The sequence below is a fragment of the Nicotiana tabacum genome, chromosome 22 (assembly GCF_000715075.1).
Source record: "Nicotiana tabacum cultivar K326 chromosome 22, ASM71507v2, whole genome shotgun sequence".
Classification (NCBI taxonomy): Eukaryota; Viridiplantae; Streptophyta; class Magnoliopsida; order Solanales; family Solanaceae; genus Nicotiana; species Nicotiana tabacum.
Window position 1 is genome coordinate 71621841 of NC_134101.1, and position 144179 is coordinate 71766019.

Here is a 144179-nt window from a genome sequence, read left to right on the forward strand (position 1 = left end):
ACATGGCCTTTTCTAAAACTTGAGATCCTCCTAAATTCTTCAACGACGCCTTCTTGTTCTCCTTATAAGTGTAGGACTTAGTCCACCTGATTCCATCCTTGATGAGTAACTCACCTTATTCCCAGTATTATAGTCACCAATAGTGTTTCCTGGTATTGCAGCGTAAGAGCTATCATGTTAAACATGTTTGGTTCGTAACAAGTGTTCATCCTCTCTTAATCTGTTTCGAACATTTTCCCTTTGGTCTAGACAATATGTTGGTACTATATTTCCTTTATGACTAGAGCATTCACCCCCATCCCATTTTGCTCTTAATTCATAGTTGACAACCTTATTGTTCCACACACGTGTTTGCCTCCTATGAATTCGTAGTATCATTGTGCTTGGTTTGTTGAGTTTATCACACTACCACTTCATCACCAGTAGTCTCACTTTCCAATGTAATATGTAGACATGAACTCCCTCTATATCGTTTAGTTGATATTCAGTGTTACTCAAGTTGACTGCATTACAGTTGATCCTGTATATCTTCTATTAACACTTGTGCTCTACGCGAGTCCATCATTCTGATACGAACTATTTTGCGATAACCATCTTGTTCATTCTTTTCCAATTCTTCTCACCTCATTCTTCCTAGTTAGTGAATAACCATGCATTCTTCCATATATTACGTGGTCTTTTCCCTTAGTTGGGAATTCATCATGCTCGCCTCTCGAGACTTGTTGGGATATCCGTGGGAAAGTGTGTTCATTCGTGTATCACTTATTACTTCCTTTCTTGTAAGATTCGTAAGAGACTCTCCATCAAGTCCCGATGCACTCTTGGGTTATTATAACATCACATTTATCTCTCCCACTCGTTCTGTCATTCTTAAAGACTTGGAAGTTTTTTAGCTAAATCACAAATCCGTGATTAACTCATTCTAAGAACTCGCAAGCCTTTCACATTTGACCTGTAGTTCTTCCTTGGGTTCCATTGTCCCTGACTTTCTAACAAGTATAAAAACCTTTTTGCAAACCTTACTCTTAGTTTCTAGTATTGTTGACCATGTCATGTCTATTGTCACGTACGAAGAATTTACATTTCTTAACCTTCCACATTATTTTCGTACTAGTGGTTTATCATCTGCATATCCTCTCAGAGAATCATACTACACATGTCTTCAACTAAATATCCAAACATCATAGTTACATGACCCAACTCTCATTTTATTGAACTTAAGTGGCCTCACCATGGCCCTTCCCTCCCCACTTGGGGTAAATATTTCACATTTTGACACAACTTTTGAATTTAGCAATTTGAGGAACACAAATCCCACATCTCTAGTCCTCCTGTATATGATTGACTATTAGGGAGATTTAAGTCCCCATGGTATTAACCTCATATGTCCTCTACTCTTATTCAGCCACATAGGCTTGGGATCCAAATCCCTCGTGTCAATATCCTTTTTGGAGTGTAACACCACTTCACACATTCTTGGGATTTTTATAATATTCATAGTGCTAGGGTCTTCTCATTGTGGGTTCAATTGACTCTCCTTTCGTAACTTTTTGTCTCCCGTGAGAGACCTACACATTTATCATTACTCTCCAAGCCATGCTTTTCATATATCACGTGCCTATGTAACAAATTTACATCTTAGAATCATACACATGGTTCTCACACTATCCACATGTACTAGTTAAGCTTAGGTCTCATTTATCACGCCAATGCTTCTTTGGAGGTGGGTAATCACTTCTAGCACTCTTCTCATATAAAGTATGCTCATGGTACTATATACTTGTCTTATATGGCCATACCATTCATTCAATATGATACATGTGCCATCTGTTTAATATTCAGGCCTTTACTCATTCGTCATGTCACATGACAACATTACTGGGAATAAAACAAAAGAGCATTTAAACTTACTTTGATCCTCAACACACAAGTCGGAGGAAGAACAGTTTCATAACCAGTTTCATCGCACGATTCAGAATATCAAAGAAGGGTATTATTCCTAAATGTCCAAGTAGCCTCCAACCTATAGATGTGGTCGACAACACACCGGTAAGAAGGACTCTACTAGACACGGCTCCGAGACATCCTAGGACACTTTAAAACCTTAGGCTCTGATACCAAGTTTGTCATGCCCCAAAACCGAGGAGCACGACCGACGCTCAACCGAGTGAACCTGACCGAGCAAGCCTGTTAGATTTCATTCTACCCAAACTCATCCACGAATGGAGATAATACATATTTTCATTAATTAGACAAAATGGTGTTCACGTCTACAATACCAATTCATTTCCAATAGCTTCATCATTTTTAATGTCTCGAATGGACAAGTAATACAACTACAACATAACATATTTTGTCTTTCCCAGCACCAATACACAACCCACACTATGTCTACGGAGCCTCTATGGATAAAGCCGGCAACAAGGCCCCGGCTATACCTCAAACGGAATACACAAGGTACAAAAGATACATGACCCCGGAATGAAGTGGGGCTCACCAAGTCAGCTGGGAAGAAGGTGCACTGCTATCACTGATCAATGTCTCCAGCTGTGGAACCACCTGCATCCATTGAAAGATGCAGCGCCCCCGGCAAAAAGGACGATAGTACTGTCGAATAGCACTAGTATGTATAACTAAACACCCTCTCAATAGAATGACAAATAATACAACAAGATTATTATGATATCAAAGGAAACTTTAATCAACATCAAACCTTAATTTAGGATCAAGACACTGTTCAAATAGATTTCCATATCTCACATTAGGAGATTTTTAATATCGATATACCATTGTACACAATGCCATTATTCACAATAGCATTATTCACAATATCATTATTCACAAAACCAGTACCCCCGTACTCTTAGCACGGAGTCCGATCACGAACCGATCTGCTAGGCTATCTCATTAGAGACATCAACCACAATTTCTCTCAATATCAATACCACCGTCTTTAACACGATGTCCGATCATGACCCGATCGGCTAGGCTATCCATTAGGGACATCAACCACAATTACCATCAATACTAATACCACCGTAAATTTAGTACGGAGTCCGATCACGACCCGATCGGCTAGGCCATCTTATTTGAAGACATCAACCAAAATCTCAATTTCAATTACAATTTCCAGCACAATCACCACCATGTGTGCGGTATGGTGTCCGATCACGATCCGATCGGCTAGGCTGTCTTATTCGAGACATCAACCCTTTTATGTCAATCAATCTTATCCCAATTAAGAGGAATAATTTTATCACATCAATATCATCCCAAATAAGGGGAATAATTCACAAAAATAACACAGGTACAAATGTATTTACCTCATCATCTTCCACATTGTATAAATCTCCACTAGTATTTTTAACCAATAATAACAACAATATTTCCTTGGCTCTTTTGGCCATTCACAAGATTCTTTATTCAAGACACGGTGGCTATATTTGTTATTCCACACTTTTATTTCTTCTCTTTCATGTATCATCATCATAAATATCAACATACATATAATATTCCGGAAATCACAACTTTAAGATAATTTTAAATGACCAATTTAAGCACTATAGATTTCTTTCCGAGAAGTGAAGTAAAACGATTGGCAATTGATGCGCAAGTTTAAATCATCAGCAAATAACACACCATTTATTCTTGACACATTTTCCCCCACAAGGGGCAATACACAATTTCCACTCACGAATATGTAAGAATGCAGAACACATTGGAAATACTCACAAAGCATAGTATTTGTTAAAACAGCCACTTATGGCATGACTTGAGTACGAAAGCTTTTAGGCAATTCTATTTTCGAAGTCATTTTAAAACATTTGAGTCGAGACTCATTTCATAATCTTTCTCACATCATTTTATTTCATTGGCACTAATGGCTATAATTATAAGATCATTCTTGGCACGTTGGCCATATTCAGTGTTTCATGCTCACCTTATCAATGTCAAATATCATTATCATCATCAACAACAAATACAATTCAAATCAAGGTGTGTAGTACACATGTGAGCAATTTAGAGTCCAAGGCACATAGAGATATTTCACAAAATTTGGCATATTAGCCTTCATTTGAACTTGACTTAAAGGTGAAACATTACCTCAATTGGTAACATAACATGAATAAAGCATTTGGGATGCTTGTTGAACATATATCTTTCAACCCAATCTTACTTGAAATAGCCAGTTTCATAATGAATCACTCGGGACTTACATAATTTACATGAATATCATGGGATTCAATTCTAAGAGAAGAGTTTAGCCAACATACCTTGATGGAGCTCTTTAGTGATATTAAAAGCACCAACTACTCTTACACTTCAATCTACATCAACATAATTCAATGGGACCAATATTAGTAACAAATTCCATAATTTAGGCCATTTAGGCATTTTATCAAACACCTAGTAGGCATGAATCTTACATCTCTTAACCATAGAATTAGTTCATCCAACTACTACCATTTACCAACAATTTATCCCACCATCATTCTTAAACAATCCATAACTCCAAACATCACATACATGACCAACCATCCACCCTCAACTAACAAAATTCCATCAAGTAATCACCTTCCAATCTCTACAATGGTTATGTATTTAACTTGGGAACTTATTGCTTTCAATCACCATACCATAAGTTCCAATACTTAATTCATACTCATATTCTCATAATATATCCATACATGTAAGTCTAAGGGTGTAGGATTACCTTTTGGAAGAAATCTTGCAAAAACCCTCCTTTGAGTTCTTGAAGAAATTTCTTGAAGATCTATGTATTTTATGGATGATTGAGTTAGTTTTGGGGTGGAATTGATGGAATGAAACACCAAATTCGTAGGGATTACTCACCTTGAAGATGGGGGGAGTTGGAGGTCTTGAGAGAGTGGAGGAAAACCCCAAAGTCCGGTCAAGAAAAATGGGATAAAATTAACCCCGAATGAGTATATAGTGTTTCGGGCGTCACAGGCAGTGTGGGGCGCTACCTGTGGCCCAATTTCTAGAGCCTCAAAAATTCCAGTGCCAGGGCTAGCGCCCCACGCTACCTTGGGCGCTGGCGATGGGAAATCGTTTCTATTTCACCTGAAAATGGGCATAACTCTCTCATACGATGTCCGAATTCGATGATTCGTTTTGCTACGGCTCCGTAATTTTAATACGGATATAATGCTTAAATAAAATCTGAATTTGGAGCTCGTTTGCTAAATGTGATACCACATATACGCGAAGCAACGGTGTCGTTGAAACACTATTGATGTCAAAATAATGCGGTTCCACCCCATAGGCCTCCTTTGATACTCGAATATGTTATTTCCGAATACTGTTGTCACACTTTAAAATATTAAATCATTAGGAAATTTTAACGAGGCCTTACAGCTGGTTTCTGGTGCGTTTGGTATGCATTGCGATCACAAGGATAGGAATGCGACCGCAAAAGGTTAAGTTGACTGATTGCATTTTTGGTTCATCGCGATTGTGCAGAGGGAGCCGCGATCGCGGAGATAAAGCAGGTTGTTCTTTGCGTTCACTTGGGCAGAGCCGTGAATGCAATGGGTTGTAGAGGAAGGACTATTTGGGAGAGTTGAGCTATGCGATCGTGGAAGGCTCATGTGATCGCGGAAGGTTCACGCGATCGCGGAAGAGGAATCTTTGGAGGCTAAGTTTGGTCTACGTATTCGCGTTAATGGACTCGCGTTCGCGGAATCCTGAGCTGGCTGTGCTTCGCAATCACATGTAAGACCTAGCGTTCGCACAGAGTAAATTCATGGGCAAGTCCGGTTGACCTTCACGATCGCGTGAAGTTTTCTGCGATTGCGAAGAAGGGAGTTGCTGGGTAGTGAGCTTTTATTTTTGGACTTAGCCCATTTCTCTCACATTTTCATTTGGTTGGGCGATTTTTGGAGCTCTTGGAGGGAATATTTTCATCATCTATGTCAAGGTAAGTAATTCCCCCATATTGTGAGTTAAATACATGGATTATATATGGATTTAAACATGAAAATTAGTAGAAATTTGGAATTTTGGTAGAAAACCTAGAAATTGATTTTTTTTAAATTTTCACCATGAAATTGGACATGGAATTAGGAATAAATTATATATTTGAGTTCGTGGTATTATGAGTAAAGTTTATCTTCGAAGTTTTTTGGAATTCAGGCACATGGGCCCGAGGGTTGACTTTATTGACTTTTCGAGCGGAGTTGTGGATTGTTATAAATTGATTAATTATGAGTATTATAGTACATTTTTATTGGCTAACACATTATTTGACTAGTTTCGGACAGATGGCATTGCTTTGAGGAGCTAGAGAGGCGTTGGAGCCGGTTATGGAACTTCAGAGTGAGGTAAGTCTCCTATCTAACCCTGTGAGGGGGAATTTACCCTGTAGGTGCTATTCTTGTTGTATGCTACATGTTGTGGGAGCTGTGCACGTACGAAGTGACGAGTGTCCGTGTGTATGCTAGAATTCTTGATTATGTCCGGGTAGACTGAGGTTCACCCCATGCTTTAATTGTACCCTTTGAGTTATCGTTGCCTGCATAATTCCTTTATTTCACGTTGCGAACTGAGACTAGTGTCACACCTCGCACTTTGGGGGTTCTGATTTGGTGAGAAAAGTGTTCTTCTGATTCTCTGGTGTAGACATGTCTACTGGAGAGTCTTGGGCTTTTTAATTTTAAGCATATATAAGGGGGATAGAGGTATTAAATCTCAACCTGCCTCCCCCGTGTGTGCTGCCACCAAGCCGTAACAAATGAGCCACCTTGAGGAGGAACCTCAAGGGCCTGCCTAGATGACTCAAAGGAGTGTCATAGGTATCCATACGAGTTAGGGGACTCTATGGATGCCACGACGCCTCAGGGCTAGTGTTGGGCACCCAACGGGCGTTGTAGGCTTGATATGTGGGACGAGTATGCCCTGCGGGAATGGTGGATGAAGACCTCAGTGGCGATTGGATACTTGAAGCACCTATCATATGGGCCTCATGTTTTGACTTGTGAGCATGGCTTGGGTTCAGCTATGCGAGCAAGGGTCCGTTGGCCTAGACGTGCAGTTGTGGGGCGACACTTCACTATGCGGGATGGAAGTATGTTGCGAGGGATATGTTTGAACATTCCATAAGACAACCATGGGCATGATACGAAAGACGCACATGACAAAGGCTAAGGACTAAAGGTTAACTTACTCGGGCGAAACACAAGGTGGGTGCAGATGCACGAGGCTAGTGTCATGCTTGAGGATTGGACTGTGCATGCGAGAGCGATGCTCGGTTCTAGGCGAGGGACAGACATGTCCTGAGCCAACCCCGGCTGCGCGCATGGATGAGATCCAGCAAGATGATAAGCGCCGCAGGTAGTTGAGGCCATGAGCCTAGACACCAGACTGGCGGCACAGTTGAAGCAAGCCTCCTAGGAAAGCTTCATCACAGGCATAGGATCATGCTAGAAAACTTGGGAAAAGGATAGGCTGGCCTATAGCGAGGGGTGACTACAGGCGCCTCACGGTCTATTCGGTGCCGCTGATGTACATAAGAAAGTCGGCCCGTGACATTTGGTATCAGAGCTATTTAAGGCCATACTATGCCATGACATATGATGTCAAGGAAAGAGTTGAGATGGCGAGTGCATTTTGGACGTCAGTACAGAGATCATATCGAAGCAGAGATTGATGTTCATATGCAACCAAACATCAAGAACACGGTACTACTGGTCAAAAAGGAATTGGTCGCATGAGTTATGGCCAGAATTGCTTTGTCAGCCATGAACTACGACCATCAGAATCAGACCACTTCACAGTCGTTGTTTTCGCCATCTTCTGTGTTTTGGAAGGTGATTTTGTGGCATCCTAGTTTGATTGAGATATCGTTAGGGATGTCTTTCGGGCAGCCGGTGCTGTTTTTAGATTGATTCTATTGTGGCATGTTTGGCTTGCAAAAAGAGCCATTGGGCGATGTTGTTAGGATAGTTCCACAAGAAAGGACAAACGCTTAGCAGAAGCTCAATTGTCCTTGATTGTGATGATCCGGTAGTGTATTAGAAACTCTGTTAGCAGTGGGTTAGCAACTTTGCTAAGCAAGACATGTGCATAAAGAATGTCGTATGCAAGTCTGAGAGCATTCCTTGCATGGTTTAAAAACCGTTTGGACCAAGAGGGTTCAATAGCATTGGAAGCTCGTCAGGTTGCGGCATTTTGGTCATGTTAAGCAGCCCGTTGGAGCTGTTGGTCGTTTTAAAAGAAGGAAATGGGTGACCCCAGTTTCTTTTAAACGTCTGGGCTTCCGTCGAAGGTGATAATATGCCGATAAGTCAGGTGGTCAGGAAAAGACTATGTTTGCCGGGTCGTGCAGCCATATTGCAAAGAGTGTGAGTCGTGGACAATAAACTTTGGGCATGATTGTGCGGAGAACTTGACGAGGATGCGAGCAACGCATCCGTTGAGTGTCTTTCCTACGGGATAGACTTGTGAGCTTCCCGAGGGCATTGAGAAGGGACCTTCCAGAGAGATGGGGAGGCCTAGTGCTGATATGCCAAGGTGAGGAGACGAGTTCGAAGGAAATATCAAAGCTTCAGAATTGGGCGGATTTCCAAGTTGGAAAGTGTCATTCTAGAAAGGGGTACGTCGAATGATCAGGGACCATGAAGTTGGGGCCAAGTGCGAAGCACACTGAATCGAGAAACCATTATAGCAGAACCAAGAGAGATCTTGTCTATTGGGTGAGTACAGAAGTACTACCAGGAGCATTGGGTACTTGTTGAGGAAGTGACAGTTGGAAAACAAAGAGCTTTATTCGTGAATGTGGCGTTGCTATCACTTTGAGAATGTAGTACTCACCAAGAGTACGTCCCAAGAGCTTGCTAAGTGCAAAAGGGTACGAAGCAGTTGAGTTGCCGAGGGTTCCATGTTGCAGTATGCATTTCCTAAGGCTGAGCTAGTATGCCAAGTGGGACATGAGCGTTAAGAAACATCCTTCATATTGAGTGTGGGAGGATCCGCCTATGCAGAGGCATCTGGGGCTAAATTGTAAGTCCTGAAGCAAGCAAGTCTTCCAAGGTAACGAGAGTGAGAAAATGGCTACGGGAGCGATTGAGCTACGGGAGCTATGCCAGAGGGCGCGAAGAAGGCTTTATGTGCTGTTGAGCCACGAGAGCATAGGCTACGCGGGTCGTTGAACTGTGGAAGCTGCGCTAAAGAGTACTATAATGTGCTTACCATTTAGGGAAGTGCTTCAGACGAATATGAAGGTCGTGAGGGTCATGGTGTGGTTGACTAGTGTGGGTCACCACAAAGTTAGACACCAGAGGGTGCAAGTGCGGAGGAACTTTCCAAGCAAACACCGAAAGGAGGTGAAGTGCAGAGGCACGCTTGGAAGATACTTGGGGGAGAATTTCATGGGGCACGACTCCGTTTTGAGCAAGACTTCGAGGAAGTCCGACCCACAGAATTAAGAGAGCCACGATATACATCCTTGAGGGGACAGACTCTGGGTTTTCGTGGGCATTGCTGTGTCATCGGAGACTATGACAGGATGAGTGTGGGAGGATGTCACACACCACATTTTGGGGGTTCTGATTCGGTGAGAAAATGGTCCTTCTGATTCTCTGGTTTAGACATATCTACTGGGGAGTCTTGGGCTTTTTAATTTTAAGCATATATAAGAGGGGTAAAGGGATTGAAGCTTAACCTGACTCCCCCACGCGTGCTACCACCAAGCCGTACCAAATCAACCACCTTGAGAGGGAACCTCAAGGGCCTGCCTGGACAACTCAAAGGAGTGTCATAGGTATCCATACGAGTTAGGGGACTCTATGGGTGGCACGACGCCTCAGGGATAGCATTGGGCACCAAACGGGCGCTGGAGGCTTGATATGTGGGACGAGTATGCCCTGCGGGATACCAAAATGGTGGATGAAGACCTCAATGCCGGTTGGATACTTAAAGCACCTATCATATGGGCCTCATGTTTTGACTTGTGAGCATGGCTTGGGTTCAGCTATGCGAGCAAGGGTCCATTGGCCTAGACGTGCAGTTGTGGGGCGACACTTCACTATGCGGGATAGAATTATGTTGTGAGGGCTATGTTTGAACATGCCATAAGACAACCATGGGCATGCTACGAAAGACGCACATGACAAAGGCCAAGGAATAAAGGTTGCCTTACTCGGGCGAAGCACAAGCTGGGTACGGATGCACGAGGCGATTGTCATGCTTGAGGATTGGACTGTGCACGTGAGAGCGATGCTCAGTTCTAGGCGAGGGACAGACATGTCCTGAGCCAACTCCGGGTGTACGCATGGATGAGATCCAACAAGATGAGAAGCGCCACAGGTAGTTGAGGCCATGAGCCTAGACATCAGACGGGCGGCACAGTTGAAGCAAGCCTCCTAGGCAAGCTTCACCACAGGCACATGATCATGTTAGAAAACCTGTGAAAAGTATAGGCTGGCCTGTAGCGAGGGGTGACTGCAGGCGCCGCACGGGCTATTCGGTGCCACTGACGTACGTAATAAAGTCGGATCGTGACACTAAGATAGTGTAGAGTGATAGACTCGCTATTGTAGAGATTTGACGAGCTACTTGATTTGTCACGAAATAGTTGTGTTTCCTTTACGAATTTCTCTCGCTTTATGCGTTTTCACCGAAAAGCTTCTTTAAATTTCAAAATTCACACGTATATTTGTGAGTGGGGTCAAGGGCCATTGGCCACGGTAGCGTCATGCATAATATTTGACAAGAGCTCATCATATTCGTGAGCTTTCCTGATTTGAGTTGTGAGGATCTATCTGGTGGGGACCATTTTACATATATACTCCCGTCGAAGAGGTGACCGATAACTGAGAGCTTGTATTTACTATTCAGAGGAGGGTCGTACCACATACCTATATCTGTTTACACTATTTATTTACCATGACTCACACTTTCTTACTTTCTATTACACTTGATATATTGGACCACTAGTCAGTGTCGATGCCGACCCCCTCGTCACTACTTCACCAGGGTTATACTAGATACTTACTAGGTATGCGTTGATTTACGTACTCATGATACACTTCTGCACAAAATATGCAGGATCTGACATGTTTATTTGGTAGACATCTGGGTGCATAGGCACAACTGTTGAGGAGACTTTATTGTGAGCTGCATTCCAGGCTACGTATCGCAGCCAACAGAGTCTCCGTCGTTCTATTTACCTTATCTTGTCTTATTTACTTTCCAGACATATGTTGTATTATTATTGTACTCCTTAGTAAATGCTCATGCACTTGTGGCACCGAGTTTTGGGGATATTCTATTGATGCTTACGGATTCGCATGTCATTATCACCTTTTATATTTATGCAATACTAGTTATGTACGTACCCATGATTTTAAAGGTATAATTTCCTTACTCAATAAAGATTTATGATTTCGAAAGTAATAAAATGAACAATTAACATGATGGTTCACCGTTGGCTTGCCTAATGGCAGCGTTGAGTACCATCACGACCTATAGTGGGTTTAGGGTCGTGACAACTTGGTATTAGAGCTCTAGGTTCACTTGGGTCTCACGAGTCATAAGCAAGTCTAGTAGTGTCTTGCGGATCGGTACAGAGACATCTGTACTTATCTTCGAGAGGCTACAGGGTTGTTAGGAGCCCTTCTCTTCTTGATTCCTCATTGTGCGATTTGATTTCATTGAATCTTATGCCTTCATTTCCTTCCTACTCGATCTTATGCGATGTGGAGCGTTTGATATCAATTGGGCATCGAGGAGTTGTAATGATACTGCAGATGTGGTGTAAGATGTTTCTCCCTACATATTTGATTAGGCTATTGTCGTCGCCTCGTGGAGGGATGTTCTGTCATTTCAACGCAATGATTAGTGTCGCCTATGGTTTCGCGGCTATGTACGATGCATTATGATGTTCATGAGTGGTTATTGCGCAGCGTCGGTGTAAATGGTTAGGTGCTTATTTATGTGCCGCGACAATGAATGACTCTAAATGAGAACTACTCAGTTCATGTTTTAGAGGTTCAGCATTTAATTCCAGTAGAGGAGAGGCAATTGGACTATGGATGTTCAGGCCTCGGTTGACACTACTTCAAGCCTCGGTTGACGGAGTAGCGCGATCGGATATTTTCAAACTTAGTGGAAATTCTCATTTGTGATATGGTATCGTCGTCCTTGTTTGAACGCATTAAGTCTCGTCGGTGATATGGTCTTGTTTGATTTGCCTTTGGGGAAGGGTGTTGTGAAATGGTGCCTGAGATGCGGTTATCAGAGATGGCGATGTGTAGTGATGTCAGAATCAAATCGGTGTTTCTGATATGATGGCTCTAGAAAGATGATCTTTGTAAAGGCTTAGAGTTGGTAGCAATTTATTAGTTTAGGTGCTATAGAGATGGATTTTGATTTAAGGCAGTATTTGAGTAGCGAAGGATGAGGAAGGACATAGTGGGAGGTGTCTCGCGGTAGTTGAATTGCTAGCGGGCCAAGTATAAACAACAAAGGCCAAAAAGTTGCATAAACAGATGGTTTAAAGGAAAGGGGGGGGGGGGTGGCGGCAGAGTAGCGTATGGATTCTGTGGTGGGATAGCCACATACTTTGAGAAAGTTTAGAGCGATTTGGGGATCATGGTGGACAATGACTAAGTTTATAAATGGAATTTGGGATGGCAGTTACTGTACTAATGAAGGTATTGTCGGACTTTCAGTTGATGTCAATGGGGAATGAACAGACTTTTACAGCTGGTGGACGAGCATGGGCTCATGAGGGGTTTGCATATTTCGTGGTAGTTATAACCTGGGCAATGTCGTTGGGAGATGTCGAAATGGAATTCCACAGGTGGGCTATCTCCTGTGAGCAGGTTAGCGATTGCATGCGTCTTGAAGAAGTTTCTATGAAGAGTTCTACTTTCTACACAGCAAGAGGCAACTGGGATGTGAATTTGGATCGCTTGAAGAAGATGGTGCGACTGTCAGGATATCGAATGCGCGATTCTGGATGATAATTCAGAATGTTTTATGAAAAGTTTAACAAGGGATTTCGAGAAATTTGGCAGGTTAACGGTGCGTGATCATGGTAATTGAGAAGGAGGAATCTTTATGGGTTCTACATTTATGTGATTGTAGCTTAAAGCTAAGTGGGGGAGGTCATCATCTACGATTGGATCGCATTTGTCTGCTTGTGCGGTTTCTGGTTATCGGTGCATTGGTGGATTAATTATGACTAAGAAGAGAAAACATCAGGGGTAATTCGAGCAAAGAACTTGATGAATGTGTGCTATATTTCGCCTTAGTGATTCATGTGCAGGTTTTGGGAAGACTCAGAGTCTATGCTTCTTATGGATGTGACGTACAAGGCGAAAAAAGATTCATCCGGTTGCTTCATGGAAGTGCACATGTTCTAACAGAGCACTAGTTATTTGGTTAAATAATCGAGACTGGATTAGAGTGGGCGACTCTCAGTAATGGTCTTAGTGGATTCAAGATTTAAGGTGTGGTGCTTAAGGATTTTTTTGGGTTCATTATGTGGTTGACTGAAGATTGGGTTTTGCAGCAGAGTGTGAAGAGTACTTGGAGTATTCTATGTCATCTTCGGGTCTGCGGTGCGATATTGGAGAAATAAGAGAAAATAACTTTGAATTCGCGAAAGGTCGTTCAGAATGGGTGTACTAGTTGGAGATGCCATTGTGCGCACGAGGAGGGTATGAGATGGTTCATGGGTATTGAGACGATGTGGTCTCGTGATTTGGGTCACTCAGGATGAGTGTTGGTTGAGTTTTGTTTTGTTTTTGAATGGAGATATTATTATTTTTTAGGTAAGTGGAGAGTAAATCGGAAGAAGTAGGGTCAGTTGGTAATGGGTTGAATCAACATGATTGTGGCAATGATCAGTTCCTTTGGCGTGCTAATTTTTACAAGTGGTTTGTGGTTGTACGTGCGGGCTTGACAGCCACCATAATTAGATTGATTTGGAGGTTTTGGATTCAAATGGCCTTGTTATGTGTAAATGAATCCCGGAAGAGTTATGGTGGTTTAGACCATAACTTGAGGTTTGTATTTTCTGCGATTATGGGAATTCAGTTGCGTGTTGCAATGGTTCTTTTGAAATGAGTTAAGTGAAAGGTTTCTAGCCAATGAAATGTTTATTCTACTCGCAGTTCAGGGGTTATAATGAATTCTTGTACTCTTGTGTAGCGGTATGATAGGTGCAATGAGAGGCATGGGAATTGGAAGTTGAGGATCAAGGTTGGGGCTCGGTGTTGAGTGAGAATGTCACAATCTCAGATAGGCAGGGAAGAATTCAGATGTTTTGAGTAAGCTGACATTATTTTAATGTCGTCTGATAATGGTATTCTATGGAAAAGGCATTGTGTATTGATTTGTGGATCCTTGATTCGCTTTACAGAATTTGTATAGTTGGAGGTATGGATATGCAAGCCTTGTTTCCTGGTGCAGAAGGTCGTGGGAGTATAACCAGCAGGAAGATCGTATGAGTGTGACATGTTAGTCACTTGATTATTAAGGATTGAAACCAAGTATGGAGATTCTGGTACTATCGCTGATGTGAGAGTTTATGTATGAAAGACGCTCTATTCATCTGTTTATGGACTGTGGGAGTTGTTTGTTCTGGATTTGATGGCTGCTCATATGTGTCATGAATATGGTCATTATGGATTCTTGGAAGATTATTGGCCCAGTACAAGATGATCAGAATTGGTTTGAGGTCCGCTAGTAGATCTAATGTGAATATATGCTCTACGTCAGGTCGGGTGTGTTCATTCAGCATAACACTGTTTATGGCGGAGTGTTCGGGTGTAGGATGTTATTAATGTTGTCAGCTATCCTATATAATACTATATTATGCCATGTGGGTTGTGAGATGGGATGATCATTCGCACGGGTGTTGTGGTCTTGTGTAGCTTTTGTTATTGCACCTTAATCGAGCTCGCGTTTTGTGGCGCATGGCGCTATCCGTCTCCCCTGAGTCATATTTTTGCATTTGGCGTGCTTGTGGTCGGTATTCGGGTATTTCGTAAGCATTATGGCTTGATGGGTATTTCCTTATTTATTGTTATGTGTCAATCGGGTTGTACGCCACCACGAGTATGTTGTTTGGATCGGGTTGCATGCCGCAACGATATCATGTATGGATCGGGTTGCATGCTGCATCAGTGAGATGTTAAGTACTTTTCCTTATACTTACTTTGAGTACCTTGTTTCCCATCTCTGAGATAGAGCCATAACATCGGTTTGGCCGTTTTATTTGTTACGCGGCCCGATGGTTCTTTGCTAGAGTTCGTTCTTCCCTATGGGTCACATTCGAGTTGTAGTTTGTTTGCACTTTGATGGCGCTGTATGAGATTTTTAGACGGTGTTTGAGGTAGCTTATTTCCCGAGCAGCTTGTACTGGGTGAGACTAGATTATTGGACCTGAGATCAGTGTGATCGAAGTTATGTAGGGCATATTTAAGAGAAAATATCGTTATTCAGTTCAGAATGAGGTAATGGTTCTTTTCAAGAGGAGAGACTCCATAATTTATTGATTTGGCAGGTGGTTATGAGTTTCTACATTTCTCTTTCGTCGTGGCAGTATTGCGAGAGTTGGAACAAGGCTTACATGTGTTATAAGGCGTATTGCGGGCATCAGATTCGTGAAATTGCATCAATTATGGTTGGAGGATGTTATTTTGGGCAAACAACATAGGTGGTGCATGGTGTGATTTCAGCATAGATGCATGGTTAGGTTTTGGTACAATGTGTAGGGATTGATGCGGTGTTCGTATGTTAGAATCAGGTCTCGTGGAGAAATTCCGAATGTTGGAATTTGGTTCTACGGCTTGTTAGCTAAGGTTATAAGGAGGAACTTCAGTATGGCTCGAGCTAATGTGCTCACATGGGTTGCGCACGTACGAGGTGACGAGTGTCCGTGCGTATGCTAGAATTCCTGATTGTGTCCGGGTAGACTGAGTTTCACACCATGCTTTAATTGTGCCCTTTGAGTTATCCTTGCCTGTATAAGTCCTTTATTTCGCGTTGCGAACTGAGACTAGGCTTGCGTAGAGTGATAGACTCGCTATTGTAGAGATTTGACGAGCTACTTGATTAGTTGCGGAATAGTTGTGCTTCCTTTACGAATTTCTTTCGCGTTCTGCATTTTCACCGAAAAGCTTCTTTAAATTTTAGAACTCGCACGTATATTCGTGAGTGGGGTCAAGGACCCGTTAAAGTATCACATTCTTATGGGATTCGGCCGTTCGCCTCGGCAATATCATGTTCTTATTGGATCAGGCCGTTCGCCTCCGCAGTATGACAACACAATTCTTATGGGAGCGGGCCATTCCCCTCGAGAGTATAATAGATGCATTTATGGTTCGTGTCGTTTGACCCTCGGCAGTGTACATATTATTATGGGATCGGGTCGTTCGCCTTGGCATTTCTTTAAATATTCTTATTGGATCGGGCCGTTCGCTTCGACAACTTTATAAAACATTCTTATGGGATCAGGCCGTTCACCACGGTAGCGTTGTGCGTAATATTTGACAAGAAGCAATCGTATTCTTGAGCTTTCATGATTTGAGTTGTGACAATCTATCTGGTGGGGACCATTTTACATATATACTTCGGTCGGGGAGGTGACCGATAACTGAGAGCTTGTATTTACTGTTCAAAGGAGGGTCGTACCACGTACCTATATCTGTTTACACTACTTATTTACCATGCCTCATACTTGCTTACTTTCTATTGCACTTGATATATTGCACCACTAGTAAGTGTCGATGTCGACCCCCTCGTCACTACTTCTTCGGGGTTAGGCTAAAGATTTACTGCGTATGCGTTGATTTACGTACTCATGCTACACTTCTGCACTAAATGTGTAGGATCTGACAGGTTCATTTGGTAGATATCTGGGCGCATAGGCGCAACAACTGAGGAGACTTTATGGTGAGCTGCATTTCAGGCTACGTATCGCAGTCTACAGAGTCTCCATTATACTATTTACTTTATCCTGTCTTATTTACTTTCCAGAAAGATGTTGTATTATTGTTGTACTCCTTAATAAATGCTCATGCACTTATGGCACCGGGTTTTAGGGATATTCTAGTTGTTGCTTGTGGATTGTCATGTCAGTATCAACTTTTATTTTTATTCAATACTAATTATGTACCTACCCGTGATTTTAAAGGTGTAATTTCCTTACTTAATAAATATTTATGATTTCAAAAGTAATAAAATGAACAATTAACGTGATGGTTCACCGTTGGCTTGCCTAACGGCGATGTTGGGCGCCATCACGGCCTATAGTGGGTTTGGGTCGTGACATAAACTGTGAAAAATCCATGTCTTCTCGTCTTGCAAGTACTTCCGTGAGCGATGTAAATTTCTCTACTCTTATGGGATCGGGAATTTAATTCCAGTGGAGGAGAGACTATTGGACTATGGATATTCAGTCCTCGGTTGACGGAGTAGCGAGATCGGATATTTTCGAACTTGGTGGAAATTCTCATTTGTGATGTGGTGTCATCGTCCTTGTTTGAATGCATTAAGGCTCGTCGGTGATATGGTCTTCTTTGATTTGACTTTGGGGCAAGGTGTTGTGAAATGGTGCCTGAGAAGTGGTTATCAGAGATGGCGATGTGTAGCGATGTCAGAATCGAATCGATATTTCTGATATTGATGGCTCGACAAAGATGATCTTTGAAGAGGCTTAGAGTTTGTAGCAATTTATTAGTTCAGTTGCTATAAAGATGGATTTTGATTTGAGGCAGTATTTGGGTAGCGAAAGATTAGGAAGGACATGGTAGGAGGTATCTTACAGTGGTTGAATTGCTAGCGGTCCAGGTATGAACAACAGAGGCCGAAAAGTTGCGTAAAGAGATAGTTTAACCGAAGGGGGAGGGGCAGAGTAGCGTATGGATTCCGTGGTAGGATAGCCACATACTTTGAGAAAGTTTAGAGCGATTTGGGGATCATGGTGGACAGTGACTAAGTCTATAAATGGCATTTGCGACGGGCGGTTACTGTACTGATGAAGGTATTGTCGGACTTTCAGTTGATATCAATGGGGAATGAACAGACTTTTACAGCTGGTGGACGAGCATGGGCTCATGAGGGGTTTGTATATTTCGTGATAGTTGTAACCAGGGCAATGTCATTGGGATATGTCAAAATGGAATTCCACAGGTGGGATATCTCTTGTGAGCAGGTTAGCGGTTGCATGAGCCTTGATGAAATTTTTACGAAGAGTTTTACTTTCTACACAGCGGGAGGCAAGTACTGGGATGTGAATTTGGATCGCTTGAAGAAGATGGTGCGACTGTCAGGATATCGAATGTGCGATTGTGGCTGATAATTCAGAATATTTTATGAAAAGTTTAACAAGGGATTTCGAGAAATTTGGCGGGTTAATGGTGCGAGATCATGGTAATTGAGAAGGAGGAATCTTTGTGGGTTCTACATTTATGTGATTGTAGCTTAAAGCTAAGTGGGGGAGGTCACCATTTATGATTGGATCGCATGGTTGTCTGCTTGTGCGGTTTCTAGTTATCTGTGCATTGGTGGATTAATTATGACTAAGAAAATAAAATATCAGGGGTAATTCGAGCAAAGAACTTGATGAATGTTTGCTATATTTCGCCTTATCGATTCATGTGCAGGTTTTGGGAAGACTCAGAGTCTATGCTTCTTGTGGATGTGACGTACAAGGGGAAAAAGATTCATCCGATTGCTTTATAGGAGTGCACATATTCTAACGGAGCACTAGTTATTTGGTTAAATAATCGAGACTGGATTAGAGCGGGCGACTCTCAGTAATGGTCTTAGTGGATTCAAGATTTAAGGTGTGGTGCTTAAGGATTGTTTTTCGGGTTCGTTATGTGGTTGACTGAAGATTGGGTTTTGCAGCAGAGTGTGAAGAGTACTTGGAGTATCCTATGTCATCTTCGGGTCTGCGGTGCGATATTGGAGAAATAGGAGAAAATAACTTCGAATTCTCGAAAGGTCATTCAAAATGGGTGTACTAGTTGGAGATGCCATTGTGCGCACGAGGAGGGTATGAGATGGTTCATGGTTATTGAGATGATGTGGTCTCGTGATTTGGTTCACTCAGGATGAGTGTTGGTTGAGTTTCGGTATGTATTTGAATGGAGCTATTATTATTTTTAAGGCAAGTGAAGAGTAAATCAGAAGAAGTGGGGTAAGTTGGTAATGGGTTGAATCAGCATGATTGTAGTAATGATCAGTTCCTTCGGCGTGTCAATTTTTACAAGTGGTTTGTGGTTGTACGTGCGGGCTTGATAGCCACCATAATTAGATTGATTTGGGAGGTTTTTGATTCAAATGGCCTTGTTATGTGTAAATGAATCTCGAAAGAGTTATGGTGGTTTAGACCATAACTTGAGGTTTGTATTTTCTGCGATTATGGGAATTCAGTTGCGTGTTGTAATGGTTCTTCTGAATTGAGTTAAGTGAAAGGTTTCTAGCCAATGAAGTATTTATTCTACTAGTAGTTGAGGGGTTATGATGAATTCTTGTACTCTTGCGTAGCGGTATGATAGGTGCAGTGAGAGGCATGGGAATTGGAAGTTGAGGATCAAGGTTGGGGCTCGGTGTTGATGAGAATGTCACAATCTCAGATGGGCAGGGAAGAGTTCAGATGTTTAGAGTAAGCTGGCATTATCTTAATGTCGCTTGAGAATGGTATTCTATGGAAGAGGCATTGTGTATTGATTTGCGGATCCTTGATTCGCTTTACAAAATTTGTATAGTTGGATGTATGGATGTGCAAGCCTTGCTTCCTGGTGCGGAAGGTCGTCGGAGTATAACCCACGGGAAGATCGTATGAGTGTGACATGTTAGTCATTTGATTATTAAGGATTGAAACCAAGTATGGAGATTCTGGTACTATCGCTGATGTGAGAGTTTATGTATGAAAGACGCTCTATTCATCTGGTTATGGACTGTGGGAGTTGTTTGTTCCCGATTTGATGAATGCTCTTATGTGTCATGAATATGGCCATTGTGGATTCTTTGAAGGTTATTGGCCTAGTACAGGATGATCAGAATCGGTTTGAGGTCCGCTAGTAGATCTAATGTGAATGTATGCTCTACGTCGGGTCGGATGTGTTCATTCAACAAGGCACTATTTATGGAGGAGTGTTCGGGTGTAGGATGTTATTCATGTTGTCAGCTATCCTATGTTGTACTATATTATGCTATGTGGGTTGTGAGATGGGTTGATCATTTTTACGGGTGTTGTGGTCCTGTGTAGTTTTTGTTATTGCACCTTAGTCGAGGTAGAGTTTTGTGGCGCATGGCGCTATCCGTCTCCCCTGAGTCGTATTTATGCATTTTGCATCCTTGTGGTCTATATTCGGGCATTTCGTAGGTATAAGCATTATGGCTTGATGGGTATTTCCTTATTTATTGTTATGTATCAATCGGGTGGTACGCAACCTCGACTATGTTATTTTGATCGGGTTGAATGCCACAACGATATCATGTGTGGATTGGGTTGCATGCCGCATCAGTGAGATGCTAAGTACGATTCCTTGTACTTACTTTGAGTACCTTGTTTCCCATCTTTGAGATAGAGCCATAACATCGGTTTGGCCATTTTATTCATTACGCAGCCTGGGTGGTTCTTTGCCAGAATTCGTTCTTCCCTATTGGTCATATTCGAGTTGTAGTTTGTTAGCACTTTGATGGTGCTGTATGAGATTTTTAAACGGTGATTGAGGTGGCTTATTTCCCGAGCATCTTGTACTGGATGAAACTAGATTATTAGATCTGCGATCAGTGTGATCGAAGTTATGTAGGGCATATTAAAGAGAAAATATCGTTATTCAGTTCAGAATGAGGTAATGGTTCTTGTCAAGATGAGAGACTCCATGATTTATTGATTCGGCAGGTGGTTATGAGTTTCTACACATCTCTTTAGTCGTGGCAGTATTGCGAGAGTTGGAACAGGGCTTACATGTGTTATGAGGCGTATTGCGGGCATCAAATTCGTGAAATCACAGCAATTATGGTTGGAGGATGTTATTTTGGGCAAACGACTTAGGTGGTGCATGGTGTGATTTCAGCATAGGTGCATGATTAGGTTTTGGTACAATGTGTAGGGATTGATGCGGTGTTCGTATATTAGAATCGGGTCTCGTGGAGAAATTCCGAATGTTGGAATTTGGTTCTAAGGCTTGTTAGCTAAGGTTATAGGGAGGAACTTCAGTCTGGCTCGAGCTAATGTGCTCACATGGGTTGTGGTGGCACAGGTAGGTGCACGAGGTGTTAAACAGTGATTTTAGAAAACTTCTAAACGGTTCTTGGCACGGAGGACAAACGTATGTTTAAGTGAGGGAGAATGTAACGACGTGACCGGTCGTTTTGAGCTCTAGTACGTTGTTCGGCGGTTTGAGGCCGTGGGTAGCTTCACTTCATCTTTTATGACTTATACGTATGGTCGGAAATGAGTTTTGGGAAGTTCAGAGTTGTTTCGGAAGGAAAATTTTGAATTCGAAAGCTTTAAGTTGGAAGAGTTGACTAAGGTTTGACTTTTGAGTAAACGACCCCTAAATCGGGTTTTGAAGGTTCCAATAGATTCGTATGACGATTTTGGACTTGGGCGCGTGTTCAGGTTTAGTATCGGGTGGTACGGGAGCATTTCAGCGCTTATTATGGAAAGTTGGCATTTTTGAAAGTTTAAGAATTCCTTTAGTTTGGTTTGAAGTGGACTTTGGTCTTATCAATGTCCGTTTGGGGTTCCGAGCCTTGGAATAGGTTCGTATCGTGCTTTGTGACTTGTGCGTAAAGTTAGGCGTCATTCCGGAATGTTTAAGTATGATTCAGATGCGTTGTCGAAGTTTGAATGTTTGAAAGTTTAAAGAAAGGTTTCAATCGTCGATTCATAGTTGTGATTTTGTTTGGTGTGATTTTGAGGCCTCGAGCAGGTTCGAGTTATGTTTTGGGACTGGTTAGTGTGATTGGATGGGGTCCCGAGGGCCTCGGGTGTGTTTCGGGACGAGTTCGTACCATTTCTCTATGTTATGCAACTGCTGGTTTCTGGTGCGTTTGGTATGCATTGCGATCGCGTGGTTAGGAACACGATCGCGAAAGGTTAAGTGGACTGATTGCATTTTTTGTTCACCACGATCACGTAGAGGTAGCCGCGGTCGCAGAGATGGAGCCGGTTATTTTTCGTGTTTGCATGGGCAGAGCCGCGAATGCGATAGGTTGTGGAGGCATGCTTGTTTGGGAGAGTTGAGCTATGCGATCGCGGAAGGACTCACGCAATCGCGGAAGAGGAATTTGCGGAGGCTCAGTTTGGCCTACACGTTCGCGTTAATGGACTCGCGTTCGCGGAGGCTTGGGCAAGCTGTGCTTTGCGATCGTGAGTAGGACCTCGCATTCACACAGGTTAAGTTCATGGGCGAGTCTGGTTGGCCTTCGTGATCGCGTAGAGTTTTCTACAATTGCGAAGAAGGGAGTTGTTGGGCGGTGAGCTTTTATTTCGAGACTTAGTCCATTTCTCTCACATTTTCATTTGGTTGGGCAATTTTTGGAGCTCTTGGAGGGAAGCTTTTCATCATCCATGTCAAGGTAAGTAATTCTCCTATATTGTGAGTTAAATACATATTTTTTATATGGATTTAAATACGGAAATTAGTAGAAATTTGGGATTTTGGTAGAAAACCTAGAAATTGGTATTTTTGGATTTTCAGCACGAAATTGGACATGGAATTAGGAATAAATTATATATTTGAGTTCGTGGTGTTATGGATAAAGTTTATCTTCGAAATGTTTCGAAATCCGGGCACGTGGGCAAGAGGGGTGATTTTATTGACTTTTCGAACGCAGTTGTAGATTGTTAAAAATTGATTAATTATGAGTATTAGAGTACATTTCTATTGGTTTGCACATTATTTGACTAGTTTCAGACCGGTGGGTATTGGTTCGAGGAGCTAAAGAGGCGATGGAGCCGGTTATGGAACTTCAGAGCGTGTGTATGCTACATGTTATGGGAGCTGCGCACGTAGGAGGTGACGAGTGTCCGTGCATATGCTAGAATTCCTGATTATGTCCGGGTAGACTGAGGTTCACACCATGCTTTAATTGTACCCTTTGAGTTATCCTTGCTTGTATAATTCCTTTATTTCGCGTTGCGAACTGAGACTAGCCTTGCATAGAGTGATAGACTCACTATTGTAGAGATTTGACGAGCTACTTGATTAGTCGCGGAATAGTTGTGCTTCCTTTATGAATTTCTCTCGCGTTGTGCGTTTTCACCAAAAAGCTTCTTTAAATTTCAGAACTCACACGTATATTCGTGATTGGGGCCAAGGACCCGTTAAAGTATCATATTCTTATGGGATCAGACCGTTCACCTCGACAGTATCATATTCTTATTGGATTGGGCCGTTCGCCTCGGCAGTACGACACCACTACTCTTATGGGAGTGGGTCATTCGCCTTGATAGTATAATAGATGCATTTATGGTTCGTGCCGTTCGACCCTCGGCAGTGTACACATTATTATGGGATCGGGCCGTTCGCCTCGACATTTCTTTAAATACTCTTATTGGATCGGGCCGTTCACCTCGACAACTTTATAAAATACTCTTATGGGATCGGGTCATTCGCCGCAGTAGCATTGTGCGTAATATTTGACAAGAAGCAATCGTATTTGTGAGCTTTCATGATTTGAGTTGTGACGATCTATCTGGTGGGGACCATTTTACATATATTCTTCGATCGGGGAGGTGACCGATAACTGAGAGCTTGTATTTACTATTCAGTGGAGGGTCGTACCACGTACCTATATATGTTTACATTATTTATTTACCATGCCTCATACTTGCTTACTTTCTATTGCACTTGATATATTGGATCACTAGTAAATGTCGATGTCGACCCCCTCGTCACTACTTCTCTGGGGTTAGGCTTAATACTTACTGGGTATGCATTGATTTACGTACTCATGCTACACGTCTGCACTAAATGTGCAGGATATGACATGTTCATTTGGTAGATATCTGGGCGCATAGGCACAACTGCTGAGTAAACTTTATGGTGAGCTGCATTCCAGGCTACGTATCGCAGCCCACAGAGTCTCCGTCATACTATTTACTTTATACTATCTTATTTACTTTCCAGAGAGATGTTGTATTATTGTTGTACTCGTTAGTAAATGATCATGCACTTGTGGCACCGGGTTTTGGGGATATTCTAGTTGATGCTTACAGATTCGCATGCCAGTATCACCTTTTATTTTTATGCAATACTAGTTATGTACGTACCCGTGATTTTAAAGGTGTAATTTCCTTACTTAATAAATATTTATGATTTCAAAAGTAATAAAATGAGCAATTAACGTGAGGTTCACCGCTGGCTTGCCTAACGGTGGCGTTGGGCGCCATCACGGCCTATAGTGGGTTCGGGTCGTGACATAAACTGTGAAAAATCCATGTCTTCGCGTCTCGCCAGTACTTCCGTGAGCGAGGTAAATTTCTCTACTTTAATGGGATCGGGCCATTTGCCTGGGTAGTATGATATCACCACTCTTATGGGATCGGGCCATTCGCCTTGGCAGTATGATGGTAACACCACTCTTATGGGATCGGGTCGTTCGCCTCGACAGTATGATGGTAACACTATTCTTATGGGATCAGACCGTTCTCCTCGGCAGAACTGAGTACCACTATTCTTATGGGATCGGGTTGTTCGCCTCGGCAACTTCGCGCTTGATAATCGAAACGGGTTCCAGTTTTGGTAATTAAGTAGTGCCTTCACGGCCAGTTATAAGGTGTTGGTGATGTGATACGGACTCTCATTGTATTTATTGTAGTTGCTTTTATTTGTTTCATTCATACCTGTTGTATGCTCACCATGTCTACTTTATGCACTTACATTACTATTATTGACGTCTAGTAAGTGTCAAGTCGACCCCTCGTCACTAAATTTTTGTGGTTAGACTAGATACTTACTAGGTAAGCCTTATTTTCCGTACTCATGCTACATTTCTGTGCTGATGTGTAGGTACTGAGACAGGTTCCACCAGTGGTCACGCAAGCGCGTAGTCGATCATCTACGGAGACTTAGTGGTGAGCTTCTTGCCTTGCTACGATCTGCAGTACTAGAGTCTCCTTCTATCTTATTTACTATCCCTGTCTATCACTTTTGGACAGTAGTTTTAGTAGTTTTGTATATTCTTTAGATTTCTCACGTACTTGTGACACTGGGTTTTGGGAATTTATAGCACTTATGTACTGTAGTACTTGTTATTTCTACTACCGCACAGTATGTACTTATTATATTGGTATTTTGTTTAAAAATATTGATTGCAGTTGCATGAAATCTAAGTTTAAAGTGTTCCCTAATAAGGAAAACTTCTGTATTAAAATTGTTAAAAAGGGGTAAATAAATTATAGTTAAACTTGTGGGCTTGCCTAACAACGACGTTAGGTGCAGTCACGACCTATTAAGATTTGGGTCGTGACATATTATGATTATGCCAAAATATTATGGCAACGTAATTATTACAGTGCAAAAGAAATAGAAGCAACATATCTTGCCTATAATAATTTTGACAATGAAATAAAATTATACTATTTTGGAGAAATAAAATTGATTATCAATAAGGTATTGTGTCGTAGTAAGTCTCAAAGAAACTTATTTAGTTTCTTAAGTATTTGCGAAATCGGTTGGTTATATTGAGACTAGAAATAAGAAAAGATTTAATATATTCTATTACTACAACTTGTAGCGCGGTAATATGTGAAAAACTACCTGCTTTACTCTCCAGTTTGTATTACACAAATAAAAATATGCAACAATAAAGTAGAAGTTTATTGATATAAAAATCTATATCATAATAAACTTGGAGTTTATTGATTATTGCACACGTCGTGATGTAAACCTGAAGTTTATCAATATTGATAATTTATCCAGTTGGCATAACTAGTTTAGCCATATCAATTTAAGTATCATGTGCAAAAATAAAAGAGAATTCACATGGATAAATATTAAAAAACTAGAAAGTTCTTTACAAATTCTCTTATGTTGCTTGTTCTCATTAACTAATAGACCAACTAAAATTGGGATTGAATCACATGAATGCTGAAAATATCAAAGGTGGATATGCGCCTATTCACCTGCCACGTATACCACATAAGATGCATCTATGAGATAGTTACATGTGCGATTATTATCAACCTGCAACCTGGTATTTGCGAGATAACTTGCTCAATAATTTAATTTGAACATAATTTCCAGATTTTCTATTCAATACAGTTCATCTTGATAAGTTGGTTTACATCACAGTTGGTTTAGCAAAATAATTTATTGAGTGCCTCCACTTAATAGCTAAACTATTGCTTATGAGAACAAAGTTATCTATATCAGTTTGATATACGTTATATACGAAAGTATATTACATTCTTCGCTCACAAGTGGTTCAAGGTTAGGAACCAAATAATTTCATGTTACTATTATTGACGTGCGGTGTATATTTTGATTAACACCATAACACACAAAGGTGAGTTTCCAAAGTTGAGGAAGCAAGTTAGTTTTTCTAGCATGAGGAAGAGACAGGATAAATAGTTGAGAAAAAGTTACGTGGAATGAATTATCATTTGTGCATATAGATCCTCGAATAAGATAATATGAACTTGAAGTTCATAAAAGATAATTCATCTGCAATATATTGCAAAGTTTGCTAGACGCATTTGCGGACCCAAAGAAAGAAACTTTGTTCTCACAGCAAATGCTCCTATTAGAATAAGTTCTAGAAGGACAAAGTCTATGGTACGCTTAAAGCGTATTGACAAATCAGTGTCAAATAAAATTCTTGATAAAGAAAATGATCATAATAAGGAGGCAAGTGATCTAGAAGATCACATGACATAATACTTCATAAAATTTCAGGATAAGTTCAGGTACCTAAAAATATGAATGAAGAGATCTCTATGTTATGTGTTTATGAAAAAAGGAAATTGGAGCTGATATAAAATGTTTGTCGACTGCATCTATGATAACACTAAATATATATGAGGATCTTAATTTTGGAGAAACAATTCAAGTATAATTGATTCCATATAAAAGACTTGTAGTTTTGGACCTCCAGTTCAAACACTTGAAAGTATAAAGTCAATGGTATGTGCAATCACTTTTATTTATCTTATATGTCTAACATGACATGAAAAGTTGATATGCATCTAAAGTCGATTTGTATGGCATATATGACTTAACTTATATGACAATCCCTGAAGGATTTAAATTGCTTAAAGGATATTGTAATGACCCGACTTGTAATTTTGGGAATTTACGCTCCTTTCAACTATTTGAAGTCATGAATAGCTTCATACAATATATTATGACTTGTGTGAATTGTCGGTTTTGGTTTTAAGGTATTTCAGAGTTAGTTTGGAAGAATAAAATTCAAGTAAAGCTTAAGTTAAAAAGGTTGACCGGATGTTGACTTACGTGTAAATGCCCCCGGAATAGAGTTTTGATGATTCCAATAGCTCTGTATGGTGATTTTGGACTTAGGAGCGTGTCCGGAAAATTATTTGGAAGTCCGTAGTTGAATTGGGCTCGAAATGGCTAAAATAGAAATTTATATTTGGAAATTTGACCGGGGGATTGACTTTTTGATATCGGGATTGCAATCCAATTCTGGAAACTTGAATAACTTCGTTACATCATTTATGACTTGTGTGCAAAATTTGAGGTCAATCGGACTTGATTTGATAGGTTTCGACATTGAATGTAGAAGTTGGAAATTGTTAGTTTTCATTATGCTTGAATTAGAGTGCGATTTGTGTTTTTTATATTGTTTGATGTGATTTGTGGGCTCGACTAAGTTCGTATCGTGTTTTAGGACTTGTTGGTACATTCCGACGGGGTCCCGAGTGGCTCGGGTGTGTTTTAGAGTGAGTTTTGAGCGAGTCTGGGCATTTTGGCACTCTGATGTTGTTCTAGAACTTTGGAAGTGCAGGGGGCACATTTTGGGGTGCTAAGGCAGAGGAAAAGTGCGGACCGCAGAGGAAATGTGCGGACCGCAGAATTCCTCTCGCGGCCGCAGAAAGGAGATTTTGCAGATTCGATGGTCCGACTTTGGAAGCTTATATCTTTTAATCTACAAAGAATTTGGAGATGATGCAAAAACAAAAGTTGTAGCTCTATGAGTCTCGTTTCCAGAAAGATATACCATTAATCATTTGGAAATTTATAGAGAATCTTACGGTCAATTTACTGAAGCCTAGTAGTGCAAAGGCTGCTGAAGTGCGGCCGCACAACCAGGGATGTGCGGCCGCACAAAAAAATATGCGGTCAGCACAATGGGAGGTCAGATTTTTGAAATTTATAAACGAGTGTTAGAGTATTATTGTTTGTGGTGATAGTTCGTGGGATATTCAAGAAATTCATCGGGGTAAGTGATTCTAACTCAGATATGGTTAATATACATGAATATATCATTGTTTTCATCATTTAATCAGTATTTGAGATGGAAATTTGGGGGAAATTGTAGAAATTTCATAAAATGAATTTTTGGGATTTGAATATCGATTTGAAGTCGGATTTGAGTGAAACTAGTATGATTGGACTCGTAATTGAATGGGTTGTCATATTTTGTGAGTTTCGTTAGATTATGAGACGTGAGCCGCACTGCCGATTTTTTGAGCGGAGTTGGAAATTTTTATAAATTGTTACATTGTAAGAATTGGAGTATATTTTGATCAATTTGCACGTTGTTTGAATAGATACAAATCGTTTGGATTGAGTTGAGGAGATATGAAGGAGTATGGAGGTTGATACGCGCAAAATGGAATTTCCGGAGTATTGTTTAGCTTGCTCGGCAGCGGATTCGGCTTGTTCGAGGTAAGTAACATCTCTAATCTTGGAGCTGAGGGTATGATCCCTGATTATACGGGTTATGTGAATTGTTTGGAGGTGACGCACATGCTAGATGACGGGTGTGTGGGCGTGCACCGTAGAAATTGAGACTCGGTTGATTTCGTAGAGTTGTATAGTCAATTAACTTGTATTTTTCCATGTATTTTTATGTGTTAGAGAAATTGAGTTGTGAATCATGTTTGAAATCATGCTTAGGCAAATGTTTGTATTATGCGACTCACTGAGGTCATTTCTACTGACGAATTATATGTTTAAACTGTAATTTCATACTCAGTCATATTCATTCATTGCATATCATATATCAGTCTCTATTGTTATTTATTGATACATCACATTATCATTTTTGGGCAGATTTTCATGATATTGTGAGACCGAGAGACTTGAGAGATTGATGACTGAGTGAGGCCGATGGCTTGATGGTGAGGATATTTATGGGATCGGGCTGCGCGCCGCAACATGTTTTATTGATTTATGCCATGATTGACTTGTTATAGTTCTTGGGCTAAAGGAGCCCCTCCAGAGTCTGTACACACGCCCAGTGAGCGCAGGTAACTATTGAGTGCGAGTGCCGAGTGCCAAGTGATTGGGAGAATTAAGTGACTGTGAGGACTGAGTGAATTGATACTCTGAGAGTATGCATATGGTTTTATCACTGAGTTGCATCGCATTCGACATGCACACTTTACATACAGACATAGAGATGTATTTTTCCTCATGCTGTATGGTATCACGTCATTCATGACTTCTCATACATATTGACATGTAAGCATAGAGATGTATTTCCTCATGCCATTTGAAAATGAAATATTTACCTGTTGAAAGTTTTGAGAAAAATCACAGATCTCAGACTTACTCATATTTCGGTGACTTTCGGCAAAAGATTTGAGTTTTACTGTTATACTTAAAAAAGAAAATATTTATTTTTTCAGAACTGTATACGAATTGAGGATTTTATTATTGAGTTATTACTAGTGCTTCTTTAAATTGTATTATTACGAGATGTTATTGGTTATTTGTGTGGACTCTGACCTTGGTAAAAGCTTGTCACTACATTCAACCTAAGGTTAGGTTTGTTACTTATTGAGTACATGAGGTCGGTTGTACTCATACTACACTTCTACACCTTGCGTGCAGATATTGGATGTTGATGTTGCTGTGATCGACGAGAGTTGGATTTTAAGACGTACCTATGTTCCAGTCATAGCTGCCTCTTGTTCATGGTAGCCTTAGATTTATAAAAATCTGTTTATGTACATTTCGAACAAATGATATATTTATTTCATTCCAACTTTATAAATTCTTATCTTAGAAGCTTATGATTTGTACTACTAGTCCTTGGGGAGTGTATTAGAGTCAGTTAAATATTGATTGAATTGGATTGTTGTTATTTGGCTTACCCAGCGGGTGAGGTTAGGTTCCATCACGGCTAGTTGGATTTTGGGTCGTGACACATATACAATTCTTGGTCCTGAAGTACCATATTCTAAGTGCAATTTGTGCACATATGTATCTTGCTATAACTATAAGCATGATAATGTGATAGCGAGAATGCCTCTATGAAGATATTGAAAAGGCTATTCCATGGCATTTTATGAAGACATTACATATCTATCAAGTATGATGATTTCAAGGTGCAACATATTCATTCAAGTTAATATGGCTGATTTGTATTAAATCTCTACCAACGACCTTTTGAAGATGGTGCACAAGATTGGAATGTGAATGCTCAAAGATGTGAATTGATTGTCTCATCAAGGGGAGATAATACGCGGTATACTCTTTTTCCCTTACAAGGTTTTTGTCACGCCCCGAACTCGAGGAGCGCGACCGACGCTTAACCGACTGAACCCAGTCGAGCAAGCCTACGTTACATCAACCTCTCATCATAACTCATGCATGATTTATCAAAACATAATTAGATCATGACTTTTATATTGAATACATTTGGATCAACGGCCAATAGATTTTTTTTTCTTTTCTTTTTCTCTCGTGATGGGTACAAAGCTTCATAAATATCTGTGAACATAAATACATGACGAAACTCAAAACTTAAGTACATGACCCACAGTGTACATGGAGCTTCTATGACAATAGATACCTAAGTACAAAAAACCAACTAGGCTCGAATGCCCACTGGAATTGTAGCGGGCCCACCATAATCTGTTGTGCAAAAGATCCCTACCAAAGATCCATATCATCCTGTAGAAGTATACCTGCATCCATTAAAAGATGCAGCGCCCCCGGCAAAAGGTCCGTGAGTACATGTGCAATAGTACTCGCATGTAAGGCAAACAGAATAACATTTGAAATCATGGTAATTTAAATAAGAGTCATATGAAGTACATCAAGAACTACGAAATATCCCATAGATTCACATTTCAAGTCTCGTTATGCTTACATCATTTTAAATTTTGTTTTGGATTAACTGAGCCATATGAACTATGTGTGGAATACATAATATAAAGTAATTGAAACAACATGTTCAAACAAGGCCAATAAAAATGGCACGTAATGTTTGCGTTAACAATGTGTCTCTCACTAGACCGTCCATATCCTTCTCTTATCTTACACCTATACATTTCATAGACCGTCCTTAGTGTTCACATGTCATATTAAACACTTACGTCTTTCATAGACCGTTCATAGGATTCCATATATAATACACCTATGCATTTCATAGATCTTTCATAGGATTCCATAGACAATATACCTATGCGTTTCATAGACCATTCATAGGATTCCATAGACAATACAATTATGTGTTTCATAGACCGTTCATAGGATTCACATATACCATACAATACACCTGTGCGTTTCATAGATCGTTCACAGTGTTTACGTACACAATACACCTGTGTGTTTCATAGACCGTTCACAGTGTTTACTTACATAATACACCTGTGTGTTTCATAGACTGTTCACAGTGTTTACTTACACAATACACTTGTGCGTTTCATAGACCGTTCACAGTGTTTACTTACACAATACACATGTGCGTTTCATAGACCGTTTACAGGATTCACCTATACAATACACTTGTGCATTTCATAGACTGTTCACAGTGTTTACTTACACAATACACCTGTACGTTTCATAGACTGTTCACATGATTCACCTATCATAAACCTATGCATTTCATAGGCTGTTCGTATGTTTCAAAACACATCATTATGCATATAACCATATATAAAGTCAAAGCGACATGATTAACATTACATTAAGGTCATAAGTTTCCGGATCATTGGAACACTTCCTGTTCATACTCATCATGGAGAAACATAGAACATTACATTAGCACATGCGTGGCGAATCAATTTCATCTCATAAATATTTAAAGGCTTAAAACACAATGGAAATACTTACGAAGCATAGCATTAGATAGAACAACCACTAGTCACAAGTATAACTTTCATTCTTGGCACGTTGGCCACACTCTATATCCCCAATTCCCTTACTTCACTTTCAAGCATCTTTATAGATTATCGACAACAAAGAATCTCTAATCACGACATTTAGAACACATATGAGCAATTAAGAGTCTTAAGTACCTTGAGACTTCTTACAGAATTTGGCATAATAGCCTTCACTTGAAACACTACTTGGAGTCATAACAATTTTATACCCAACTCATGCTTTGAACACATTCCCGAAGGATAATATCATATGATAAGAGCATCCGAAACACATTTTTGAACATATACCTATCAATACAAAGCTTATTCGGAATAGTTGATTTATAAAGAATAACTCGAGACTTACAAGAACATCATGGAATTCAATTCTAGGAAAGAGGTTTAGCCAACATACCTCGCTTTGAGCTTTCCTTAAATTACTACAACGTTACGGAAATTCTAGCAATCCCAATCTATTTTGAGACATAACAAAATTGAACACAAATTAGGAAGGTATTAATAATTTCAGCTCATTTGAGCATTTTATCAAACATTAGGTGTGCAAATTTGGCTACAAGTTTCTTCTACAAGATTTCCTTCATTCTACAACCCAATCTTTACTTATTTGAGCTCAACAATCTGCCCACAAACCTTATTGGTACATGCATGTATAAATAACACTCTCATACCTAAGAATCATACTCCTAATCAACCATCTTCTACCCAAATTCGAAATTGAAAACTAGGGTATGCAACCTTACCTTTTAGATGAAGAACTTGTGAGATTTTCTTGTTGGATTTCAAAGCTTGGACAAGATCTTGATAAACAAAATACTTTATCTACTTCCTCTCTCTAGAACACTCTCACTTCTCTCTAAAAAATCTCATATAATTGCACCAAAATAAGCCCCAAAGCCTATTTATCAAATTGGGGTCGGGTTATGAAAATAGAAAAATTAACCCTTCGAAATCAGGTCTGCGGTCGCATAATGGACCGCAGAATGGCTATGCGGGTCGTACAATGCACCGTAAAATAGGTGCCAAAAAGTGGGCTGTACTGGTCCATTCTGCGACCAGTTTTACGGTCGCAGAAGCAGTTTCGCGACCGCATAATGATTCTGCGGTCGCACATCTGACCGCAAAACCACATTGTTTCTAGCCTTTGGTAATTTGGTCATAACTTCTTGTAGGAGTGTCCAAATGATGAACGGTTTGAAGCGTTGGAAACTAGACTCAAAGGGATTTAATTTGATAGGTAGATAACCTCCTAATTAATTAGAGTTTGTTAGGAGCATGCATTTGAAGTAGGATCTTATGCGAACTCACTTGAAACTTTATCCCCTCATAAAACTTTCAACTTGACTTAGACTTGGGGCTCTTCTTAGACCATAAACCATTATTAATGCACCTCATACATATATTATCATGATCAATTGATATCATTCTTATAATAGCCCTTGTCTGCACACAAAATAATATAATTAACGCACATCAACTTTCTTTATAGCGCTTAAGTACTTCAAAAATTTCTGGAGTGTTACATTCTCCCCCACTTAAGAACATTCATCCTCGAATGTTTTAAAAGTCACTTACAATAATAGAGTTACCATCCTTTTACCTCTTACCATTATGCATAGTCACTTATGGCTACATCGGTCTTATACTTCCTTTCCAAAATCTCAACTTACTTATAGCCCTTAAAATTTGGCTATCTTTACAAATTCTTAAAAATTTCGGCAGAGTTTTCCCCGTAACTGGGCCTATCCACCTGTCAGAGAATCCCTGAAATCAATCCTAAACAACATATAGATAACACCACATTGCACCATATACATGAAATCAACAACTATGACTCTCTAAGCCAACTGTATGACCTTTCTTACCTTGGTCGTATCCTTGACTTTTTCTTCCTCCATTACGAGGACAATTGGGCACCTCACACATTATACCTGTCATGTGCGTCATTCCTTTAATCCTTAGGCCTTTTACATTTTGTAGCACGATGTGCAACACTCCTTGGTATTAACAAGGGAACTCCAAGACTAACTTGGAACCTTAACGCACGATCGAGGATAGAAGAAGAGAAACATTTCCTAAATATCGTTGTAGCCTCCCTATTATAAGTGTGGCCGGCAACACACCGATAAGAGGGACTCTACTGACACAGCTCCATGACACCTTAGGACTCCTAAACCATGCTCTGATACCAAGTTTTTCATGCCCCGAACTCGAGGAGCGCGACCGACGCTCAACCGAGTGAACCCACTCGAGAAAGCCTACATTACATCAACCTCTCATCATAACTCATGCATGATTTATCAAAACATAATTAGATCATGACTTTCATATTGAATACATTTGGCTTAATGGCCCATCATTTTTTTTATTTTCTTTTTCTCTCATGATGGGTACATATCTTCATAAATATCTATGAACATAAATACATGACGAAACTCAAAACTTAAGTACATGATCCACAGTGTACATGGATCTTCTATGAAAATAGATACCTAAGTACATAAAACCAACTAGACTCGAATGCCCACTGGAATTTTAGCGGGCTCACCATAATCTGTTGTGCAAAAGATCCCTTCTAAAGATCCATATCATCCTGTAGAAGTATACCTGTATCCATTAAAATATGCAGTGCCCCCGACAAAAGGGACGTGAGTACATGTGGAATAGTACTCGCATGTAAGGCAAACAGAACAACATATGAAATTATGGCAATTCAAATAAGAGTCATATGAAGTACATCAAGAACTACGAAATATCACATAGATTCACATTTCAAGTCTCGTTATGCTTACATCATTTTAAATTTCTTTTAGGATTAACTGAGCCATATGAACTATGTGTGGAATACATAATATAAAGTAATTGAAACAACATGATCAAACAAGGCAAATGAAAATGGCACGTAATGTCTGCGTTAACAATGCGTCTCACTACACTGTCCATATCCCTCTTTTATCTTACACCTATACATTTCATAGACCGTCCTTAGTGTTAACATGTCATATTAAACACTTATGTCTTTCGTAGACCGTTCATAGGATTCCATAGACAATACACTTATGTGTTTCATAGACCGTTCATAGGATTCCATAGACAATACAATTATGTGTTTCATAGACCGTTCATCAGATTCACATATACCATACAATACACCTGTGAGTTTCATAGACCGTTCAATGTGTTTACTTAAACAATATACCTGTGCGTTTCATAGACCGTTCAAAGTGTTTACTTACATAATACACCTATGCGTTTCATAGACCGTTCACAGTGTTTACTTACACAATACACTAATGTGTTTCATAGACCGTTCACAGTGTTTACTTACACAATACACCTGTGCGTTTCATAGACCGTTCACAGTGTTTACATACACAATACACTTGTGTGTTTTATAGACCATTCACAGTGTTTACTTACATAATACACCTGTGCGTTTCATTGACCGTTCACAGTGTTTGCTTACACAATACACTTGTGCGTTTCATAGACCGTTCACAGTATTTACTTACACAATACACATGTGCGTTTCATAGACCGTTCACAGTGTTTACTTACACAATACACTTGTGCATTTCAAAGACTGTTCACAACGTTTACTTACATAATACACTTGTGCATTTCATAGACCGTTCACAGGATTCACCTATCATAAACCTATGCATTTCATAGGCTGTTCGTATGTTTCAAAACACATCATTATGCATATAACCATATATAAAGTCAAAGCGACATGATTAACATTACATTAAGGTCATAAGTTTCCGGATCATTGGAACACTTCCTGTTCATACTCATCATGGAGAAACATAGCAAATTACATTAGCACATGCATGGTGAATCAATAAGTCAATTTCAATGGCACATGAGCCCAATTTCTTTTCTTAAGGTTCATCACCATTTAGCATATGACATCTCCCTTTCATCTTGTTATTCACTCACTTGACATATTGAGGTCATTAGCTAAGTTCATGATTCTTGAGTACTTAACATCGAAGTCATTTACATACATTATTTTAGAAGCATACAACTATAGTTGAAACCATTGGGACATACAACATCTCATAATTCTCATTTAGGCGAACAACCACATTTCATATTCATACTATCACTCCATTAGTACTTTGAATTACTTACAACATCATTATTTCATTGGCTCCCTTTCGCCATACATATTATTATTCATTCATGGCACAATGGCCGTATCTCATATTTCATACTTTCATTTCATTACTTTCAAGGCTCATCGTTATAAACATCAACATATAGAATATTCTTGAGGTACCTTCCCAAAAAGGGCAATACATAATTTTATCTCATAAATATGTAAAGGCTTAAAACACATTGTAAATACTTACGAAGCGTAGCATTAGTTAGAACAACCTCTAGTCACAAGTATAACTTTCATTCTTGGCATGTTGGCCACACTCTATATCCCCAATTCCCTTACTTCACTTACAAACATCTTTATAGATTATCGACAACAAAGAATCTCTAATCATGACTTTTAGTTGTAACGACCCGATCGGTGGTTTTGAGTATTTCACCCCCGTTCCCCTATTTATTGATCAATTTGTGCTTTACAGTTTTTATGTGACTAGCCGGGGTAATTGGTTCGGATCCGGTGAGGTTTCAGAATGAATTGAGATACTTAGTCTCAAAGATGAAAGCTTAAGTTGAAAAGGTTGACTGGATGATTGGCTTATGTGTAAACGACCCAGGAATAGAGTTTTGATGATTCCAACAGCTCCGTATGGTGATTTTGGACTTAGGAGTGCATCCAGATAATTATTTGAAAGTTCGAAGTTAAATTTGTCTTGAAATGGCGAAAATAGGAAATTTAAAATTTGGAAGTTTGACCGGGGAGTTGGCTTTATGATATCAATGTCGGAATTATATTTTGGAAATTGGAATAGCTTTGTTATGTCATTTATGACTTGTACGCAAAAGTTTAGTTCATTTCGGATTGATTTGATATGTTTCGGCGCGAGGTTTGAAAGTTGAAAGATTTAATGTTCATTAAGCTTGAATTGGGGTATGATTGTTGGTTTTAGTATTATTTGGTATGATTTGAGGCATCGTCTAAGTTTTTATGATGTTTTAGGACTTGTTGGTATATTTGGTTGAGGTCCGGAGGGCCTCGGGTGGATTTCGGATGGTTAACGAAATTTAAGTTGGATATTCCTAGAATGTTCGACGTCGATTCTTCAAGAATACGTGGTATCACATTAAGAAAATGAGCTCCAAATTCAGTTTTGATTGAAGAATTAGATCCGTATTGAAATTACGGAGCCATAGCAAAAAGAATCGTCGAATTCGGACTTCGTATGAGAGAGTTATGCCCATTTCCGTGTCGGAAATAATTTTCTGTCGCCGTCAGCGCCCAGGGTAGCGTGGGGCGCTATCCCTGGCACTGGGACTGCTGGAAGTACTGGAAAGGGCACCACAGGCAGCGCCCCATGCCACCTGTGGTGCCACAAACGTAAAAACCGCATAAAACGGGGAGTTTTGTCATTTTTACTCATTTTTGAGTTTGGGGAGCTCGGTTTAGGCGATATTTGGGGGATTTTCACGGGAAAACATTGGGGTAAGTGTTCCTTATCCTATATTGATTATATTTCATCATTTCATATTCATTTACATCATGAATCCGTGAATTTATGGAAGAAAAATCAGATTTTAATAAAATCTTCCAAAAATATAAAATGAAGATTTGAAGGTCAATCCGATGTCGGAATTTGTTAATATTTGTATGGTTGGACTCGTATTGGAACGGGTGTTTGAATGTTGTGAGTTTCGTTAGATTCTGAGACGTGGTCCCCACTGTCGATTTTTAGAGAGGAGTTGGGAATTTTTGTAAATTGTTAAATTGTAAGCATTAGAGTAAATTGTGATTAATTTGCACGTTGTTTGAATAGATACGAGTCGTTTGGCTTGAATTGAGGAGATAGGAAGGCGTGTGGAGGTTGATACGGGCGGAATGGAATTTCTGGAGTATTGTACATCTTGCTCGGTATTGGATTTGGCTTGCTTGAGGTAAGTAACATCTTTAATCTTGGAGCTGAGGGTATGAACCCTGATTATGCGTGTTATGTGAATTGTTTGGAGGTGACGCACATGCTAGGTGACGGGCGTGTGGGCGTGCACCATAGAAATTGAGACTTGGTTGATTCCGTAGAGTTGTATAGTCAACTAACTTGTATTTTTCTATGTAGTTTTATGTGTTAGAGAAACTGAGCTGTGACTCATATTAGAAAATTATGCTTAGGAAAATGTCGGTATTATTCCCTCCCATTGAGGTCGTTTCTGCTGTCGACTTATATGTTTAAACTGTAATTTTATACTCAGTCATATTCATTCGTTGCATATCATATCTCGGTCTCTGCTGTTATTTATTGATACATCATATCAACATTTTGGGCTAGTTTCATGACATTGTGAGCCCAAGAGACTGGAGAGATTGATGACTGAGTGAGGCCGAGGGCCTGATTGTGAGGATAATTATAGGATCGGGCTGCATGCTGGAGCAGGCCATATTGGCTTTATATACTTTATTGTTATGGGATTGGGCTGCACACCGCAGCAGGCCAGATTGGCTTATTATAGCACGTGAGTTGTCCGTGCGGATACAGATAATGATACTATAGCACATGAGTTGTCCATGCAACACGTGAGTTGTCCGTGAAGATTATAGCTCTTAGGTTGAAGGAGCCCCTCCGGAGTCTATACACACTCCCAGTGAGTGCAAGTACCTACTGAGTGCGAGTGCCGAGCGATTGGGAGGATTGAGTGACTGTGAGGACTGAGTGACTGGGAGGACTGCGTGACTGGTAGGACTGAGTGATATGATACTCTGAGAGTATGCATATGGTTTTATCACTGAGTTGCATCTCATTGACATGCACACTTGACATACAGGCATAGAGATGCATTTTCCTCATGCTGTACGGTATCACGTCATTCATGACTTCTCACACATATTGGCATATGAGCATATTGATGCATTTTCCACTGGCTATGTGGAAAGAAAATGAAACATCTTATTTATTGTTGAAAGGAATTTTGGAAAAATTACTGTTTTCAAACTTACTCATATTTTTGGCAACTTCAGTAAAATACTTGAGTTTTCACTGATACACTTGAAAGGCGAAGCTATTTTCATAAATCGTGATTAAGTTGAGCATGTTATTGTTGAATTATTACTTGTGCTGATTTAAATTATACTGTTATGAAATGTTGTTGGCTATTGGTGTTGGACCCCGACTTGTGTTTCAGCTCGTCACTACTTTCAACCTAAGGTTAGGTTTATTGCTTATTGAGTACATGAGGTCAGTTGTACTCATACTACACTTCTGCACCTTGGGTGCATATATTAGATGTTGACGTTGCTGTGATCGATGGGAGCTGGATTTGAAGATGTACATGTGTTTCGGTCATAGCTGCCTCTTGTTCATGGTAGCCTTAGATTTATAAGAATCTGTTTATGTACAGTTTGAACAGATGAATGATTTGTACTACCAGTCTTTCGGGTGTTTAGTAGAGTTAGTTAAATATTATTTGAGTCAGATATTTGTAAATTGCCTTACCTAACGGGTTGAGTTAGTTGCCATCACAGATAGTTGGATTTTGGGTCGTGACAAGTTGGTATCAGAGCTCTAGGTTCATAGGTTCTACAAGTCATGAGCAAATGTCAAGTAGAGTCTTGTAGATCGATATAATGACGTCCATAATTATCTTCGAGAGGCTACATGGAATTTAGGATAATTTCCCATCTTTTTTTTCTTATCGTGCGGAATTGATTCAGTTGTGTGAACTTGTACATTTGGACTCATATATCCGGTAATGTCCCTATGAGTAGAATTTGTGGATCGATGAGCGGTTTGATGGCTATATGAGAAGTATGATGTGACTGCGGGATCTGTCCAGATGGTTCGAATATGACGAGAAAACTTTGTTTGGGATGTAAAAAGAACTATTGGGTGCTTGATTTCTATCTTGATGTGACGTATAGTCTCAAGTTATGAGTATGTTGAAAGATTTTTCATGTTGTTTAAATGTGGAATAAAGTTGATTTTTCATGTCTTGTGGTGAGTTTAGACACAGGAAGATTAAGTGATGGCATAGTAGTTGTGGTTGTGAAAGGTTATGGAGAGATGTCAGTTTGAAGCTAAACATGTGGATTATCACCTGCTAGGTAAACTACGGATGTGCGGTCATTATGATATTATGTGGAGGCTTTCTTTTCTACCACCGGGGTGTACGTGTTGAGATATGAATTTGAATCTGGTTGAGAAAGTCGACTTGACTGTCAAGAAAAATAAATGCGAACTTAGCGGATAATTGAGGTATTTTATGGTTGGTGTGGTATGAGCTTGAGAAGAATTTTTGTTGAACTGACTACAGTATTATGGAAGTAATAGAGTATGGATATTGTGAGTTATGGAATATTTTGTTCTATGGCTTTGAGCCAAGTGGGGAGTCTGTTATCTACGATTTGATTGCACGATTATGTGTTGTATTTGTTTTGGTCCTAGGCGTACTTGTGGATTAATTATGACTTGCAGAGGTTGAGATCGAGGATGACTCGATTAAGGAAATTCCTGGATACGGGTTATATTCCACTTTATGAGCATATGAAAATTACAGAATGAGTTGAGTTGTTATTCGTGACGAATGTAGTGTGCACGGTGTATGGATTTTCTCATTTGTGTTAAGGCATGGTTACTTATTTGGGGTGTTGTTGTACTAATTGAGCATAGGAAGTTCGACCCGTTTGGGCAGTGCAATTGAGATTTGAGCAGAGTGGATGACTCTCGAGAAAGTTCTAATGGATTCAAGATTTATATGTAGCAACTGAGAATTTTTGGCAGATTTGTATATGGCTAGAATCTGAGATTTAAGTTGGATGGTATCGAGACTTGTGGCATTTTTTATATCATTATGGATTTTATATGTCAATATTAAGAAGGTGAAGGAAACAACTTTAGACTAAAATACGGTATTTTCAGAGTGGGTGTCTCGGTTGTGGTATTTATGGGGGTTCTTAAGAAGAATACAATGACTTATGGGCATTAGGGCGATGTGCTTTTATGTTAGGATGTGTTGTAGCGAGCTTTGGGTAAGGATCGTAGTGTTCTGACAAGGAGAAGTGTTAACTTGAGGATAATTCAGAAGAAACTCAGAGAAAATAGAATGACTGGGTAGTAGGCTTGGCCAGTATGGTAATGGTATGATCGGTTCTTCGATAATTATGATGTGGTGAGACTTTACAGATGTTTTGGTGGCAATATTCTTGGATTTGGTGACCTGCGTGGCTTGGTAGAGTTAGGGAGATTCAGCTCTAATAGCTTGGTTATGTGCAAATGGATTTCAAAATGTTCTTAATGATTTCTACCTTGGCTATAATCGGATATTTTCTACCGGTGTGGAGAACATGTTGTGTATTGTGATTTCCTCCTGGAAGGAAACAAGAGAAAGGTTTCTAACTAACCGGGTATGTAATTTGCTGGTGACTCAGAGCTTATAATTAAATTCTTATGCTTGTCACGTGATGGCATGATAGACGTGGTGTGTTGTGTGGGATTAAGATTTACATCTACAAGTTGGCAGTTCAGTCTTGAAGTGAAGGTCAAAAATTTTGGACAGCATGGTCAGTTTTAGATATTTAGGTGAATGCTATAACTGCTCGGTAATCCTTGAGAAGGGTGCGCATTTCAGAAGGCGCATAGTGTTTTGACTTACGGATGTTCATCGGTATTGCGGTACTCACCTGGTTAATAGAATGTTGATATTCTAGTTATTGCTATGTGGCACGGAAAATTTTGGAAGAATTCCTCGTGGGATGTTTGTGAATGAGAGATGTATTAGTCATTCAAAGGCTAGAGTTGAGATAAGTTATGATGATTCATGCATCCTATGAATTTGGAGACTGGGAGTTCTCAGAAGCATATCGTTTCAAGGTTGTGACCTGTTTGAAGTGAGTATTTTATTTAAATCCAGTGGAGGTACTAGTTGCGTTAATTATTTGGGACAGCTACGCGCTACGAGTGCGTATATATGTGAGGTTTGAGCCCATGTGCGAGAATCGGGGCAAGTATTCATACACAGAAGAATGCTTAGGCTATGATATGCCTAGAGTTGAATGTTAAGCATAAAGTTATAACGTTTCTCGTGTTCTTACCTTTGTTGAGAACTATCTGGGCTACACTTGAGATTACAAAGAGGCTAATTCCCTGAATAAATGGGGTAGTTACTATTTCTGCATTAAATTGCCAATTTGAAGTGTGATAGCAGACTTTGCACATGCTTACACTATGGCGTGTTATTTATTCCACTCCAGGAGCATGAGAATCTTATTTCATTATCATATACAAGTGTACTTGTTTAATTGCTCCTGTATGATATGCTGGGACTGGAGGTCTGTGACCATGCCAGGCGATTCATATTATTGGCACGTGAGTTGTCCGTGCCGTGTGTGGGAATTTTATTTCTTTGATAATTTATCAGATTTCACTGCTTTCCTTCCTCTACGATAAAAATTACATGAGCAGCATATTTGAGGAATTGTGTACATGTGCCTACGGTTATCCTCTTCATGAAATTTGAAGAGTTGGTTGTAAATATTAGGTTGTGGTGGTGCTAGCTGAACTTGCGAAACAGTTCTCTTCTTTGAGATATTTTCCATTTTTAAGTGCACAGATTGCACAGTTTTTGGCTTGAGATATATTGGTGTGGCGTGTATATGGAATAGTTGTGTTTGATAATATAAGGTCATCGGACCTAGAATGTGTACTATCGGATTTAATAATGGTATATTTGGGAGGATGATATCGAAAGTCGACTTAGAAAGTGATTATGGTTCTGGTTGGGGCGAGAGAGCTCCATGACTAGTTGGTCTGATAAGTGGTTATGAGATTCCACATTTTTCTTTAATTATCATCAGTGTACGAAGGTTTTGGGAATGAGGTTTTGTTTGATATGAGGTTTAATACTAGTACCGGGTTGGTTTTGAGTAGTTACTGCGATCCGAAATGGTGCTGCGAGTATGCGAGTTGTGTAGTATGTTATGTGACTATATCTGGGGTCATGTGTTATGGCTGGATACAACTTGTTCAAACTTATATAGTGTGTAGATATGAGACTCGGGTCTTGTAAGAAATTCTGGATGTTGGAAATTGGGTTCTAAGTTTTACGGACTAAGATTAAAGTAATGATCTTCAAATATGTTGTGTTGTCAGGCCTATATGGAATAGGGTGTCGTGGGATCACCCCCGGATATGTGCATGGTAAGATGGAATAGTGATGTGATGGCTTGGAAACAACTCTTGGCACGTTCGCGGACGAACATATGTTTAAGTGGGGGAGAATGTAACGACCCGGCCGGTGGTTTTGAGTATTTCAGCTCCGTTCCCCCATTTACTGCTCAATTTATGCATTACAGTTATTATGTGACTTGCCGGGGTAATTAGTTCGGATCCGGTGAGGTTTCGAAATGAATTGAGACACTTAGTCTCAAAGATGAAAGCTTAAGTTGAAAAGGTTGACCGAATGATTGACTTATGTGTAAACGACCCCGGAATAGAGTTTTGATGATTCCAACAGCTCCGTATGGTGATTTTGGACTTAGGAGTGTGTCCGGATAATTATTTGGAAGTCTGAAGTTAAATTTGGCTTGAAATGACGAAAATAGGAAATTTAAAATTTGAAAGTTTGACCGGTGAGTTGACTCTACTATATCGATGTCGGAATCATATTCTCGAAATTGGAATAGCTTTTTTATGTCATTTATGACTTGTACGCAAAATTTGAGTTCACTCCGGATTGATTTGATATGTTTCGGTGCGAGGTTCGAAAGTTGAAGGATTTAAAGTTCATTAAGCTTGAATTGGGGTATGATTCGTGGTTTTAGTATTATTTGATGCGATTTGAGGCATAATTTAAGTTCGTATGATGTTTTAGCACTTGTTGGTATATTTGGTTGAGGTCTCGAAGGCCTCGGGTGGATTTCGGATGGTTAACGGAATTTAAGTTGGATATTCCTAGAATGTTCGACGTTTATTTTTCAAGAATACGTGGTATAACATTAAGCAAATGAGTTCCAAATTCAGTTTTAATTGAAGCATTAGATCCGTATTGAAATTACGGAGCCATAGCAAAAGAATTGTCGAATTCGGATATCGTATGAGAGAGTTATGCCTATTTTCGTATCGGGAACGATTTTCTATTGCTGTCAGCGCCCAGGGTAGTGTGGGGCGCTATCCCTGGCACTTGGACTGCTGGAAGTACTGGAAAGGGTGCCACAGGAAGCGCCCTACACCACCTGTGGTGCCACAGACGCAAAAACCCCATAAAACAGGGAGTTTTGCCATTTATACTCATTTTTGAGTTTGGGGAGCTCGGTTTAGGCGATTTGTGATGACCCATAAGGTCATCTTATGTTTTAGAACTCGACTCTGTGCTCTTAAGCCTTAAAAACCTTATTTTCACCCTCATCGGTTTGCGTGCGCAGTCCGGGCGTGTTTCCGAAAAGCTTATATGTTGAAAATTGATGAAAATAAGCATTTTTATCTTAAAAGTTGATTTTAGTTGAATTTGGTCAACATTTTTGGTAAACGGGCCCGGATCCATGTTTTGACGGTCCCGGTGGGTCCGTAATGAAATTTGGGACCTGGGCGTATGCCTGGAATTGAATTCGGACGTCCCTAGCTTGAGTTATGGATTTTTGATGAAAATTAAAAGTCTGAAAATCTAATGTTTTTAAGAATTGATTGATGCTTGGCATTGTTAGTACCAGGTCCATATTCTGGTTTTGGAGCCCAGTACAGGTTCATTATAATATTTAAGACTTGTCTATGAAATTTGGTGAGAAACGGAGTTGGTTTGACGTGATTCGGACGTCCATTTGAGAAAATAAAAATTTTAAAGTGTTCTTGAGAATTTCGTTTGATTTGGTGCTGAATTCGTCGTTCTAGGTGTTACTGTGGCGATATGATCACGCGAGCGAGTTCGTATGATATTTTTAGAGTTAGGTGCATGTTTGGTTTGGAGCCTCGAGGGCTCGGGTGAGTTTCAGATAGGCTACGGAGTGAATTGAACGTAGAAATCATAGCTGGTGTGCTTCAGGTATGCAGACTTCGCAATTGCGAGGTCTGGCTCGCAAATGCGAGCATCGCATTTGTGAAGAAGCTTCGCATTTGTGAGCAGTGGGGTTGGAAGGGGACCTTCGCATTTTTGAAGTTCAGAATCACAATTGCGATCATCATAGTCCGCATTTGCGAATGGTTGTTCGCATTTGCGAAGATGAGCTGGGACTGGGATTCTCGCATTTGCGAGATTTCCATCGCATTTGCGATGGTTCAATGTTCGCAATTGAGAACGAATAATTTGCATTTGCGAAGGTAGCAGAGATGTGAGGAGTTTGCATTTGCGATACTTTTCTCGCATTTGCGAAGCCCAGGTCGCAAATGCGACATCTGCAGCTGATCAAAATGACTTTTGGATGGGATTTTTGATTCATTTCCCCTATTTTCAAAACCTAAAACACAAGAGGCGATTTTCCAAACACCATTTCTTCCCCAAATCATAGGTAAGTAATTCTAAACTAGTTTCTGTCAATCTTTCACTACATTTTACAAGATTTCAACCTAAAATCTATGGTTTTCATGGTGGAATTGGGGGGTTTTGGGGTAGAAACTAGGGATTTCGAAATTTGGGGATTTATACCTCAATTTGAGGTCGGATTCCAAAACTAATTGTATATTCGGGCTCGGGGGTGAATGGGTAAATGGATTTTGGTCCGAACCTCAGGTTTTAACCAAGCGGGCCCGGGGTCGATTTTTGACTTTTTGGAGGAAATTTTGGGAAATCTAAATTTATGCAATGTAATTGATTCCTTTAGCAATATTTGTTATTATTAAGTCATTTTTGAATAGATACGAGTGGTTTGGAGGTGAATTTTAGAGGAAAGGCTGTGATTGAGAATTAAGTGGCCTTCGAAGCAAGGTAAGTGTTGTGTCTAACTTTGATTTGTGGGAATTAGGAACCTCAGACTATTTACTATGTGAAATTTATATGAGCAGCGTATATGTGAGGTGACGAGTATTTATGCGCCGCCAATTTACCTGTTTTCCCTGTTTCTCCTGTTTTTCTTTTATTGTCTATTTCCCATGCCTAATTGCTACGTGTTTAGACTAATGTTGTTAAATATATCGTTCTTATCATGTTTACGTATTTTTCTGGTGATAATTGAGTATTTATTTCAAGTTGAGATTGATATTGTGGAACCAAATATTGAAGTAAGGCTTGTACGTGTTATTTGATCTCCCTGTTGATTAATTGTTAATTGTATTATACTAAGGGAGAGTGTTAATGCATGAAGGATGATGCCGCGCCATATTGTGAGTGTTAATGCATGAAGGGTGATGCCGGCCATGATATGAGAGTTAATGCACGAAGGGTGATGCCGTGCCGTTTCTATTGTTTTTATGGTGAGATTGAGAGTAAAAGCACGAAGGGTGATGCCATGCATTTTTCCTTTACTGTATTTGTTGTTTCTTTTGATTCATAGTATATTGGTTGTTCCAGTTATCATTTCTGCTGTAGTTCCTTATCTCATATTTCCCCCAGCATGTTTCCCCCTCCCGATATTTCCTGTCTAGCTCTTCATTACTGTTATTTGTATATACACTGTTAAATTGTACAGGTTGATTTGTAGGTGCCTTGCCTTATCCTCGTCACTACTTCGTCGAGGTTAGGCTCGGCACTTACCAGTACATGGGGTCGGTTGTACTGATACTGCACTCTGCACTTTCTGTGAAGATTTTGGTACCGGCTCGGGTTGATCGAGATTTTTGCTATTGGACCGCTATCCGGAGACTCAAGGTAGATCTGTCGACGTTCACAGGCCTTGAAGTCCCTGTCTATCTTTTCTGTTCTACTGTTTCTTTCATTTAGACAGTTGTATTTCTTTCAGACTATTACTTGTAGTGAATTCTAGAATGCTCGTGAATTGTGACTCCAGATCCGGGTGGTAGTAATTAATATAGTTTTTATATTATTCCGCACTTATTATACTTCATCTTAGCTAATTATTGTTATTTACTGAATAGAAATAAGGATTTGGTTTAACGATTCTCTAACGTTGGCTTGCCTAGCAAGTGTAATGTTAGGCGCCATCACGGTCCCGACGGTGGGAATTCCGGGTCGTGACACACTTTTTCGGCGATTTTTACGGGAAAACATTGGGGTAAGTCTTCCTTATCCTATATGGATTATATTTCATGATTCCATATTCATTTACATTATGAACTCGGGAAGTTATGGAAGAAAAATTAGATTTTTAGAAAATCTTTCAAAAATGTAAAATAAAGATTTGAAGGTAAATCCGATGTCGAATTTGATAATTTTTGTATGGTTGGACTCGTATTGGAATGAGTGTTTGGATTTTGTGAGTTTCGTCGGATTTCGAGACGTGGGCCCCACTATCGATTTTTAGAGCGAAGTTGAGAATTTTTGTAAATTGTTAAATTGTAAGCATTAGAGTAAATTGTGATTAATTTACATATTGTTTGAATAGATACGAGTCATTTGGCTTGAATTGAGGCGATAGGTAGGTATATGGAGATTGATACGCGCGGAATGGAATTTCTGGAGTATTGTACATCTTGCTCGGTATTGGATTTGGCTTGCTCGAGGTAAGTAACATCTTTAATCTTGGAGCTGAGGGTATGAATCCTGATTATACGTATTATGTGAATTGTTTGGAGGTGACGCACATGCTAGGTGACGGGCGTGTGGGCGTGCACCGTAGAAATTGAGACTCGGTTGATTCCGTAGAGTTGTATAGTCAACTAACTTGTATTTTTCCATGTATTTTTCTGTGTTAGAGAAACTGAGTTGTGACTCATGTTAGAAAACCATGCTTAGGCAAATGTTGGTATTATTGGGGCCCATTGAGGTCATTTTTGCTGTTGAATTATGTGTTTAAACTGTAATTTCATACTTAGTCATATTCATTCACTGCATATCATATCTCGGTCTCTGTTGTTATTTATTGATACATCATATCATCATTTTGGGCTAGTTTCATGACATTGTGAGCCTAAGAGACTGGAGAGATTGTTGACTGAGTGAGGCCGAGGGCCTGATTGTCAGGATAATTATGGGATCGGGCTATATGCTGCAGCAGGCCATATTGGCTTTATATACTTTATTATTATGGGATCGGGCTACACGCCACAGCAGGCCAGATTGGCTTATTATAGCACGTGAGTTGTCCGTGCGGATACAGATATTGATACTATAGCACGAGAGTTATCTGTGCAGCACGTGAGTTGTCCGTGCAGATTATAGCGCTTGGGCTGAAGGAGCCCCTCTGGTGTGTGTACATACCCCCAGTGAGCGCAGGTACCTACTGAGTGCGAGTGCCGAGCGATTGGGAGGATTGAATGACTGTGAGGACTGAGTGACTGGGAGGACGGAGTGACTGGGAGGACTGGGTGACTGGTAGGACTGAGTGATATAATACTCTGAGAGTATGCATATGGTTTTATCACTGAGTTGCATCGCACTGACATGCACACTTGACAAAAAGGCATAAAGATGCATTTCCCTCATGATGTACGGTATCACGTCATTCATGACTTCTCACACATATTGGCATATGGGCATATTGATGCATTTTCCACTGGCTATATGGAAATAAAATGAAACATCATATTTATTATTGAAAGGAATTTTGGAAAAATTACTGTTTTCAAACTTATTCATATTTTTGGCAACTTGGGTAAAAGACTTGAGTTTTCACTGATACACTTGAAAGGCAGAGCTATTTTCAGAAATCATGATTAAGTGGAGCATGTTATTGTTGAATTATTACTTGTGCTGCTTTAAATTATATTGTTATGAAATGTTGTTGGCTATTGGTTTTGGACCACGACTTGTGTTCCAACTCGTCACTACTTTCAACCTAAGGTTAGGTTTGTTACTTATTGAGTACATGGGGTCGGTTGTACTCATACTACACTTCTGCACCTTGTGTGCATATACTGGATGTTGACGTTGCTGTGATCGATGGGAGCTGGATTTGAAGATGTACATATGTTTCGGTCATAACTGCCTCTTGTTCATGATAGCCTTAGATTTATAAGAATCTGTTTATGTACATTTCGAATAGATGATGTATTTATTTCATACCAGTTTTGTAAATTGTAATCTTAGAAGCTCATGATTTGTACTACCAGTCTTTGGGGTGTTTAATAGAGCCAGTTAAATATTATTTGAATCAGATATTTGTAAATTGGCTTACCTAATGAGTTGGGTTAGGTGCCATCAAGGCTAGTTAGATTTTGGGTCATGACATTAGTACACCTATAAGCAATTAAGAGTCTTAGGCACATTGAGACTTCTTACACAATTTGGCATAATAGCCTTCACTTGAAACACTACTTAGAGTCATAACAATTTTATACCTAACTCATGCTTTGAACACATTCCCGAAGGATAACATCATATGATAAGAGCATCTGTAACATATTTTTGAACATATACCTTTCAATACAAAGCTTATTCAGAATAGTTGATTTATAAACAATAACTCGAGACTTACAAGAACATCATGGAATTCAATTATAGGAAAGAAGATTAGCCAACATACCTCGCTTTGAGCTTTACTTAAATTATTACAATGTACCGAAAATTCTAGCAATCCCAATCTATTTTTAGACATAACAAACTTGAACATAAATTAGAAAGGTATTAATGGCTTCAGCTCATTTGAGCATTTTATTAAACATTAGGTGTGCAAATTTGGCTACAAGGTTCTTCTACAAGATTTCCTTCATTCTACAACCCAATCTTTACTTATTTGAGCTCAACAATCTTCCCACAAACCTTATTGGTACATGCATATAAAAAATAATACTCTCATACCCAAGAATCATACTCCTAATCAACCATCTTCTACCCAAATTCGAAATTAAAAACTAGGGTATGGAACCTTACCTCTTAGATAAAGAACTTGTGAGATTTCCTTGTTGGATTTCAAACTTGGACAAGATCTTGATTAGCAAAACACTTCATCTACTTCCTCTCTATAGAACACTCTCACTTCTCTCTAAAAAACCTCATATAATTGCCCCGAAATAAGCCACAAAGCCTATTTATCAAAATGGGGTCCGGTTATGAAAATAGAAAAATTAACCCTCCAAACTCTACGTCTGCGATCGCATAATGGACCGCAGAATGGCTATGCGGGTCGCACAATGCACCGCAAAATCAGTGCCAAAATCTGGGTTGCACTGGTCCATTCTGCGACAATTTTGTAGTCGCAGAAGCAGTTTTGCGATCGCATAATGATTCTGCGGTCGCACATCTGACCGCAAAATCACATTTTTTCCAGCCTTTGGTAATTTGTTCATAACTTCTTGGTAGCAGCATGCATTTGAAGTAGGATCTTGTGCGAACTCACTTGAAACTTTATCCCCTCATGAAATTTTCAACATGACTTAGCCTTCAGGCTATTCTTAGACCATAAACCATTCTTAATGCACCTCATACATATATTATCATGATCAATTGATATCATTCTTATAATAGCCCTTGTCTGCACACAAAATAATATAATTAGCCGCACATCAACTTTCTTTATAGCGCTTAAGTATTTCGAAATTTTTCGGGGTGTTACATTCTCCCCCACAAAGAACATTCATCCTCGAATATTTTAAAAGTTACTTCTAATAATAGAGTTACCATCATTTTACCTCCAACCACTATGCATGGGCACTTATGACTACATGAGTCTTATACTTCCTTTCCAAAATCTCATCTTACTTATAGCCCTTAAACTTTGGCTATCTTTACAAATTCTTAAAATTTTTGGCAGAGTTTTCCCTGTAACTGGGCCTATCCACATGTCAGAGAATCCCAGAAATCAATCCTAAACAACATATAGATAACACCACATTGCACCATATACATGAAATCAACAACTATGACTCTCGAGGCCAATAGTATGACCTTGCTTACCTTGGTCGTATCCTTGACTTTTCCTTCCTCCATTACGAGGACAATTGGGTACCTTACACATTATACCTGTCATGTGCATCATTCCTTTAATCCTTAGGCCTTTCTCATTTCGTAGCACGATGTGCAACACTCCTTGGTATTAACAAGGGAAGTCCAAGACTAACTTGGAACCTTAACGCACGATCGAGGATAGAAGAAGAGAAACATTTCCTAAATATCGTTGTAGCCTCCCTATTATAAGTATGGCCGACAACACACCGGTAAAAGGGACTCTACTGACACAGCTTCATGACACCTTAGGACTCCTAAACCATGCTCTGATACCAAGTTTGTCATGCCCCGAACTCGAGGAGCACGACCGACGCTTAACCGAGTGAACCCAGCCGAGAAAGCCTATGTTACATCAACCTCTCTTCATAACTCATGCATGATTTATCAAAACATAATTAGATCATGACTTTCATATTGAATACACTTGGCTCAATGGCCCATAATGTTTTTTTTCTTTTCTTTTTTTCTTGTGATGGGTACATAACTTCATAAATATCTGTGAACATAAATACATGACGAAACTCAAAACTTAAATACATGACCCACCGTGTACATGGAGCTTCTATTACAATAGATACCTAAGTACAAAAAACCAACTAGGCTCGAATGCCCTCTGGAATTGTAGCGGGCCCACCATAATCTGTTGTGCAAAAGATCCCTACCAAAGATCCATATCATCCTGTAGAAATATACCTGCATCCATTAAAAGATACAGTGCCCTCGGTAAAAAGAACGTGAGTACATGTGTAATAGTACTCGCATGTACGGTAAATAGAGCAACATATGAAATCATGGTAATTCAAATAAGAGTCATATGAAGTACATCAAGAACTACGAAATATCCCATAGATTCATATTTCAAGTCTCGTTATGCTTACATCATTTTAAATTTCATTTAGGATTAACTGAGCCATATGAACTATGCGTGGAATACATAATATAAAGTAATTGAAACAACATGTTCAAACAAGGCCAATGAAAATGGCACGTAATGTATGCGTTAACAATGCGTCTCACTAGACCGTCCACATCCCTCTCTTATCTTACACCTATACATTTCATAGACCGTCCTTAGTGTTCACATGCCATATTAAACACTTATGTCTTTCATAGATCGTTCATAAGATTCTACAGAAAATACACCTATGTGTTTCATAGACCGTTCATAGGATTCCATAGACAATACAATTATGCATTTCAAAGACCGTTCATAGGATTCACATTTACCATATAATACACCTGTGCATTTCATAGACCGTTTAATGTATTTACTTATACAATACACCTGTGCGTTTCATAGACTGTTCACAGTGTTTACTTACACAATACACTTGTGCGTTTCATAGACCGTTCACAGTGTTTACTTACACAATACACCTGTGCGTTTCATAGACCGTTCACAGTGTTTACTTACACAATACACCTGTGCGTTTCATAGACCGTTCACAGTATTTACTTACACAATACATCTGTGCATTTCATAGACCGTTCACAGTGTTTACTTACACAATATACTTGTGTGTTTCATAGACCGTTCACAGTGTTTACTTACACAATACACATGTTTCATAAACCGTTCACAGTGTTTACTTACACAATACACTTATGCGTTTCATAGACCGTTCACAGTGTTTACTTACACAATACACCTGTGCGTTTCATAGACCGTTCACAGGATTCACCTATCATGCACCTATGCGTTTCATAGGCCGTCCATAGGGTTCATAGGACATCATTATGCATATAACTATATATAAACTCAAAGCGACATGATTAACATTACATTAAGGTCGTAAGCTCCCGGATCATTGGAACACTTCATATTCATGCTCATCATAGACAAACATAGCACATTACATTAGCACATGCATAGTGAATCAATAATTTACTTTCAATGGCACATGAGCCTAATTTCTTTTCTTAAGATTCATCATCATTTAGCGTAGGACATCTCCCTTCATCTTGTTATTCACTCACTTGACATATTGAGGTCATTAGCTAAGTTGATGATTCTTGAGGACTTAACATCGAAGTCATCTACAAACATTATTTCAGAAGCATACAACTATAGTTGAAACCATTGGGACATACAACACCTCATAATTCTCATTTAGGAAAACAACCACATTTCATGTTCATACTATTACTCCATTAGTACTTTCAATTACTTACAACATCATTATTTCATTGGCTCCCTTTCACCATACATATTATTCTTCATTCATGGCACGGTGGCCGTATCTCATATTCCATACTTTCATTTCATTACTTTCAAGGCTCATCATTATAAACATCAACATAGAGAATATTCTTGACGTACCTTTCCCAAAAAGGGCAATACACAATTTCATCTCATAAATATGTAAAGGCTTAAAACACATTGGAAATACTTACGAAGCGTAGCATTAGTTAGAACAATTACTAGTCACAAGTATAACTTTCATTCTTGGCACGTTGGCCACACTCTATATCCCTAATTCCCTTACTTCACTTTCAAGTATCTTTATAGATTATCGACAACAAAGAATCTCTAATCACGACTTTTAGTAAACCTATGAGTAATTAAGAGTCTTAGGCACATTGAGACTTCTTACACAATTTGGCATAATAGCCTTCACTTGAAATACTACTTGGAGTCACAACATTTTTATACCCAAATCATGCTTTGAACACATTCCCGAAGGATAACATCATATGATAAGAGCATCCAGAACACATTTTTGAACATATACCTTTCAATACAAAGCTTATTCGGAATAGTTGATTTATAAAGAATAACTTGAGACTTACAAGAACATCATGGAATTCAATTGTAGGAAAGAAATTTAGCCAAGATACCTCGCTTTGAGCTTTCCTTAAATTACTACAACGTTCCAAAAATTCTAGCAATCCCAATATATTTTGAGACATAACAAAATTGAATAAAAATTAGGAAGGTTTTTCTACAAGATTTTCTTTATTCTACAACTCAATCTTTACTTATTTGAGCTCAACAATCTTCCCACAAAATTTATTGGTACATACATGTATAAATAATACTCTCATACCCAAAAATCATACTCTTAATCAACCATCTTCTACCCAAATTAGAAATTGAAAACTAGGGTATGGAACCTTACCTTTTAGATGAAGAACTTGCGAGATTTCCTTGTTGGATTTCAAAGCTTGGACAAGATCTTGATGAACAAAACACTTCATATACTTCCTCTCTCTAGAACACTCTCACTTCTCTCTAAAAACCCTCATATAATTACCCCAAAATAAGCCCTAAAGACTATTTATCAAAATGGGGTTAGGTTATGAAAATAGAAAAATTAATCCTCTGAAATCAAGCCTGCGGTCGCATAATGGACCACATAATGGCTATGCGGGTCGCACAATGCACCGCAAAATCAGTGCCAAAAACTGGGCTGTACCGGCCCATTCTGCGACCAGTTTTGCGGTCGCAGAAGCAGTTTTGCGATCGCATAATGATTTAGCGGTCGCACATCTGACCGCAAAATCATATTTTTTCCAGCCTTTGGTAATTTAGTCATAAATATTTGTAGGAGTGTCCAAGTGACAAACGGTTTGAAGCGTTGGAAACTAGACTCAAAGAGCTTTAATTGTATAGGTAGATCACCTCCTAAGTAATTATAGTTTGGTAGCAACATGCATTTGAAGTAGGATCTTGTGCGAACTCACTTGAAACTTTATCCCCTCATAAAATTTTCAACTTGACTTAGCCTTCGGGCTCTTCTTAGACAATAAACCATTCTTAATGCACCTCATACATATATTATCATGATCAATTGATATCATTCTTATAATAGCCCTTGTCTGCACACAAAATAATATAACTAGCGCACATCAACTTTCTTTATAGTGCTTAAGTACTTCAAAATTTTTCGGGGTGTTACAGTTTTGTCCCACTGGGTTTTCCTTGCAAGATTTTTAACGAGGCAACCAAAAGACTTTCTAAACATGTGTACTCTTTTTCTTTCACTAGAATTTTTTTTTCACTGGATTTTATTTTAGTTAATGTTTTAACGAGGCACATTATCCGGTGAATAGACATTCAAGGTGGAGTGTTATAAATAATATTTTATTTATGGTGAATGTCTATCTTTTATAGAGATTTTAGAGTTTATTACTTTGTGGCTAAGTTACTTTTTCCCTATAAATAGAGGAGTTTTATTCCATTGTAATTCATCCTAAATCAATAAGAATTTTCTCTCTACTTTTCTCTGCAATACTCTTCTTTTTCTTTTATTGTTTTCTAACCGTTCTTTAATTTTGATAATTGTTGAACATTTATGTTGGTAATTTCATAGAAATGTTATAAGACGTGAAAAACTGATGACGATTTATTTTACTTTGCTAACGTTTGAGGAGAAAAAATCCCCATATCCCGATCAAGTACATGAAAAAGGGCTTGGATGATGATGTGCTAGATACATTTTTCATCCTTTAAACTTATTCATTTTTCTCATTTGTATTATCTTCACGTGAATAGTTAATTAACTGAGAAATTATTGTCTCCAATGTGACAAAATGGTGTAATAATTTAATTGTTTGTTGGTGTTAGATTAATATAACAACGATTGTTCTTTGAACTCTTAAAATTACAATATGTGTTTACCTTTCTTATATAAGTGTAGCTATTCACTGACGGTATTTTAAAATACAAAAACAATTAATTTGAGATGTGCTGTAAGACATTGTATTTATATATCGTAAAACGTAATTTGCTCGGAATATTTAACGTTTGCTGCTCTTAGAGAGCCATGTTCATGACTTTATAATTATGATTTATTTTATTTATTACTCCATATTAGAAGTCATGTAGGCTTCATCTTCGTATTAACAACTATTATGAATTTTGGAAGGCATCTTTGGTTCATTTAATGCTTGTAGAAGATTCTTTGTAAAACTGTAGCTTGCTTAATCCCATACTAGAAATCCTGTTACAGAAAAACTTCACATTTGGATATCATGACATAGAGATTTAATTACTATTTCTTTCTTGGTGATTCTTTTAACATGGCTCAAAGTACTTTCCTGGTTTAGTATCTTATAGGTATTTGCAATTTTGTGTTCTGCATTTTCAAATACAGATGAACTTTTGCAAGGTTGTTATATTATTTTTAACAAATGATGTTGATGAAGTAAAAACTGGAGCAGCAGAATGGCTAAAAAATGTTAGAATGAAATGTTTATGTATTAGTTTTCTGATTCTTCTTTCTCCAATTAATTCGGCTCATATGTTGAGCTTAAATTATCTTTCGTGGATAGAGCGGTGAATAAAAATTACTGTTTGAAGAATCGGGAGAGACGCTTGATCCTCATTTTTGGTCGCTTTGAGCCAAATTATTTTGGAGCAATGGAGTTTAAAAAGGGAGAATACCGAAGTACAATTGATAGCATGATCTCTACTAAAACAGAGATAAAGTTGGTCAAAGAGTATGTCTTTTGACTTTATTTATAAAAGATCTTAAGGTTACGTGAGAATGCTATTTTTTGTTAGACTTAGATTTGTATTAATAATTTAATTAATTAATTTTTGAATATGTATGCATTAACTATTGTGTTTTTGGCACATGTGGGCCTGTTGAGTGGATTGTTGGGATGTTTGCACGAGATTCTACCGTGCTATTTATTATTGATATTGCATATGCGGCGAGACAAGGTGGGATAATTATTTATGTGCGTGTGGCGAGACAAGGCGGGTTGTTGCGCAAGCGGCGAGACAAGGGGGGCTATGTCAGGGATGATATGTGATGGCCTGGGGCATATTATTTATGATATTCGTGTGATGGTGTGACTTCCTTGTATGTGTCATGCATATTACGTGATTTGTTTTGTTGTTTCCAATGGCTACTCGGTGTCTCTGATATTACTTGTTGATTTGAGCTGTGATAATACACTTGCATTTATACCAGTCCGGGAATATGAAACGTTATGTTCATTAAGGAGTATGGAATTTGATGTTTGTCAAGACCTAAAATCCACTATAGATCGTGATGGCGCCTAACGCCGCCGTTAGGCAAGCCAACAGTGATTGATCAATTTTATTACTCATTTTACTACATTGAAATCATAATTTTTATTAATTAAATAATATGAAATAGAATTTATAGGGTAAATGCTAATATTTATACGAACTACATTAATGAACAACTCGTAGGAACTCCCAAAACCCGGTATCACAAGTGCATGAGCATTAACTATGAAATATAATAAAATACAACATCCGTCTGGAATACAAATTTGACAGGAGAATATAAATAACTCTGATGGAGACTCTGCAGGCTGCGAATCGTAACATGGAATACAGCTCATGGTAAAGTCCCCGCAATGGCCGCGCCTCTGCGCCCCGAAAGACCACCAGACATATATGTACCTGCATAATAAGTGCATCATGTGTAGCATGAGTATATAAATCAACGCGTACCCAATAAGTATCGATCCTAACCCCAGAGAAGTAGTGACGAGAGGTTGACATCGACACTTATTAGTGGTCCAATAAGATAAATATAGTATAAGTAAACAGATGTGAGTCAGAGTAAATAAACGAAATAACAAGTATAAATACATGGTACAATTCTCCTCTCAGCAATAACCCAAGCCCTCAACTAGTAGTTACTCTCTCAATCGGAGAATATATATATAATGGACCTCACCAGATAGATCGTCATAGTTCAAATCCGGAAAACTCACAGATATACTATCTTCTTTTCAATTATTACGCACAATTTCATAAGAGTATTTTATAGAAATGCCGAGGCGTACAACCCGATCCATCATAATATTGCCGAACCATAGATACATCTATTGTGTTGACGAGGCGAACGACCCGCTTCTATGAGAGTGTGATACATAATCCTGTCGAGGCAAACGACCCGATCCCATCATAATGTGCGCACTGCCGAGGGTCGAACGGCACGAACCATAATGTGCACACTGCCGAGGCGAATAACTCGATCCCATTAGAATAAGAAGCTTTGACGGAACATTGACCCCACTCATGAATAGACGTGTGAGTTAAAAATTATAAGGAAAACCTTTCGATGAGAACGCATAACGCGGGAGAAATTCATAAGAGGAGTACAATTATTTCGCGACTAATCATTTAGCCCGTCGAATCTCTACAATAACAAGTCTATCACTCTACACAAGTCTAGTCTCAAGTCGCAACGTAAAATAAAGGAATTTAATAGGCAAGAGACAACTCAAATAGTACAGTTATAGCATGGCGGGAATCTAAATCTACCCGGACATAACATGAATCTAGCTACGTACGGACTCTCATCACCTTGTGCGCACGTAGCCAACCGCAACAAGTAGCACATAATAAATACATCACCTAGGGATAGTTTCCCCCTCACAGAATTAGACAGGAGACTTACCTCGCTCCGAAGTTCCATAACCGGCTCCAACACCACTCTTCTCAGCTTCGCTCAAAAGCCAACAAAGTCAATCCTCAGGCCCACGCGCTCGTATTCCAAATATTTTCGAAGATAAACTTTACCCATAACACTACGAGCTCAAATATATAATTTATTCCTAATTTCATGTCCAATTTAGTGGTCAAATTTTAAAAATACCAAATTCTAGGTTTTCTACAAAAATTCTCACAATTTTTAATAATTTCATGTTTAAATCCTTATAGAATCCATGTATTAACTTATAATAGGTGGGAATAACTTATCTTGTGTTACTTGATGAAAATCTCCCCTTGAAACTCTTAAAAATCGCCCCAACTAAGTGAAAATGAGAGAAAATGGACCAAATCCCTCTTTTAAATGAACACCTCTACCAGACGACCTTTTTGCACCTGCAGAACAGTAGCCACTTCTGTGGCTTCGCTTCTACGGAAGCCACCTCGCAGATGTGGCTTCCCCCAAGGTGCCAACTTTCCGCTTCTGCGGGCCCTCAACCGCAGATGTGCATCCGCTTAAGCGGAAATCACCTGCATCTGCAGACTCCCTAGCTCGAGCAGCCTTCTGCACCTGCACGCCCACGACCGCACCTGCGGCTCCGCAGGTGTGCCACAACACCCGCACCTGCGATTTTCCAACCCCAGACCACCTCCACTTCTACGCTCATTTGCCTGCATCTGCGCGCCGGCAGGTGCGGTAAACTTCTCGCACCTGCGTCTCTAATCAACCTTAAGCCCAACTGCTTCTGCGACACCAGGGCCGCTTCTGCGGTCTCACATATGCGGCCCTTTTCACGCAGGTCCGATTGCACCAGATCCCAGCTGCCTCAGCACTTCTCCCAAGTCCAAACCCGATCCATTTTCAATCTGATTCGCACCCGAAGCCCCCGGGACCCCGTCCAAACATACCAACACCTCACAAAACACGATACGGACTTAGTCGAAGCCTCGAATCATGCCAAACAACATCAAAACTACGAATCGACAATCAAAATCCTTCTTAAACTTTCAAACATCGACGAACGCGTCCGAACCATAACAAAACATTTCGAAATAATGCCAAACATTGCGTACAAATCACAAATCACAATACCAACCTATTTCAAGGCTCGGAACTCTAAACGGACATTGATAACACCCAAATTTATTTCAAATCAAACTTAAGAATTTCTTAAACTTCCAAAATGCCAACCTTCCATAATTGGCACCGAAATGCTCCCGGACCACCCGATACTCAACCTGAACATACGCTCAAGTCCGAAATCATTATACGAACCTATTGAAATCTTCAAATCCTGATTCTGAGGTCTTTTACTCAAAAGTCAAATCTTAGCCAATTCTTCCAACTTAAGGCTTTCGAAATTAGAATTATTTTTCCAAATCAACTTTGAACTTCCCGAAATTCAATTCCGACCATACGTACAAGTCATAATACCCGAATGAAGCTACCCAAGGCCTCAAACCACCGAACAACGCACTAGAGCTCAAAACTATTGATCGGGTTGTTACAATGTTCATTGATCATGCACATGTATTATTGTATATATGCTTTTCTACGATAAGGTTGGATTGTTAGAATGTGACCATGCCTGGTGGATTATAATATTGAGCATATGACCATGTCGGGCGGATTGTGATATGGAGCCTGTGACCATGCCGAGCGGATTGTGATATTGGCACGTGAGTTATTCGTGCAACGCGTGAGTTGTCCATGCGAATATGAGATATTGTTATTAGTGGCACGTGAGCTGTCTGTGCGGATATGAGATATTGATGTTATTGGCATGTGAGTTATCCATGCGGTTGTGATTGATAATGTAGGCACGAGGTGCCATGTGTATATGATTTGTGATTTGGGATTCATGACTTGTGATTATGAAGTATGGTACCTCGGGGTGATTTTTATTGTAGACCTTGTGTTAGAACAACTTGATTATTTGGTTGTCAATTGTTTTCCTTAATTGCATTCATTGGTACTTTAACTGTGTTCCGATTACTTTACTATTTATCACATGTTTATTCCTTATTGTCATTTATTGATTCTTGCTTCCATTATTATCTTTATACTGATATTCTGCAGTGTCTTCCTCATCACTACTCACCGAGGTTAGTCTTGATACTTACTGGGTACCGACCGTGGTATACTCATACTACACTTCTGCAAATATTTGTGCAGATCTAGGTATTGAAGATAGCAAACTCAGGCATAGTTTGTTTATCATTCACGAGGATTCAGGGTAAAGCTGCTTGGTCGTCACAATTCCTTGGAGTCCTTTCCATTATATTATACTGTCAAATACCGATCCGAACAATATTATATTTTTTTGATATTTATATGTATTCAGCTAGAGTTCATAACCCTGTACTACCTAGTCTTGAGAGGATTGTTGTGATTATTACCGCGTAGGCTCGTATCACCTTTTTTGGTATTTATATTAAACTCTACTTTAAAACTATTATGTTAATAGGTTTAACTTTTGTAAGTGATCGTCTTACCTAGTTTTGGAGACTAGGTGCCATCACGATCCTTAAGGTAAGGTTTTGGGTCATGATAAGTTAGTACTAGAGCTCTAGGTTCATAGGTTCTACGAGTCACGAGCAAGTTTAGTAGAGTCTTGCGGATCGGTACGAAGACGTGTGTACTTATCTTCGAGAGGCTACAGAGCTATTAGGATATTCCACTTCTTTCATTCCTGATCACGCGTCATTGATTCAGCTTGAAGCGCATATCTTATATTCCTTTACATCCACTCGTATATGATATTGAGCACTCGGTATCAGTCATGCACCGATGGTTTATGATGTTGCAGATGGACTATACGGGGGGGGGGGGTCTATGGATGCTCGATCATTATCTCGATGTGTTGTCTGCTGAGGACGCAGATGTATTGGTAGATCTTTTAGTTGTTCACATGTGGGGTGCAGCGGGTCCTAGTATCTAGTTGGTGGGTACAAGCTTGGGAGAATTTGATTGATTGCCTAGTTGTGGTGATCGTTGTAGGGTCATGGAAGAATGTGGATTGGAGGCTGGTCGATGGTATTAGATGTTATGTGTTTGTATATGACTTCTATTCACAGGAAGGTACATATTATCATTCAAGGCACTTGAGGAAGCGGGCTTGACTATCATGAGGTTGGATATTGTAACGACTCGGCCAGTTGTTTTTGAGTATTTTAGCCTTGATCCCCTAATTTATGCTCCCTCTATGTTATATTGTGGTTACATGACTTACCGTGGTGTTTGGTGTCGGGTTCAGGAGAGTTTCTGAGTGATATGGGATACATAGTCCCTAAGTTAGAAGTTTAAGTTGTAGGAGTTGACCGTAGTTTGACTTGTGTGAAGATGACTCCAGAATAGTGTTTTGATGGTTCAAATAGCTCCGTATGGTGATTTTGGTCTTAGGAGCGTGTCCGGATGTTGATTTGGAGGTTCGTAAGTCATTTCGGCACGATTTGGCGAAAGATGGAAATGGAAGATTTTTAAGAAGTTTGATCGGGAGTTGACTTTATTGATATCGGAGTCGGATCCCGATTTCGAAAGTTGGAATAGGTCCGTAATGTCATTTATGACTTGTGTGTAAAAGTTGGTGTCAATCGGAGTTATTTTGATGTCAGTTATTTTGAATTTGGATTGCGATTTGTGTTTATGATGTTGTTTGATGTGATTTGTGGGCTCGACTAAGTTTGTATCATATTTTAGGACTTGTTGGTATGTTGGAATGGATTCTCGAGGACCCCGGGTGTGTTTCAGGTGCGTTTTGAACAAGTTTGGGCATTTCGGCACTTTGATGATTGTTTTGGAGCAGTTGAAATGCGGAGGGAACATTTTGGAGTGCTGAGGCAAAGCCTCATGTGCGGCCGCAAACTCCCAGAGTGCAGAGGCAGTTGAAAATATGCGGACCGCAGAGGAAAATTCACAGGTTTGATGGTCTGACTTCGGAAGCTTATATCTTTTAATCTATAAGGAATTTGGAGATAATCCAAAAAATGAAAGTTGTAGCCCATTGAGTCTAGTTTCTATAATATTAAACCGGTTTTCAATCCAATTTGTATAAAATGTAATGATCAATTTACGTAATGTATAAAACGTAATGAGTGAGATTTTGGTATCAGATTTGAGTAATTTTGGTATGGTTGGACTCGTGGTTGAATTGTTGTTCGTATTTTGTAACTTTCATCGAATTCCGAGACGCTGGCCCGGGGTGACTTTTTGGGTCGATTTTTTAATTCTTTGCAAAGATCGTAATTTCATTGTTTAAATTAGTTTCCTATAGTTATATTTATAGTATGAAATTGTTTTGGCTAGATTCGATCCGTTCGGAGTTGGAAAATCGAAGAAAAGGCCTTTTAGTTGATTGATTTAGCGTGGTTTGAGGTAAGTGACTTGTCTAACCTTGTCTGGGGAAAATTCCCCTTAGGATTTGGTATAGTTGTGATAAATGTGATATGTGAAAGCCGTGTACGCAAGGTGACGAGTGCGTACGTGGGCTAAATGTGAAATTTTTGATTTGTTTAGCTATGTAGTTTCCTTTCATGCTTTAATTGAGTTACTTTAACATGTTGTAGTCACTGTACTTAGTCTAATTTCACATGTCTACTTGTCTTATCTCTTATTTTCAACTTGTCCTACATGTTTAGTTGAATTACTTGCTTTTCTTTAATTATGTATCCATTATTTAACTGTGGGATTCTTTACTTGAAATTTACTATCCTTGGAATATCTTCCTGTTGAGTTTGGTATTGAATTGCAAAGGTCGTGGTTTCTTTTGAGGCAAAGTGTAAGTTATGAAATATCATTTATTGAGTTATTCTCCGGTTGCTATTGTTGAGACTTTGTGTATATTGTGGTTGAGCCATGGGCTCCTTATTGTGAAATTTTGTTATTGTTGGCTTTTTCTGGCAAGTGTGATATTGGCCACTTGAGGTTTGCACGAGGTTTTTGTTGTGCTGTTATTACTATTGATATGCATGCAGTGAGATAAGGTGGGGCTTGACAGGCGTGGCTAGTAGAGGAACTACTAGAAGCCATGCAGTGTAATAAGATGGGCTAAAACGCGGGGTGTTATTTCGGAAAAATAATTTTCAAAACTAAATGTAAAGGCTCATGCGGTGGTATAAGAAAGAGACTGTGACTTTCTTTTATAATTTGGGATTATGAGGCAGTACCTCGGTAGTGGCCCTTGTTGATCTTTCTTTATTTGCTATATTTGCCTTGGTTGTTTGTTTCCGTAACGTGTAAATCCTCGTTTCCTTCCGTGTTGTATAAACTATCTTGGTTCTGTGTTGTTAACTTTCCGTAAATTCCTTATTTGTTTCATTTCCTTTGTAATTATCATTATATCGTTATATCTTTCGTCTTGTTTCTTATTATCTCCAGTAGGGCCTTGACCTGACGTCGTCACTACTCTACCGAGGTTAGGCTCGACACTTACTGGGTACCTATGTGGTATACTCATACTACGCTTCTGCACATGCTTTTGTGCAGATCTAGGTACATCTTACCAGTCCCAGCACTAGTGCGCTAAGTTGCATTTGGAGACTTCAAGGTACACTTGCCCGCGTCTGCAGGCCTCAGAGTCCCCTTCTATCTTTTTCTTCTTTATTTCATTTCACTTTTATAGACAATGATGTATAAGATTATTTAGCACTGTACTTAGATCTTGTGACTTATATCTCACCAGGTTATGGGAGGTGTACATATTGAGTTTACAAATTTTATTTATGAAATTGTTGGAGTTTTCAAATTCTAAGCTTTTATTTAATGTTTCCACACATTTTAAGGCTTACTTAGTCTTAGAGACTATGTGTCATCACGACATCCTACAGAGAGAATTTGGGATCGTGACAGATATGTGCTTAGTATATGATTTGAGGTATCTTATGATTGGTGTTATACAAGCTTATGAAGGCTGGTATTATGGATCATAAGATATTGTGTCTTATGATTTCGCGCCAAGTGGGGGAGTCTACTACTAACGATCAGATGGCATGGTCATGTTTTATAGTAGTCTTGGTATGAGGTATATATGTGGTATGCGAGGATTCCCCGAAATTGCGTATGGCGAAGATCTGAGGTTTTTATGGGATAGTGCTGAGACTTGCGGTATTTCTATGCCATTATTAATTCTACATTTATGTATAAAAGAGATTAAAGAAACAACTTTAGATTCACAGAAGGTCTTTTCATAGTGGGTATCTCGATTGTGACATTATTGGGTGTTTCAGAGGAGATATATTGGTTAGTGGGATTTTTGGAGGTTATCTACCTATTTTGGGAGGATTAGAATTGACTTGGAGGCCACTGGTATGACTAACAAGAATGTGTATTCTACATCAAGTCGAAATTGTCTACTTAGCACAGCTATTATTGAGGGTGATATCTTCGGTTAGAGTTGATCTTATTCGTGTTCTGATGTATTTCATATGTTACTCATCTATGCCATGATGGGTTGTGAGATTATTGACTATCTACACGTATGATGCATTTGTGTTTGGGCTATGTGGCAGAATCCGAGGGAGATGGCTCTTGGGGTGTTGCATGATTGACTGCGCCTTGGTTAGGGTCCTCCTGTTGGTGGTACATAGTGATATTCATATCTTCATGGTTATGGTCATGCGCTTCGCGTGTTTGATATTGATATGCATGTGGTTGTTGATTGTGAGCATCATGGCTCAACATATTCTATATTGGCCGGTGTTTGGATTGGGTCACGCATCGCAGCGGAGTTATGTTGGGATATAATTCTTGTGCTTGTTTCATATGTTTTGGTTCTACTTTGTCTTATGGGTTTATAGCAGTGCGCTTGTGATGGTTTATGTTGAGCTTGGAGGTTGATCCTCTCATTGGATCCTCCTTCCATCATTGGGCATATATGAGTTGTTTCTAGTTTTGTGCACGGATTGCACGGGGCTATAGGTGGTACTGATGTGGCATGTCATCGAGTAGATTGTACTGGATGAGATGAGGTTATTGGACATGGAAGTAGTGTTATCGTATTTGATTAAGATATGTTTGGAAGAATAAAGTTACTAGTCAGCTTAATAGCTGGTTATGGTACTTGTCGGGTGAGAGAGCTCCATGACTTGTTGATTTGATGAATGGTTATAAGTTTCTGCGTGTTTCTTTCATCATTAGCAGTGTGTGGAGGTTTAGAACAACATTTTACTTGATATGAGGTTTGTTACCGATACCGATGTAACGACCCCGTTGGCCGTTTTGAGTATTTTAGCCCCGATCCCCTAATTTATGCTCCCTCTATATTATATTGTGGTTACGTGACTTGCCGGGGTGCTTGGTGTCGGGCTCGGGAGAGTTTCAGAGTGATATGTGACACATAGTCCCTAGGTTGGAAGTTTAAGTTGTAGGAGTTGACCGTAATTTGACTTGTGTGAAGATGACTCTGGAATGGAGTTTGGACGGTTCCAATAGCTCTGTATGGTGATTTTGGTCTTAGGAGCATGTCTGGATGTTGATTTTTAGGTCCGTAGGTTATTTCCACATGATTTGGCAAAAGTTGGTAATTGGAGGAATTTGGGAAGTTTGACCGGGAGTGGAATTTCTTGATATCGGGGTCGGATCCTGATTTCAGAAGTTTGAATAGGTCTGTAATGTCAATTATGATTTGGGTGCAAAATTTTGGGTCAATCAGAGTTGTTTTGGTAAGAATCGACATTGGTTTCGGAATTCGAAAGTTCATAAATTTTTAGGCTTGAATCAATGCGTGATTCATGATTATAGTGTTGCTTGATGTGGTTTGACACTTCGAGTGTGTTTGTACGAAGTTTTAGGACTTGTTGGTATGCTTGGTTGAGGTCCCGGGGCCTCGGGTGTAATTCAGACCTTGTTCGGCGCATTTCGGATCATTTAGGAATAGCTGAAGTTGCTGGTTTCCTCAGGTTTGGTTTCCTTCAATGCGATCATGAGGTTTGGTCAGCGATCGTGAAAGGGTTTGTGTTGACTGTTGCTTTTTACTCTTCGCATTCACAGAGAGAGGGTCGCAATCGTGTCAGTGGTGAAGCTTGTGCTTCGCAAATGCATAGAAATGATCGCGTTTGTGTACAGGGAAGTGAGGCAGCAGGGTCACGCGAATTGGTGCTTTGCGATCGCATGGGCACGTTCGCGATCGCGTAGGTCTAGGTATCAGTTATCCGCGATTACAATTTGTAAATAAGTGGGCAGCAGAACTTAAGTTTGAAATTGAGGGTTTATTTCATATTTCACAATTTGGACTTAGAGAGCTCGGTTTGAGGCAAAATTTCGAGGGATTTTCAGAGGGATTGTTGGGATAAGAGTTCTTAACTCAATTTTGATTAAATTCCATTAATCTATCTTTGATTTTATCATGTAATTAGGGATTTGGGTTGGAAAAATTGGGGAAAAGTGATAAAACTTCTTGAGCTAAATTTTTGAGTTTTGGAAGGCAAAATGAGGTCGGATTTGAATAATTCTTGTATGGTTGGACTCGATATCGAATGGGTGTTCGTTTTTTGTAATTTTGGTCGAGTTCCAAGGCGGGGGCCCGTGTTGACCTTTTAGGGAGATTTTTCAATTCTTTGCTAAGATCATAATTTCATTATTTAAATTAGTTTCCTATAGTTATATTTATAGTATGAAATTATTTTGTCTAGATCCGAGCCGTTCGGAGTTAGAAAAATTGAGGAAAAGGCCTTCTAGTTGATTGATTTAGCGTGGTTTGAGGTAAGTGACTTATTTAACCTTGTATGGGGGAAATTCCCCTTAGGATTTGGTATTGTTGCAATAGTTGTGATATGTGAAAGCCGTGTAAGCAAGGTGACGAGTGCGTACACTGGCTAAATGTTAAATTTCCGATTTTTAGCTATGTAGTTTCCTTTCATGATTTAATTGAGTTGCTTCAAAATGTTATAGTCATCGTACCTAGTCTAATTTCACATGTTTTCTTGTCTTATCTCTTATTTGTAACATGTACTACATGTTTAGTTGAATTACTCTCTTTCTTAATTCTGTATTCATTATTTAACATTGGGATTCTTTACTTGAAATTCACTATCCTTGAAATATCTTATTGGTGAGTTTGGTGTTGAGTTGCAAAGGCCGGTGTTTCTATTGCTGCAAAGTTTAAGTTATGAAATATCATTTTATTGAGTTTTTATGTTTTGGAATTCATGTTATTGTTGAGAAAATTATTTGGTTGTTTGCACGAGGTTTCTCCCTTGCTATTGTTACTATTTGCACGAGGTTTCTGTTGTGCCGTTGTTACTATTGATACGCATACGGTGGTATAAGGTATGGGTGTTGAAATGCATGTGGTGAGATAAGGTGGGCTTGATATGCGTGGCTAGTAGGGGAACTATGAGAAGCCATGTGGTGTGATAAGGTGGGCTAAAATACAGGCTGCTATTTCGGAAAAATAATTTTTAAAAACTAAATATAAAGTCTCCCGCGGTGATATAAGTAACGATTGTGAGTTACTTGTATGATTTGGGACTACGAGGCGGTACCTCGGTAGGGCCCAATGTTAATATTCTCTATTTGCTGTATTTGTTTGGTTGTTGTCTCCTTAACATGTAAAATCCTTGTTTTTCCTTTCGTGTTGTATTAACTGCCTTGATTCCGTGTTGTTAACTTTCCGTAAATTCTTTATTGTTTCACTTCCCTTGTCATTATCATTATATCATTATATCTTCTATCTTGTTTCTTATTATCTCCAGTAGGGCCTTGACCTGACCTCGTCTCTACTCTACCAAGGTTAGACTTGGCACTTACTGGGCACCGTTGTGATGTACTCATACTACGCTTCTGCACATGTTTTGTGTAGATTCAGGTACATCTTATCTGTCCCGGTACTAGCGCGCTGAGCTTGCTTTTGGAAACTTCAAGGTACCTCTGCCCGCGTCCGCAGGCCTCGGAGTCCTCTTCTATCCTGTTCTTCCTTATTTCATTATACTTTTATAGACAGTGATGTATAGGATTGTCCAGCACTGTATCTAGAGTTTGTGACTTATATTTCACCAGGTTTTGGGGAGTTGTACGCATTGTGTTTATAGATTCTATTTATGAAATTGTTGGAATTTTGAGATTCTAAGTTTTATTTAATGTTTTCGCATATTGTTAGGCTCACCTAGTCTTAGAGACTAGGTGCCATCACGACATTCTACGGAGGGAATTTGGGGTCGTGACAAATTAATATCAGAGCTCTAGGTTCTTATGTATTATGAGTCACAAGCAGATTTAGTAGAGTCTCGCGGATCGGTACGGAGATATCTGTACTTATCTTCGGGAGGCTATTGAACTGTTAGGAAACGCTTCACTTCTTTGATTCCTTACCGTGCGAAATTGTTGACTTCGGGATTCTAAACTTTTGTCTTTCTGTTATCTCACATATGGTGAGGACATGCACCGCCGGATTAGATGAACATACACTCGCGCCCCCTGCTAGAGCCGCGAGAGGTCGGGGCCAGGATAGAGGCTGTGAACGTCTATGTGGTGTAGCCAGAGCACCTGCACGAGCTGCTACCAAGGATCCACCAGTAGCTCCAGCTGGAGAGCAGGCACCTGAGACGCCTGTTACTGCCCCAGCACTTCAGGAGACTCTCGCTCAATTTTTGAGCATGTTCGGCACTTTAGCTCAGGTATGGTTGATTCCACTTGCTCCTGCCACATCTCAGGGCGGGGGAGGAGCACAGACTCTCGTCGCCCGTACCCAGAGCAGCGGGTCCAAGTTGACCAGGTCCTAGAGGTCATACCAATGCGGCCGGTCACCTAAGTTCAGCCCGAGGTTAGGGCAACAGTTTATGAGGGGAAGTAGCTTAGGGTCGAGAGGTACAAGAAGTACCGCCCTTCTACTTTCAACGGCTTGGATTCAGAGGATGCCCAGGGTTTTCTTGAGGAGTGCCATTGTATCCTCCGTACTATGGGTATTGTGGAGTCTAGTGGGGTTGCTTTCACTACGTTCCATCTTTAGAGAGCGGCTTATCAGTGGTGGCGAGCATATGAGTTGGGTAGTTCCGCCGAGGCAGCTTCACTCACTTGGACTCTTGGATATGTTCTTAAGGGAGTTTGTTCCCCAGAGTCTCAGAGATGTATGACGCACAGAATTTGGGCGGTTGCGCCAGGGTTCTATGACCGTGTCGGAATATGCGGTCCGGTTAAGTGATTTGTCTAGGCATGCACCAGCCTTGGTTTCTACTGCTTGAGTGCGAGTTCACCGATTTATCGAGGGGTTCAATCCCGGTATCAGATTTAGCATGGCCCGAGAGTTGGAGATGGACATCGCATACCAGTAGGTAGTAGGGATCGCTAGGAGATTGGAGGATTTGTGGACAAGAGAGATAGAGAGAGAGGAGAGGGAGGCCAAGAGGCCTCGAGATTCTGGCACATATCATGGTACCCGTGCCCCAGTCGCCCTGTTCATTCAGTACTTCCAGCCTCCAAAGGTATTCCGGCCATTCCTAGGCCTCAGGCTCCCTAATATGCACCACCATTGTCTAGTGCACCTCCAGCACGAGGTGCTGTGAGCGGTCAGTGCAGCCGATCAGGCCCGAGCCAGCCACATCCTCCGAGAGCCTATTTTGAGTATGGTGACACTCTTCATATTGTGATGGATTGCCCCAGATGCAGGAGGGGTTCACCTCCACATACTACTCAGGCTCTGCGTATTCCACTAGGTCCTCAAGCTTCTTAGTCCATGGTCGCCGCACTAGTTGCCTCTCCACGTGCACAACCAGCTAGATGTGGAGGTCAAGTAGGTAGAGGTAGCCCTAGAGGGGGAGGTCATGCCAGATATTATACTCTTCCTGCTAGGACGGAGGCAGTTGTATCCGACTCAGTCATTACAAGTATTGTTCCAGTCTATTATTGAGATGCATCAATCTTATTTGATCCAGGCTCCACTTATTCCTATGTGTCATCTTATTTTGCTCCATATGTAGGTGTATCCCATGATTCTTTGAGTTCTCCTATCTATGTGTCCGCACCTGTGAGAGATTCTATTGTTGTTGACCGTGTGTATCGGTCGTGTTTAGTTGTTCTTGGTGGTTTTGAGACCAGAGCCGATCTATTGTTGCTAAGTATGGTATATTTTGATATTATTTTGGGCATGGATTGGTTGTCACCCTATCATGGTATTCCCGATTTTCACGCCAAGACCGTGATGCTGGCTATGCCAGGATTACCACAGATAGAATGGAGAGGTGCTTTAGATTATGTTCATAGCAGGGTTATCTCATTTCTAAAGGCTCATTGTATGGTTGAGAAGGGGTGTAATGCTTATCTAGCTTTCGTGAGGGATGTCAGTATTGATACTCCTACCGTGGAGTCAGTTCCGGTAGTGAGGGATTATCCAGATGTATTTTCAGCGGATTTTTCGGGCATGCCGTACGACATGGATGATGATTTTTGAATTGATTTGTTATCTGGAACTTAGCCCATTTCTATTCCATCCTATCGTATGGCCCCAGAAGAGTTGAAAGAGTTAAAGGAACAGTTTCAAGAGTTGCTTGATAAGGGCTTCATTCGCTCCAGTGTGTCGCCTCGGGGTGCTCTAGTCTTATTTGTAAAGAAGGATGGTTCTATGCGTATGTGTATTGATTATTACTAGTTGAACAACGTTACAGTGAAGAACATGTATCCATTACCACGTATTGATGACCTATTTGATCATCTACAGGGTGTCAGAGTGTTCTCTAAGATTGACTTGCATTCAGGCTATCATCAGTTCAAGATTCGGGAGCCAGATATCTCGAAGACTGCCTTCAGGACTCGGTATGATCATTACAAGTTCCTTATGATGTCTTTTGGGCCGACCAACGCCCCAGCAGCATTCATGCACTTGTTGAACAGTATATTCCGACCCTATCTTGACTCATTCTTCATTTTGTTTATTGACGACATTCTGGTGTACTCTCGGAGCCAGGAGGATCGTGAACATCACTTGAGGATCGTGCTTCAGTCCTTGAGAAAAAAGAAGTTATATGCAAAATTTTCAAAGTGTGAATTCTGACTAGATTCGGGGGCATTTTTGGGTCATGTAGTATCGAGTGAGGGGATCAAGGTGGATCCAAAGAAGATTAAAGCAGTGCAGAGTTGGCCCAGACCTTGCTCAGCTACGGAGATCCGGAGTTTTCTTGGTTTGGCAGGATATTACCGTCGATTTGTAAAGGGTTTCTCATCTATTGCAGCATCTAGGACCAGACTGACCCAGAAGGGTGCTCCGTTCAGGTGGACCAAGGAGTTTGAGGAGTGCTTTCAAAATCTCAAGACAACTTTGACTACAGCCCCAATGTCGGTATTGCCTTCGGGTTCGGGGTCATATACTGTGTACTGTGATGCGTCGCATATTGGTCTCAGCGTAGTGTTGATGTAAAATAGTAGGGTGATTGAATACACATCTAGACAACTTAAGGTGCATGAGAAGAACTATCATGTCTACGACCTCGAGTTAGCATCTATTATTCATACCTTGAAGATCTGGAGACACTATTTGTACGGTGTCCCTTCTGAGGTCTACACCAACCACCAGAGTCTACATCATATCTTCAAACAAAAGGATGTTAACTTGCGGCATCAGAGGTAGTTAGTGTTACTTAAGGACTATGATATCACCATTCTATATCATCCCGGGAAGGCCAATGTGGTGGCCGATGCCTTGAGTCGCAAGGCAGAGAGCTTGGGAATTTTAGCATATCTACCGGTAGCAGAAACGCCATTAGCCTTGGATGTTCAGGCCTTGGCTAACTAGTTTGTTAGATTGGATGTTTCTGAGCCGAGTCTAGTTTTTGCTAGTGTAGTTTCTCGGTCTTCTCTTTATGATCGTATCAGAGAGCGTTAGTAGGATGACCCCCATCTGCTTGTCCTCAAGGACACGGTTCAGCCCGACGATGACAAAGAGTAATGGGGATGATGGTGTATTACTAATGCAGGGCAGACTATGTGTTCCCAATGTATATGGCTTGCTTGAGTTGATTGTCCAAGAGGCTCACAGTTTGCGGTACTCCATTCATCCGAGTGCCACCAAGTGTATCAAAACTTGAGATGGCACTATTGATGGAGGCGGATGAAGAAGGACATAGTGGAATATGTAGCTCGGTGCCTAAACTATCAGCAGGTGATGTATGAGCATCAGCGGCCTGGTGGATTGCTTCAGAGGTTAGAGATCCCAGAGTGGAAATGGGAGCGGATTACTATGAATTTTATTGTTGGGCTCCCACGGACTCAGAGGAAGTTCGATGCAGTTTGTGTGATTGTGGATAGGTTGACCAAGTCAGCTCATTCATTCCAGTGGTGATTACTTATTGTTCAGAGCAGCTGGCTTAGGTTTATATTCCTGAGATTGTCAAGCTTCATGGCGTGCCGATATCTAATTATCTCAGACCGGGGTACCCAGTTTATATCGCGGTTCTGGTGGGCCATTCAGCATGAGTTAGGCACGCGGGTGGAGCTGAGTACAACATTTCACCCTTAGACGGACAGGCAGTCCGAGCGCACTATTCAGATATTAGAGGATATGCTGCGTGCATGTGTGATGGAGTTTGGGTGTTCTTGGGATCAGTTCTCGCCTCTTGCGGAGTTTGCCTACAACAACAATTACTAGTCGAGCATCCAGATGGCCCCGTATGAGGCTTTATATGGTAGGCAATGCCGGTCTCCAGTGGGTCGGTTCGAGCCGGGTAAGGCTAGGCTATTGGGTACAGACTTGGTTCAGGATGCTTTGGAAAAGGTTAAATTGATTTAGGATTGACTTCATACAACCCAATCCAGACAAAAGAGTTATGCGGATCAGAAGGTTCACGATGTTGTATTCATGGTTGGGGAGCGGGTCTTGCTCCGAGTTTCGGCCCTGAAGGGTGTTATGAGGTTCGAGAAGAAGGGCAAGCTGAGCCCTAGGTATATCAGACCTTTTTGAGATTCTTGAGAGGGTTGGAGAGGTGGCCTACAGACTTGCACTGCCACCCAGTCTAGTTGCAGTTCATCCAGTATTCCATGTTTCTATGCTCCGGAAGTATCACGGTAATCCGTCTCATGTGTTATATTTTAGCTCAGTCTAGTTGGATAAGGATTTGTCTTATGTTGAGGAGCCGATGACCATTTTGGATAGGTAGGCTAGAAAGTTGAGGTCGAAGAACATTGCTTCAGTAAAGGTTCAGTGGAAGGGTCAGCTAGTCCAGGAGGCGACTTGGAAGACCGAGCATGATATGCGTAGCCGTTATCCTCATCTTTTCACCACTTCAGGTAAGTCTCTATACTCGTTTGAGAATGAACGTTTGTTTTAATAAGGGAGGATGTAACGACCCGGCCAGTCGTTTTGAGTATTTTAGCCCCGATCCCCTAATTTATGCTCCATCTATGTTATATTATGATTACGTGACTTGCCGGGGTGCTTGGTGTTGGGTTCAGGAGAGTTTCAGAGTGATATGGGACACATAGTCCCTAATTTGGAAGTTTAAGTCGTAGGATTTTGGTCTTAGGAGTGCGTCCGGATGCTAATTTGGAGGTCCATAGGTTGTTTCGGCGTAATTTGGCGAAAGTTGGAAATTGGAGGAATTTGGAAAGTTTGACAGGGAGTGGACTTTTTTGATATCAGGGTCGGATCCCAATTTTGGAAGTTTGAATAGGTCCATAATGTCAATTATGATTTGTGTGTGAAATTCGGGGTCAATCGGAATTGTTTTGTTAAGAATCGACATTGGTTTCAGAATTCGGAAGTTCATAAGTTCTTAGGCTTTAATCGATGCGCGATTCGTGATTCTAGTATTGTTTGATGTGGTTTGACGCTTCGAGCATGTTCGTATGATGTTTTAGGACTTGTTGGTATGCTTAGTCGAGGTCCAGGGGGCCTAGGGTGTAATTTGGACCTTGTCCGACACATTTCAGATCATTTAGGAATAGCTAAAGTTGTTGGTTTCCTCAGGTATGGTTTCCTTCAATGCGATCGCGAGGTTTGGTCCGCGATCTCGAAGGGGTTTGTGTAGACTATTAGTTTTAACTCTTCGCGTTCATAGAGAGAGGGTCGCGATTGCGTCAGTGGTGAAGCTTGTGCTTCGCGAATGCGTAGAGAAGATAGCGTTCGCGTACAAGGAAGTGAGGAAGCAGGGTCACACGAAGTTGTGCTTCGCAATCGCGTGAGCACATTCGCGATCGCGTGAGCACGTTCGCGATCGCATAGATCTGGGTATCATTTATCCGCATTCGCGTGGTCTCAACCACGTTTGCGAAGGCCATTTTGGGGGCAGCCTTGTTTTCTTCTTCACGATCGCGAAGGATATTCCGCGATTGCAATGTGTAAATAATTGGGCAGCAGAACTTAAGTTTGAAATCGAGGGTTTATTTCATATTTCACAATTTGGATTTAGAGAGCTCGGTTAGAGGCGAAATTTCGAGAGATTTTCAGAGGGATTGTTAGGGTAAGAGTTCTTAACTTGATTTTGATTAAATTCCACTAATCTATCTTTGATTGTATCATGTAATTAGGGATTTGGGTAGGAAAATCAGGGAAAAGTGATAAAAGTTATTAGGCTAAATTTTTGAGTTTTGAAAGGCGAAATGAGGTCGGATTTGAATAATTCTTGTATGCTTGGACTCGATATCGAATGGGTGTTCGGTTTTTATAATTTTGGTCGGGTTCCGAGGCGCGGGCCCGGATTGACTTATTGGGGAGATTTTTCAATTCTTTGATAAAGATCATAATTTCATTATTTAAATTAGTTTCCTATAGTTATATTTATATTATGATATTATTTTGGCTAGATTCGAGCCGTTCGGAGTTGGAACAATTGAGGGACAGGCCTTCTAGTCGATTGATTTAGTGTGATTTGAAGTAAGTGACTTGTCTAATCTTGTGTGGGAAAATCCCCCTTAGGATTTTGTATTGTTGCGATAATTGTGATATGTGAAAGCCGTGTACAAAAGGTGACGAGTCCGTACACAGGCTAAATGTGAAATTTTCTATTTTTAGCTATGTGGTTTCCTTTCATGCTTTAATTGAGTTGCTTTAGCATGTTGTAGTCATCGTACCTAGTCTAATTTCACATGTCTACTTATCTTATCTCTTATTTGTAACTTGTACTACTTGTTTAGTTGAATTACTTACTTTCTTAATTCCGTATTCATTATTTAACTGTGGGATTCTTTACTTGAAATTTGCTATTCTTGAAATATCTTGTTGTTGAGTTGCAAAGGCTATGGTTTCTATTGCAGCAAAGTGTATGTTGTGAAATATCATTTTATTGAGTTGTTATATTTTGGCATTCCTTTTATTGTTGAGAGGATTGTTTGGTTGTTTGCATGAAGTTTCTGCCGTGCTGTTGTTACTATTTGCACGAGGTTTCTGTCGTGCCATTGTTACTATTAATACGCATGCGGTGGTATAAGGTCTAGGTGTTGAAATGCATGCGGTGAGATAAGGTGGGCTTGATACACGTGGCTAGTAGGGGAACTACTAGAAGCCATGCGGTGTGATAAGGTGGGCTAAAATGCGGGGTGCTATTTTGGAAAAATGATTTTTCAAAACTAAATATAAAGGCTCCCGCGGTGATATAAGGAACGACTGTGAGTTACTTTTTATGATTTGGGACTACGAGGCAGTACCTCGGTAGGGGCCCCTGTTGACCTTCTCTATTTGCTATATTTGTTTGGTTGTTGTCTCCTTAACATGTAAAATCCTTGTTTTTCCTTTCGTGTTGTATTAACTGCCCTGATTCCGTGTTGTTAACTTTCCGTAAATTCTTTATTGTTTCACTTCCCTTGTCATTATCATTATGTCATTATATCTTCTGTCTTGTTTCTTATTATCTCCAGTAGGGCCTTGACCTGACCTCGTCACTACTCTTCCGAGGTTAGGCTTGGCACTTACTGGGTACCATTGTGGTGTACTCATACTACGCTTCTTCACATGTTTTGTGCAGATCCAGGTACATCCTATTAGTCCCAGTACTAGCGCGATGAGCTTGCTTTTGGAGACTTTAAGATACACCTGCCCGCATCCGCAGGCCTCAAAGTCCCCTTCTATCATGTTATTCCTTATTTTATTATACTTTTATAGACAGTGATGTATATGATTGTCCAACACTATATCTAGAGCTTCTGACTTATATTTCACCTGCCCGGATGTTGTTGCTATGAGCATCTAAGTTATGCGGTATATCATGTGATTACATTTTGAGTTATGATTATGGCTTGATTCGTCTTGTTCAGACTTATACAGTGTGTTTATGTGAGAATAGGGTATTTGTGGGATGCTTGGATGTTGAAATTTGGTCCTAAGTCTTATTGGTATAGGTAAAAGGAATAATCTTCGGTCGAAATGGTACTGTCGGGCTTATGTGGGTTGGGTTGACGTGGGATCACCCGTGTGGATGTGTATGGTAAGTTTATACGGTGATTTGATGGCTTTGGAATGACTCTTGACACGTTCGAGGATGAACGTATGTTTAAGTGGGGGAGAATGTAACGACCCAACCGGTCATTTGGAATATTTGCACTTCGTTCGGTAGTTTGAGGTCTTTAATAGCTTCATATCCCGTATTATGACTTGCGTGTATTGTTGCACCCTATTTTGCACGAGTCAAAATAAGATTCAACTAGTGGTTTTCCTGTTAATGATAAAAGAGAGTCGACACCTAATATTTAAAGGTATACTAGGTATACTATAGTATCTGTTTAATTACTAAGATCATTTTTTATTAGTCTGCTAACCGGTGAGATTTTGGGTAAGGGTTCTTGTTCTTCTAAGGGGAAGGTGTTAGGCACCCCTTAAAATCTACCTAGGCAGCTCCATAGGACTTAGACTAGGTTTAAGGAATTAATTATCTATATTCTGCTTAATTAAAGCTTAATGTGTATAGCTTATGTATGTTTTGTTTAAAGCCTTATCATTTATCATTTGAATAAAAAATTGTATATGCACTTTAAAAGAGAAGGTAAGTTTAACTTATGAAAAGCCTTTGAGAAGAGTCTACATAGTTAAAAGAAGTTTGAGGTATATCTATGGTGTTTTATATTTGCAAGTTTGGTAAAAGATGGCTAAGTTTGCAAATACTTTGTTTTTAAAAATAGTATGACTACTTGGAATGTAGTAAAGTAAAGGTTGTTTAAAGTACGGTAACAAAATTTTGTGAAACATAGAGGCAAACTGGAAGAAAAAAGAAAAAAGGAGCTTAATTAGGCCATACATCTAGAGGTGAAAAAAGTTATGCATACTTGATATAACTTGATATGACCCAATGCTAATCTAACTATAACTTCGTGAACTCGACATAACTCAATATTTCAGGGTCAAAACTTAAATATGTGTGTAAAAGAAATGAAGATAGTCTTAGATATACATATTAAAACATATATACTCACTTAATATACTTCAATATTCTAAATCCATCAACTTGTCACAGAAAAAAATCAACTGCGCCACGCCAGGAAAACAATGGCTATGCCAAGCCAAAGTCAGGTAATTTATAAGTAGTCAACTTGTTTCGTTTGTTTTGTGTAACTTTATCTCTTTTTGCCGAAACACAATTGGTGTTTGTCAAGTTCTAGTGCAAATGCAACTGTAGACGATTGGAGGGTTGATTTATTATTTATATATACACTGAGTAAATAATATCTACCAAATCAGGTCATATATATGAAAGTTACATATAAATTAATATGATAAGTATTTGATAACTTGATAAAAATATTAATTAGCCTATTCTCACATGTTACAACTACATCGAAAATGTAAAATTGTTATAAAATAAATGATGTAAAGCAAATAAATCGAAGACAAGTATGGAGAGAGATTGATATATTATTCAACTTTAAACTGATGTACATAATGAACTGAAATCTCCTCTATTGATAGAAGAAAGGAAGCAACTACGAGGCTTTTCAGGAAGCAGCTGCAAGATTTTTCAGGAAGCAACTGCGAGGCGTTTCTTGAGCTGCTTGTAAGCTATCTGTATTATCTTCTTGAAGATAAACTTCAATGGAGTACTATATGGATAATCTTCTTCGGGAAGATTATCTGTAACGACCCGACTGGTCATTTTGCTTTCTTGATTCCCGTTCCCCTAATAAAACTCCCCATATGAGCTAGTACTGTCTTATAACTTGAGGGGATGGTTAGTTCGGGTTTGGAAGGGTTCAGGTTGAAATCAGAACACTTAGTTCCTTAGTACTGCCTTAAAATGGTTAAGTTTGACTTGAGTCAACGTTTTGAGTAAACGACCTCGGAACTGGGATTTGATGGTACCAATAGGTTCGTATGATGATTTTGAACTTGGGCGTATGTTCGGATCGGGTTTCGGATAACCCGGGAGCGTTTCAGCGCTTAATACAAGTTGGCGCATCGAAGGTTTTTCAAGTTCTTTAAGTTTTGTTTGGAGTAGGTTTTGGTGTTATCGAGGTCCGCTTGGGATTCCGAGCCTGGGAATAGTTCCATATGGTGATTTGTGACTTGCACGCTAAATTAGGCATCATTTCGAGTTGGTTTGATAGGAATCGGACGCGCGGAAGTGTTTCTAGAAGTTTTTGAGTTTCATAATTCGATTCATGCGTTTTGGCGTCCGATTAGTATTTCTAGATGTTATTTTAGTGTTTCGATTGTGCGAGCGGGTTCGTATTATGTTGCTAGACGTGTGAGTGTAATTGGAATCGGACTCGAAATTTGGACTTGGGGGAGCTGCTGGTGCTCCAGTTCTGGTGCGTTCACACCTGTGAGGTTTTGGTCGCAGGTGCGACCTCGCAGAAGCGGCCCAACGACCGCAGAAGCGGCCTAGAGCAGGTTGTCTGGTGGTCGCAAAAGCGGAGTGCTTACCGCACATGCGATCTTGCAGGTGTGAGGAAGATGGTCTCAGGTCCGGGCTAGGCCAAGGAGGCCTGGGTTCGCAGGAGCAGGCGACTATCCGCAGGCGCGTCTGCGCAGATGCGGACCAGCACCGCAGAAGCGGATGCGCAGGTGCTCATGCTTCTCCGCAGAAGTTTACTTGGCCAAGCTGGGTGAGCACCGCACCTGCGATGGATTTTCTGCAGGTGCGGCGTCGCAGGTGCGACCCAAGGTCCGCAGAAGCAAAAATCGTTGGGGGCAGTGAGGTCCATTTAATGTCGGGACATAGGCTTTTTGGCTCATTTCATTCACTTGTTGGGCGATTTTAGAGCTCTTTGAAGAGGGGTTTTTACCTAGCACTTTGAGGTAAGTAATTTCTAAATAATATGAGTTTAGTACAAGCATTTTTGGTAGATTCATAATATATAAATTGGAGAAATTATGGGTTTAGTTGAAAAAACTAGGCTTTTTAAAAAAACCAAGATTTAAACATGAAAATGATTATAGAATTGGGTAAAAATTATATATTTGAGTTCGTGAGGTTATGGGTAATATTTATCTTTGAACTTTTTCGGAATTCGGGCACGTGGGCCTGGGGTGAATTTTAAGAATCTTCCAATTTGGGATTGGGTAATTACTCTAATAGCTAAATTATGAACTTGTGAGCGTATATTGATTAATTTATATAACATTTGGCTAGCTTCGGATTGTTCGGCACCAAGTTGAGGCTTTAGAATGAATTCGTGGGGCGGAAAGTGAGCTTTTAGACGAGGTAAGTCTCTTGCCTAACCTTGTAAGAGGGAATTTATCTCATAGGCATTTTAAATTACTATTTGCTTCTAATTGTGGGGTCTACGTATGCACGAGGTGACAAGAGTCCGTGCGTAGCTACTAATCATGCTTAAGTCTGGGTAGTTTTAGGATCCAAATCATGAAATACTTGTATTGTTTTTACTCTACTTGTTAATTTAAGTACCTAAATTATATTGAAATTTGATAAAGGATTCGTAAAGGCCGAATTTCACTTAGTTTGAGTTTTGGCGGGTTATTTGACCGTTAAAAGAAATTGTGCTTCCTTGTGTAGTTGTCTTATGATAAATTTTAAATCGGATATTCATAAAGTATTCTCTCTTCTTGTGGAGCAGGCCGAACACATCGGCAGTATAATAGATGCATCTATGGTTCGTGCCGCTCGACCCTCGGCAGTGTACACATTATTCTGGATTGGGCCGTACGACCTCGGCATAAATCGTGCGTGTTAATGCTTGGAGCCTGAATACACTTAATATTATTTTCATGACTTGAGAGGTTATAATTTATTTATTGGCCCGAAATTGATTTGGAGTTAGTATGTGTTAGTTGGAGATTTTTTGAATTTATTATTAATTAAAGAATCATTTATTCGCTTCTTGCTATTAGGTTATTATTATTATTCACATATTCCATGCCTATTTAGAATTTCTATATTTTATTGTTGGCCCATAGTAAGTGTTGATGTCGACCTCTCATCACTATTTATTCGAGGTTAGGCTGGATACTTACTGGGTACATGTTGTTTATGTACTCTCGCAATACTTCTGCACTAATCGTGAAGGATGTGAGACAAGTGCATCTGGTGTTCACTTAGGCGTGCACCCCCGTTATCTATAGGCATAGTGGTGTGCTGCTCTCTGAGTCCGTTCTGTATCACCACGCGGTCTCTCTCTTTTGTATTTACTTTCTGTCTATCTCATTTCAGACAGTAGTATAGATGTTTTGTATATTCTATTAGTTGCTCATACATTTGTGACACCGGATCTTGAAAATATGCTAGTAGACACTTGATGGCTTTTGAGTATTTATTTCACCATACTTGCTCTTTTATTAGTTTGCGCTTTACTTCATCAAATTTTTCACTTCTCATTTACTTAAGAAATAAAAATCAACTACTTTGAAATTGTAAAAAAGAATAAATACATGGCTAGTTCACCATTGGCTTACCTAGCGGTAATGTTTGGGAACCATCATGGCCTATATGAGAAATTGGGTCGTGACAACATAGTATCAGAGTACTAGGTTCACGTAGGTCTCACAAGTCATGAGCATGCGTCATAGAATCTTGCTGATCGATGCGGAAACATTCGTACTTATTTTCGAGAGGCTATAGGGTGTTAGGAAATTACTCTTTCTTCATCTCCTATCATGCAATTGATGTTGTGCTATGTATATTTATCTTATTCTCTCACAGATGGTGAGAACGCTCATGATAGATGTACCCGACCGTGGAGGAGCTGCTCCCCATATTGCTAGAGGCTGAGGCTGAGGCCGAAGGAGGGCTTCAACTCGTGGTAGAGGACGAGGGCATCCTAGAGTTGCTCCAGTTGTGCCACCAGTGGAGGATACTGTTATTGAGGAGCAGGGCGAAGTGCCTGCAGCAGAGCCGGCCCCAGTGGATTTCATGTCCGCACCAGGATTCCAGGAGGTCATGGGCCGTATGTTGCGGTTCATGGATTCTATGAGACAGAGTGGTTTATTTCCAGTAGACCCAGCCACATCTCAGACGGGATGAGAGCACAGACCCCTACCGCTTAAGCTCCAGAGCATGCAGTTGCCGTATATCAGACACCGAGCGCACTACCCGTGGGCAGAACTCAGCCAGTTGTAGCAGCTATACCTGAGCCCAGACCAGCTGCGGCTGCTATTGGATAGATGGACCAAGATACATCCTCATGTGTTTGGAGGTGAGCGACATGAGGACCCCCAGGACTTTATTGATCATTGCAGGGACAATCTGCACAACATAAGGATATTGGAGTCCCACAGGGTGGACTTTACCACCTTTCAGCTGGAGGGCAGGTCCCGTAGATGGTGGCAGTCCTATTTTCTCGGCAGGCCAGTAGGTTCTCCTCCCTTGACTTGGGATCGGTTCACATGGCTTTTTCTGGATAGATACATTCCACCCTCTGAGAGGGAAGAGTTGCGATTTCAGTTCGAGCAGCTTCAGTAGGGCCAGATGTCAATGCACTTATGATACTTCCTATCGATGAAGAGAGAGTGCATAGGTTTGTTGCGAGTTTGCACTTTGGTATCCAGGCCACTATGGCCCGAGAGGTTGATATGGGGACTTCTTATGAGCTGGTTGTGGAGATAACTCAGAGGATCGAGGGTATTTGTTAGCGGGGCCAAGTGCAGATGCCACGGGACAAGCGGTTTTGATATTCGGGAGGGTTTAGTGGCGCTTCGTCTAGGTGAAGAGGTCAGTTTGTGAGGGGCCAGTCTAGCAAGCCCACATATCCAGAACCGCTGCCTTCTCAGTGTGCTCTAGTGCGGCCCTATTTCAGAACCATTCTAGAGAGCTCCTACCGTCCACCGGCCATTCAGGGTTCCTCCAGTGGAAGTTCAGTTCCCCAGAGTCAGACTCAGGGTCAGTCATTTTCTGCATCGAGAGGTTGTTTCAAGTGCGGGGATCTTGGTCATGTGAGGAGATTCTGCCCCAAGTATCGGGGCAAGGCAGTACAGCAGGGTCATCAGCCCATGATTACAGTATCAGTTTCCGCACCAGCTGTCTAGCTACCCAGAGGAGGAGGGCATAGGGGCCGTCCTAGAGGTGGAGGCCAATCATGTGGCGCTCTAACTAGGTTCTATACTTTTCCAGCCAGACCAGATGAAGTAACCTTAGATGCCGTGATCACAGGTATTATTTCTATTTGTGGTAGGGATGCTTCGGTACTACTTGATCGTGTAACTACATATTCATATGTTTCATCTTTGTTTGTTCATTTTCTTGGTGTTCCTCGCGAGTCCTTGGGTACTCTTGTATATGTGTCCACCCCAGTGGGAATAGTTTTTATGGATCGGATCTACTGGTCATGTATCGTGACTTTCTATGGTTGTGAGACTAGGACAGATCTCCTGTTACTTGATATGACCAACTTTGAGGTCATCCTGGGCATGGACTGGTTGTATCCATATCACGCCGTCCTTGATTGTCATGCCAAGACTGTTACCTTGGCGATGCCAGAGTTGCCTATATTGGAGTGGAATGGTTTATCTGTCAGTGCATCTAATCAGGTTATCTCTTTCCTGAAGGCTCGACACTTGGTCGAGAAGGGTTGTTTGGCGTATCTAGCTTATGTTTGAGATATGGCTGCAGAGACTCCAGTGATTGATTCAGTGCCAGTGGTTCGGGAGTTCTCTGATGTGTTTCCTTCTGATCTTCCAGGCATGCCACCAGATCATTATATCGATTTCTATATTTATTTGGCTTCAGGTACCCATCTTATCTCTATTCCACCGTACCGCATGGCTCCGAAAGAGTTGAAGGAATTGAAGGAGCAACTTGAGGAGTTTCTAGCAAAGGGGTTCGTCAGACCGAGTGTGTCACCTTTGGGGTGCACTGGTGTTATTCGTGAAGAATAAAGATGGGACTATGCAGATGTGCATTGATTACCGCCAGTTGAATAAAGTTACCATTAAGAACAAGTAACTGTTGCCGCGTATTGATGATTTGTTTGACTAGTTACGGGGTGACAAGGTGTTCTCTAAAATCGACTTGAGATCGGGGTATTATCAGTTGAAGATTCGTGATTCGAATGTTCCACTTTGAGTTTCTAGTGATGTCCTTCGGCTTGATTAATGCCCAGACGGCGTTTATGGATTTGATGAACCGGGTATTCAGGCCATATATAGTCTCGTTTGTCATTGTCTTCATTGATGACATATTGATTTACTCGTGTAACATGGAGGAGCACGAGCAACATTTGAGAGTGGTGCTTCAGACCTTGCAGGAACAAAAGCTATATGCTAAGTTCTCCAAGTGCGACTTCTTGTTAGATTCTGTGGCATTCTTGGGGCATGTTGTATCAAGCGAGGATATTAAGGTAGATCCCAGGAAGATCGAGGTAGTTCAGAGTTGGCCTCGTCCTGCCACAGCGACCGAGATCAGGAGCTTCCCGGGGTTAGCTGGTTATTATCGCCGGTTTGTAGAGGGCTTCTCATCTATTGCAGCACCTTTGACTAGATTGAACCAGAAAGGTGCTCCATTGTGATGGTCCGATGATTGCAAGGCGAGCTTCTAGAAGCTCAAGACTGCAATGATTTCAGCATCGGTGTTAGTGTTACCTTCCGGTTCGGGGATGTATACTATGTATTGCGACGCTTCACACGTTGGCCTCGATTTTGTTTAGATTCTGGAGGTGCGATTTATTGCATATGCTTCATGTTAGCTGAAGCCCCACGAGAAGAATTACCCCGTACACTATTTGGAGTTGGCCGCGATAGTTCAGTCTCTCAAGATCTGGAGGCATTATCTTTATGGGGTGTCCTGTGAGGTTTACACCGATCATCGCAGCTTGCAGCATTTATTCAAGCAAAGAGATATCAACTTGAGGCAGTGCAAGTTTCTTGAGTCACTAAAAGATTATGATATTACCATCCTTTATCATCCGTGCAAGGCGAATGTGGTTGCGGATTCCTTGAGCAGAAAGACAGAGAGTATGGGTAGTTTGGCATTCAATTCAGTAGAGGAGAGGCCATTAGCTTTGGACATTCAATCTTTGGCTATCATACTTGTGAGGTTAAAGCCCAGTCGAGTTCTTGCATGCGTCGTTTCTCAGTCTTCATTATTCGAGCAAATCAAGGCTTGTTAGTTTGACGATCCGCACTTGTTGATTCTCAGAGAGACAGTACTATAGGGTGGTGCCAAGGAGGTTGCTATCGGTGAGCGTGGTGTTCTGCGACTCCAGGTCCTCTTATGTATCCCTAATATTGATGGATTGAGGGAGAAGATCCTAGAGGAGGCACACAAATCTCGGTATTCTATTCACCCAGGTGCTACGAAGATGTATCGCGACCTGAGGTAACATTATTGGTGGCGACGGATAAAGAAGGACATATTTGGCGAAGTGCCTAAATTGCCAGCATGTTAAGTATGAGCAGCAGAGGCTAGGTGGCCTACTCCAGCAGATGGTTATATCTTAGTGGAAATAGGAGCGCATTACTATGGACTTCGTAGTTGGGTTGCTGCGGACCTTGAGGAAGTTTGACGTAGTTTGGGTCATTGTCAACAGGTTGACCAAGCCGGCACACTATATCCCATTTGTGACTATGTATTCTTTAGAGAGATTGGCCCATATTTACATCCAGGAGATTGTTCGGTTGCATGGTGTGCCTGTATTCATCATATCAGATAGAGGCCCTCAGTTTTGTTCGCATTTCTGAAGGGCAATACAGAGTCATGAGTTGGGGACTCGGGTAGAGCTCAACATAGCCTTTCATCCGCAGACCGACGGATAATCGGAGCGGACGGTTCAGATCTTGGATGATATGCTCAGAGCATGTGTGATTGACTTCGGAGGGCAATGGGATCGATTCTTGCCATTGGTCGAGTTTGCTTATAACAGTAATTATCAGTCCAGCATCAAGATAGCTCCATTTTAGGCTTTGTATGGTCGGTGATGTCATTCGCCCATCGGTTGGTTTGAGCCCGACGAGACTAGGTTATATGGTACTGATTTAGTGAAGGATGCCTTGGAGAAGTAAAGTTGATTCAGGAGCGACTTCGCACAGTACAGTCCAGACAGAAGAGTTGCGCAGATCAGATGGCACGCAATTTATCATTTATGGTGGGCGAGAAGGTTCTCTTTAAAGTATCACCGATGAAGGGAATCATAAGGTTCGGGAAGAAGGGCAAGTTGACCCCAAGGTTTATAAGCCCAATTGAGGTGTTGAGACGAGTTAGGGAGGTTTCTTATGAGCTTTCTTTACCTCCCAGTCTATCGGGAGTTCATTCACTTTTCCACGTATCTATTCTCCAGAAGTATCATGCTGACAGGTCGCATGTGTTAGACTACAACACGGTTCAGCTAGATGAGAGCCCGAGTTATGAGGAGGAGCCAGTTGCCATTGTTGATAGGCTGGTTTGCCAGTTGAGGTCCAAGAAAATTTCTACGGTAAAGGTTCAGTGGAGGGGTCAACCAATCGATGAGGTGACTTGGGAGACCAAGGAGGACATGCGGAGAAGATATCCATACCTATTCGGCACTCTAGGTATGATCCTAGACCCGTTCGAGGACGAACGTTTGTTTAAGATGCGGAGAATGTAATAACCCAACCGATCGTTTTGCTTTCTAGATTCCTGTTCCCCTAATTAAGACTCCCCGCATGTGCTTTTACTATTTTATGACTTGCAGGGATGGTTTGTTCGGGTTTGGAAGGGTTCGGGTTGAAATCGGAATACTTAGTTCCTTAATATTGGCTTAAAATGATTAAGTTTGACTTGAGTCAACGTTTTGAGTAAAAGACCTCAGAATTGGGATTTGAGGGTCCCAATAGGGTTGTATGATGATTTTGGACCTAGGCGTATGTTCGGATCGGGTTTCGGATGAGCCGGGAGCATTTCGGCGCTTAATATTGAAAGCTGGCGCATTGAAGGTTTTTCAAGTTCTTTAAGTTTGGTTTGGAGTAGGTTTTGGTTTTATCAAGGTCCGTTTGAGATTCCAAGCTTGGCAATAGTTTCGTATGGTGATTTTTGACTTGCACGCTAAGTTTGGCATCATTCCGAGTTGATTTGATAAGAATCAGACGCGCGAAAGTGTTTCTAGAAGTATTTGAGTTTCATAATACGATTCATGTGTTTTGTCCTATTCGTATTTATAGATTTTATTTTGGTATTTTGATCGCGCGAGTGGGTCTGTATTATGTTGCTGGACTTATGAGTGTAATTGGATGAAGTCTCGAGGGCCCCAGATGCAAAACGGATTGGAATCGGACTCGGAATTTGGACTTGGGGGAGTTGTTGGTGCTCTAGTTCTGGTGTATTCGCAACAATGAGGTTTTGGCCGCATGTGCGACCTCACAGAAGTGGCCCATCAACTGCAGAAGCGGCCTAGAGAAGGATGTCCAATGGTCGCAGAAGCGGAGAGCTTACTGCAGTGCGGGGAAGATGGTCACAAGTGCGGGCTAGGCCAAGGAGGCCTGGGTTTGCAGGAGCGGGCAACTATCCGCAGGCGCGTGTGCGCAATTGCTTACCAGCTCCGCAGAAGCGGATGCGCAGACGCGCATGCTTCTCCACAAAAGCAGACTTGGCCAAGCTGGGCGAGGACCGCACCTGTGATGGATTTTCCTCAGGTGCTGCCCAAGGTCCGCATAAGCAAAAATCGCTGGGGCAGTGAGGTCCATTTAATGTCGGGACTTAGGCATTTTGGCTCATTTCATTCACCTGTTGGGCGAAGTTAGAGCTCTTTGAAAATGGGTTTTCACCTAGCACTTTGAGGTTTCTAAACAATATGAGTTTAATACATGTATTTTGGGTAGATTCTTAGCATATAAATTGGAGAAATTATGGGTTTAGTTGAAAAACCTAGGTTTTGATAAAAAATGATATTTAACCACAAAAATGATTATGGAATTGGGTAGAGATTATATATTTGAGTTTGTGAGGTTATGGGTAACATTTATCTTCGAAAATTTTTGGAATCCGGGCACAAGGGCCCGGGGGTGAATTTTAAAAATCTTCCAATTTGGGGTTGGGTAATTACTCTAATAGCTAAATTATGAACTTGTGAGTGTATATTGATTAATTTATATAATATTTGGCTAGCTTCGGATTGTTCGGCACCAAGTTGAAGCTTTAGAGTGAATTCGTGGGCTGGAAAGTGAGCTTTGAGACGAGATAAGTCTCTTGCCTAACCTTGTAAGAGGGAATTTACCCCATAGATATTTTAAATTACTATTTTCTTCTAATTGTGGGCGCTATGTATGCACAAGGTGACTAGAGTCCGTGCGTAGCTACTAATCATGCTTAAGTCCGGGTAGTTTTAGGATCCGAATCATGAAATACTTGTATTGTTTGCACACTTGTTAATTTAAGTGCCTAAATTATATTGAAACTTGATAAAGGATTCGTAAACACCGAATTTCACTTACTTTGAGTTTTGGCGAGTTATTTGACCATTAACAGAAATTGTGCTTCCTTGTGTATTAGTCTTGTTATAACTTTTAAATCGGATGTTCATAGAGTATTCTCTCTTCTTGTGGAGCGGGCCGAACGTCTCAGTAGTATAATAGATGCATCTATGGTTTGTGCCGCTCGACCCTCGACAATGTACGCATTATTTAGGATCGGGCCGTACGACCTCGGCATAAATCGTGCGTGTTAATGCTTGGAGCCCGAATACACTTGATATTATTTTCATGACTTGAGAGGTTATAATTTATTTATTGGCCTGAAATTGATTTGGAGTTAGTATGTGTTAGTTGTAGATTTTTGGCATTTATTATCAGTTAAAGAATCATATATTCACTGCTTTCTATTATATTATTATTATTCACATATTTCATGCCTATTTAGAATTTCTATATTTTATTGTTGGCCCATAAGTGTCGATGTAGACCCCTCGTCACTACTTCTTCGAGGTTAGACTAGATACTTACTAGGTACATGTTATTTATGTAGTCACGCTACACTTCTGCACTAATTATATAGGATCTAAAGCAGGTGCATCTGGTGTTCACTAAGGCACGCACCCCTGTTATCTTGATGCATAGTGGTGAGATGCTCTCTGAGTTCGTTCTGCAACACCCGCAGTCTCTCTCTTTTGTATTTACTTTCTGCCTATCTCATTTCAGACAGTAGTATAGGTGTTTTGTATATTCTACTAGTTGCTCATACATTTGTGACACCAGGTCTTGGAAACATGCTAATAGACACTTGATGGCTTTTGAGTATTTATTTCACCATACTTACTCTTTTGTTAGTTTGCGCTTTACTTTATCAAATTTTCCACTTCTCATTTATTTAATAAATAAAAATCAACTACTTTGAAATTGTAAAAATGTATAAATACATGGCTAGTTCACTGTTAGCTTGCCTAGCGGCAACGTTGGGTGCCATCATGGCCTATAGGAGAAATTGGGTCGTGACATTATCTATAGTGGAGTAATAAATGGACATCCACAATAATATTTTTATAACACTCCCCCTTGGATGTTCATTATTAAGTGTCTCGTTAAAACCTTACTAAGAAAAATCCTGTGTGAAAAAACCCTAGTCAAGGAAATAGAGTACACTAATAATATACATTGCAAGCTGCCTCATTAAAAATCATACCAAGAAAACCCAAAGGAAAATAATTTGGGCAACGAAAAAAGAGTACAATGCATACTTTACTTCCCTGATAAAGACGCTATTTCAAATACCCAAGTCTTCGCATTCCAATCTTGTATAACATCTTCTTGAAGGTTGCAGTTGGCAAAGACTTGGTGAACAAATCTGCTTGATTTTCAGTTGAACGGATTTTCTGCACATCGATCTCACCATTTTTCTGAAGATCATGTGTGTAGAATACTTTTGGTGAAATGTGATTCGTTCTATCTCATTTTATAAATCCTCCCTTCAATTGGGCTATGCATGCAGAATTGTCTTCGTATAAAACTGTGGGTCTTCTATCACATTCCAAACCACATTTTTCTCGAATGAAATGAATCAGTCATCTCAACCATACACATTCCCTACTTGCTCCACATGTAAACATATAGCCGGTTTGGGATCGAGCTTTTTAGGGATCAAATATATAACCTGCATCTGCATAACCAACAAGATCTGCACTACCTTTGTTTGCATAAAGCAAACTCATATCGCAATATATGCTTAAACCATTTCCAATGTCTCCGTGTAGGAAAAGAGTTATATCTTGCTAGTAAATAAACAGAAAATATTATGTCGGGCCCTGTAGCATTAACAAGATACATGAGTGCACCAATTGCACTAAGATAGGATATTTCAGGACCAAAGAGTTCCTCATCCTCTTCTGGAGGTTGGAACGGATCTTTATTCACTTCAAGTGATCAAACAACCATTGGTGTACTCAATAGGTGTGCTTTCTCCATGTAAAAGCATTTTAAAACCCTTTTTGTATAGACAAATTGATGGATAAAGATTTCGTCTGTTAAATGTTCAATTTGCATACCAAGACAAAGTTTTGTCTTTCCAAGTTCTTTTATCTCAAATTCTTTCTTAAGATATTCAATTGCCTTTTGGAGCTCTACTGGAGTTCCAACAAGATTTATGTCATCAATATAAACAACAAGTATAACAAATTTTGATGACATTTTTATTATAAAAATACATGGACAAATAACATCACTTACGTAACCTTCTTTTAGCAAATATTCACTGAGGTGATTATACCACATGCGCCGAGATTTGTCACGACCCAAAATTCACTAATGGTCGTGATGGCACCTAACGTCGCCGTCAGGCAAGCCAACAGTGATTGATCAACTTAATTACTCTTTTTAGTATTTTGAAATCATAATTTTCCTTAATTAAATAGTATGAAATAGAATTTACAGGGTAAATGATAATACTTACATGAACTATAATGGCGAACAACCCGTAGGAACCCCCAAAACCCGGTGTCACAAGTACATGAGCATTTTCTAAGGAGTACAATAATAATACAACATCTGTCCAGAATATAAATAAGATAGGATAAAATAAATAATACGATGGAGACTCGGTGGACTGTGATGCATAGCCTAAGTTGCAGCTCACTGCGCCTACGTGCCAAGATGATCACGAAATGAGCATGTCAGATCCTGCACATTTAGTGTAGAAGTGCAGCATGAGTACGTAAATCAACGCGTACCGAGTAGGTATCTAGCCTAACCCCGTAGAAGTAGTGACAAGAGGTCGACATCGACACCTACTAGAGGTCCAACAAAATAATATAATAATTCATAACTAATATGAAGTGCACAACAATAGTGGGGTAAATCTGTAAATTTCATAATCTTTCAAATATTTCTTTTAAATTATAAATCTCTCGATCTTGTATTCTACCTTAATAGCTCAGAAAATGCCAAGTATCAATATCAAATAAATAAGGAATACCATAAAATGCCGGGCATCAAGGGGGGTTTATCTCATGAATATTCGGACTACTAGCGATATAACGCACGATTCTGCCGAGATCGATCGGCCCGATCTGAAATAATGTGTACACTACCGAGGGTCGAGCGGCACGAACCATAGATGCATCTATTATACTGTCGAGGTGTTCGGCCCGCTCCACAAGAAAGGAAGGAAGTTATCGAATTACAAGACACGTGTTTACAATATAGTACACGAGCACAAAATGAATATAATCTTTACCGTTCTCAAATAACTCACCCATAACTCAAAGTGGTAAGGCTCGGCCTCGTATACATATATTTATTTCTAAATAAAATTCAGTTATAACTTTAATTAATTAAGCCAACAGAACGAGTTCAAATAATTCAATGATTACATAATAAAGTCCTAAGTCTACCCGGACATAAACATGCTTTAGCTACGTACGGACTCTCGTCACCTCGTGCGTACTAGCACCCACAACTAGTTGCACATAACAATAAATATCACCTAGGGGTAGTTTTCCCCTCACAAGGTTAGACAGGTGTAACGACCCGGCCGGTCGTTTTGAGTATCACAACCCCATTTCCACATTTACTGCTCAATTTATGCTTTATAGCTGTTGTATGACTAATCGGGTTAGTTAGTTCGGGTCCGAAGAGAATTTAGAGTGAAATGAGACACTTAGTTTTTTAAATGGAAAGCTTAAGTTAGAAAAGTCGACCGGATATTGATCTATGTGTAAACGACCTCGGATTCAAATTATGATGATTCCATTAGCTCCGTATGTTGATTTTGGACTTAGGAGCGTTTCCGGAAAATTATTTGGAGGTCCGTAGTTGAATAAGGCTTGAATTTTTGGGAAGTTTGATTTTGATCTTGTGCCAAAAGTTGAATTTTTGGGAAGTTTGACCGGAGGGCTGACTTTTTGATATCGGGGTCGGAATCCGATTCTGGAAATTGGAATAGGTCCGTAATGTGAAATGTAACTTGTGTGCAAAATTTTAAGTCATTCCGAATTGATTTGATGTGTTTCGGCACAAGATATAGAATTTGAAATTTCAAAGTTCTTTGATTTTGAATTGAGGTGTAATTCGTCGTTTCGATGTTATTAGGTGTGATTTGAGGTCTCGAGTATGTCCGTATTATGTTATGGGACATGTTGGTATATTTGGCTGAGGTCCCGGAGGCCTCGGATGAATTTCAGATGGTTAACATATCAAATTTGAACTTCAGGAAATGCTGGAACTGCTACCTACTGGTGTGATCGCACCTGCGGAGATTTTGATCGCAGGTACGAAACCGCACGTGCACGCAACTAGTCACAAAAGCGGCCAAAAGTGGAACTGGGCAGTGCTCGCAGGTGCGAAGAAATTTCCTGCATCTGCGAGGCCGCATCTGCGAAGGGGTATGCGCATCTGCGAGCCCGCAGATGCGAGAAGGGCGCCGCAGGTGCGAGATTTTAGAAGGATGGCTGTTTCTACAGGCGCGCATTTTCGTCCGCAAAAGTGGATGCGCAGGTGCGAGCCCAGGCATCGCGGTGCGGAAATTCCTGGGTAGTGTTAAAAACGAGGGTTCCGAGTTTGTTTTCCCATTTTTACGATTTTTGAGCTCGGTTTGGGCGATTTTGGAGAGGAAATTTTCCACACAATTTGGGGTAAGTGTTCTTGACTCATTTGTGATTATATTTCATGAATTAATCTTCATTTTTGGTGTAAGATTATAGAATCATCGAGAGAAATAGAAGGAAATTTCTATAATGTCACAAAATGAATTTTTCGAGTTTTGAATACAGATTCGGAGACGTATTTAAGTGAAATTAGTATGGTTGAACTTATAATTGGATGGGTTGTCGGATTTTATGAGTTTCGTCGGATTCCGAGACGTGGACTCCACGGATGATTTTTGGGGCGTAATTTCGGATTTTGTGGAATATTTTGAGATAGAATTAATTCCTATAATTTTTGTGGGCTGAATCAAGTTAATAGTGACTAGATTCGAGCCGTTTGGAAGTTTATACGCGCAGAATGGAATTTCTGGAGCATTGCTTAGATTGCTCGACATTGGATTTGGCTTGTTCGAGGTAAGTAACTTTTCTAATCTTAGAGCTGAGGGTATGAACCCTGAATATATGTATTATGTGAATTGTTGGAAGGTGACGCACATGCTAGGTGACGGGCGTGTGGGCGTGCACTATAGAAAATAGTGACATAATTGTTTCTGTGAAATTTTGTAGTTAAATAATCTTGGCATTTTCCATGCGGTTTTATGTGTTAAAACAATTGAGCTGAAAAGCATATTAAAAATCATGTTCAGGCTATGTGCCAGTATTATTGGGACCCACAAAGATCATATTGTTATTTATTTATGCATCATATCATCATTTTCGGCCTATTTTCATGACATTGTGAGATCAAGATACTGGAAAGATTGATGACTGAGTGAGGCCGAGGGCCTGATTTGTGAGGATATTTATGGGATCGGGCTGCATGCCGCAACATGTTTGATATAGGCCGAGGGCCTCATTGATTTATTCCATGATTGGCTTGATATAGCGCTTGGGCTGAATAGGCCCCTCCGGAGTCTGTACACACCCCCAGTGAGAGCAGGTACCTACTAGGTATGAGTGCCGAGTGCGAGTGCCGAGCGCGAGTGCCGAGTGATTTTGGAGGATTGAGTGACTGTGAGGCATGAGTGACTGTGAGGACTGAGTGATTGGGAGGACTGAGTGAAATTATACTCTAAGAGTATGCATATGATTTTATCACTGAATTGCATCGCATTGACATGCACACATGACATACAGGCATAGAGATGGATTTTTTCTCATGCTGTACAGTATCACATCATTCATGATTTCTCACACATATTGAAAGATGGGCATAGTGATGCAATTGTTTTATACGGGTTATTTGGAAAGAAAATGAAACATACCATTTATTATTGAAAGGATTTTTGGAAAATCACAGTTTTCAGACTTACTCATATTTTGGTGATTTTAGTGAAATGAATTCAGTTTTACTATTATACTTGAAAAGATAAATGTTTATTTTTTCGAAATTGTGAACGAACTGAGCACTTTATTATTAAGTTATTCATTGTGTTGCCTCAATTTTGTTGTTATGAGATTTTTTTTTCGGATATTGTTGTGGACTATTGGTTTTGGACCCGGCCTTGGTAAAAGCTCGTCACTGCTTTCAACTTAAGGTTAGGTTTGTTACTTACTCAGTACATGGGGTCGATTGTACTGATACTGCACTTCTGCACCTTGCGTGCAGATGTTAGTTGCTGATGTCGCTGTGTTCGATGGGAGCTGGATTTGAAGATGTATCTGCGTTCCGGTTTTAGCTTCCTCTTGTTCATGGTAGCCTTAGATTCATAAAACTCTATTTATATACTTTTCAAACAGATGATGTATTTATTTCGTACCATCTTTGTAAACTCTATTCTTAGAAGCTCATGATTTGTACTACCAGTTCTTGGGAAAATATATTGGTTTTCGATATTTTCTTTTAATTAATTGCCTTATTAATTTCATTGGAATTGGATAGTTGGTAATTGGATTACCTAGCGGGTTAGGTTAGGTGCTATCACGATTAGTTGGATTTTGGGTCGTGACAAGGTGGTATCAGAGCTCTAGGTTCATAGGTTCTACATGTCATGAGCAAGTGTCTAGTAGAGTCTTGCGGATCGGTATGGTGACGTCCATACTTATCTTTGAGAGGCTACATGGCATTTAGGATAATCTCCCATCTTTCTTTCCTTATCGTGCGGAATTAATTCAGCTTGAAATATAACTCTTTGAATTCCTTCCACGCATTCGTATGCGTACATAAGCACTCAATATCAGCTATGTATCGCCGACTTGTGATTTCAGGAATGATGTGCGAGATGTGTATTTTATGTTTTGGTGATGGGCCAGTCTGGAGGACATGAGGCCAGGATTAGACCGTAGCTTAGGCTTAGTAGCTTTAGTTGTAACTTGTACAATTGGACTCATATGTTCGGTAATGTCCCTACGAGTGAAATTTGTGTCTCGATGAGCGGTGGAATGGCTGTGTGATGGGTATGATCTGACCGTGGGATGTGTTAAGACGATTTGAATATGACGAGAAGTGTTTCCTTGAAATTCAAAGGAAAGGCCATTGGGTGCTTGATTTTCGTTTTGATGTGATGTACAGTCTTGAGTGTGAATGTTTTGAAAGATCTTTCATGTTGTTAAATTTTGGGGCAAATTAAATTCTCGTGTCTGGTTAATGAGTTTGGACTCAGAAAGACTAAGTGATTTCATAGTAATTGTAATTGCGAAAGGGTATAACAAGATGCCAATTTGAGGCTAAGCATGTGGGTTATCTCCTGCGAAGTAATCTACGTAGGTGTGTTCCTTATAATGTGAATGGATAGTTTATCCTCTACCAACATGGCGTATGTGATGAGATTTGAATTTGAATCTGGTTGAGAAAGTTGACTTGAGTGTTAAGAGAATGAATGCGAGCTTAGCGGATGATTGAGGTATTTTATGGTTGGTGTTGCATTAGTTTGAGAGGAAGTTTCGTTGAACTGACTCTGGCATTATGACAGTAATAGAGTATTGGTATTATGAGTTATGAAATGTTTTAATATATGGTTTTGAGCCAAGTGGGGGAGCCTGCTAGTGATAATTCAATTTCATGGTTATATGTAAATGTTTAGTTTTGGACTAAGGCATACTGGTGGATTAGTTATAACTTGCAGAGATGGAGTTCGAGAATGACTCGAGTAAGGAAATTTCTGAATACGGGTTGTATTGAACTTTATGAGTATATGAAAATCATGGAATGAGTGAATTGTTTTTTTGTGAATGATGTAGTGCCCACGGAGTATGAAATTGATCGGTGGTATTAAAAAGTAGAGTTAATTCTTTGAGCGTTGTTGCGCTATTGGGGCACATGTCTTTTGGCCCATTTGGGTGGTGTAATTTGGATTGAGCAAAGTGGGCGACTCTCGAGAACGTTCCAATAGGTTCGAGGTTTATATATAGCAATTGAGAAATTCTTCGGACTTGTGTATAGATAAAATCTGAGATTTGCGTTTGGTGGTGCTTGGACTTGCATAAATTCTGTATGACTATGGATTCTGCATTTTAGTACAAGGAAGGTAAGAAGAATAATTTTAAATTCACATAAGGTATTTTTAGAGTGAGTGTTATAGTTGTGGTATTTATGGAGGTGCTTAAGAAGAATACAGTTGCTTAAGGGTCGTAGGGCGTTGTGGTTCTATGCTAAGGTTTGTGGGTGAGTTGTGGTTAAAGATCGTAGTGTTTTAGCAAGGAGAAGTATCAATTTGAAGGCGAATTCGGAAGGGAATAGGACAACTGGGTAGTAGGTTGGATCAGTATGGTAATGGATAAGATCGGTTCTTTGGGTGCTTATGATGTGGGGGTTTTCTACAGGTGCTTTGTGGCAATACTCTTGGGTTTGGTGACCTGCATGGCTAGGTCAAGTTAGAGGAATTCAGTTCTAATCGCTTGGTTATGTGCAAATGGATTTCAAAGTGTTCTTGATAGTTTGAACCATGGTTTGAGATGGAAACTTTCTATCAGCGTGAGGTAGCATGTTGAGTATTGTGATTTTCTACCTGATGGGATCAAATGGAAGGCTTCTAGTTGATCGGATATGTATTCTACTTGTGACTCATAATGATTATAAGGTTCTCGTATTTTTCATATGATAGCATGATAGATGCGGTGTGTTGTGTGGGATTAAGGTTGGCATGTGCAAGGTCGCAGTTTAGTTTTGAAAGGGAGGTCATAAATTCTTAGAGGGCATGGACGTTTTTCGATGTTTAGATGAATGCTATAACTATTTGGTATTGCGTGAGTAGAGCGTACATTTCAGAAGGCGCGCTATGTTTTGAATTATGGATATTTCATAGGCATTGCGGCATTTTCCTGGTTGATCGATTGCTGATTTTAAGACGTTGTTATGTGGCATGAAAGAATGGGAGGAATATTCCTCGTGGGATGATTGTGTATGAAGGATGTGATAGTCATTCGGGCGGTGGAGATTGCATCAGAAATGGTGATTCGCGTGTTCTAGGGATTGGGACATTTGGAGTTGTCAGGAGCAGATTGTTTCATGGTTGCGGACGTGAAGTCGTGGTCGAAGCTAGCCAGATAATAATATGTATTTTGACTCAGTCGTTGTGGATTTTCGGAGGGTTATTTATCTATTTGTGGGTGACCAGAGTTGATTTGGGGTCCATTGATAGGCCCAATTAGGATGTGTATTCTACATCGAGTCGGATTGGTTGACGCCATACTGCTATTGTTGAGGGATGTGCCATTCGGTTGATGTTGAGCTTATTCGTGTTCTGGAATGATAGGTGAGTTACTCTTTTATGCTACAAGGAGTTGTGATACACTGGTTATGCACACATGGTGTTATTCTATTAGGAGCCTTATGACAGAATTTGAACGAGATTAGCATTTGGGTATTGCATGATTGATTGCGTAATGGTGATATTCTTTCAGGTTTTGTGTGGCATTGTGTCATTTTCTTCTCCGTGGTTATTAATTTTGAGCAGGGTGGCTCTAGGTATATAATATAGACCAGCGTTTGGATGGGGTTACGCATTGCAACAGAGTTATATTAAGGTATGAACCTTATGTTAGAATCGTGTGATATTACTACGGTGTGATGGATTTTCAACATTTCGTTGTGGCGGTACTTGTTAAACTTGTGAGGCAGTTCTCTCATTTGAGTCACTTTACATGACTAAGTACATTTGAATCGTTGCGTATTGGCGCACGGATGGCACAAGCTGTGGCTCTGCGTTATATTGATGTGGCATGTCTGTGAGATAGTTGTGTTCAATAATATAAGGTCATTGGACCTAGAATGGGTACTATCATGTTTGATTTTGGTATATTCGGGAGGATAATATTGAAAGTCGACTTAGAAAGCGATTATGGTTCAGGTTGGGGCAAGAGAGCTCCATGACTGGTTGATCTGATAAGGGGTTACAAGATTCTGCGTGTTTCATTCATTATCAACAGTGTACGAAGGTTTTGGGATGAGGTTTGGCTTGATATGGGGTTTAAAATACTAGTACTTGGTTGGTTTGAAGTAGTTACCACGATCAGGAATGGTGCTACGGGCATGCTAGTTGTGTAATATATGAGGTGATTATATCTGTGTCACGACCCAAACCAATGGGCCGCGATGGGCACCCGGTACCTTACTCAATCGAGTACCAACGTAACGTATCTTTCTTATTATATCATCATATACACATGACATACGGGCCTAATAGGCCAACATGATCATTTATAAATTCAAAACATAGGCTGACAAGGCCGTACAATCTTTCACGTACACAACATATGTCTACAAGCCTCTAAGAGTATAGAAATATCATAAAGGTCGGGATAGGGCCCCGCCATACTAATCAGTACATGTCCTACTCATACTGACCACATAAGCAACTCCGGAGCAAATGGAGCGCACCAACACCTTCCGCTGAGTTGGTAGCCTACTTGGATGACTCTCAACCTGTCTATCAGGACCTGCGGGCATGAAACGCAATGTCCCCAGGCAAAAGGGACATCAGTACAAATAATGTATCGAGTATGTAAGGAATAAAAATCAGTAAATGATAGACATGAGGAACATGGAGTAAAAGACTCAACATGTAAATCTGAATAATTCTGTGAATAAATAATATTCACAATGCCATGCATATGAGTATAAATGTCATACCATGCATAAGTATATGCGTTCATAACATCATCAAGCTTGTGAGGGCATCCCATCATATCATCTCGGCCACTGTGGCCAAATCATCAACGTATACCAGTTGATCAGGTGGTGGTGCGTATATAACGCCGTAACCTTTTCCCATATCCCATATACATATATATACATATATACGCGTATATAATGCCATCTGGTCATGGGTCAATGTACATGTATAAATGAATGCAATGCATGAGAAGTACGTCAATAAAATCTTTCGGAATGTCATAAGACCATTATGTCTTTGATTAATATCATGAAATAAACTTTATCAACTACGTATTTTTCTGAGACCCATGAGCAGATGATAAAATAATTGGACACATGGGGAATCAAGAACATAAGCATCTCTAGCATTTCTATGAATAGAGTCATTTATGGAAGTTGCGTATTTTGCTCATTTCATTTGTATCATTTGGATCATGCCAAAAGAAAGAAGGGATAGCCTTAACATACCTGGTTAAGTCTTGCTGATTGAGTGTAGCGTCTTGGTTATTTTAAGTCCAATTAAGCCAAATGTTGCCAAATTTCTTACACGTAAGTATCATATGTATATCACTTTAGATGCCACCTTTCAATCAAGATTGTTAGTCACTTAATTTGAGTGGGGGGTAGGGGGGGCTCCCACATCATGCCACTTAGTCTTTATCAGATATATATCCCTAATTAATTAGGTAATATCCCATTATCCAATAATCAACCAATTACCCACATAATTAAGAATTGTCTCAAATTACTCAAAATACTACTCACTTTTAACACACCTTATACACCTTACTATCATGGCCATGTGGTACCTTGTATGGTACTAGTCCATAAATACCGGTATTTTAGCTCGGGCCGTATTTTATCCCAAATTACCAAACTTCAACGAAACTCATTTCCTTCGATTTGCTTACCCTCTCTCCTTCACGAATTTACTCATCACGTGTTTGAAATAGCATAATGCTGATAATCTTAATATAACCTCATTCCCGATATTACGTTGATTAATTTTCGACAAAACTTTAACTTACGAAAAAAATACGGGATGTCATATCTCATTTCCTAGCTTTCATCAATTTACTTATGGCGTACTTTTACGTACAAAAATATGGGGTGTAACAATATTCCCCCCTTTGGAACATTCTTCCTCGAATGTTGACTGATGCACTTATCGTTCTCATAACCCGTAGCTCTTGCGAATACTTTAATACTCTTTTTGCCATTTAGGCAACTATTCATTGAATAAATCCAAAGTCTAGGGTATTCCCACCTGTAGGTCTCTTTCTCACACCACGGCCTGTGATCGGAATTCTTCTAATCTTGTAACTGTTGCTACCTTCTTTCATACAGCCTGTACGATTCTGACCTTCTATGTGCGCCTATGCGACTCTTCTGTCCTTTTTCCTCCAGCTTTTAGCCAATCTCTAGGCCTCACTTTGTGAACATATACAGAGCTTGACAAGATGTCCCTCTGGGCATCTATAGGTATACTGAAATTCTTCGCTCGGTACTTTGTTGAACTTACAAATATTGCTATACCTTATTTCATAGATCTGTTTATCCATCCGCATGACTTTACTGCATCAAGGTACGTATTACTATACCATAACTCTTACTTCGATTTATCGTTGCTGAGGTCTGTTATCAAATTCCAGCTTACTCTCGTTGCTTATCTTATATGCATAAGTCTAAGTCCTTTAATGCTTCCGCATTACTGTTCATCTTAAGAATAACGACCTAATCTCATTTCATACTTTGTAACTTTTATCCATCCATTGCCGATTCACCTCAATATTGATCTATAATCTACCACTGATAACTGAAAATCCTTACGTAATACCTTGCCACTAGGGCTTACGTTGTATAGAGGAATATCTGAAGTGATTTTCCTGATCCACCTGGGGGAGATATGATACTATACTTCCATAATTGTATTTCATAGCACCCCAATGTGATTTACCTTACGTGGTATTTAATCCTGTACAATTCATGAAATGATTACTCAATCGAAGGTCCAAACGTCATCCTTTATCTGTCACAATTACACCCTCATTTTACTACCAGAGCAGCATTCCATTTCTTCTAAATGCTACTAATCTTAGACTCTTTTGGGTTCATTCAGGCTATACTAAGATTTCTATAACTTAGAGAAACTACCATCTTTCTTGTTTTCATGGTCTTAATCCCAAGGACTTATCCATTCTCGTCACCTCCTCACTCGCCCTTTCTTATCCTTACTCCTATCTTCCTAAAACCTTGTCGCTTTACCATATTTTAGCTTGCAACCTTCCTTCAACTTGCTTGCACCATAGATTTTCCTTGTTTTATTTTGGAACATCAAGTGAGACATCACATTGTCCCGAACTCCTCTTTACTTTCTTAATTAGACTTCTCGATACCTAGAAACCATAGGCTGGAAGACATGCTACTGACGATGCTGCTGTCATTCCTGGATACTGAATCCCAGCGCTTCAAGCCTTCTATCTGAAGTATGAACTGTTCACCACCTTCTGTGTTTGAGTATTTCATACGTTGTTTACCTTTGCCTTAAAATATCGTATCATATCTTCTATCTCCTTCATGACCTCCCTTCCACATAGGTATAATTCACATCCATAACTTGAAGCTCTATTATAATACCTGCACCTTTGGTGCACACCCAATACGGTGGGAGCTTCATACTGACTTCTTATGAGGCTGGTACCCTTCTAACTGGCTTTATCGTAGAGCCGTTCTAAAATATGGTTGTTGTAGTATCTCTCTTGTACCTATGATATTAAGAGTAATTCTATAGTGTTCTCAATCATGATGTCTAAAATTTTCTGGGTCCAATAATTAGACTCCTGATTCATTTGGCTGATATAACTCTTTAGTTTTCTCTTCCTTCTGATCAGCCTTCATGTAGGCTTGAGCTATATTCCGATCTGCGGCTCCTGGTATTATTTATTACTTTAGCCTTCCATGGGTGCTATAGAATATCCATGATACAATCTTCTAACAATTCAATCATTGTTTATACCCTGGCTCAATTCTTTCTTTTAACTTATACCGGAGTCTTCTACGGCTTGTATAATTGTCAACATATATGCTGCATAGATAATACTCCAAAATCTTAAGTGCATTCATAACGTAACTCACTCTGGATCACTGATCGAATAATGCCTTTCGTTCCTTCTTAACTTTCTTTAAATGTAAGCAATTACTTTTCCAGGTCGTTTTGCCACTTGTTGCATGCATACTTAGCTTATCTTAGTTCCCACGCATGCCGAAATTTTTGTGCAACTCATATGATCTCGAATATTACTTTTGATTTTTCTTCCAGTTCCTTAGCCACACCAGGTGGCACTTCTTTATGGAGTGCATACAATGTTGTTGTGAGACTGTTGTTACAAGACCATTTCCTCTTTTGGTCACTGTGCTTAAGTTGAAGCCTTCTTCCTTATTTCCTTAGCAAATCTTTCGTTGTAGTACTTAGGGACGACCTTCTGACTTTTGTAAAGGTGTGAGCTTATTACATCATATACTTGACGGAATTGTTGATGTTCTTCCTTGCCTATAATTATCCGTAGTTACTTATTTCTACGCCTTTGTGCTTGTAGGGTTGCTCCTGAACTGAAGTTTTGACTGTCTTCCTAGTGAGACTATCTTTTATTTCCATAACATTCATACGGTACCTTTAACTACCCCAACTCTTATCTGAATATTTCTTAAGGGTCACGATGTCGTATATGTGAGATTGAATTCCTCGTGTTGGGGTTCACTATGTACGTCTTACACAATCTCTTGATTTGTCTGTGACCTCTTGTCTATCCATAACTAGACTTTTCCTGAATCAACTACTAACTGCTCATTGGTCCATTTTCATATCTGTATTCCGCGTAATCCCTCTTGGGTTATTCCCTTTGTCTTAACTTACATCTTGCACTGGCTCCTTATTTATCAATAACATCTCGGGTAGGAACCCTTACTTCCTTTCTTTGACATCGTGTTTGCATAATCTTTTGGAATCATAGCATATCTGTAGGATTTGAATCAGTGCAATCCCATTCCTTTTCTTATTTTGCGCATTCTTTTACCATTCCATCAGTCGAGGGGCTGAAGAGGTTGGACAAGTTCACTGTCACGACCCAACTGGAGGGTCATGACTAGCACCCGGGCCATACTTGCCGAGCACCAACGTACATTTTATCTAACCTTCCTTATTATCTTTAAGGGCCGACAAGACCAATATAAATGAAAGACATGGATCATGAACATCCAACAATGAAAGATAATGTCATGAACATACGTAACATGGGATGACAAGACTGTCAAGAAACTATATATAAGGTACAAGCTACCATGGTGCCATGAAAGACTATACAACAAAAATCAGCCGACAAGGCATTCCAAACCATACATGAGTCGACACCTGTCTATGAGCCTCTAAAAGAACATAAGTGCTACAACATTGCCGGAACAGGGCCCCGACATACCCATAATGTCTATAACAAAAATGCATACCAAGACCACGGCAAGTCCGGAGAAAGGATCTTGCCAATAACGCTGAACTGGATAGCCTACTGTGATGGGGGAGCTGCGTCTACCCGTCTATCAGGACCTGCAGCACGACATGCAGCGTCCACAAATAAAAAGGACGTCAGTACGAATAAAGTACTGAGTATGTAAGGCAGAATAGCATAAGTAAGAACAATAATGTAAACAGTGATAGGGAATATACAACCTGTGACATCTGGGTACCTCTGAGGGCTACTGACATGAAATACATGATACATACATATATATATACATAAACGTTTAAAACATATGCCTTTGTGGGCATCATCATCATCATATCGTACCCGGCCATAATAGGCTCGGTAAAACGTACCCGGCCATCATAGGGCTCGGTAGAATCGTACCCGGCCACGTGGAGCTCGGTAAAACCCAACTGATCAGTGGTTGCACAATAGGTGCCATACCCGGCCAACTATAGCGCGGCTCGGTAGAGTAAAATAGATACATATATATGATGCATGCTGGACTCATTGGAATCACATTTTGAACCTTTCGGAGTGACGTAAGGTCGGTATCCTTCGTACACGTTATTAGGATTAACTCTTCATCAAGAAACTTATAAGAATCAGGAACTACCAACAACATTGATAATATAAGAATAAGAGAAGTAACATCAATACCAATCGTTTCATAAGAAGGGCAGCAATGTAAGTACTGCTAGCTTCTAAGAGTAGAGTATCTTTGGGAGCTCGTTCATTACATTATGTACAATCGGAGTCGTGCAAAAGAATGAAGGGGATAGCCTCACATACCTTGTATATACTGCCCAACCTCAAGCTATGCAAATATCACGACTCCTTAGTCTACAATAAGATAAATGACACTATCATTATCGTTTAAGCGTAGTAACTATTATGTATCGACCACAACCTATTTTACGATGAAACGGACAGCACCTCCCCTATTTATATGACTTCCCACAAGTCAATACAATCACCAAACAGCCCAAACAACATCATTAATAATCATATTGAGCCTCCAAAACAGTCCACCAACCAACAACATTACTACCAAGCTTTTCGATATATATTTCACAAGTTCTAGCTTCAACGACTTAGCTGCAACTTGGATAATCTTAAATATATATAGAGTAAGAGGTTCCTTACCTTTAAACAGAAAGAACAACTCCAATTTGACCTTAATTTTCCACGAAATATCCCTTCAATTCTGCCACAAGAACAAGGAAGCGAAACTAGCAATTAATTCGGGTTTTTCGGCACTAGAATTACTTTAGAAGACTTGAAATCACCTAGGGTTTATATTAAAAACTTGGAGGTGTATTTAAAGGACATAAAACACTTAAAACAACCTCCCACACGAGCTGTAACAACACAAAAATCAGCAACAACAAGAAAAACAAGAAACTTACTAGCACCACGGGATTCCCGACATTTGATTTGTGTTGTTTGCCCTTTGTTTGGGTCTTGGATCATGAGAGAACCTTGAGAGAATGTTTTTAGGGTTATAAGGTCTGAATATACTGAAAAATAATGACTTAAAACGGGGTTGAGTTATCTTATATATGTCCAAATGTCTTAAACCGCCTTTGTGGGCCCCATAGAGAGCAGCTTGCGCACTCTCGCGAAAACGCGAATATCTCTCTATTCCGAGATCGTATCGATGAACGGTTTAATGCGTTGGAAACTAGACTCATAGATATTCAATTTGATAGGTAGATCACCCCATAATTCCAAGCACATTGAGAGTAAAATGCAGTAACATTTGACCTAAAGTTTAAGTAAAATTATAAACCTAAGTTACGACAACTTTTATCGACTTTTATTTCATAACTCGCTTGACTTCAAGACTTATGATACGGATATTATATGACTCAAATACATTAAAACAAGACCTCTTGGAACAGTTAATCACCTCTAGTGTTACCCGAAAATGCGGGTTACAACATCCTTGATTCGTTTAACTTTTAATATTTGTTAACCACTCTTATACACCCTTGTATCGTTTAAGACCAATAGGATTAACTTCTTATCATCTCAAAGATAATCTCTTCTTGGATTTACATCGACTAACTTACGACGTGATCTATGGTATGCGAATTTGGGTTGTAACACTCACTCCATTTTCCCCTCTTTAGGGGAGCACTAAGATTTAGTGTTACGATGATCTACGTATAGATGTTTTACCTTCTCATCTTTGGCATCTTTTCACATCATCGATGATCCTTACTCGCCTCACGGAAATCCTTCTGTACCAAGGATAACAAAATTCCTCACTCGCAAGGGTGACACTTAGTGAAACTGAAACATATAGTCCCTTAAACTTAACTTTCCTCACATTGCTTGCTTTAGGGAGGCGTCTTCCTGAAAGACCATTCTCTGAATTTCTCATGAATCTTCTTCTGTTGTCCATTTTATTATCGCCAGAACGCAAATCTGAAATTCTCATAATGTCAACCATTATCAAATCATTCAGTCCCTAATTCATGTTTAGTTTATCTTGTTCACCAGCCCACACTGATTTCTATTACTCTGGGGTCTAACTTTTCCTTCTGATAGTCGCGTTGGAGTCACAAACTTATTTCTCAAAATGAGGATATGACTTTATGGCCTATACTCTTTTGTTGTCTCAAGGCCTGTCACCTCTCGTCCTTTCCTTCACTTGACTATATACTCTGTAATACTGTCATCTTGTTTTTTATCTACCGTTGGCATCCTACTCATAATGCTTCATTAACTCTCTTCTTATTTTCCGCAAATATTTATGTCTATCACTTTATTCTGAAAACTCGAATAAGATATTCTTTTGCTTTTAGCTCCCCTTGCTCCATCTACTGGCTCTTTGGGTTGCCTAACATTCTTTCTCCACTAGGGACAGGAGCTACACTAAGGTAATATTTATTCCTTCAAGGCTTCAAGTGCCTATCTTTGTAGTATTCATATCTAGCTGTACTATTTTAGAGTGCATCCTCTGGGTGTGTCATAAGGAGATCTATTAGCACATTTGCAATATCCTTCAGAAATGTCAGCTAACGCTAATAATCCATCCACCATTTTGGGTTACCCTAACCTCAGCTAGATCCTGACATCCTGCCTTCTCTTATACTAATTATGTTAGCCCCCATAGGGCATAATGAGATGGGTGTGGCCAATTGTACATACCACTGTTATTGTTGAAGGTAACTCAAAAGGCTAATATTCCTCTGCCTGAGTTGTAAACACAGAAAATTTTCATTAACTGGGCGCATCGTACCCTTCTTCATCTTGCTTCTTTTACTTGTTGAAACTTGTTTCTGTCTTCTGAATCTCTCATTGCCTTTCACCATAGGGGTAGATAGATATTCCTGCCTTAAAGCTCCTTACTTAAAAGGCTTACGCATCTTAGTACACACATGATCTGCTGAAGACCTTTCATTTATCCATCATAAGCATCATGTAAAATCGAGTTCCTCTAGCTCAACTCTTTCACAGCCACATGCAATCTCTTACCAACCGTCTTTATAGACATAGGCATCATCATATTAGGATTAAGATAGAGTTTAGGAAATTGAGTTCCTACAACAGAGCTCTACCACACGATCTAGAGTAAGAAGAAAGAGTGACAGTCCTAAATACCCTGTAGCCTCCTGCTTATAAGTGTGGTGCACAACACGCCCATAAACAAGACTCTACTAGACACGGCTTGTAGACTCCCTAGGACAGAACTACTCTGATACCACTTTTGTCATGACCCAAACCAATGGGCCGCGATGGGCACCCGGTACCTTACTCAACCGAGTACCAACGTAACGTATCTTTCTTATTATATCATCATATACACATGACATACAGGCCTAATATGCCAACATGATCATTTATAAACTCAAAACATAGGCCGACAAGGCCGTACAATCTTTCAAGTACACGACAAATGTTTAGAAGCCTCTAAGAGTACAAAAATATCATAAAGATCGGGACAAGGCACCGCCATACTAATCAGTACATGTCCTACTCATACTGACCACATAAGCAACTCTGGAGCAAATGGACCACACCAACACCTTCCGCTGAGCTGATAGCCTACTTGGAGGACTCTCAACCTGTCTATCAGGACTTGCAGTTATGAAACGCAGCATCCCTAGGCAAAAGGGATATCAGTACAAATAATGTACCGAGTATGTAAGGAATAAAAATCAGTTAATGATAGACATGAGGAACATGGAGTAAAAGACTCAACATGTAAATCTAAATAACTCTGTGAATAAATAATATTTACACTGCCATGCATATACGTATAAATGTCATACCATGCATAGGTATATGCGTTCATAATATCATCAAGCCTCTGAAGGTATCTCATCATATCATCTCGGCCACTGTGGAAAAATCATCAACGTATACCAGCTGATCAGGTGGTGGTGTGTATATAACGCCGTAACCTTTTACCATATCCCATATACATATATATACGTATATAACACCATCTGGTCACGGGTCAATGTACATGTATAAATGAATGCAATGCATGAGAAGTACGTCAATAAAATCTTTCGGAATGTCATAAGACCATTATGTCTTTGATTAATATCATGAAATAAAATTTATCAACTACGTATTTTTCTGAGACCCATGAGCAGATGATAAAATAATTGGACACATGGGGAATCAAGAACATAAGCATCTCTAGCATTTCTATGAATAGAGTCATTTATGGAAGTTGCGTATTTTGCTCGTTTCATTTGTATCATGCCAAAATAAAGAAGGGATAGCCTTAATATACCTGGAGTAGGAAAAGTTCGTGTGATATTCTTAAGAAAGATTACACCATACTCCTTTAGAACCGCAAAAACTTTCGTTGCTAAGGTACTAATAATTCGTAAGAAATTTTGTTGAAAACTTGCTGGATTGAGTGTAGCGTCTGGTTTGAAATGTTTGAATTAGGAAAAGGTTATAAGATTTAGATGAAGCCAAATGAAGCCATTTTAAGTCTTGCTGATTGAGTGTAGCGTCTTGGTTATTTTAATCTAATTAAGCCAAATGTTGCCAAATCTCTTACACGTAAGTATCATATGTATATCACTTTAGATGCCACCTTTCAATCAAGATTGTTAGTTACTTAATTTGAGTGGGGGGGCTGACAGCCATATCATGCCACTTAGTCTTTATAATATATATAACCATAATTACTTAGATAATATCCCATTACCCAATAATCAACTAATTACCCACATAATTAAGAATTGTCTCAAATTACTTAAAATACTACTCACTTTTAACACACCTTATACACCTTACTTTCATGGCCATGTGGTACCTTGTATGGTACAAGTCCATAAATACCGCGTATTTTAGCTCGGGCCGTATTTTATCCCAAATTACCAAACTTTAACGAAACTCATTTTCTTTAATTTGCTTACCCTCTCTCCTTTACGAATTTACTCATCACGTGATTGAAATAGCATAATGCTTATAATCTTAATATAACCTCATTCCCGATCTTACGTCGATTAACTTACGACAAAACTTTAACATACGAAAAAAATATGAGATGTCGTATTTCATTTTAGAGCTTTCATCAATTTACTTATGGCATACTTTTACGTACGTAAATATGAGGTATAACAATCTGTGGTTATAGTTATAGCTCGAGGTAGCTTGTTCAGACTCATACAATGTGTAAATGTAAGATTCGTGTCTTGAAAGAAATTCTAAAAGTTGGAAATTAAATTCCAAGCTTTATGGGCTAAGATTAAATCAATGATTTTTAGTTGTATTGTGTTGTCAAGCCTATATAGAATAGGGTGACATGGGTTCACCCCCGGGTATGTGCGTGGAAAGGTGGAATAGAGATTTGAAGGTTAAGAACAACTCTTGGCACGTTCGAGGACGAACGTATGTTTAAGTGGGGGAGAATGTAACGAGTCGGCCGATAGTTTTGAGTATCATAGCCCCGTTTCTCCATCTACTACTCAATTTGTGCTTTATAGCGATTGTATGACTTATTGGGTTAGTTAGTTCGGGTCCATATAGAATTTAGAGTGAAATGAGACACTTAGTCTCTTAAATGAAAAGCTTAAGTTGGAAAAGTCGATCGGATGTTGATCTATATGTAAACGACCTCAGATTCAAATTCTAATGATTTCAGTAGCTCTGTATATTGATTTTGGACTTAGGAGCGTATCCGAAAAGTCATTTGGAGGTCCGTACTTGAATTAGGCTTGAAATGCCGAAAGTTAAATTTTTGGGAAGCTTGACTGGAGGGTTGACTTTTTGATATCGGGGTCAAAATCCAATTTTGTAAATTGGAATAGGTTCGTAATGTGAAATGTAACTTGTGTGCAAAATTTGAAGTCATTCTGGATTGATTTGATGTGTTTCGGCATAATATATAGAATTTGAAAGTTCAAAGTTCGTTGATTTAGAATTAAGGTGTAATTCATTGTTTCGATGTTATTAGGTATGATTTGAGGCCTCGAGTAGGTCCGTATTATGTTATGGGACTTGTTGGTAAATTTGGTTGAGGTCCCGGGGGCCTCGGGTGAGTTTCAGATGGTTAACGGATCAAATTCGAATTTAAGGAAATGCTGGAACTGCTGCCTACTGGTGTGATCGCACCTGCAAAGATTTTGATCGCAGGTGCGAAACCGCACATGCACGCAACTAGTCACAAAAGTGGCCAAAAGTGGAACTGGGCAGTGCTCGCAGGTGCGAAGAAATTTCCTGCATCTGCGAGGCCGCATCTGCGAAGGGGTATGCGCATCTGCGAGCCCGCAGATGCGAGAAGGGCGCCGCAGGTGCGAGATTTTAGAAGGATGGCTGTTTCTACAGGCGCGCATTTTCGTCCGCAAAAGTGGATGCGCAGGTGCGAGCCCAGGCACCGCAGGTGCGGAAATTCCTCGGCTGTGTTAAAAACGAGGGCTCCGAGTTTGTTTTTATCATTTTTCCGATTTTGGAGATCGATTTGGGCGATTTTGGAGAGGAAATTTTTCACACAATTTGAGGTAAGTGTTCTTGACTCCTTTGTGATTATATTTCATAAATTAATCTTCATTTTTGGTGTAAGATTATAGAATCTTCGAGAGAAATAGAAGGAAATTTCTATAATGTCACAAAATAAATTTTTTAAGTTTTGAATACTGATTTTGAGTCGGATTTGAATGAAATTAGTATGGTTGAACTTGTAATTGGATGGGTTGTCGGACTATGTGAGTTTTGTTGGATTCCGAGATGTGGGCCCCACGGGTGATTTTTGGGGCGTAATTTTGGATTTTGTGGAAAATATTAGTATTTTGATATGAAATTAATTCCTATAATTTTTGTGGGTTGAATCAATTTAATTGTGACTAGATTCGAGCCGTTTGGAAGTTGATATGCGCATAATGGAATTTCTGGAGCATTGCTTAGCTTGCTAGACATTGGATTTGGCTTGTTCGAGGTAAGTAACTCTTCTAATCTTGGAGCTGAGGGTATGAACCCTGAATATATGTATTATGGGAATTGTTGGGAGGTGACGCACATACTAGGTGAGGGGCGTGTGGGCGTGCACTATAGAAAATTGTGACATAATTGTTTCTGTGGAATTTTGTAGTTAAATAATCTTGGCATTTTCCATGCGGTTTTATGTGTTAAAGAAATTGAGCTGAAAAGCATATTAAAAATCATGTTGAGGCTATGTGCCAGTATTATTGGGACCCACAAAGGTCATATTGCTATGAATTATTTGTTTTAAATTGAAAATTCATGCTCAGTCATATTCATTTCATTGCATATCATATCTCAGTCTCTGTTGTTATTTATTGATACATCATATCATCATTTTCGGGCTATTTTCATGACATTGTGAGCTCAAGAGTCTGAAGAGATTGATGACTGAGTGAGGTCGAGGGCCTGATTTGTGAGGATATTTATGGAATCGTGCTGCACGCCGCAACATGTTTGATATAGGCTGAGGGCCTCATTGATTTATGCCATGATTGGCTTGATATAGCGCTTGGGCTGAAGGAGCCCCTTCGAAGTCTGTACACACCCCCAGTGAGCGGAGATACCTACTGAATGCGAGTGCCGAGTGATTTGGTAGGATTGAGTGACTCTTAGGCATGAGTGACTGTGAGGACTGAGTGATTGGGAGGACTGAGTGAAATGATACTCTGAGAGTATGCATATGATTCTATCACTGAGTTACATCGCATTGACATGCACACATGACATACAGGTATAGAGATGGATTTTTTCTCATGATGTACAGTATCAAATCATTCATGATTTCTCACACATGTTGAAAGATGGGCATAGTGATGCAATTGTTTTATATGGGTTATTTGGAAAGAAAATGAAACATCCCATTTATTATTGAAAGGATTTTGGGAAAATCACAATTTTCAGACTTACTCATATTTTGGTGATTTTAGTGAAAAGAATTGAGTTTTACTATTATACTTGAAAAGAAAAATATTTATTTTTTCGGAATTGTGAACGAACTGAGAACTTTATTATTGAGTTATTCATTGTGTTGCCTCAATTTTATTGTTATGAGATTTTTTTGTTCGGATATTGTTGTGGACTATTGGTTTTGGACCCGGCCTTGGTAATAGCTCGTCACTGCTTTCAACCTAAGGTTAGGTTTGTTACTTACTTAGTACATGGGGTCGGTTGTACTGATACTACATTTCTGCACCTTGCGTGCAGATGTTGGCTGCTGATGTCGCTGTGTTCGATGGGAGCTGGATTTGAAGATGTATATGCGTTCTGTTTGTAGCTGCCTCTTGTTCATGGTAGCCTTAGATTCATAAAACTCTGTTTATGTACTTTTCAAACAGATGATGTATTTATTTTGTACTAGCTTTGTAAACTTTATTCTTAGAAGCTCGTGATTTGAACTACCAGTTCTTGGAAAAATTTATTGGTTTTAGATATTTTCTTTTAATTAATTGCCTTATTAATTTCATTGGAATTGGATAGTTGGTAATTGGCTTACCTAGCTGGTTGGGTTAGGTGCCATCACGACTAGTTGGATTTTGGGTCGTGACAACAAGAGACTTACCTTGCTCCGAAGTTCCAAAACCGGCTCCAATGCCTCTCTAATACTAGTCAAACAATGTACAACTCAATCAAATATACTCCAATGCTTATAATTAATCAATCCCTAACAATCCCCAGCTCCGCTCTAAAAGTCATTAAAGTTAATTCTCGGGCCCACGTGCCCGGATTCTGATAATTTTTGAAGATAAACATTACCCATAATATTACGAACTCAAATATATAATTTGTTCCTAATTCTATGTCCAAATTCATGGTAAAAATCCAAAAATATCAATTTCTAAGTTTTCCACCAAAATTCCAAATTTCTACAAATTCTCATGCTTAAATCCATATATAAACCATGTATTTGACTCACAATGTGAAGAAATCACTTACCCCATAATAGATGATGAAGATGTCACACCAAAATTGCTCCAAAATCGGCTCCCATGAAAGAAATGAAGTAGGATTGAGCCAAACCCCCATTTTAAAAGAACACACTACCAAACGACCTTTAGCATCTGCGGTCCATTAGCTGCTTCTGCGGCTCCGCACCTACAGAAATACCCATCGCAGGTGTGGTTACCACAAAGCTCAACCAAGTCCACTTTTGCGGACAAAACGCCGCACCTGCGGCCTCGCTTCTATGATGCCTCATCCGCAAGTGTGGTTCTGCATCTGCGGGACTCGACCGCATCGGCGGTCCCACTCCCAGCCGCTTCTGCGGTTCATTGCCCCGCTTCTGCAGTGAATCTTCCGCACAAGCGGTTGCACCAGCAACCAGAATTCTCCAGCTTTTCCTTAAGTCCAAAATCCGATCCCTTAACCATCCGGAATCCACCCGAGGCCCCACGGGACCTTGACCAATATACCAACGTGTCCCAAAACACATTATGAACTTACTCGGGGTCTCAAATCTCACTAAACAACATCAAAGTTGTGAATCGACGATCGAAACCTTCCTTTAAACTTTCAAACTTTCAAACTTCGACGAACGCATCCGAACTGTACCAAAACATTCCGTAATGATGCCAAACTTTGCGCACAAGTCATAAATCACAATACGAACCTATTCCAAGGCTCGGAACCCCACACGTACATCGACAACACCAAAGTCCACCTCCAACCAAACTTAGGAAATTCTAAAGCCTTCCAAATGCCAACTTTCCACAATAAGCATCGAATTGCCTCCGGGTGATCCGATACTCAACCCGAACATACACCCAAGTCCGAAATCATCATACGAACCTATCGGAACCTTCAAATCCCGATTTGAGGTCTTTTGCTCAAAAGTCAAACCTTAGCCAATTCTTCCAACTTAAAGCTTCCGAAATTAGAATTTTCTGTCCAAATCAACTCCGAACTTCTTGAAATTAAATTACGACCACACGTACAAGTCATAATACCTGAAGTGAAGCTACCCAAAGCCTCAAACCGCCGAACGACGTGCTAGAGCTAAAATGACCAGTCGGGTAGTTACATTCTCCCCCACTTAAATATACGTTCATCCTCGAACGTCCTAAGAACTGCTCTGGAGTTATCCAAAATCACTATTTAACACCTCGTGCACTTACCCGTGCCACCACAACCCAGTTGAACACATTAGCTCGAGTCAGACTGATGATCCTCCCTTTTTGTTTAATCAATAAGCCTTAGAACCAAATTCCAACCTCTGAATTTCTCTACAAGACCCGATTCTAACATATGGACATCATATCAATCATTACACACTGTACCAAAACATGATCACGCATATATGCTAAAGTCACACCATGCACCGCATAAGTCGGTTGCCCATAATAACATCCTCCGACCACAATAGCTGGGATTTCACGAATCTGGTGCCCACAATGCGCCTCATGATGCGTATAAGTCCTGTTCCAACTCTCGAAATATTGCCATGACGGTAGAGACGTATAGACACTCATAACCACCTGCCGAATTAATAAATCATGGAGTATCTCCTCCTGACAAGAACCATTACCACGTTCTGAACCAAATAACAATATTTGCTCTTTAATAGACCCTTCATAACTCCGATCGCGCTGATCCCAATTCCAATAACCTCGTCTCACCCAGTACAAGTTGCTCAAGCAATAAGCTATCTCAAATATTGCCAAAAATCTCATATGATTCCATCAAACACGCCAACAAGCTACAAATTCGAATGCGACACATAAAGAGGAATGAACTCTGGAAAAGAACTACCCAGCCCGCGTAACGAATAAAACGGCCGAAGAGACGCTATGAACCTTTCTCAGATAGGAAAAACAAGGCATATAAGATAAGTGTAAGGAACTATGCTCAATATCTCACTGTTGCGGCATGAAACCCGATTCAATATGACACTTTTGCGGCGTGCAACCCAATCCACACAACATGCCCGTGGCGGCGTGCCACCCGAACCAAAATATATACCCGTGGCGGCGTGCCACTCGATCTGTACATAAGAATCAAGAAGAAAAACACACATCAATCCGTAACGCTTATACTTACAAAATGACCGAATATCAACCACAAGCACGCCAAGTGCATAATACAAATCCTGGGGAGACAGATAGCGCCATACACTACGAAACCCAAGCACAACTAAGGTGCGATATATGACCTATGTCACGAGATCCACCCTACTCATATAACACCACAAGCTACATGGGACCTCAACACACGTGCGAATAGTCAAGCCGTCTCATAACCCACATGGCACAATAGATATTTACATGGATTAGCTGACGACGGGAATGACATCCAATGCCTGACTACTCCTCCGTAAGCAATGCTATGACGAATGAACACATCTGACCTGACGTAGAGCACCCATTTATATTAGACCCACGGACGGACCTCAAACTGGTTCTGATTACACCATACTGGGCCAGTAACCTTCCAAGGATCCACAACGGCCCTATTCATGACACATAAGAACTATCGTCAAATCCGGAACAAACTCACACCGTCCACCACCCAAGGAATAGAATGCCTCCCTGGCATAAACTCTCACATTAGCGCTAGTAGCATAATCTCCATACTTGGTTCCAATTATAACCATCAAGTGACTAACATGTCACGACCCAAAATCCACAATAAGTCGTGATGGCGCCTAACGCCGCCGTCAGGCAAGCCAACAGTCATTGATCAATTTAGGTATACATTTTGTTACTTTCAAAATCATATATTTTAATAAGGAAGAGAATTTACACTTTTAAATCCACGGGGACGTACAAAATCTATAGTTTATAAGAACAATAAAAGGCGATGATAATATACAGAACCATAAGCATCATATCCCAAAACCCGGTGTCACAAGTGCATGAGAATTTACTAGTGAGTACAATAATAATACAACATTTGTCTAGAATGTAAATGAGACATGATAAAATAAATAGTATGGTGGAGACTCTGTGGACTGCGATGCGTAGCCTAGAATGTAGCTCACATAAAATCTCTTCAACAGGTGCGCTTACGTGCCAATATGATCACCAAATGAACCTGTTAGATCCTGCACATTTAGTGCAGAAGTACGACATGAGTACGTAAATCAATACGTACCCAGTAAATATCTAGCCTAACCCTAGAGATGTAGTGACGAGGGGTCGACATCGACACTCACTAGATATCCAACAAAGCAATATAATAAAACAATAAGCAGATGTGAAGCACACATCCATAATAGAGTAAATCTGTAAGTTACCTAATCTTCCAAATATTTCTTTTAAAGTATGAATTTCTCAGTCTTGTATTCTACCTCATCGGCTCAGATGTATCAAGTACCAGTAATAAATGGATAAGAAGTACCATGTAAAATGTCGGGCATCAGTGGAGGGATAATCTCGTGAATGTTCGGACTACCAGCGATATAACGCACGATTATGCCGAGGTCATTCGGCCCGATCCAGAATAATATGTACACTGCCGAGGGTCGAGCGGCAAGAACTATAGATTCATCTATTATAATGACGAGGCGTTCGGCCCGCTCCACAAGAAAGGAAGGAAACTATCAAATTACATGACACGTGCTTACAATACAGTACATGGGCACAAAGTGAATATAACATTTACCGTTTCTCAAATAACTTGCCAACAACTCAAGGTGATAAGGCTCAACCTAGTATATGTATATAATTTATATATATGTATATATATATTTCCAAATCAAATTCAATTATAATTTCAATTAATTAAGCCAGCAGAATGAGTTCAAATATTTCAAATATTATATGGTAAAGTCCTAAGTCTACCCGGACATAAACATGCTTTAGCTACATACAGACTCTCGTTACCTCGTGTGTACGTGGCACCCACAACTAATAGCACATAACAATCGCATCACCTAGGGGGTAGCTTCCCCCTCACAAGGTTAGACAGGAGACTTACCTAGCTCCAAAATTCCATAACCGGCTCCAACGCCACTCTAACACCTCAAAACGATGCTCGTCGCTCCAAAACTAGTCAAACAATGTGCAAACCAATAAAAATATACTCTAATACTCATAATAAAACAATTCATAAGAATTTCCAACTCCGCTCGAAAAGTTAATAAATTCAACCCTCGGGCCCACGTGCCCGGATTCCTAAAATACTCGAAGTTAAACTTTACCCATAACACTACGAACTCAAATATATGATTTATTCCCAATTTCATGTCCAATTTCATGGTAAAAATTCAAAAATACCAAATTTTAGATTTTTGTCTTATAATCCCACAATTTCCATAAATATTCATATTTTAATCCACATATCAACCATGTATTTAACTCACAAGATGTAGAAATCATTTACCTAAAGTTTGATGATGAAAATATCACTCCAAAATCGCCCCAAAGTCGACTCCCCTAGAAGGAATGAGGTGAAAAAGATCCAAACCCCCGAAATATAGCTTCTGCCCAGGTATTAAACCTCCGCAATCGCGCAAAATGCTTTGCGATTGCTAAGCACAACTTTTATCAGCTCAAAATTGCCCTTCACAAAATACCTCCCAAGCACGAATCACATGTATAGCTTACATACCAAAGGAACTGATCATTGCCACAATCACGCTGATTCAAACCATTATTAACTGACCCAACTTCTTCCAATTTACTCTTGACTTGGGTTAGAAATAATAATAACTCCATTCAAAACATAACAAACTCGATAAACACTCATCCCGAGTGACCTGAATCATGAGACCACATTGTCTCAATACTCATGAACCATTTAATACCCTCCTTATGCACACAATAGCATTTCCAACTAGTATACCCCTTCTGAAAGACCTCTGCGAATCTGAAGTTATTTCTCCCATTCCTCCAATACTACTCCACAGACCTGATGATAACATTGGAAATTCCCCAAGTAATCTTCACACTCTGCTGCAATAATCCCGGTCTTCAGCCACACAACGAACCCAAAATTCTTAGACTCCGCGCCTACATCCTTGAACCCATTAAAACCACTATTGAGAGTCACCCACTCTGACCTGGTCCCGAATATAATCAAACTCCAACGCTTTGTTAGCACATGAACACCCTCTCAAAGAAGCAATCGGCTGAATTTGTTTCCTTGTACATCACATCCACAAGTATAAACTCTGAGTCTTCCAAAAACTGCACATGAACCGATAAGGCGACGTATACCACACATTCATCAAGTTCTTATCTCAAATTACCCCTGATGTTTCATTTTCTTAGTCATAATTACCCACCAATGCACCGAGAACCAGATACCGCACAAACAGATAACCACGCGCTCCAATCATAGACGATGGGCTCTCCCACCTAGGTTTAAGCTATAATTACATAAATCTAGAACCCACAAAGATTCCTCTTTCGATATCACCATGATCTCGCACCTTTAACCCGCCAAATTCTCGAAATCTTTTGTTAAGCTTTTCATAAAACATTCCGAATGATCAGCCACAATAGCACACTCGATCTCCTGTTAGGTAGTAAGTAGAATTCTTCATAGAAACTTCATCAACATTACACAACCGCTAACTTGCCCACAGGAGATAGCCCGCCTGTGGAATTCCATACCGACATCTTTCAACGACGCTGCACTGGGTACCATCACTACAAAATCAGTAAACCCTCCTGAGCCCATGCTCGCCCACCGACTGTACAAATCTGTTCATTCCCCATTGACATCAACTGAAAGACTGATAATACCTTCCAAACTCAAAGTCATGTTGCATCCCAAAAACAATAATCAAGTTTCCACACCCCTCTTCATTTCAAGCAAATTCCTCTCTGCCATATTCAATCCTCCTCAGTATAGTAGCCACTATCCCAAATACAATCTGTAGACCTAATCACCTTCCACCATGATTCCCAAATCTCTCTAAACTTTCTCAAGGCACGTGGCTACTCTGCCACTCCCACTTTGGTAAACCATCTTCTCTTAGCAACTTCTCGACCACTATTTTTTATACTTGACCTGCTAGCAATTCAACCACCACGAGACACCTCTCGCCATGTCCTTCCTCATACTTTGCTGCCTAAATATTGCCTCAAATCATATCCATACTTGTAGCACCTGAACTGATAAATCACTACCAACTCCAAACCTCCTAGAAGATCATCATTCTCGAGCCATCAATATTAGAAACACCAATTCGATTCCGAAACCGCTACACTCCGCTATCTCTAACAACCACTTCTTAGGCACCACTTCACAACACCCTGCACCGAAGGCAAATCGAAGAAGACCATAACACCAGCGAACCTTAATGCGTTCAAACACGGATGACGATACCACGTCACAAATGAGAATTCCACCACGCTCAAAAATATCAAGTCTCGCTACTCCATAAACCAAAGCCTGAACATCCATAGACCGATTGTCTTTCCCCCCGCTGGAATTAAATGTCGAACCCCTAAACCATGCACTGAGAAATCTTCCTTTCAAGTCATTCACTGCCTCGACACATAAACAAGCACCTTGCCATTACACGAACATTGTGCGATAACAACGCATAGACATTATAGCAATCCGTGCATGGTATCGAAACCATAGAAAATACAGATACTGGGCTGGAATAAAAGAACATCCTTCCTCAAGGCGACGATATTTACTCGCTCGAGTACATAAGGAAAAACATCCTGCACCACATCTGCAATAACACTACAACTCCTTAATGCCCAATTGATAACAAACGCTCCACGTCACATATGATTGAGTAGGAAGTAAATAAAGGCATAAGCCTCAAAGGAATCAAACCGCACGATGAAGAATCAAGAAGGGAAGTGCTCCTACAGCCCTGTAGCCTCTCAAAGATAAGTATAGATGTCTCAATACCGATTCGCAAGACTCTACTAGACTTGTTCATGACTCGTGAGACCGAAGTGAACCTAACGCTCTGATACCAAGCTGTCACGACCCAAAATCCACTATAGGTCGTGATGGCGCCAAACGTCGATGTCAGGCAAGCCAACGGTGATTGATCAATTTAATTACTCATTTTGTTACTTTCGAAATCATAAATTTTAATAAGGAAGGGAATTTACTCTTTAAAATCCATGAGAATGTACAAAATTTGTAGTTTATAAGAAAAATGAAAGGCGATGATAATATACAGAACCGTAAGCATCAACTAGTATATCCCATAACCTGGTGTCACAAGTGCATGAGCATTTACTAGAGAGTATAATAATAATACAACATCTGTCTAGGATGTAAATGATGCAGGATAAAATAAATAGTACGATGTAGACTCCGTGGACTGCGATGCGTAGCTTGGAACGCAGCTCACATAAAGTCTCTTCAACAGGTGCGCCTACGCGCCAAGATGATCACCAAATGAACCTGTCAGATCCTGCACATTTAGTGCAGAAGTGCAGCATGACTACGTAAATCAATGCGTACCCAGTAAGTATCTAACCTAACCCTGGAGAAGTAGTGACGAGGGGTCGACATCGACACTTACTAGAGGTCCAACAAAGCAATATAATAAAACAATAAGCAGATGTAAAGCACACAGCCGTAATAGAGTAAATTTGTAAATTACCTAATCTTCCAAATATTTCTTTTAAAGTATGAATTTCTCAGTCTTGTATTCTACCTCATCAGCTCGGATGTATCAAGTACCAGTAACAAACGGATAAGAAGTACAGTATAAAATATCGGGCATCAGTGGAAGGATAATCTCGTGAATGTTTGGACTACCAGCGATATAACGCACGATTATGCCGAGATCGATCGTCCTGATCCAGAATAATGTATACACTGCCGACGGTCGAGTGGCACGAACCATAGATGCATCTATTATACTACCGAGGCGTTCCGGCCCACTCCACAAGAAAGGAAGGAAATTACCGAATTATGAGACATGTGCTTACAATACAGTACATGGGCACAAAGTGAATATAACCTTTACCCCATATATATATATATATATATATATATATATATATATATATATATATATATATATATATATATATATATATATATCTCTAAATCAAATTTAATTATAATTTCAATTAATTGAGCCCGCATAATGAGTTCAAATATATCAAATATTACATGGAAAAGTCCTAAGACTACCCGGACATAAATATGCTTTAGCTACATACGGACTCTTATCACCTCGTGCATACGTGGCTCGCACAACTAATAGTACATAACAATCACATCACCTAGGGGATAGCTTCCCCCTCACAAGGTTAGACAGGAGACTTACCTCGCTCTGAAGTTCCATAACCGGCTCCAACGCTACTCTAACACCTCAAACTGATGCCTGGCGCTCCAAAACTAGTCAAACAATATGCAAACCAATAAAAATATACTCTAATACTCGTAATAAATCAATTCATAACAATTTCCAACTTCGCTCGAAAAGTCAATAAGTTCAACCGTCGGGCCCACGCATCCGGATTCTGAAAATATTCGAAAATAAACTTTACCAATAACACTACGAACTCAAATATATGATTTATTCCCAATTTCATGTCCAATTTCATGGTAAAAATCGAAAAATACCAAATTCTAGGTTTTTCTCTTTAAATCCTATAATTTCCATAACTATTCATATGTTAATCCACATATAAACCATGTATTTAACTCACAAGGTGCAGAAATCACTTACCTAAAGTTTGATGATGAAAATGGCACTCCAAAATCACTCCAAAGTCGGCTCCCATGGAAGGAATGAGGTAAAAATTAGCCAAACCCTCGAAATATAGCTTCAGCCCAAGTATTAACCCTTCTCGATTGTGGAAAATGCTTTGCGATCACGAAGCACATATTTTCTCAGCTCAAAATTGCTTTTTACAATCGCGAAAAACCAATCGCGAAGAGCAAGCTGCCCAACTCCTCCAGGTAGCGTCTAGTATAATGGTCATAACTTTTTGTACACACCTCCAAAACATGATTGGTTTGAATTTATTAAAACTAGACACCAAGTGCTACAACTTTCATATTTGGATCATCGCCAAATTCCTTATAGATTGCAAGATATAAGCTTACAAAGTCAGACCTGTGCAGCAGAAATTTCTTCTTCGCGAACGCGAATCTGCCTCCGCGAACGCGATTCACAGACCCCTTTCTCCCATTTTTCTCTTCGCGAACACGACCCTTTCCTTGCGAACGCGAAGAAGGGCATACCAGACCTCTGAAAACAGTAGCTCAACATGGCAAAATGACCCATAGACCCTCCGAAACACACTCGAGGCCCCCGGGACCCCGTCCAATCACACCAACAGGACCCAATACATTACACAAACCTGATCGAAGCCTCAAATCACACCAAACAACATCAAAACTACGAATCGATGATCTAAATCTTTCTTTAAACTTTCAAACTTCGACGAACGCATCTGATTCATACTTAAAACATTCCGGAATGACACCAAACTTTACGCCCAAGTCATAAATCACGATATAAACCTATTCCAAGGCTCGGAACCCCAAACGGACATCGATAACACCAAAGTCCACCTCAAACCAAACTTAAGAAATTCTAAAACCTTCGAAATGCCAACTTTTCATAATAAGCGCCGAAATACTCCCGGGCGACCCGATACTCAACCCGAACATATGCCCAAGTCCAAAATCATCATATGAACCTATTGAAACCTTCAAATCTCGATTTTGAGGTCGTTTACTCAAAAGTCAGACCTTAGTCAATTCTTCCGACTTAAAGTTTTCGAAATTAGAATTTTCCATCCGAATCAACTCCGAACTTCCGGAAATTCAATTACAGCCACATGTACAAGTCATAAAACATGAAGTGAAGCTACTCAAGGTCTCAAACCGCCGAACGACGCGCTAGAGCTCAACACGATCGGTCGAGTCGTTACATAAGAGATCACACTCATACAAATTTACCTGTGGGATACACTCTCATAACCTTCCGCACCAGGTGACAAAGTCTGCACATCTATACCACCAACCGTACTAATTCCATAAGAAAATCAATACACAAAGCCTCTTACACAGAATGCCGTCCTCATGTGACACTAAAGAAAATGCCAGCTTAATCTGAACATCTGAATTCTTCCTGGCTCATCCGAGCTCGTGACATTCTTGTCAACACCGAACCGCAACCTTGATCCTCAACTCCCAATTCTCATGCCTCTCACTGCACTTATCATGCCGCTACGCGAGAGCACAAGAATTCATCCTAACCCCTGTACTACTAGTAGAATAGACACTTCATTGGCTGGAAACCTTTCACTTATCTCATTCAAGAAGAACCAATGCAACACGCAACAGAATTTCCAAACCGCAGAAAATACAAACCTCAAGTCATGATCTAAACTGCATGTATTACTTCACACAACGGTATGACATCTAAATGATTCATATAGGTTATGACTTGCATTTAAATGGTATGACATCTTCAGGTGTCTGGACTGCATGTCCGATCCTCACAATCTTTTACAATATTGTGCACTATATCGTATCAATTATATCGTTGACGATCATTTCGTATCGGTTCACAAGAAACATAACTTATTGAGATCTCATCACTTTCTTTTTTCAGGCACCTGAACTTCTTCTGTAGTTTCATGAAATGTTATGCCGTGGGCTCTTCTAAAGCTTATTTCCTCCTTATTATGATCATTTTAAATATTTTCTCTTATACTTTTCAAGGATTGTTACCTTTGGAACCGATTGGTCTACCACTCTTCATGCGTACAATAAACTCTATCCTTTAGGGACTTTAATGGTAATAAGAGCATTTACAACTGAAATATGATATTTAATTTTGGATCAGCAAATGCTTCTAGCATTTGACTTGAATTATCTTCAGAGTGAGGATCATATTAATGATAATTCGATTCATATAGCATATTTTCCATCTGCTTATTCCATCCCGCAAATGTTAGAAAAACCAACATATATCCCCAATCTTCTTTGGGGAATATAGCTTTGTGCATTGTGGTAGAGAAATTAATCATATACCACACATAAAAAGTTATTAGATAGTAAAAATATTTAGTTTCTGATACTAAACCAATTGTGAGGGGAGAACTTATCATATCTTATTGGTCTGATGCATACAAGTGTTGCTGTATATAATTTAGAAAATCTTAGACCAACACATGAATATTTGTTCTCATAAGCAATAGTTTAGCCATTAATAGGAGGTATTCAATGCTAAACTAACTTGGATATAAACCAGCATTATCAAGATGAACTATCTTGATTTCATAATCTGAAAATTATGCTCTTAATTGATAAAAGTAATTTCAAATGTCAAACTGCAGGTTGGCAATAAACACATATGTAACCATCTCATATATGACTCTATAAGTGGTTCACATGATAGGTGAATGGGCTCAATTCATCTTTTATATATATTCCAGAATTCAAGGATCTTATTCTAAACTTTAGTTGTTATAATCAATTTATTATGAGAACAAGCAACACAAGGGAATTTTTGAAAAATCTTCTAGTTCTTCAATATATATTTATCATAATTTTCAATTAGCCCATCATACTTAAATCGGATGGCAATATCGGTTATACCGACTGATAGCTTATTTGCACTTGAAACTTCAAGTTTATCATGGCATGTACTATCTTTCAGTAAATTTCTTGTTTACTATGGTATAAACTTTTGTATCGGTAAATTTCTGATTTACTGAAGCTATTTTTGCCTCAGTAAAACTTCTGATTTACTGTGACCGCTTTTGCATTAGTAAACTTCGGGTTTACTATGATATGTGATATAGTACAAATTGAAGAATAAGATGGGTAACTTCTCACATACATATTATTTTACCCCCGATGATTGTGGAAACATGAAGATTTTCAATCTTTCAATCATTTGTAGTCGCAGTATGATAGCCATTTGTATTAGTAAACTTCGGGATTACTACAACATATGTTTTGACCATAATCATATAATATAAATGACATATTTGTATATAAGCTCTTCGAGAGCCTTCATTTGTTATCCACAATATAATATTATTTGGACGCTACTGGTGTCATGTGTCTTCTAGACAAATAATCTCTTTAGGAGTTTTTGATACTTTTTGTACTATCAAATATTGCTCAGACACTTCTTATATCATGAGAGAAAATCATAATCAAATGAACAACATAAAGACAATTCTAAATTTATAAATATCAGAAATTAAGAATTTTAATATTTTTACCACCAACTTTGTGACAAATATCTCCTTCAGGGAGAAACGCCATTAACATCTAAATATTTTATATCAAAGCGGCAACCACATAGTCATTACATCCTTCAGGGAAATACACATGAGTTGTTATTTTCTTCGGGGTAGTTAATAACAACTAACCATAATATATCAATGTGGTTGTAGTAGAAAGCATTCTACAAGAATGCTTTTGCCTTAGAATAATACTTAATAAAATTATCCAAGATGTTTTACGTACAACAGGTACGTGCGGTAATGATCTTTATGCCATAAAAATAATATTTATATCCTCTGTTATTCTACCTCTCCAGGAGGTGAGTTGTGGTATTTCTTCATTCACTCCAGGGAATGAAAATGCGTTTCAAAAATAATTTGAATAGGTCATTATTTTGTTTAAGCACAGAAAAACACTGCTTCAAAATATATTTCTACTTTATGAGGAAATTTTAAATGTTTTACTACTTCAGGAGCAAATTTAAAATATAAAATGTTGAGTATATATTCTCTCAATCATATTACCTCTTCTGGAGGTGAATTGTAATGTATTTACATCAAGAGCGTATTCATATTTACGAACTTTATTAATATTATCACATTCACCTCAGGGAATGGATTAATATTTATCAAAAGTTCTCATCATTCAGGGAACGGAACATAATTATTTAAATGTTCATTAATCACACCAAATTGTGTGATGTCTTAGAACCTCTTTTACGATTATATTACTTCGGAAGCAAATCGAGGCATACATGTAATATAGAGAATATTTCTCTAGCTTATCTTCAATTGTAACCATAGAAAGCCTAAATTATCACTTCTGGTGGTCATAAGCATATACCATTTCTGGTGCTTAACAAAATTTAGTTACAATGAGATATATGAAACATAACCACTTCTGGTGGTTATATATTTCTTGCAAACTCTGCTGGAATTTAGGTGGATCTAACAATGTTATCCACTTTGTAATCCTTTATTAATATAATAAGGAAGAAAATAAATACCAAAATAGGTGTTATATACGTAACATATAACCAAGCAAGCAATGATAAAGATATTAAACCAAATATAGGCAAAAGGCTCAAATTGCTTTACACGAATTTGGCTACTCCAAACGTAAGTGATATCCACATCACTATTGCCAAGAAGAAAAGCTCACCACCTCAAGAATATAATCTGCCTTATGATGCACGGAATGAACAAGATCTAACCATGGACGTAAGAGCGTCGCCTTATATCGGAGATGAACACTAAAATATAAATTAAATTCGAAGTGCTCAAAATGGGAGAGTCTCGTGCTGATAACGTGTTATAAAATAAAGACTGTAAAGTAAATAAACCGAAGATAAGTATAGAGAGAGATTGATATATTATTCAACTTCAAACTGATGTACATAATGAACCGAAATATCCTCTATTTATAGAAGAAATGAAGCAGCTGCGAGGGTTTTCAGGAAGTAGCTGCAAGGCTTTTCAGGAAGCAGCTGCGAGGTTTTTCTTGAGATGCTTGTAAGTTGTCTGTATGAGCTGCTCGCAACCTGCCTATTTAATAAGAAGCTACTGGAAGTCATTTCATTGAGTTGCTTGCAATCTGCCTGTATCAGTTGCTGGTAGATAAACTTCAATGGAGTACTAAATGGATAATCTTCTTCAGAAAAATTATCTACAGTGGAGTAATAAATGGACAACCACAATAATATTTTTATAACAAAAATAAGTATATACTATCAATTTTTATATAACTTAAATCATTTTAAATATCAAGCTGGTTGTAACGACCCGATCGGTCGTTTTGAGCTCAAGCACGTCGTTCGGTGGTTTGGGGCCTTGAGTAGCTTCATTTCAGGTATTTTGACTTGTACAGGTGGTCAGAATTGAATTTCGGAATGTTCATGATAGATTTGGAAAGAAAAATCTAATTTCGGAAGCTTTAAGTTAGAATCGGGATTTGAAGGTTCCACTAGGTTCGTATGATAATTTCAGACTTGGGCGTACATTCGGGTTGAGTATCGGATCACCCGGGAGAATTTCGGCATGTATTATAGAAAGTTAACATTTTGAAAGTTTAAGGATTTCATAAGTTTGGTTTGAAGTAGATTTTGATGTTATCGATGTCCGTTTGGGGTTCCGAGTCTTGGAATAGCTTCCTTATGTCATTTATGACTCGTGTGACAAATTTGAAGTCATTGCGGATTGATTTGATACGTTTCGGCACAAGATATAGAATTTGAAAATTTGAAAAGGTTATAAGTATGATTTGAGGCGTGATGCATGATTTTGATGTTGTTTGACGTGATTTAAGGCTTCGACTAAGTTCGTATTGTATTTTGGGACGTGTTGGTATATTCGGTCAAGGTCCTGGGGGCCTCGGGTGAGAATCGAATTGAAAATAGATCGCGTTTGGGCTTGGGGGAAATGCTGAAGTAGCTGGCATCTAGTGTAACCGCACCTGCGAGGTTTTTACCGCAGGTGTGGAGCCGCAGAAGCGGCCAAGAGGGTCGCAGGAACGGTTCTGGGCGAGCTGGGCAGTGGCGTAGGCGCGAGACCATTTCTACATCTGCCATGGTGCAGATGCGGCGTCCTTGAGCGCAAAAGAAGAATGGCTGGGGAAGGCTGGGACTGCAAAAGCGCAGGGGGAGCAGCAGAAGCGGAGGCGGAGAAGCGCATGAGGAGCCGCAGAAGTGAAGGCGCAGAAGCACTGGAGGGGCCGCAGATGCTGAGGTTGAGGGGCCTGAAGGGAGCCACAGAAGCGGACTCTGTGACGCAGAAGCGGCTCATGTTCCGCAGATGCAAAAATGTCGTTGGGCAGTGTGATTTTTATAAAAAGGGGATTTGGCCCATTTTCTCTCTTTTTCACTTGGTTGGGGCGATTTTGGAGAGCTTCAGGGGGAGATATTTTATCAAGCAATACAAGGTAAGTGATTCCCACCTATTACAAGTTAAATACATGGTTTGTATAAGGATTTAAACATGAAAATTAGTAGAAATTATGGGGTTTGGGTAGAAAACCTAGAATTTAGTATTTTTGGATTTTGACCACGAAATCTGACTTGGAATATGGAATAAATCATATATTTGAGTTCGTAGTGTTATGAGTAAAGTTCATCTTCGAAAAGTTTTGGAATCCGGACACGTGCGCCCGAGGGTTGATTCTATAGACTTTTCGAGCGGTGTTGGGAATCATTATGAATTGAATTATTATGAGTACTAGAGTATATCTTTATTGGTTTGCACATTGTTTGACTAGTTTTAGAGAGACAGGCATCAGATTGAGGTGTTTGAGTGGCGTTGGATCCGGTTATGGAACTTCGGTGGGAGGCAAGTATCATGTCTAACTCTGTGAGGGGGAAACTACCCCTAGGTGATGTATTTGATGTGTGCTACTTATTGTGGGGGTTACGTACGCACGTGGTGACGAGAGTCCGTACGTAGCTAAATCCATATTATTGTCCGGGTAGACTTAGGTTCACACCATGTTATAGATATACTATTGGAGTTGTCCCTTGCCTATTAAATTCGTTTATTTTATATTACGACTTGAGACTAGACTTTTGTAGATTGATAGACTTGCTATTGTAGAGATTCGACGGGCTTTATGATTAGCCGCGAAATAATTGTACTCCTCTAGCGAATTTCTCCCGCGTTATGCGTTCTCATCGAAAAGTTTCCCCAAAATTTTATAACTCACACGTCTATTCGCGAGTGGTGTCAAGGACCCGTCAAGCTTCTTATTCTAATGGGATCGAGCCGTTCGCCTCGGCAGGATAGATAAATCTATGGTTCGTGTCGTTCGACCCTCGGTAGTGCGCATATTATGATGGATCGGGTCATACGCCTCGGCAGGATTATGTATCACACTCTCATGGGAGCGAGTCGTTCGCCTTGGCAATAAAAAAATAGATGTATCTATGGTTCGAAAATATTATGATGGATCGGGCCATACGCCTCGGCACTTCGTTAAATTACTCTTATGAAATCGTGCATAATAATTGACAAGAAGCCAATATATCTGCGAGTGTTCCTGATTTGAATTGTGACGACCTATCTGATGAGGTCATTTATATATATACTCCGATTGAGGAGGTAACTTCTAGCTGAGAGCTTGAGATATTGTCGAGAAGAGAGTTGTACCACGTATTTACACTTGTTATTTCGTTTATTTACTCTGATTCACATCCGTTTACTTCTACTGTATATGTCTTATTGGATCACTAGTAAGTGTCGATGTCGACCCCTCGTCACTACTTCTCTGATGTTAGGCTAGATACTTATAGGGTACGCGTTGATTTACGTACTCATGCTACACTTGTTGCACTTACTGTGCAGGTACATATATGTCTGATAGTCTTTTGGGCGCAACGGCGCGGCTATTGCGAGGATTTTATCGTGAGCTGCATTCCATATTACGATCTGCAGCCTGCAGAGTCTCCATCAGAGTTATTTACATTTTTTCGTCTAATTTGTATCCTAGACAGATGTTGTATTTTATTATATTTCCTAGTTGATACTCATGCATTTGTGACACCGAATTTTGGAGGTTCCTACAGGTTGTTCATTATTGTAGTTCATGTAAATATTATCATTTACCCTGTAAATCCTATTTAATATTATTTAATTAATGAGAATTATGATTTTAAAATACTAAAACGAGTAATTAAATTGATCAATCATCGTTGGTTTGCCTGACGCCGGTGTTAGGTGTCATCACGACCTTTAGGAAATTTTGGGTCGTGACACTGGTTGATTACTGATTTTTGCCCCGGATCAAATTCATGAATCCTAGCCTTGTGCCACATAGGATGGTTTCCTATTTTCATTTTGCTACCAACTGTTCGTTCACTAGCATCGCGACATTAATCTAATGATAATTATTGCTAATATTTATGATGTGTTGGGTACGATGGAAAATATTTTCCAGAATATATTTTTTTATTTTTTGCTGTTTGGTTGCATAAAATAGTTTGAAAAATATTTTTCTAGATTTCACATTTTCCTGAAATTGGAGAGAAGTAACTTCCCTAAAAAAAATTAGGAAAATATTTTTCAAAAACTCCATCTACCCTCACATTTCCCAACCTCCTCCCCCTTCTCTCCCCTATCCCACCTCTCCTACCCCTCTCTCCAAAAAGGTTTTTTTTGAGATTTTTTTTTTCCGTCACTACGCAACCTGCTAACCCTCCCCCACTCCCCCCGAATTTTTTTTTTTTTAATTTTCTATAATTATTTTTTCTACGGCACCCCCAATTTTCCGTTACACTAAACACACCCTTAGTGTCATTTGGAAGTGAACGACATGCAAAAACAATGTGGGAAAATGTTTATGACTTTTTATTATATTCAAGTGTACATTTTCAAGTTCATTTATTTCCGAATGCCTGCATTTATTTTTCAAAAAGGAAAAAAATAACTTGCTGCCAATTCATGGTTGAAAAATTAAACTTGAAAACGGGAGAAAAAGATAGTCAATTTAAAATGAAACAAATGATATAATTAAGTAGAAATAGTGAAAAAAGGTCCAACCGCAAGACCTGCGGCGCATGAAATATTTTAGGCTCCTAGGTAAAAGTAATTAGAATTAGTCCTTGTGTGGCAACATGTTGGAAATTGGAAAAGTGGTGGAAATTGGAATCCTTGAGATTACTTTTAATTTCGTTTAATTTGTAAAAAGTGATGGAAATTGGAATCCTTGAGGGTATACTGTAATATCATTGTCAAACATGTTGGAAATCTCTAAAAGTAAAGAGCATCCTATAATGAAGCTTCTTAAAAACAACAAGAAAGTCATATAAATTAATAAGAAAAATATAGTATAATTTTAAATGAGCTATTCTCAAAGTTTGAGTAATTTTGATTCTCTAATGAGCATGAGAAGGGTTCGTGGCCCAAATATCATTGCCCTCGGAATAAGGGAAATAGCAGCTTGCTTCTAAAGACCTGGGCTACCTTCTTCAAGGCCCTAATAGAAGCCCATATAAGCAGGGCCCATATGGTATAGTTGGGAAAATTACGCAACACATCAAACATTTACACTGTATTTACCATTCTTAGCTATATTTTTATCAAATTTACCATTCGTAGCTTTATTTGAATTTTATAGCAAATAATAAAAGATTAATTATTTTGAACTGAAACAAGAGAGCATGTTTCTCTCAAAGCTCAGTTGGTTAGAGCGCTTGCTTAGCTAGCGAAGGTCTTGAATTCAAATTGAACAAGAACATCTTATTTTTCTTTATTTCTGTATTTCTGTATTTCGTCTCAGTTGTATCTTAAGTTCGAATCTCAACAAGAACATCTTATTTTTCTGTTTTTCTCTATTTCTCCCTAGTTGTATTGGTTGCCACAACAAATACAGACGATAAAAGTTGTATCCTTTGTATATACCCCTCAGTTGATACAAGTTATATCCTTTGTATATACCCTTATATTTCGCCTTGGTTACAGTTGATACATATTACATCTGTCGCACGAATGAATATAATTGCACGAACGAATAAAGTTGATACATGTTCTATTCATTGCGAGAACGAATAAAGTTGACACAGACTATATTCGTTGCGCGTTTGAATACAAGTGATATAAGTTAGTAACAATTGAACATTAGCTACGAATGATAATTTGACAAATTATAGTTATTAGGCTCAAAATTATAATAGTTTATGAAAATTAAACGTGGTAGAATTATTAGAAACTCACACCGAAGGACAGGTAAAGATGAGAGCGGCTGCAACGAATACAAAAGAAATTAGATAAATAGTGCTGCCAAAGAAATTAGAACTTACGCTACTACAACTGTTTTTCACAAGTTCCAAAAAGAAAATTGTAACTTGCATTGAAGGTCCCCGATAATGCATGTTATATTTTTCTTTTTGGAACTTTTGAAAAGCAGTATAATCACTACTAGAAAACTATCAAATTTTGTCCATCAAAATCGACTGAAATCGGTCGGAATTAAAGGAAAAGCGACCGATTTTCGACCGCTTTTAATTAGTCGGAAAAATAACGGCAGCTAAGGTGTTGCGATCGAAGGCGATCGCAATTTTCCGACCGAAGTCGGTCGGTTAATTCAACGCCTTGACTGACAACAAAAATAAATATACCGCCCGAAGTCGGTCGGTATACTAAAAATAAATAAACAAATAAAAAGTAATTTCCGACCGACATCGGTTGGAAATTTTGAATTTCTGGGAAATAATATGAGTTTTACGACCGAAATCGGTCGGTTTTCTGGGTAAACACCTAGTAGAATATGCCTGCTTTTAAGCTACGCCACCTGCCAATTACAACCAATATCCATCCTATAATGGCAGCATTACATTGCTGTCATGCAACCACAATTAACCAACAACCACAACAACAATTAACCAACAACAATGCTAATAACAACCACAACCACAACAACAACGCTAATAAGAACCACAACAACAACAACAACAACGACGACGACGCCAACCACAACAACAACTACACAAGTGTTCAATAACAAAATAATATTAACAATACAATCATCATTCAAAACTATTCCCAACTAAATATTCATAAGTTCATGACTTTGTTTAGCAATACACACCATTTAATGAGTGTTTTGTATTGCATCATTTCCATCTTCACTATTAGAAGCTTCATCGTCGGCATGGTTCGAAGGATCACGACGAGAATGATTAGCATCTGGGGAAGGCTCACGAGACCGGGGAATGGGAAAAGCACCACTAGCAAGAAGATTGGCCAGTTGACCTTGAAGGAGATTAAATTGTTAGTCCCTCTTTTCTAGCTAAACTTGAAGGGTACCAAATTGTTCATCTCTCTTTTGTTATCTAGCCTTTGTCTCTTCAAGCTCTGCTGTCAGCTTTGCGATCTTCTTCTCCATAGACGAGAGAGTCGACCTATCAATTGCCTCGCCTTAGGCAAAAGTCCCTATACCTTGCAATCCAACCTTGTAGCGTCGAAATGATCTCTCTGGAAGGCCATATGATATCCCCTTTTTAGGACCACCGACAACATTCAACCATATCCTCTGCGCTTCTTCGTCTGAAAGGGGTGGTCGCTCGCCTTGCTCATTCGGTGGCAAGCTCTGAGTGTACTCCTCCACATTAATCCTGTAGCGATCCTTTATTTAGAAGATAGAAAATTATTAACTTTATAATATTATAAACAATAATTTAAAGTTATAGTAGTTATGAAACTTACATATGAAGTCTCTGCCCGGTCCTCGACCCATCTAGTTGGATATGTCGGTGCCTTCTTCTTCCGGATGTGAGTCTCCATGAAAAACTCATCATGAGTCATCTTCCTCCCATATTTTTTTCCTACAAATATAATAAAATATGTTAACTTAATTAAAATATATAAATATAGTTTGATATAAATAGAATTAAATATTTTAAGGAATTACCAGTAGTCTCCTCGCAGTCCCCATACTCATTGCACCCACACAGTGCAAGGAGCCACCCTTCTCAGATGCTCGAGCCTTCTTTCCTTGTTCACTCTTATTCTCGAACTTCTCAGTGGTCCACTGCCTCAGCAGATCCTCCCATAAATGCGGTAGAACTCATGAAGGCTTCTTCTTCTTCTTTCGAGCAAAGCAGAAGGAATCAGATAGTCTCTTACGGTATTTGAACACAAAATTTGCAAGGCACACTGTTATACCGGTCCTCCAAGGCACACTTTGTCTGCAAATAAAGTGTGTAACGTTAGATAAAAATATTGTTAATATAATACTTAAATAGATAAAAATTATATTAAAACCTTAAATTAGTTGAAATTTTACTGCACGAGCTCCGGTGGAAAGTCACTCCAAGTCACATAGGGTGCATTATACAACCGGCCAAAAGCTTCAGTGATTATCTTTGTAGTCCGATGATTAGGTATGAACCTGCAATATAGCAATTACATTAAATAAACAAGTATAGCTATTATAATTCAGCAAAAATAAAGAAGTAATAAATAAATCTTACACATTGCCCTCAGGCCTGATAATCATCCTATGATAACGATCATACCGCACTTCCTCCGGCTCATCTTCCTCCAATGAATCTAAAGCGTACGCAGAAGGGGGGCATCTAGCTCAGTGCTACTATCCCGGAGGCGAAGTCTAGAAATGCTAGGAGATGAACTCCGTGGAGAGGGAGATGGGTTCGCTGATGAAGATGGTTGTGATCCACACCCCTGCAGCGATCTAGACCCCTACTGCGATCCGGCTGGCTGAAATCTAGATGGGTGCGATCCAGCTGGTGATGAAGTAAATGGTGCAGATGACGGGCGTATCACCACATGGCCATGTGACTGCTGACTTGATGGACCCATGTAACTATATGCAGGATCATGTGGAGGAAGCGGGGTATAGCCTTGTGGCGGAGAATGGTAAGAATACTGTTGGGAGGGCGAATGATAGGTAGTCTGATGAGTAAATGGATGTGGTGGAATAGATGTGTGCCTAGAAGTTGTTGTCAGCATCAGCAACAGAGGGATGCAAGTGTGGAGTGGAAGGAAGCGAGGGTGTAGCACAATCATCATGATAAATAGGCCTCTTATCCTTCCTAGACCTACCTCGACCCCTACCGGTCATCTGCATATATTAATAAAAATGTTAGAATTGAGAATATAAATCTATCTAAGTTGAGAGCGCTTGAAGAAACTAACATGCTAGTCGTCTTCGAAGTATCCTTCCTCGTCCGAAAATTCTTCCTCTTCATTTATTTCATTTTCATTATGTGATTCTTCATCCTCATTTTCTATGATTGTTATTTCCTCCATATCAACTTCTTCTAATATCTGTTGAGGATGCTCCAAGTCATTTTCTAACTGATCATCCACCGTTTGGTTAACACTTGAGGTATCGTTTTGGTAAGCAACATCTAGCACATTCTCAACTTCCACCTTACCAACAGGCTTAGTTTTGATTACAACCAATCAATCAGTCTTATCCCACCGAAATGGATATGGAGCATAATACACTTGCCTAAATTTTTCTATAATTGTAAAAGGATCATAGTGATCATACTCCCTCTTTTTATTAACCTCAATTATGTTATACTGTGAGTGTACATTTGTACCTCTTCTAGGTGTTGGGTCAAACCACTTGCATTGACAAAGTATGATCTTCTTATTTGGCCAACCTGAATATGACAATTCTAGAATCTCTTTGATCACACCATAATAATCATTTTCCCTTTCACGACCCAAAATCTACTATAGGTCGTGATAGCGCCTAACGCCGCCGTCAGGCAAGCCAACAATGATTGATATACTTAATTACTCATTTTTATTCCTTTTGAAATCATAATTTTCATTAATTAAATAGTATGAAATAGAATTTACAGGGTTAAACGATGATAATTACGTGAACTACCGTACTAAACATCCAGTAGGAACCCCCAAACCCCGGTGTCACAAGTGCATGAGCATCAACTAGGAAATATGATAAAATACAACATCTGTCTGGAATACAAATTAGACATGAGAGTGTCAATGACTCTGATGGAGACTCTGTGTGTTGCGGACTCGTAACATGGGATGCAGCACACCTAAATCCCCGCAATAGTCGCGCCTTTGCGCCCACAAGACCACTAGACATATATGTACCTGTACAAAATGTGCAGCAAGTGTAGCATGAGTACGTAAAATAACGTGTACCTAGTAAGTATCTAGTCTAACCTCGAAGAAGTAGTGACGAGGAGTTGTCTTCGACACTTACTATGGGCTAACAATAAAATTCTGAAATTATAATTAAGCATGGACTATGTAAATACAACTGAAAACTCAATAACAAGAAATAAATAAATAATTCTTTCACCGATAGTAAATCCCAAATTAATTTCATCATTTAACAAATTAATCTCTCAAGCTAATGAAACAATATCAATTATAATTTGACTCCAAGAATTTTTACAAACGAATTATGCCGAGGTCGTACGGCCCGATCCAACATACAAATATATAAACCGTGCACTGCCAAGGGTCGAACGACCTGAACCATAGATGCATCTGTCGGCTACTGAGGCATTCGGCTCGCTCCACGAGAAGAGAAAATACTTTATAAACACCCGATTCAAGATTTATAGAGAGGCTAATATTCAAAGAAACACCAATTTTTATTAACGGTCAAGTGACCCGTCCAAAACTCAAGTAAATGAAATTTAACCTTTTACAATTCCTTTATGAAGTTCCAATATGATTTATGCAATTAATTTAACAAGTAGGGTGCACCATCGCAAGTATAACATGATTTAGGTCCTAGACTATCCGGACATAAGCATAATTAGTAGCTACGTACGGACTCTCGTCACCTCGTGTGTACGCAGCCTCCACAAATAGAAGCACACATTAAATCAATTCACCTATGGGGTTAATTCCCTCTTACAAGGTTAGAAAAGAGACTTACCTCACTCCAAAGTTCCATAGCCTGTTCCAAAGCCTCTCTAACACCGCAAACCGATGCCCGTCGATCCAAAAGTATTCAAATGATTGTGCAAATCAATCAAAATATATTCTTATTCCCATAATTAGTCATTTTAAACAATTTTCCAACTCCGCTCGAAAAGTCTATTAAAATCAACACTCGGGCCCACGTAACCAGATTTCGAAAATTTTCGAAGATAAACTTTACCCATAGCCTCACGAACTCAAATATATAATTTATTTTCAATTCAACGTTCAACTTCGTGGTCAAAATCCAAAAATATCAATTTTAGATTTTCTACCAAAACCCCCAAATTTCTACTAATTTCCATGTTTAAATCCTTATACAAAGCATGTATTTAACTTGTAATAGGTGAGAATCACTTACCTTGTGTTGCTTGATGAAAATGTCCCCTTGAATCTCTCCAAAAAGCGCCCCAACCAAGTGAAAATGAGAGAAAATGGGCCAAATCCCGTTTTTAAAAGAACCTTCTGCATAGACGATTTTTCGCATCTGCAGTTCACTAGCATCTGCGGCACCGCTTCTGCGGTCTACCATCCACTTCTGCGGAGTTCACTCTTGCCGACCAACTACTTATGCGGCATCAACCCCACTTTTGCGGGTGCGCATCTGTGCAAAAGCGTCCGCTTCTGCGGACCAACCTCCCCACTCATTCCCGCTTCTGCGCCCATTGCACTGCATCTGCAGACACGCAGGTGCGGAAAGGACCTTGCACCTGTGAACTCTGCCTTCTTCCTACTTGACTGCTTCTACGGTCTCTTTCTTGCTTTTGCGAGCTTGCATCTGTGGTGCCCACTCCGCAGGTGCGATTACACCTGCAGCTGCCAACTTAAACAAAATTCTTTAAGTTCAAAACTTGATCCGTTAACCACCCGAAATCCACCCGAGGCCTCCGGGACCTCAACCAAACATACCAACACGTCCTATAACACAATACGAACTTAGTCGAACCCTCAAATCACCTCAAACAAGATCAAAAATATGAATCACACATGGATTCAAGCCTAATGAACATTGAAACTTCCAATTTCTACGACCGACGCCGAAACCTATCAAATCACATCCGATTGACCCCAAATTTTGCACACAAGTCACAAATGACACCACAGACCTACTCTAACTTCCGAAATTAGAATCTGACCCCCATATCAAAAAGTCCACTCCCGATCAAACTTCTAAAATTTAACTTTCACCATTTCAAGCCTAATTCCACTATGGACATCTAAATCACAATCCAGACCCGCTCTTGAGACCAAAATCACCATATGAACATGTTGGAACCTTCAAATCCCAATTTCGAGGTTATTTACTCAAAAGTCAAACCTTAGTCAATTCCTCCAACTTAAAGCTTCCATAATTAGAATTTTCTTTCCAAATCAACTCCGAACTTCCCGAAATTCAATTTCGTCCACACGTACAATTCAAAATACCTGAAGTGAAGCTACTCAAGGCCTCAAACCGCTGAATGACGCGCTAGAGCTCAAAACGACCGGTCGGGTTGTTCCCACTTAAACATACGTTCGTCCTCGAACGTGCTATGAACTACTTCGGAGTTGTCCAAAATCACTGTTTAACACCTCGTGCACCTACATGTGCCACCACAACCCAGTTGAGCACATTAGATCGAGACAGTCTGAAGATCCTCCATATTATTTAGTCAAATAAGCTTTTAGAGCCAAATTCCAGCATCCTAAATCCTCTACCAGACCTGCTTTCAACATACGAACCCCATATCAGTCACTACACCCTATACCAAAACATGATTGAATACCCTTACTGAATTCACACCATGCACCACATAATTCACATGACCATAATAACATCATCTGACAACAATAGCCAAAATTCCATGAATCTGATGCCCACAACATACCTCATGATGCATATAAGTCCTGTTCCAACTCTTGCAATACTGCCACAATGGAAGAGATGTGTAGAAATTTGTAACCACCTGCCGAATTAACAAATCATTGAGTCTCTCCTCCTGACAAGAACCGTTATCTCATTTTGAACTAAATAACGATATTTGCCCTTTGAAGTTTCATCGTAAGTTAATTGACATAAGCTCGGGGATGAGATTATCTTGAGGTTATACATATTTATTCTATTTTATAACAAGCGATAAGTAAGTGTCGTGAAGGATAAAGGCTAAAAGAATTAAAGGAAGTGAGTTTCGTTGAAGGTTGTCGATTTGGGATAAAATACGGTCCGAACCATAACACCCGGTATTTATGGACTAGTGCTATACAAGGTACCCCATGACCAAGATAGTAGCGTACGTAAAGTGTATTAAAAGGGAGTAGTATATTAAGTAATTTGAGAAAATTATTAATTATATGGGTAATTGGTTAATTATTGGATAGTGGGAGATTATTAAGTTAACCAAGAGATTACTGGTTAATTAATGATGATTTTGGATAAAGTTTGAACCCCATTAACTTGGCAGCACCCCTTTAACCTTTAATAAATCATAAAGAAGATTGGAAGGTGGCACATTTAAATGATTTATGTGACACAAAAGCCTTGTAAATGCGGGCCTACCTAAGAGTTAAAGATAACTTCCTAATTCAAGTCACTTTCTAGTCTCTTAAGAGAGTTTCGGCCAAGCACATAGAAAGGATACAATTCAAATCACTTTCTATTCCAAGGAACATAGCAACGTTAATTCACCTTCCAAATAGCAACGTTGTTACTAAGTTCTTAAGGAAAGGTTTCGGCCAAGATTTTCTTTGCATAGAAACGTGATTGCTTTAAGCTTTTCACACGACTTGTTCTGTGTTTTGTCGCAATTAACAGGTGTTAGAGGATTGTCAATAAAATCGACTCAGGTATGTTAAGGCTATCCCTTCTTTCTTTTTGGCATGATCTATACAACATGAATGAAACGAGCAAATGCATAATTTTCATAAATGACTATTCATAGAAATATTAGGGGTGTCTATATTCTTGATTCTCCATGTGAATTATTATTATATCTTCTGTTCATGGGTCTCAAAAAAATACGTATTTGATAAAATGTATCAGACAGGCATATTATTTTTATGACATTTCGAGAAAATCTTGTTAACGTATTTCTTATGTATTTCATGTATTTATACATGTACATTGACGCATTACCAGATGGCGTTATATATGCGTATATTATATGTATATGGGATATGGGAAAAGGTTATGGCGATATATACGCACCATCACTTGATCAGCTGGTACATGTTGATGATTTTGCCCATAGTGACCGAGATGATATGATGGGATGCCCTCAGAGGCTTAAAGATGTTATGTACACCTATACCCATGCATGACATGACAATTGTACGCATGTGCATGACATTATAAATGTTTCAGGATTTACAAGTCATTTAGGCTTACAGACGAAATTCTTTATTCCATATTTCATCTATGTCTTTTGTGTACTGATTTTTATGCCTTACATACTCAGTATATTATTCGTACTGACATCCCTTTTTGCCTGTGGACGCTGGTACAGGTAGACAAGAAGACGGTCCCCTTTTTAGGATCCTTAATCAGCGAGAGTTGGTGTGCTCCATTTGATCCGGAGCTGTTTTGGATTTTGGTACGACAAGTTTGTTTTACATATATGGGTATGGCGGAGCCCAGTCCCGTCCTTGTACAGTTGTATATTCTGTTAGAGGTCTGTAGACAGTCATGTATAGTTGGGCAGTATGTGGCTTTGGCGGCTTCCAGTTTTGGACATGTAGTTGTCTATATCAGCCTTGCTGGCTCGCCCTACATATTTAACCCGTATATGTATATATGTCTTTTGGACAGGTTTTCCTCATGCATATTATTCTCGTAATTTAGCAGATGCTATTCATGTTCATATATTAGTCGCATGCTTAAGGGTGTTCGACATGTAGGACTCGGGCACTCGTCACGGCCCATCGGTTTGGGTCATGACAAGAGAGGTCTCCCAGGTTCTGGTGGGACCAGAATAGGCGGTGTGGACAAATATTCCTTGATTTTGTCAAAGGCTTTCTGGTATTCTTGAGTCCAACTTGTCGTAGCGTATTTCTTTAATATTTTGAAAATCGGTTCACAAATCACAGTCGATTGTGCTATGAAATGGTTGATGTAATTGAGACACCCCAATAAACTTATCACATCTTTCTTGTTCTTTGAAGGTGGAAAATCTTAGATAGCCTTGACCTTTGATGGGCCTAGCTCAATTTTTTGATGGCTGACAATGAACCCTAGCAGCTTTCTAGCGGGGACCCCGAAGGCACACTTTGCAGGGTTCAGTTTTAGGGTGTACCTTCGAAGTCGATCAAAGCATTTTCTTAAATCTGCTATATGATCTGTGCTTCTTTTGGATATGATGATGACGTTATCCACGTACACCTCTATCTCCTTGTATATCATGCTATAGAAAATGGTTGTCATGGCCCTCATATAAGTGGCTCCAACATTCTTTAGGACAAATGACATCATTTTGTAGCAATACACTCCCCGTGGTCTAATAAAGGCTCTCTTTTTTGTCGGCATCCTCTTCATCCATCCAGACCTGATGATATCCTGCGAAGCAATCCACAAAGGATTGGAGTTCATGCTTGGCACAGTTGTCGATCAGTATGTGTATATTGGGCAATGGAAAATCATCTTTGGGACTTGCTCTGTTTAACTCCCGATAGTCGACACACACTCTAAATTTCCCATCTTTCTTTGGAACTGGCACAATGTTAGCCAAGAAGGTCGGATATACAACCACTCTGAGAACCTTGGATTTGATCTGCTTGGTGACTTCCTCCTTTATTTTCAGACTCATATCTGGCATGAATTTTCTGAGCTTCTGCTTTACAGGCGGACACATAGGGTTGGTAGGTAGTTTATGAGCCACTATAGACGTGCTCAAACCGGTCATATCATCGATTAAATCTTGTTAGAAGGATAATCGATAGAGGTTCTCCTAAAGACCAATCCACTACTATCTCGTGCATATCTTCACCGATCTTAAATTAGTTTATCTTGTGAGGTTGAGACTTAATCGAGAGAGGAGTTTCTACTAAACAATTGAATTAATAAACTAGTGAATTCCAGAGACTCGCTTGAACATTATAAGTGAATTATCTAGAGTTAAATCCCAACATTTGTCTTGCACCTATCTTACCAACCCTATCTTCTCCCAATTAATAACATTCTTTGCTCACTACTTACGTCGATTGTCATTAGCAAAAAGTTTAGATTCTTAGTTAACTTTCATTTTAATTACAGAAATCTCAATTGTTGGTCATCTCGGATAGCAATCTAGCTGTAAACTACAAAAATACTATTTAACTCCAATCCTTATGGATACGATATTATATTTCACTATATTCGTTTATCGAGCATATTTAAGTTTGTGTTTTGCGCTCGTCAAATTTTGATGTCGTTGTTAGGGTTTGGCAATCAATATTGTTAGAAATAGTTGTCGTTGTCGTTGTCAGGGTTTGGCAATCAATAGGGTTTGGCAAATTTTAATTTACGAATTTTTCTTTTTATTTTAATTTTCTCTTTTTACGATTGGTGTCCTTTGACTCTGCGCAGGCTAAATGTTAGATTGGAGCATAACTCAATCGTCTGGGAAAGAAGTGCAACCATACGAGCCAGAAATAGAGAGACAACTGCGATAGTTGAGGAAGGAATGAAATCTTCCTGAGAATATAGAGAATGTTGGGAAATCCTCAACTACAGAAAACATTGTTGGAGATGATGATAATGTAGATTTGGCTACGATGGAAGTAGCCCAACGAAGAAAACAAGCTGCAAGGGATACTGAAGAAGCAGTTAGTAGAGATGCAAAAATTGCATATGAAGAAGAAAGGACTCGGAGAATGGCACAGAATCAGCCCTTGTGTGCTATCAGAATCAGAAACATAGCTCCCGGGTAAGGATTATCAAGTGTAAGACCATCCCCAGTTGTAGTTAATAATTTCGAGTTGAAGCAAGGGTTACTTCAAATCTTTCAAAATTGTTATGCCTTCAGAGAAAAGCAGAACGAAGATCCAAACAATCATCTAATGGACTTCGAGGAGAACATGAACAACATTCAATATAATGGTGTGTCACAAGATGCAGTTTACCTAAGGGCATTCCCCTTCACTCTAAAAGATGATGCAAAACATTGGCTTCGAAGCTTGCCCTAAGGATCAATTAGAACATGGGACGATATGACAAGAAAATTTCTTGCTAAATATTTCTCCTCAGTAAAGACGGACAAGTTTAGAAGAGAAATCCATAACTTCTGCCAGAACGAGACTGAAACTATTTTTGTAGCTTAGGAGAGGTTTAAGGAGATTGTGCGAAAGTGTCAACATAGTGGAGTTGAGCTCTGGATGAAACTCCATGACTTTTGGGATGGATTGACACCGACCTCACATAGAACATTGAGCAATGCAACTGGAGGTCTGTTGATGTGAAAGACTCTAGAGGAGATAGTCACAATTCTAGATGACTTATCTGAAGATGCAAATCAGTGGCCCTCGGAGATTGCTGAAAGAAGAAGACCAACTGCTATTCACCATATTGATACTAACATATTTGCTCAGGTACAACTTGATGTCATGGCCAAAGAAATAAGGAATCTGGCCTTAGCTTCCATACATAACGAGCCTTATGCAGCCTGTGATATATGTCGAAGAGGACACCCTACTCATGAGTGTCAAGCTACCTTGGAGTTAGTGAATGCTGTGGGTAATTATAATTTCAATGCAATGGGTCAGAAGCACCCTAGTTTTCATGGAGTTCACTTGGGGTTACAACAAATGCATGGCAACAAAATAACTCCAGATTTCAGTAGAGGCCACAGTTTCAGTCTCAACAGCCAATTTAGACTGGGTTATAAGATTTGATGAAGTCTCTCATTATCAAGACAGATGAGAGATTAAATGCTCATGGTGCAACTATTAAAGAACTTGGAATAGATTTGCATAACTTGGAGAGACAAGTGCGACAAATTGCAAATATATTGTCTGAAAGAATCCCAGGTACACTGCCAGCTGATACTGAAAAGAATCCCAAAGAAACGGTAAGTGTTGTGACCTTGAGAAGCACGCAAGTATTGAAAGATCCCACTCCAGTCCAAAAAGATGTGATACTTGAAAAAGAAAGTGGGGAGGATCCGAAAATTGAAGATGTTAAGAAGAAAAAAGTTAAGAATGGAGTAGAGAAAAATAAGAAGGAGGAAACTTCAAGAAGGGAGGACTCTAATGAATAGAGCAAGAACATGCCTGCTCTACCTTTTCCCTAAAATCTGTATAGAGAAAAGTTGGACAAGCAGTTTGAGATATTTTTAGATATGCTGAGACTGGTTAATGTAAACATGCCATTCACCGAAGTTCTCTCACAAATGCAAGCTTATGCAAAATTCTTGAAGGAGATCCTTCCAAAGAAGAGGAAGATATAAGAGACATCGGTAGTCAAGCTCATAGAGCATTGCAGTGCAATCTTGCAAAACAAACTCC